Source organism: Giraffa tippelskirchi, chromosome 7 (genome assembly GCF_054371585.1).
Source record: "Giraffa tippelskirchi isolate mGirTip1 chromosome 7, T2T-mGirTip1v1.2.pri, whole genome shotgun sequence".
In the NCBI taxonomy this organism is placed as follows: domain Eukaryota; kingdom Metazoa; phylum Chordata; class Mammalia; order Artiodactyla; family Giraffidae; genus Giraffa; species Giraffa tippelskirchi.
The window spans coordinates 3,499,201-3,611,102 of record NC_137281.1 but is presented as its reverse complement, the minus strand read 5'-3'; the positions used below and the strand labels follow the sequence as shown (position 1 = coordinate 3,611,102).

At 49.3% G+C, this 111,902-nt stretch overlaps 4 protein-coding genes across 14 annotated transcripts; 3 read left to right on the top strand and 1 right to left on the bottom strand.

The window, feature by feature from the left end:
* Positions 1-1,824: 1,824 nt before the first annotated feature.
* CACNG7 (calcium voltage-gated channel auxiliary subunit gamma 7) lies at positions 1,825-18,812 on the top strand. 2 transcript variants are annotated; one of them, XM_081508807.1, is made up of 5 exons: positions 2,854-3,072; positions 3,991-4,077; positions 4,617-4,757; positions 16,572-16,717; positions 17,196-18,812. In XM_081508807.1, exons 1-5 carry the CDS (start codon positions 2,877-2,879, stop codon positions 17,451-17,453), a joined length of 828 nt encoding a protein of 275 aa, XP_081364933.1. In that variant the 5' UTR covers positions 2,854-2,876; the 3' UTR covers positions 17,454-18,812. The 2 variants fall into 2 exon arrangements, with proteins under 2 accessions (XP_081364932.1, XP_081364933.1); XM_081508806.1 differs by lacking the exons at positions 16,572-16,717; positions 17,196-18,812 and having other exon boundaries at positions 1,825-3,072; positions 4,617-9,928.
* A 12,404-nt stretch (positions 18,813-31,216) lies between these two features.
* CACNG8 (calcium voltage-gated channel auxiliary subunit gamma 8) lies at positions 31,217-47,156 on the top strand. Its single transcript, XM_081506356.1, has 6 exons — positions 31,217-31,250; positions 32,508-32,561; positions 32,644-33,000; positions 43,246-43,329; positions 44,461-44,601; positions 46,393-47,156. The coding sequence occupies exons 1-6, from the start codon at positions 31,217-31,219 to the stop codon at positions 47,154-47,156; spliced, it is 1,434 nt and encodes a 477-aa protein (XP_081362482.1).
* A 5,222-nt stretch (positions 47,157-52,378) lies between these two features.
* Positions 52,379-68,832, top strand: CACNG6 (calcium voltage-gated channel auxiliary subunit gamma 6). 9 transcript variants are annotated; one of them, XM_081505647.1, is made up of 5 exons: positions 53,249-53,374; positions 54,651-54,953; positions 59,202-59,276; positions 60,975-61,112; positions 68,121-68,832. In XM_081505647.1, the coding sequence occupies exons 1-5, from the start codon at positions 53,269-53,271 to the stop codon at positions 68,357-68,359; spliced, it is 861 nt and encodes a 286-aa protein (XP_081361773.1). In that variant the 5' UTR covers positions 53,249-53,268; the 3' UTR covers positions 68,360-68,832. The 9 variants fall into 9 exon arrangements, with proteins under 9 accessions (XP_081361771.1, XP_081361773.1, XP_081361772.1 ...); XM_081505638.1 differs by having other exon boundaries at positions 53,283-53,374; positions 54,462-54,953; XM_081505640.1 differs by having other exon boundaries at positions 53,283-53,374; positions 54,372-54,953.
* Positions 68,833-89,121: 20,289 nt separating this feature from the next.
* LOC145512090 (V-set and transmembrane domain-containing protein 1-like) lies at positions 89,122-108,554 on the bottom strand. 2 transcript variants are annotated; one of them, XM_081505637.1, is made up of 9 exons: positions 108,345-108,554; positions 102,198-102,233; positions 99,358-99,396; positions 94,860-94,963; positions 94,199-94,291; positions 94,066-94,093; positions 93,864-93,901; positions 93,727-93,758; positions 89,122-91,238 (listed from the first exon to the last, which is right to left on the bottom strand). In XM_081505637.1, exons 4-9 carry the CDS (start codon positions 94,933-94,935, stop codon positions 91,119-91,121), a joined length of 387 nt encoding a protein of 128 aa, XP_081361763.1. In that variant the 5' UTR covers positions 94,936-94,963; positions 99,358-99,396; positions 102,198-102,233; positions 108,345-108,554; the 3' UTR covers positions 89,122-91,118. The 2 variants fall into 2 exon arrangements, with proteins under 2 accessions (XP_081361763.1, XP_081361762.1); XM_081505636.1 differs by lacking the exon at positions 94,860-94,963.
* Between the last annotated feature and the right edge of the window lie 3,348 nt (positions 108,555-111,902).

The following is a 111,902-nucleotide window of genomic DNA, read 5'->3' as shown; positions in this document are numbered from 1 at the left end:
AGTCTCAGAATTTCACAGCCTCCGGGTCTCGGTGTGACTCTCAGCTCTGGGCAGCCTCTCTGCCTCCCCGTGCGCCCCTGCCCCTCTCGGGCTCCCCTGCCTCTGTTTCTATTCTCTCTCGCTCCCTGCCTCCCCCATTCTCAAGGCCCATCTCCCTCCCTCCCCGCATCCTATCCCCCCTCCTCCTTTCCTGCCCCTCCCCTCCTCCGCAGTAGCCAATGAGCGGCCGCCGGTCCCAGCTCCCGGCGTCGTCCGCCGAGTGAGGCCGCGGGCGCGGGGGGTGGGGGGTGGGAGGCCGGGAGGGGGCCGGGACGCCGGGCTCCGGGGCGGGGGCGGGGGGCGCGGGCACCGGCGACCCCGGTGGCGGCGGCGGCGGCGGCGGCCGGGGAAAGCCGCGGGGCCGGTCATGCGGCTGCGGGGCCCGCGGCCCGGAGCGTCCGCCCAGCCCTGAGCGAGGTGAGCGCGAGGGGAGAGTCCGGGAATCAGGTGGTGGTGGTGGGGGGGGTTCCTCCTGAGGCGGCTGGGGGTCTGGACTAAACGGGGCTGAGTGGCTCCTGGGGGTGAGATGCCCGCGATCGGACGCCCGAGTTCGGGGGGCAATGGGCGATGGAGGGACGTTTAGGCCTGAGGAACCCGGGGGGACGGGGTCCGAGGGTCCCAGAACGGGGCAACCATACTCTCAATGTCCGAACCTCGGAGACCGTGGGCACGGGAGAGGGTGCGGACCGGATCCTCGAGGGAGGCGGTCCTGGATGAGGGGGGAGGGCCCGGGCCCGGTAAGGGCCGGCTGGGAGTCTGAGAAGGGGTCCCCGAAAAGAGGGCGTACGTCTCCCCAGGATTGAGGGCCGATGGAATTTGGACTTGGGGCTTGGAGAAGGGGGCCCCCGGGGATCCAAAAGCTTATATCCAGGAAAGGCGGGGATAAAGAAGGATAAGGAGGCTTTGGGCCTGGGGAAGTGGCCGGTGGGGCGAGGGGGGGGGTCCCAAAGGAGGAAGCGTTGGCGGTTGGAGGAGGATGAGGAGATCTGGGCGGGCTGTTTAGAGTGTGGAGGAATCGAGTGAGGAAGGAGGGGCGCCCCAAAGCGGGAGTGAGAAGGGTGCCGGTGGGCCACGTCCCAGCCGTCTGAGTCGGAGGAGCCAGTGGGGGGAGCTGAGGTCAGCTACCTGGGAGGGAGGCAGGCCGGGAGACAGGGGTTCTGACGCTGGTTTCTGAGATGAGCGGACTGGAAGGAGAGCAGGCAGCTGGCAGTCAAGCCCTGGAGCCAGGGGCTGGAGGATGGGAGCAAGAGGGGGTCGGAGCTCCGCGGTCTCAGACTCCTGAATCCCTCCGGAGGCGGGGTCGGGGCCATGGGGGGAGAGGCTGGGGTTGGGGGGGGCAGACGAGGATGAAGGTCGTCTCAAGCTCCAGGGTTCTTATTGGGGTGGTGTCAAGTTTCAAGAATTTCAATTGCAAGGCTCCAGGAATTCTGGTCAAGGAGAGTGGGGGCTCAAGTCTTGGCGGTATTGTTGGTAGGGGGGAGTGCTGGTTAGGGGTCTTAACCATCACAGTTAAAAAGGTGATGGAGATGGTGATATTCAGGTAGGTTGAGGGCTCCGGTTGAGATAGGATGGGGATCCCAGTTTGAGTCCCCCAAATCATGAGTCTGTGTGGTTTAGGGAGAAATTCTCAGGAAAGGGTGAGTGTGGTGGCTAAAGGATTAGAAGCACCCTGGAAGAAAATCTCCAGATTGAAGATTGGAATTTTGGAGGCCATGGCCATGAATTTGGGAGCTCTCTTGTTTTGAAGGTCCAGGGTTAGCTGCATCTGGGTTCCAGGTTGGAGGCTGAAGAGGGTCTATAATTGGAAGTCTTAGACTGGGAGAGCTGGAGTCCAGACTCTCTGGGAGGGGATTTGGGGGATCTTGTAACGAGAATGGGGACTGCAGACTTCCTGATGTGGGTTTTAGAGTTCAGAGCCCTGATTGCTGTTGAACAATGGTCACTTGCTCTGAAGAGGATACTGAGAGGTGTGGAGTGGGGGTGGGGGATTCCCAGATCATGGTTTGGACATTCTGAAGTCTCTAGCCAAAACCCTGCTCCAGGTCTCTAGGCCCCAATAGCCTGAGAGCCAGCGGCCTGTGATGGAGTTCTAGCACCCCAGGTTCAGAGGCTTGCAGGGATTTGGGATGGGATGGGGGATTAATGTTCTGGAATCTTGAATCTGGGTCGTGGTCCATGATTTCAGATTAGGATGCCAAATTGAGGTCAAGGCACTATACCAGAGTTAGAAAGTCAAGATCTTGGCATTAGAATTGGACGTTAAGGGACAAGCGAAGAGTCCAGGGGCTTCTCTGGTGGTCCAGTGACTAAGACTCTGTGCTCCCAGTGCAGGGGGCCCGGGTTCAATCCCTGGTCAGAGAACTAGATCCCACGTGTCACGACTAAGAGTTTGCCAAGCTGCAACGAAGACCTAGCTCAGCCAAATGAATAAATAAATATATGTATTTTTAAAGAGTCCAACTAGATATGGGAGGCTTTAGGTCAAGGCCAGGGTACAGGATTAGGGTCCTTGGTCAGCGACCCACTTGGGGGATTTCTGGTTCCATTAAGAGTCCAAAAGAAAGGGGTCAGGGTGTCAGGTCTGGGCATGGAGTCGGGATTGGTGGCCTACGTTAGGATTTCTAGACAAGTTACTGGCCCAAATCCAGGCTGGAGTCACGGGTCAGGACCCAGGGGGCAGATAGGAGAGAGTTCCGTTCGGGGCGTTGCTGGTTCTGGCCCAGGGCTGGTGACCCCAGTGGCTGCATGCAGTCTGGGGGACTCTAGGGGCCCCAGCGGGGCTCTCCACTGGAGCTCCCGGTCCCTCAGGCCCCGCAGGGCGCCCCCCGCCGCTGAGGATGAGTCACTGCAGCAGCCGCGCCCTGACCCTGCTGAGCAGCGTGTTCGGTGCATGCGGCCTGCTGCTCGTGGGCATCGCCGTCAGCACGGACTACTGGCTGTACATGGAGGAGGGGACCGTGCTGCCGCAGAACCAGACCACGGAGGTCAAGATGGCGCTGCACGCCGGCCTGTGGCGTGTCTGCTTCTTTGCAGGTACAGGCCTCACCTGCCCCCCAGTCAACCGTCCCCGCCTTTGCGTGGCACCCGAGAGTCCTCATCCATAGTTCCCTCCCATGGGTGCCCGAAACCCAGAAATCAACCCCGTGTCTCTCCTGGACAGTCACATGCCTACCTGGAGATTCCATTTCTAAGGTTTGCCAGGTGGCCTCATTGCGTAAAGAATTCGCCCGCCAGTGCAGGGAGACGCAAGAGACGCGGGTTTGATACCTGGATCGGGAAAATCCCCTAGAGAAGGAAATGACAACCCACTCCAGGATTCTTGCCTGGAGAATCCCATGGACAGAGGAGCCTGGAGGGCTACAGTCCACAGGGTTGCAAAGAGTCGGACACGACTAAGCAGTGGAGCGCGCGCGCGCACACACACACACATATTCAATTTCTAGCGCTTTAGTCCCTGGATCTAAGAACCCCAACGATCACAAAATCTCCAGGTCCCTAATACCCAGTAACCCCCTGGAGCCCCTGACCCCAGAGAAACAGTAATCCTAGTTCAGAACTTGTCTCCTGGACAGTTTCAGTGTTGAATGGGAAGGTTAAACAATATCTATGCCTCCCAGCTACTACGGACATCGCTCCTTCTAGGAATCCTTTCCCACCTCAACCCCCAGACCGTTCCCTCTTTAGGGATCCAGGAGACCTGGCCCATAACCCTTTCTTACTTGAGACTCTGGCTTCCAGCTTGTCTTCCTCCATCCAATGGTCTCCAGGGCAGCTTGCAATAGGAGCTGCCAGACTCCTGCCCACACCCTTCTGTAACCCCCTAAGAGGAGCACAAATGTAGTACAGAGTAATTCAGAGTAGACAGACACTAATCCCCAGGACATTCCCATCCTGGGTCTCTTGACTGTGCGTCCTGCCCCTGACCACCCTGCCTTCTTATCTTCCCCCCAGGCCGGGAAAAGGGTCGCTGCGTGGCCTCAGAATATTTCCTTGAACCAGAGATCAACTTGGTGACGGAAAACACGGAGAATATTCTGAGTGAGGGGAAGCAGGGGGCTGGGAGGGTTAGGCAATCAAGGGGTAGGGTGACAGGGCGGCTCCTGGGGAAAAGGGCAGGCCAGTTGGCGCTAGTGGTAAAGAACCCTCCTGCCAATGCAAGAGACGTAAAGAGATGTGGGTTCATTCCCTGGGTCGGGAAGATGCCCTGGAGGAGGAAATGGCAACCAGCTCCAGTATTCTTGCCTGGAAAATCCTTTGGACGGAGGAGCCTGGCGGGCTACAGTCCATGGGGTCGCACAGAGCACAGAGTCGTGCACACAAGAGAAGGGATGGAGTGGAAGGGAAGGAGTGCAGGCTTGTAAGCAGGCAGTCAGTGCCTGAGGAGGCGGGGCCAGGTTGAAGGGGCGGAGCCTGGGAGTGGGTGGGGTCAAACCAAGGAGGTGTGACCTGGGTGAGGGGGTGGGGCCAGCAGTGGAAGTTTCATAAAGGGGCTTGGGGGTGCAGAGACGAGGAGGATTCAGAAGCGACCCCCGGAGAGTCCCCCCTCACCTCCGTCTTTTTTCCTACCCTTCCCCCAGAGACAGTGCGCACAGCCACCCCCTTCCCCATGGTCAGCCTCTTCCTCGTGTTCACCGCCTTCGTCATCAGCAACATTGGCCACATCCGCCCGCAGAGGACCATTCTGGCCTTCGTTTCCGGAATCTTCTTCATCCTCTCGGGTAAGCCCAAGGAAAGGACTGACAGGCTGCAGGACCATTTTAGGTGCCAGGAACTTGGGGCTCGTCTTCCAATAAGACCACCACTTCCTTGCTGGGTAATCCCGAAGGAATTGCAGAACCTCTCTGAGCCCCACTTTGCTGCTCTGTGGAATGGAGCATTTCTCAGCAAGCGCTTATTGGGTGCTAACTGGGTGCCAGGCTCTGTTCTGATACAACAACCTTGTGAGGTAAATGCTATTAATAACCCCATTTTACAGTTATGGAAACAAACACTCAGCGGAATGAAGTCATTTGCTCAGGGCCATACAACCAGTGAGAGGCAGAGATGGGACTCAACCACACACATTTCGCCTCCAGAGGCTGTATTTTTAACCACTCCTGATATTTTAGCAATTAACAGTTTGCAAGGCTCTTTATGTTCTGTGCAACTTATTACTGGAACATTTTTCAAACAGAAAAGTCGAAAGAACCCTGTACCTACCACTTAGAGTTGATCATTACCACATCATGGGATTTGCTTTATCCTGTATCTGTCCATCTATCTTTCTACCCATCCATCCGTCTATTTTATTATCATTTAAAAATGAATTTCAGAGCAAGTTGCAGGCATCAGTACTCTTGACTCTAGATTCTTTACCATGCCTGTCATTAGCTAGAGTTCAATGTTTGTTTATAGTTATCTTTTCTTTTGAGATCTATGGCTCTTTTGCATGAGCAAACTCATAAACTTCTCATAACATCTCTGTCCAGGAGTTATTATTAGAACTAATTTGATAAAATAGGGATACCAGGTCTCAAAATTGTGCAGAGAGTTGCCTGAGATACCAGTGTAAGCTGGTTCCCCAGGGACTCAAGTGTCCTGAGCTCCAGAGGAGAGCTCTTTCTGAAGTGTTCCCCTCCTCCAAATTTTAGCTCAGTCCAGTCCAATTCAGTCCAACTCAGCTCAGGTCAGGTCACCTCTTCTCTGACACACTTAACTCCATCAATCTGGCCCAACTGACCCCAATCTATTCTGACTCAGTTCTTCAGTTCAATTCGAATTACTTCAACATGATTTAATTAAATTCCGTTGGGGCCCTTTTAATTCAGTTGATATTTTACGAACAAAGCCCGCTGTACATCTCGCTCCCGTTACGTCCCCTGGGGCCTGCACTCGGACACCTCTTTGGAGTCGGCTCGGCAAATAATTGGAGATGGATCTTGAAAAATCCCCTCCCCCTGTCTCCTCCCCGCTCCTCACCCAGCTTTCTCTGGACTAAACCTCCCCCGTGCCTCCAACCTAACCTGACGAGACCTCTTCCCAGGAAAGCAAGGTGCAACCTCCGTGCAAACTTGAATCACAGCATGCGGAGCCAGACATCAAGCTAAAATAAGACACGTATCATATCACCATTTCAGAGTGTCAGATGGAAAAATTGTAGCCTAGAGAGACAGTAAGTGGGGCAAGGGTAGGGAGCATGGGGACTTTGATTCAACCCACCTGACCTGTTCGAAGGAAAATCCTATTGTTTGTGATTTACAGAAGTGGAAACCAAAGGGGCAATAGAGCTGATAAGTGACAGTGCTGGCACTAGAATCAAGGGTGTTCTCATCCCAAAAGCCATGCTTATACCAGTGCATCAGGACCTGACTTCCCAAGGTCAAGTTAAGTATCTGTTGGCACCGTCAGGGCTGGAAATCAGGTCTCTGATGTAACAACAGAGTAATTTAGGGGGATTGAACCCCACTTCCTGAACTTCATTTCATAGACTATGATCTGTGCACCCCACCCAAGGTAACCAAGGTTGCAGCCTGTAGTGGCTGAAGGTTCATGCTGCTGTTAACCTAGAAAGACCTGGGTTAAAATCCTGCCACTTACTGTGTGAGCTACAGCCTTCCTTTCTGGAGCTGTTGACTGGGCAACCTTGGTCAGGGGTGAGAAAACTTTTTGCTCAGGGCCAGACAGTAAATAGTCTAGGCTTTGTTGGAGTGCCAAAGCAACCAGAGGGGAAGCAGTGGGCCTAGCTGTGTTCCAATAATCCTGTTTAAGGAGCCTGAAATTTGAATTCAATCTAGTTTTCATGGATCATGAGATTTTATTCTTCTTTTGTCATTTTTTTCCTGACCATTAAAAAAAAAAAAAGTAAAAACCACACTTAGCTTTCAAACTGTACAAAACAGGCAGTGGGACCAATAGTAGCTTTCTGACCCCTGGTCTGGATCATGGATGTGAAGGCCCAACCCAGGGCCTGGTCTATAGCAGTAAGTGCTCAGCACATGGTAGTTTTAAATAAATAAATGCATGCTCACATACGTACATGAATAGTAGTAGTAGTGACAGCAACCATAATAGAAAACAGTTAATTGAGTGCCACAGTTTGGGGAAGTTCTAAGTGCTTTGTGCAAATTATCTCTTTTTCTTCACCTTGTAAGGCAGATGCTATTTTTATTCCCATTTTCCACTTGAGGAAACGGAAAGCACACAGAAGTTCAGTTGCTCCACAGGGGAAGCAGGATTCCAGCCCTGTCTTTCACCCTGGCGCTCTGTTGCCCCACCACAATTAAAAGTCATAAAGACAAAGGGCATTAAAAGAGAGGAGAGGCTGGGGACTTCCCTGGTGGTCCAGTGGCTAAGACTCCAGGGTCCCAGTACTGGGGGCCCGGGGTTCCATCCCTGGTCAGGGAACTAGATTTCATGTGCCAGCAATGAAGATCAAAGATCCCACATGTGCATCTAAGACCCAGCCAGCCAAAAGAAAGAAAGAAAGGAAAGGATGGAAATAGTACCAGTATCTTAGATCTTGGAATGGAATGTAGTAGTGCAACCACCTCATGTTCCCAATGAGGAATCTGAGGCTTAGAAAGAGAAGAGTTGACCAAGATCTGGTAAATGGTGTGGTTGACATTCAGTTTTGGAGAAAGTGGAGGGAGGGCTGGGGAAGGAAAGGGCTAGGGTGTTGATGATCCCTCAGGGACCTGTGTTGGGAATGGACTAAAAGGAAAGAGATTGGAAATAGAGGAGGCTTATGCAGTGGTCCAGGCAGGAGCGGATAAGGTTCTAGCTGGGGAGGGAGATGGGAGGATAAAGGTGACTGGATGGCTTTGAGAAAGAAGGATGTTGACAGAAGAATCAATAGAACCAGATGACTGACTGGGCATGATTGGTGAGAGAAGGGGGAGGAGGCTGGAGTGACATTGGTTTTCTTTTTCCAGGTCAGATGAGGCAAGCTTCCCGTGCCTGGCTCATATTAACCCCTGCTCCTCAAACATGTTCCACGTGTCTGCTCTTTCATTCATTCACTCATCAAACAGTTACAGAAACATCTTCTGTGCCATGCCCTTACTGAGCGCTGGTGACATTCTGAATCTTAAATGGCAATCTCCATGCAGTCAGCCACAAAACAGCTCCAGCTGCATGCCCATCAATGCTGGTCACATCACACTGAAATTCCCTCAGTGCCTCAATGCATTTCCGTTGCACTTAGAATACATGCCAACTCCTCACACTGACTTACAAGGTCTTACATGATTTGGCTACTGCTCAGACTTCTGGTCTCATTTTTCCTAACTCACTTAACACTCTCTCCATTGCTGCACCGCCCTTGAAAATGTTAATCTCAACCTCACTTTTATAGTCATTAACCCTCCATTCTTGGAAATCTCTTTCTCCTAATTCCCCAACTTTCCCTCTTCAGATTTTCTTTCTCTAACAGTGGTACCCAATGTTGCTCTGCCCCCACTATACTACCTATCACATTCCCTATTTGATATTTGCTTCATAGCACATATTGATAGCGTCATCTTATTCATTTTCTGCCTCCTTCTACCAGAATGTAAATTCCAAAAGGCAGGAAAGGACTTCCCTGGTGATCCAGCGGCTAAGATGTTACACTCCCAGTGCAGAGGGTCTAGGTTTTATCCTTGTCCGGGGAACTAGATCTCACATGCTGCAACTAAGGAAAGAGCCCCAGTCCCGCAACTAAGACCCAGGGCAGCCAAATGGAAGGATAAATAAAAGGCAGAGACATGCTCATGCTTGTATCTTCAGAGCCTAGATGGGTTGCTGGTACAAAGTCCACAATGAAATATTTGTAGAAGAGATCCTTGATAAAGAAAGTTCAAGGCATTCTGAGAAAAGGGAAGATGCTTTAAGCTGACAGAATAGGGTGCTGAAGAGGGTGGGAGGGACCAGAATTTCAAGAGCTGGTGACATCTAAATTGATGCAGAAAGGGCGAGGGGGGGTTTTTCAAGCAAAGAGAGAAAAGTGCCTGGTACAGAGATGCAATTCACCGCGCGCATGTTAAGACCCTAGAAAGCGGTAAGACTGAGGTAGCCGCCCGTGGAGCTCTCCATGGTCCTGAAATTCTTTGTTCTAAATCCAGGTTGTTCCTATTCAGCTTGGAATGTAGGTGATTCTTGCCTTCTGTGCTCTAAGAATTCTGAAGCAGATGTAGTGGAGGGGGAGGGAGAAGGCTGGATTACAGAGAAAGGAAGAGGGAAGGGAGAGAGAAAAAAGAGGGGAGGAGAGAAAAGGGGAAAGAAGGTTATTTTTAGAGAATCAGGGTCACCGTAAAATGCCCAGGAAGGAGAAAGTGTGAGAAGAACAGCTCTGACATTGTTTTCAGATAACTTTCAATCACTAAAAACAAAAACAAGAGTAAAAGCAACAACAAAAAGCTCCTTCTCTTCAGAAACATTTGTTCCCTTCTCATCAACCCTGCTCCTTACTCTCTGTAGGGAGAATGTTTGTCTCTTAGAACTGAAATGTGAAGCATGGGGCTTGAGGTGAGGCGGGGGTGGTTGGCAGGTTTTCAGATCAAAAAGGGCTTGGATAGTCAGACTGCGGAATGAATACTTTCTCCCACGGATACTAGGGGGCCGAGAAAGGATTTTGACAAGAGGAAGACAGAGTCTGATATGGGTTTTATTTAGTTATTTAGACCAGGGATGGACCCCAGGCAACTTGCAGTGGTAGGGCAGAATCCTAACCCCTGGGCTGCTAGGGAACTCCTTGGTATGGGTTTTTAGAAAGAACCAGTATCTGAAACAAAACAAAAACATACAAGACTTCCCCCTCGGTCCAGAGGTTAAGACTCCACCTCCCAATGCAGAGGGTGTGGGATCGATCCCTAGTTAGGGAACTAAGATCCCACATGCCTCGAAGTGTGGCAAACATAAGAAAAGAAAGAAACAACAGTATCTAAAATAGGGAGACGGGTTTGAAGGCAACGGGACAGGCACAGCGAATAAGCCTCGGCTGGATTAGAGGACTGGAGACGCGAAAAGGGATTTTAGATTTATGACAGATTCAGGAAGGAAAATAGACATGACTTGATAACTGACCATCCCTCTTGGATGAGGGGAGTGGGATTAGAAGGACTCCCCTGGGTTTCCCAGGTGGCGCTAGTGGTAAAGAACCCACCTGCCAATGTAGGTAGATGGAAGAGATGCATGTTCAATCCGTGGGTCAGGAAGATCCCCTGGAAAAGGAAATGGCAACCCACTCCAGTATTCTTGCCTGGAGAATCCCACGCACAGAGAAGCCTGGTGGGTTACAGTCCATGGGGTCTCACCGAGTTGGACACGACTGGGCACGCAAGCAGTCTGTTTGTTTTAAGTACCATTTGAAAGTACGTTGCAGGCATCACTAAGCATTTTAATATGCATTTCTTAAGAGTAAGGACATTTTTCTACATAACTACAAGACCATTGTTAAACCTAGAAATTTTACAATAATTCCATAATATAATCCATTCCATTTTCAAACTGTTCTAGTCATTCTAAGAATGCCTTTTATAGCTTTTCCCCCAGAACCAGGATTCAGTCTAAGTTTATGCATTGCATTTAGTTAATTTCTCTTTTAGTCTAGACTAGTTCTCATACTATATTTTTTACAACACTGACTTTTAAAATATATTTCATTATAAAAATATAGAAAGGATGGTATAGTGTGCCATGTACCCTTCACTCAGTTTCAACAATTATCAACATATGGTGAATCTTTTTTTAGTCAAACTTGCCATATCTCCCTTCTGCACTTCACTACAGGATTTTAAAGTCAGTCTCCAGCATTAAATCATCTTATCCACTAATATTTCAGTATATCTCTGAGAAATTAGTACTTTGTTATTTAACATAACCACAGTGCCATTATCTGCCCAAATAATGAAGAATAGCTGCTAAATATAAATTAATATCTAGCTAGTGTTCAACTTCCCCACTTGTCTCATAAATGCCTTTTTAAAAATTTTTACAATCAGTGTGTTGGAAACCAGGATCCAAATTCCACTTGTGCATTTAGTTGATAGATCTCTGAAGCCTCTTTTAATCTCTAATAGTCCCTCTCCTTCTATTTTTTTTCTTGCCATTCATTTGAAGACATCTAGTCATTTGCCTCATATAATCCCCACACTCTTGATCTTTCTGTTGTGCTTTGTGTTGTGATTTTAATATGTCCATCCACTCTGTGTTTTCCTGTAAAATTGTAGATCAGATCTGGGTTTGTCTTTGGGGGTGGCGGGGCAAAAATACCTCATCGATAGGTGGTGTTATTAATTCCTACTGCATTGCAGCAGGAGATATAATACTATCTGTTTGCCTCTCTTTCTGAGATGTCAAGATTAATCACTGGCTTAAGTATTATAATTTGGCTCGTACCATTGTCCTTTTGAAATCTACAAGACAGGATGTCCTGTAGAATACCCCACATCCTGCATCTGTTTGATTGTTTCCTTGTGGCATCATTTGACTTCTTCCTCTTCCTTTGTATTTTCCGTAACCGGCAGTTATGTCCAAGGTAGAGACTTGATTAGATTCTAGTTAAATAGGTTTGGTAAGATTTAGAAGTGGTGCCATATTCTTTATAGTTCATCACTTCATGTAGCAAATAATGTCAAGTTGTTCCCACCAGGAGTGGAAAAATGTTTGAACCCTTGGTAAAGGGGGTGATCATTAGAGCTCTCCATTGGAAAGGCACATTTTTCTCTTTACAATGAGTAAGCCATTTGCAGGGTAACATTTTTGAATCTTCAGGGGGTGGAATTCCTGTTTGAGGATGACTATTTTTATTTAAAATTTGTTGTTTTGGCAAATTTTTAAACGTTCAGAAAAGTTTCAAGAACAGCACAGAGAATCCTCATGTTCTTCACCTGGACCAATTTTTAACATTTTGCCACCTTTGTCTTTTTTTTTTTTTTAATTACTATTGATTTATTTTTGGCTGCTCTGGGTCTTAGTTGTGGCGCACAGACTCCAGAGTACGTGGGCTCAGTTACTCTATGGCATGTGGGATCATCCCCGACCAGGGAATGAACCTGTGTCCTGCATTGGAAGGTGGACTCCCAACCACTGGGCCACCAGGGAAGTCCCCCACCTTTGTCTTTTTCTCTATCTTATATGTATATCAGTCAGTTCAGTTCAGTCACTCAGTTGTATCCGACTCTTTGCGGCCCCAGCAAAGAGCACACCAGGCTTCCCTGTCCATCACCATCTCCCAGAGCTTGCTCAAACTCATGTCCATCGAGTCGGTGATGCCATCCAACCATCTCATCCTCTGTCGTCCCCTTCTCCTCCCGCCTTCAATCTTTCCCAGCATCAGGGTCTTTTCCAGTGAGTCAGTTCTTCGCATCAGGTAGCCCAAGTATTGGAGTATATGTGTGTATATGGGTATATATCTATATATTATTAATACATTATATTACCATAGATAACCACTTGAACATAAATTGCAAACACCATACTCTTTTAATTTTTTTTGTTTGTTTTTTGATTTTTACAATGTTGTGTTGGTTTCTGCCAGACAACAATGACAATCAGCCACAATTATACACATCTCCCCTCCCTTCTGAGCCTCCCTCCTCTCCCCTCAGCCCACCCCTTAGGTCATCCCGGAGCACCAGACGGGGCCCCCTGTGCCACACAGCATCTTCTCACCAATCCATTTTACACACACTAGAAACAGCTCACTCTTAATAAATCAGCATCAGGTATCTCCTAAGGACAAGTATATTTCCTTTCCTAAGCATAGTACCATTATCCAATTCAGGAAGTTGAACATTTATACAGTTTTACAGCTAATACACAATCCATATTCACATTTCATCAATTGTCTGCACGCTGCCCTTTTTGATATTTTAAACATTTTTGGCCGCTCGCAGGCTTTCTCTAGCTGTGGCGAGCAGGGGCTCCTCATAGGTGCGGTGTACAGCCTGCTCATCGCCCTGGCTGCTCCTGCTTCGGAGCATGTGCTCTGGGCTCTCAGGCTTCAGTAGTTGTGATGCACGGGCTTAGTTGCTCCATAGCACCCACACTGACTTTTTTTTTTTCCCACTGGCTGCACCCTGGGGCCTGTGGGATCCCAGTTCCCTGACCAGGGATCGAACCCAAGCTCCCTGCAGTGGAAGCGCAGAGTCTTAACACTGGACCATCAGGGAAGTCCCCACACTGCTTTTTATAGTTCGTTTTTCCCCTGATTCGAGATCCAGGCTAGGAATCCCCTCTGCATTTCCTTGATGTGTCCTTTCGTCTCCTTTCATCTTTTATATAGTTCCTATGCCTTAAAAAAAATCTTTCATGTTGACGTTTATTTTTGAAGAAAGCAGCCAGTGTTTGTAAAACGCCCCACATTTTCTCCTGGAGTGGATCCAGGTTACACATTTCCAGCAGGGACACTACATAAATGAAATAGTGGCGTGATCCCATCAGGAGGTCGGGGTGTCCGTTTGCCCCACTACTGGTGATGTTAGCTTCAGGTGCTTGGTTCAAACAGTATCTTTCAGGCTCCTTTATGATAAAGGGGGTTTTCCAAAGTATCTTTGTAATGAATAGATATTCCACGAGGAGATTTTGTCATTCAGTGATTAAATGACCACTGATGATGCTTGCCTGCATCCTAATATCATTGTGTGCGTGCGTGCTAAGCGGCTTCAGTCATGTCTGACTCTTTGTGACCCTGTGGCCTGTAGCTGTTGCTGGGCACGGGCTTTCTCTAGTTGCAACGAGTGGGTGCTCCTCTCTAGTTGTGGTGCTCAGGCTTCTCACTGTGGTGGTTTCTCTTGTTGCAGAGCACACACTCTGGGGCCGGGCTCAGTAGACATGGCACACAGGCTTAGTTGCCCCATGGCATGTGGAATTTCCCCAGGTCAGGGACCAAACCCGTGTCCCCTGCATGGGCAGGCGGATTCTTCACCACTAAGCCACCAGGGAAGTCCTGCTCTACTTTCTATGTCTATGGATTTGCCTATTTTGGACATTTCCTATAAATGGAAGCGTGCAATATGTGGTCTTCTGCATCTAGCTTCTTTCACTTAGCATATTTTCTAGGTTCCACCATGTGGCAGTATAAATCAGCACTTCATTCCTTTTTTTGGCTGAATACTATTCCTTTATATGGCTATACCACATTTTGTTTATCCATGCAGTTGATAGACATTTGGGTTGTTTCCACGTTTTGGCTATTATGAATAATGCTGCTGCAAACATTCCTGCACAAGTTTTTGTGTGAGCATATGTTTCCAGTTCTCTCGGCTAAATACCTAGGAGTGGAATCGCTGGGTCATATGGTAATTCTATCTTTAACGCTTTGAGGAACTGCCAAATGAAATTCCTATACTTTTTACATGCCCAAAACACTCTTCTTTTGATTTTTTTTTCAACCACTTAATCATATAAAAGTCATTCTTAGCTAGTAGACCATAGAGAAACAGGAGGTGGGCTGGATTTTGCCCTGGGTCGGGGGGGGCGTGGTGTCATTTTTTTGCTAACCCCTTTTGTAGGCAATGGAAGGAATTCAGATTTATTCTGGGTGGGATGGGCACACAGATGTTTGTTGGTGTAATAGGATTCTCGGGGAAGGTGCTAATGAGGATTACAGAGATTAATTTAGGGCCGGGGATTTTATTGCCTCCTTAAGCCACCTTTAACAGATTCCTACGTGGCAAAGCAGTAAAGAATTCCCCTGCCAGTGCAGGAGACACAGGAGACACGAGTTCAATCCCTGGGTCGGGAAGATCCCCTGGAAATGGCAACCCATTCCAGCATTCTTGTCTGGAAAATCCCATGGACAGAGGAGCCTGGTGGGCTACAGGGTCACCAAGAGTCAGACACGACTGAGCACACACCCACTGCAAGCCACCCTTGTATGGCTACTGTTTAAAAGAAAGTTCACCTCGGGGCTTCCCTGGTGGTCAAATGGTTGACTCCAAATTCCAACGTACAGGGCATGGGTTCAATCCCTGGTCAGGGAACTAAGATCTCACATGCCGCTCATATAAAATATGTATGTTTATTTTATATACATATATATGTTAGAAAAAGAAAGTTCAGCTTGAAGAAGTGATACTTGCCTCTTAAAAATTCTCAAATGAGACTTCTCTACATTTTCTCCCTGTACCTCTATATCCTCAACTCTAAACAGAGATAAAAATGGTACCAACTTGAAAGTGTTATTGTGAGGTTTGAATGAGTTAATGCATATAAGACACTCAGAATGGTGCCTGGCACAGAGCAATACCTACACAAGCAGCTGTTATTATTATTGTTGTTGTTGTTATTGATGTCATTATCTATACAGCCTCAGTTCAGCTTCATTCTCCCCTCCTTGGGCCTATCACTGCTTCAGCATTTCTCCCCTCCAGTCCCTTCCCACAACTCATCAGCCCCCAAAGGATCTTCTAACACTCCAGTCTGGCCCTGTCCTCCCTCTGCTCCCAACATTCCATGGCTCCCTAGTGCCCTTGCCATCAATGCCAAGCTCCTCAGACTGGCATTTGAGGCTCATCATGGCAATGTCCCTGCCCACTTCTCTGGCTTCGTTTCTGATGGCTGTGGGCCATGTTTGTTAGTTGCATGGATGGATCAGTTCAGCGTTCCCCCTCCAGTTCTGGTTGGAACAATGCTAGTCCCTCAGCCCTGCCTGGGGTGGTATCAAGGTATTCCTGCATTCTTCCCTGGGCCTCATCCTTTGGGATTTAGGACAAAATCCAGCTTCCAGGAAACTTTCCTTGACTCCCTCCACCCCTGCCCCCAGGTGGCTTTCATGCCTTTTCTGGACCCATGGAACTTTATGCTACTATTTCATCTGCAATTTTTTAAAATTAATTTTTCTGGCACACCACACAGTATATGAGATCTTTGTTCCCTGATCAGGGATCAAACCAGCACCCCCTGCAATGGAAGTTTGGAGTCTTAACCACTGGACTGCTAGGGAAGTCCCTGTGTCACCAAGGATATGACTGCTGACCAGTGTCCATATTTGCCTTCCCCAACTGGACTGTGAGCCCCTGGATGGCAGATTAGGGACGCGGGGGGTGGGGGGAGGGAGGAGGAGGCTGTTGACTTATCTCTAGACTCCCTGCACCCAGCCCAGGACCAGCCCACAAGGGACTTCAATTGATGGGAGTTTTCCTGGCAGCTCAGACTGTAAAGAATCCACCAGCAATGCAGGAGACCCCGGCTCAAGAAATTCCCCTGGAGAAGGGATAGGCTACCCACTCCAGTAGTCTTGGGCTTCCCTGGTGGCTCAGACAGTAAAGAATCCACCTGCAATGCGGGAGACCTGGGTTCCATCCCTGAGTTGGGATGATCCTCTGGAGAGGGGCATGGCAACCCACTCCAGTATTCTTGTCTGGAGAATCCCCATGGACAGAGGAGCCTGGCGGGCTACAGTCCGTGGAGTCACAAAGAGTCGGACACAACTGAGTGACTAAGCACCGCACAGTCCAGGATAGAATGGGGGTGGGGGGTGGAGGGAGAAGATGGCAGTGGGATGCAGGGGGCCTAGGGCTGGGAAAGGGGTCCACTGCTAGTGGACCAAGGGCATCCCTCTGCTCCCCCAGGCCTCTCCTTGGTGGTGGGCTTGGTTCTTTACATTTCCAGCATCAACGATGAGGTCATGAACAGGCCCAGCAGCTCGGAGCAGTATTTCCACTATCGCTACGGGTGGTCTTTTGCCTTCGCAGCATCCTCCTTCCTACTCAAAGAGGTGATGTCTGTGGGACCCAGACTTCAGAGTTTTGAATAGGGACCGGTGGCAGAGGCATGCGTGATTTGATTCCTGGGTCCAGGAGGAAGAGGAGGCTGTGGGTTAGACTGTGGATTAAAAGGAGGTGGTGGCTGAGGTCCTAGCCCCAGGTCCTGGCGGAGGAGGGTCTGGGAACTCCAACTCCTGGGGTCCCAGGGGAGAAGGCGGGGGGCGGGGAGCGGGGCGGGGGGGCTGGACTCCCAGATCTTGGTCAGGATGAAGCGGGGGACTCTGACCCCTGGGATCCGGGCGGGGGCGGTGGGGAGGGAGGAGGAGGCCGTGGCCCTAATCCCTGGCTTCTGGGAAAGGAGGAAGCCGGAGGCCTGGAATCCTGGGTCCTGGCAGAGGCGGGGCTGGGGGTCTTGAGCCTTGGGGTCGGGGTGGGGGGAGCGGGGAGCCCGGGGCCAGTCTCGGGGACTCTGGTCCTGCCTTGCCACAGGGAGCCGGCGTGATGTCCGTGTACTTGTTCACCAAGCGCTACGCGGAGGAGGAGATGTACCGCCCGCACCCGGCCTTCTACCGCCCGCGTCTCAGCGACTGCTCCGACTACTCAGGCCAGTTTCTGCAGCCCGAGGCGTGGCGCCGCGGCCGCAGCCCCTCCGACATCTCTAGCGACGTGTCCATACAGATGACGCAGAACTACCCTCCCGCCATCAAGTACCCCGACCACCTTCACATCTCCACCTCGCCCTGCTGAGGCCCCGCCCCCGGAGCGCCCTGCCTCCTCCTCCGCCTCCTCACGGGTCTCGTCGCGAACACGCGGCTCCAGCGCAAGTCCTGGGGACCGTCCCGCGGGGAGGAAGCTGCGCGCGCGTTAGCCCCGCCCCGCCGCCGTAGCTCCGCCCTCTTTTCTGACCGCTCCTCTTCATTGGTTCCTTCCACTTCCAGATGACTCCTCCTCCTCCTGCAAGACACGCCCCTTTTCTTAGGCCCTGCCCCCCAGTCAAAATACTCCCAGGTTCCCGCGTTCATTGCGCGCAGCGGCCGAGGGCGCCCACCTCCGTGCAAACCGCCCCGGTTACCTTTCGCCTCTGCCGGGGGCTCTGGGCTGGAGAGTAGGTTCTGGCAGCCGCCAGGAATGCCAAACATCCTCTTCTTCTCTCTGCCCCGGCTAGCCTCTTTCTCGGCCCAGTCTCACCCCCAGACCTCCGTGGTCCTTGCGTGCAGTGAGTGCAGCGGGGGAGGCCCTTCTTGCTCCACCCCACACCCACACCCCATCTCTAGGGTGGGGTGGGGGGCTGGAGGCCCCGGGTATGGTTAACCTGGCCTCCCACCCCCTCCCCACACACGGGAGACCCCGTTCTGTCTCACCTGCTGGACACGTCTTGGCCTTCTGAAGGCTACCTGCCTTTTCAAGGGCGCTCTTTAACCGATTTTCTCGCTCTCTCTCAGCTGACCTTGGCTTCTTTTTCCTTCCTCTTCCTCCCCTCTCTCCCGGCCTCCTCTCCACCCGCTCATCCAAAGCCCCCCTAGGTGTATCCAGCCCCCCCACACCACGCGACAAGAATGGAGGCCCTAGGATGGAGGGAAGTCCTCCACGCCAATTCCACGCCTGTGCTCGCCTCTCCCCCCTCGAGGCCCCGTCGTGGGAGGGAGAGGCAGTAGCGGGGGTCTACACCCCCCAAACCTCGAAGTCTTCCATTTTCTGGCACCTCCCCCCTCATTGAAGTCCCCCTCCCCATCTCAGATCCCCCAACTCTGGCCTCTTTCAAGGGTCCTCCCGCCTCCTAGGACAGATTGGGGGGGGTTCACCAGAGACTCACCCACTCCCTTATTAGGGGAGGAGGGGCGAGGTAGCACAGTGTTGTACACGGAACCAGAAAGGCCCCCTGGGTGGGGGGAGGGGGGCAGGGGAGGGACGGGGGGGGGATTTAGTTTGCCTCTTAGGGGGGAGGGGGAGGGGGGACCGCAACAGTTAACCTATCTTTACGCAGCGATTTTTAACGAGGCTGGGGGGAGGGGGGCTTTGGAGATGGGGGAGGGGTGGGGGGCCTGGCTCTGTTATTTACCGTGTATCATATGTAAATACAGACAGAAACTTCAATAAACTTTATTTCAAACACGTCTCTGCCTGTCCGGGGGTGGGGGCATTGGATACAGAGGACGAGTCTAGGTCTCCAGAGGGTATATGTGTGTGTGTGGTGGGGGGAGGGGTGCTACAGAATAAAGTTAGTTGTTTGTTAAACTGCTTAATCATCACAGTTATTAACAGTCGCACTTTATAATTCAGTCCATGTAAAGCGTGTAGGACAGCAAATGACACAGGTGAGGATCAATAGAAGTTAACTCTTGGTATCACTGGCCAGGGCTTCCCAGGTGGCTCAGTGGTAAAGAATTCACCTGCCAGTGCAGAAGCTGCAGGAGACCTGGGTTTGATCCCTGGGTTGGGAAGATCCCCTGGAGGAGGGCACGGCAACCCACTTCAGTATTCTTGCCTGGAGATTCTTATGGACAGAGGAGCCTGATGGGCTCTAGTCCACGGGGTCGCACAGAGCTGGACACAACTGAGCACACAGCACGCATGATAATGACCACTTACAGAACTGTTACTATTACTCACTTTCCTCGCTTCGTTTAAAAAACGTTGTCCTTTTCTTTTGGTTGTGCCCCAGTGCATGGGGCCATCTTAGTTCTCCACCAGGACATGCTCTCTGCGGTGTCCTAACCAGCGGGTGGCCAGGCAGAGCATTCCTGCTTCATTTAATTTCCTCCCCGAGCTTGCACATTGAGTTTATTGGATTCCTTTTGCAGCTGGGTCCATAGAGGCGAAATGATTCACCCAGGGTCACAGGTGGAAACTGGCAGAGCCGTGAGTTGGCACTAGGTTCATCTGGTTCCAAAAATTAAGCTTCCTTCCTTTTGCACCAAGGAGCAGGAGCTTTTCCTAATGCTTGGTGATGCTATTGAGAGATAACTACTATCATTTATTGTATCTACTATCTTTGGAAAGCCACACACTTTGCTGCCATCCCTGATGTCAGGAGACGTTCCCAGCAGCCCTTAAGGTAAGGCACAGACACACACATTTTACAGGTGATGGAGGGAGGCTCAAAGTGGTTCCGAAGTCTGTGATCCCACCTACTACACTGAGGGATTGAAAACAGCCTAAATGGTTGATAAGCTTCTTCTTGAAAGATACTGAAAAGGAAACACAGTTCTAGCACTTGGATTCCTCACCTCTCCTAGATTTAGCCTCTAGGGGACAACCAGAACAGCTTCTGCAGCCTCTACCACATCCTATAATGGCCATGGCCCCATTGATCAAGCTGCCATTAGGTGTCAGATGTTGTGCTGAGCCCTTTTCATTTATCAGCTCATCGGTTTCTCCCAGACATCCTGTAAGCAAGGCATTCCAAAGAGCGCCCTTTTGAGGATGGGGAAACTGAGACTCTGGGAGGTAAGGTCACCCAGCTGGAAGGATGCAAAGGAGCATTCACACCCAGTTCTGCCAAATTCCAGCATCTACTCTCACAGCTGCTATATTTTACTTCAAATTTGATGCAAACTCATTCTGTGACCTTGAGCAAGTCTTTTAATCTCTGGGGCTTCCATTTCTTTTTCTGTTTAAAAAAAAAAAAAAGGAGGGGGGTGGGGTAGCAGAACTCCAAATCCCCCGAAATCCCTCGGGAACAGAGAGAATGGTGGGGATAGGTTAGCAGAAGAGAACCAAGAGTCAGCAGGATCAGACTCCCTGAGGGAAATACTCTGAGTCATTTTCAATGATTTCAGGAATTTCTGGAGGTCATGCTCAAGAATTGGGAATGGCAAATGCGTTTCGGCTTCTTCATCAAGATGAATTGATTCCTAATGGCCACTTGGAAGCACAGTGTTGAGAAGGATTCGCTCAGTGGGAAAGACTGTTCCCCATCGATTGGTGCTGTCTGCCATCCTGTTCTTTTCGTGATGTCTGTCTTGTGTGCAGGATTAGCAGCTGTGATGCAAGTGCTGAGGTGTCTGCTGAGTTTTGTCTGGAACTTAACAACAAGTCCATGTTTGTTAAAATAAAAACTTATGCTAATGTTTTTGGTGGTTCAAATTTTACATTTGAAAAATACAATAGGATTCCATAAAGATTTATTTTTTTGAAAGGAATACTGTGAAAAGTCTGTCCTACTTCTGACTTCTTGACATCCAGAAATACCCTTCACCCTAAGGTATTATCATCTTTTACTGTATAATTTTGAGAATACTATATGCATATTTAAGCATATATGTTGTTGTTGTTTAGTTGCTCAGTCATGTCTGACTCTTTTGTGACACCATGAACTGCAGGCTGCCAGCTTCATCTTATCCATAGGATTTCCCAGGCAAGAATACCAGAGCTGGTTGCCATTTCCTTCTCCAGGAGAATCTTCCTGACCCAGGGATCAAACCAGCATCTCCTGCTTTGCAGGCAGATTCTTTACCACTGAGCCACCAAGGAGTGTTTGAGTGCTCATACAGGTGAATCTGTGGGCTAGTGGTAAAGAACCCCCCTGCCAATGCAGGAGACCCAAGAGACGTGGGTTTGATCCCTGGGTTGGGAAGATTCCCTGGAGTAGAAAATGGCAGTTCACTCCAGTATTCTTGCCTGGAAAATTCCATGGACAGAGGAGCCTGGCGGGCTACAGTCCATGTGGTTGCAAAGGGTCGGATACAGCTGGGCTGAGTGACTGAGAGTAAGTATTCACAATAGTTACTTTTCACTAAAGTAAGTTTGTTTATGCTAGCATGCAATGAATTTATTATTTTGCTTAAACAGTACATACTTTAAAATCTTTTGAACTTGAATTTTGAATATGCTAAATGTTGATAGACACAAACAAAACCTTTTGGTGTCTGCTACAATTTTTAAGGGTAGAGAGGGATTTTGAGGGCAAAAGTTTTCATCCTTGCTGCTGTCTTCCATGGAGGCAATATATCAGATGCAGAGACTGGCCTGTTTTTTTGAATGGCTGTGCAGCAGTCCCTTGAATGGAGGTAATTTACATTAATAATAAACTCATTTTTATTACAAATGTAATACTTAGTCATGATTTCCAAATTTAAAGAGCCAGAGAAGGATAGAAAGAAAAGAATCACTTTCTTCTCATTTTTCTCAATCCCAGTTTTGATCCCCAGGGGGAACAATTTTTTTCAGTCTCTTCTAGATCAGCGGTTCCCTGCTCAGGGTGATTTTGCCTCCAGGGAGCATCAGGCAATGTCTGGGGACATTTTTGGATGTCACACCTGGGCAGGGAGTGTTATTGGCACATAATGGGACCAAGGATGCTGGTAAATGGCCTACAACGCACAGGACAGCCCCACCACCACAAAGAACGATCTGGTCCAAGAAGTGACTAGTGCTGGGGTGAAGAAAAGCCTTCTTTAGACATTATTTTCTCTCCTGTCCTTTTTTTAGCCTTTATTTAACCTTTTTTAACCTTTATTTTTATTAACACAAATGATATTTTGCTAAATCAATTTTAAAAAGTGACTCAACTCATAGGGGATTAGGGATCCCTTTGAACACCAGATAAAACCCCCAGAAAGCAATACCCATATTTACAAAATTTTGTACATAATTTCAGGAGCTTCACAGTCACTAAATGAGCCCTGCCAGAATTCCTTGAGTGTGGGATTTTTGTTTGCTTCTTTGTCTGTTTTTTAAAGATTTATCTGTTCACGTATTTTTGGCTGCACTCAGTCTTCATTGCTGTGTTCCAGCTTTCCCTAGTTGCGGCGAGCAGGGGCTACTCTCTTGGGCTTCTCACTGCAGTGGCTTCTCTTGTTGCAGAGCACAGCCTAGGGCATGTGAGCTTCAGCGGTTGCAGTGTGTAGGCTCAGTCGTTTTGGCTCTTTGGCTCAAGAGCAGAGGCCCAGTAATTGTGGTGCATGGGCTTAGTTGCTCCATAGCGTGTGGGATCTTCCTGGGCCAGGGATCGAACCCATGTCCCCTGCATTAGATTCTTAACTTCTAGACTACCAGAGAAGCCCCAGGTTTTATTTTCTGGCCATGCCATGCGGCATGTGGGATCTGAGTTCCACAACCAGGGATCGAGTCCTGCAGCCCCTGCAGTGGAAAGGCAGAGTCTTAGCCACTGGACCACCGAGGAAGTCCCCAAGGATGCCTGATTTTCGAATCACAGCCCTAGAGTACCCCAACCAGAGAGAGAGATCACTAACTTTGCACCCCTCAATCCCTTCTTAGACAAGAGGATGAAGGGGCAGAGAGAACAATAATTTGGTTCTGGGTCCTTTTGGGAGGCAAGGCAAAGCAAAGATTGGAACTCGGGCCACCTGATTCCCCAGCGCTGGAATATTTCCACTTCACCCTGAATGAGGACGTTTTAGAAACGCTGATCTTCTCTTCCTGGTACAGCGGGAAAACACGCCACCAGCACTCTGTTCCTCTTGAGAAAACACAAAGGGCCCAGCTGTTGTTGATGAGAAACACTCAGGCACCTGGGAAAAAGCACATTCAGGATGTGAGGCGGGGGAGAGGGGTTGGGCAGGGACTGCTAGGGGGGTAAAGGACCCTGAAATATACAGCCACTCGCTCCCTGAGTCACTCATTCATTCCTTCATCCATCCATTCATTCTGCATCTGTGAACCACAGCTTCCTGTCTACCAGGGCTGGGTTCTGGAGGGCACCACAGATAACTAGACCCCTGCTTGTCCTAAACAACTCCTGGCTCTACTAGGGGAGCCTGACCATTGGACCAGTCGCAATGCAGGGTGACTGTGCCCTAATGGGAACACTACCAGGCTGGGAGGAAGTGTAGTTGTAACACCTGATGTAGCCTTGAGAGGTCAGGGAAGGCTTCCTGGAGGAAGAGGCAACTCAGTTGAATCTTTAAGAGCAAGTAGAGGATTTGTCATATGGCTGAGAGATGGAAAGGGAGTCTGGAAAAGGGAGCCACACTCAGAAAACTTGAAAGTGTAAAGGAGCTGGACGTGGTAGGGAGAAACAACTCCAGCTTGCAAGAGGCATTGGGGAGCTTCCTGGTGGTCTAGTGGTTAGGAGTCTGTGCTTTCACTGCTGAGGGCACGGGTTCAATCCCTAGTCAGGGAACTAAGATCCTGCAAGCGTTGCAGCATGGCCAATAAAATAAAAAGGCTACCTTGTAGGAGGCAGCAGTGGGGATGGTATAAGATGAGACTGGTGACCTTGGCAGAAGGACACAGGTGAGGAGCTTAGCTTTTTCCCCTGAGGGTAAGAGGGGGCCATCAGAGAATTCTGAGCAGAGGAAGGACAGGGACAGTTCTGAATATTAGAAAGGGGCCAAGTGGAAACTAGACTTTGAGGGGAGGGAACCAGTGGTAGGAACTGATGGTACAGTCCACACAGGAGCAGGTCAGGGAGGAGGAAAGGGGAGCAAAAGGGATCCTGGAGGGAGATGGGTCTATGTACGGGGACTGGCTGGTTGTCAGGAGCAGGGGAAGGCAGACATTGAGGAGGCATTGAGGCCGTGTCGCCTGCACGGCCCCGCTGTGAGTGTCACAGTGCAGTGTGATTTACAAGGCATACTAGTTACCGGTGCTGCATAACAAGTTACCGCAAGCACAGGGGCTTAAACAACACGTGTTTACTATCTCACAGTTTACTGTGGAATATCCTACAGGGGTCTTACAAGCCTGAAACCAAGAAGTCGGCTGGCTGGGTCCTCATCTGGAGGTTCAATTAGGAAGAGATCCACTTCCTCTCTCTCAGGACGAATAGAATTCATTTCCTGCGGTTGTGCAACTGAAGTTCCTGTAGCAGGGGTTTTTTTTGTTTGTTTGTTTGTTTTCTTTTGCCTTGTGATCTTTTCAGAACCTTAGTTCCCTGACCAGGGGTTGAACCCAGGCAGGGCGATGACAGTGCTGAGTCCTAACGGCTGGACTGCTAGGGAACTCCTTCATGTTTTGATTATTGAATATAGTTGTGCTATGCACACTGGAGTGCATGTATGTTTTGACTTAGCATTTTCTCTGGATATGTGCCCAGGAGTGGGATCACTGGATCATATGGCAATTCTGCTGTTAGTTTTTCAGGGAACCTCTGTGCTGTTCTGTGGAGTGGCTACACCAACTGACAATCCCACCAACACTCTAGGAGGGTTCCGCTTTCCCCACACCCTCTCCAGCATTTCCATTCTAACTAGTGTGGGCTGATTCTTGACTCTTTCTAAAAGAGGTCACCCAACTAGGTCAGGCCCACCCAGGATAATCTTCCTTTTGACTAACTTCAAATCAACTGATTAGGGACCTTAATTACACATGCAAAATCCCTTCCTCTTGTGTATAATGTAATCTAATCATAGGGGCGACACCTCATCCTACTTTATAATCTTGCCCACATTCAAGAGGAGAGAATTCTACAGGGGTGTGTGCTCCAGGTGGTGGGAATATTGAGGGTCATTTTGGAGTTCTGCTTACCATATGAGATCAGGGGATGTGAGGGTGGAGGACCTGTTTAAGGTTAGGGGCTTGGCAGACATATCTCTGAGCCTACAGCTTCTAGGTCTCCAAGTTAATGCTGTGGGAGACTTTGGTTAATGCAAGATGGATTCAGGAGCAAACTTAGAAATGAGAGCTGAAAGGGTCCATCTCCTGCAACTCCCCTTCTGAAGAGTCCTTCCATGAGCTGAAGGCTCTTTCAGTGAGTCTAACACTTCTAGGATGCAGAATGAAATTCAGAGATGCTGGACTTCGTTTCTTTAAAGGATAAACATGTGAGCCAGACATTCCACCCCTAGCTATATATACATCCAAAGTGAAAGTGAAAGTCGCTCAGTCATGTCTGACTCTGCGACCCCATGGACTATACAGTCCATGGAATTCTCCAGGCCAGAATACCAGAGTGGGTAGCATTTCCCTCCTCCAGAGGATCTTCCCAACCCAGGGATCGAACCCAGGTCTCCTGCATTGCAGGCAGATTCTTTACCAGCTGAGCCACCAGAGAAACCTGCTATACATCCAAGAGACATGAAAAAATGTTGCCACAAAAAAGTATACGCAAATGTTCACAGTAGCGTTACTCAAATGGCCAAATCCAGAACTAACCCAAATATCCAATAGACAAATGTGGTGTATCCATACAATGGAATATTATCCTGCAATAAAAGGAAATGAAGTATTGATACAACATGAATGAACCTTGAAAACATGATGCTAAGTGAAAGAAGCCCATTGCAAATGAACATATATGATTCCCTTTATATGAAATGTCTAGAACTGGCAAATCTATCCAGACAGAAAGCCTAGGGCTGGGTAGGGTATGTGGGGAATGGAGGGTGGTGGCTGGCTGAGGGGTGTGTGACATCTCCTTGGGATAATGACAATGTACTTAAGTATATCTAAGGTGGATGTGTGCCCTATTTTATAAGTATAGTTAAAAGCCGTTGAACTGTACACTTGAAGTGGGTGAACTGCATGGCATGCGTGTTCTATCTCAATAAAGTTGCTAAAAGAAGAGAGAGAGAAAAGATATGCCCTCCGAAAGAAGAAATCATAAATCTAGTACTTAACGCCACAAAATTCTTCTAACCAACAGAAGAATTAAAAATACTTCTAGGGAGGAAAGTGAGGTCTACATGAGTTAAAGCCTAATCTATCAGAGTGAAGAATCTATGATGTATGTTGGGACATCTAGAAGATCATTATTTAGGGATATAAAGGCAAATAAGAGAAGAAATAGTTGAAAATGGTAAAAGACTTCCAAAAAGAAGCAAGATTGGAGGTGGAACAGACTGAATTCTTTCTATTTATGACCTTCTGCTATTGACACCTAGTGAGCAGAGTCCCCTGGATGCTGGGTGGCCCCCTCCCCCTCCCCATCACAGAGAATTATCCAACCCAAATGTCAGTAGTTCTGACTTTAGAAACCCTGGCTTATTTTATCATCTTCATGTTGTTTTCACCCTTTCAAAGTATCTATTTTTGCTTATTTGTAGTGCCCCCAGTTAGGATATAAACATCTCCCCCATACCCCAGCCAAAGAACCAAGAAGCAGTGAAAAACATCACAGTTTCTGGAACCTGAAGACTTGACTAGGTGTTTTCATTGTTACCACTTCCTATTTGCAGGCTGTGTTTACCTCTCTCAGCCTCAGTTTTCACATCTTTAAAACGAGGGCTAAGAAGAGAACCCAGAAGACCTAGTCCATGCCTGCAAATCATTTAGAATCTGTAACCTTCAGCAGTCAAATCATATCTATTACTGTCCACGTCTCTCTCCTCCTCCCTGACGAAAGAACCGAGGCTGAACAAATGTTTCTCAGATGGTTGAATTCCAGGCCCCTTCCCTGGAGGCTGGTGTTTCTTTGCTTCTAAATCAAGGATGTCAGAATGCCTTCTATACCCCTTCCCGTGTGGGGCACGGTGAGGATTCAGTAAACTTACCTGTGAAATTCCAGTGGAAATCTGAGATGCTGCTCTGGGGGAGGTAGTCGGATGTGTGGGGAGCACAGGGTTTCTCTGTCTTATGCCAGCACCCCTAGGCGCGGGGGGGGGGTGTGCAGCAGGGAGGAGCTGACACGGGAAGAGACACAGGAATGGTTAAGCGGCTCTGAAGTTCATCACCTTTTGCTGACCAGTCACAGCAGCTCCCTGCAAAGAGGCTGCTTCATCTCCAGACCTGACTTTTGTATTTCCCGAGTGATCATGGGAAAATCACTGCACACCTCCGAGCCTCAGTTTGTTCATCTAAGATCCGGGAACGTTTCAGCGACCACGCCGCAAGGGTTCAGCGAGGATTCCATGAGACAGTATGCAAACTCGCTAGCCCAAGTCTCTGGCTATGGCTAGCTTTTAGTTTTTGAGTTTCTGTTTTGTTTTTTTAATTGGGGTATTGTTGCTTTTCAGTGTTGTGTTAATTTCTGCTGTACAAAGAAGTGAATCAGCTATATGTATACATATATCCCCTTGCTTTCGGACCTTGCTCCCATCTAAATTGACGTTTCTCCAAAGAAGACATTCAAGAGGCACATGAAAAAATGCTCAACTTCACTAATTATTAGAGAAAGGCAGATCAAAACTACAATGAGGTATCACCTCACACCAGTCAGAATGAGCCATCATCAAAATATCTACAAACAAGAGCTTTGAGCTTTTGACTCCATTTCCGCGAACACAGTCTTGAAACACTGCTTGTCTAGAGCTGCTTATAGAGACCTTTTCTCACCAGTGTTCCTGTTTAATTGCAGGCGAGTTTTTGCTCCCATTATAACTGAGACTAGAAGAGAGGAAATGTTTTGCCCAAGGTCACACAGTGGCTACAGGCAGCTCTGAGGTTTGAATCCCCAAACCAAACTTTCTGATTCTCATCTCAGATTTTCTACCTGGAGCTGTCCCACCTTCTACCCACTGGCTAGTTCTGGAACTTGCAAATCCACGCATCTCAAAACTGTTACATAGCCCTCCAACTCAACCCCAGACAGACTTCTTTGAAACTTATTTCCACTCAAGCTTCATACATCCTACTTTTCTCCTCACTCCAATCCCTATCTTGGGGGAAATCTAACTCTTTGAACTAGGGGTGGGTAGGGGGTAAGAAGAAAAAAAAATATTGGTGAAACTCAAAAGGCTTCCTATCCTGGCAAATTGAATATAATTTTATTTTCAGTGGCTCTTTGCCCTTGCCACTTGGTGGGGGGTGAATGGTGGGGAGACTCGGGGAGGTGGAGCTTTTCCTTGGATTTGGGGAAAGAGGAGAGCTCCTGGGGTCCTTTTTAAAAGGCCCTCCCCTCATTTCCGGCCGCTGCTGCCAGCCTTGGCTGGGCGCCTGGATCCTGTTGCTATGACGACAGGAAGAGGCGGTGGCGGCGGCAAGCGATGCTGTGGAGAGATGGAGGCTAGTGGGGGTGGGGTGGTGGCTTTGAAATGGGGATGGGGGTAGGGAGCGGAGGCTGGGGACGCGGGCGGGGGCGGGGGCAGGGGCATCCTTTCTCTCTGACCTCTTCCGTTCGTCGGAGCCTGGCCCCTCTATTTTCCTCCGGCTTCTTTTGCCTCTTCCGTCTCTACCTCTGTCTCTCGTTCCCTGGATCTCTCGCTCCCCCAGCCCCAATCTGTCCCCATCTGTCTCCCTCTCTGGGTCTCTCTCTTCCCTTCTGCACCTGCCTTTCTGTCTCCAGGCACTTTCTGCCACTCAGCTCCCGCCTGCCTAAATTTCTCTCGTGTTCCCTCTCTCTCTAGCGTTCTCCTCTCTACTGGGACCGTTGCCCCCAGCCCCAGTTTCTCTCCCTGCTTCGTTTCTCCCCTCCTCTCCCCCTCTCTGCCCCATGCTCTCAGTCTCTCTCTGTCTGTCTCCCCCCATCTGTCTCTCCTCCCCCTCTCTGGATGACTCTCTCTGTCTCTTCGTTCCTCCTGCTACCCAGATCCTGACCCCCCAGCCTCTCCCTCGCCAAGATCTTCCCCCACCCCCAGCTCTCCCCCGGCTCTGGCTGTCTCTCTTTCCGTCTCTGGCTGTCCTCTTCTCTCTCTGGGTGTTTCTCTCTCTCTCTCTCTCTCTCTGTGTCTCCCTCTCCAACTTCCTTCTGCTACCAGCCGCTGCCTCCCCCAATTTTCTCCCTCCCCCATTTCTGTTTCCCCGACTCCGGGTCTCTCTCTTTCCGCTTCTCCTGGCTCCGTCTCTCTGCCTCCCTCTCTGGGTCTCTCTCTTCTTCCCCAGCTTCCTCCTGCCACGCAGACCCTGCCCCCCATCACTTCCCTGCCCCCCCATCCATCTCCTCTCCGTGGCTGCCCCATCCTCGGCGGCTCCCCTCCCCCCTCCCTCCTCCTTCCCTCTCTCGTCCTCCAGCTCCGCACTTTACCCGGCGACACGAGAACCAAATTGTCTCCTCACCTTTTTTTTTTTTTTTCCCCCATCCCGACCCCCTCTCCCTCGGGGGCCGAGCTCAGAGCCGCCCCCCAGCCTCCCCTCCCACCTCAACACCCCCATTCCCCCCTGTCCACCCCCTCATCACCGCCCCCGACCAGGTCGGACGCCTGGGTCCCTCGCTGCGGGGGGAGGGGGGGCAGTGAGAACTGGGAGCCCCAGGGGCTGTTCTGGGGGGGTTGCCGACAAGGGGGCTCAACGGCCCCTCCCCAGTGCATCGGAGAGTTGACCTATCGTTAACAGAGGTGAGACAGATCTTTTTATTAATCGGAGGTGGGTGGATGTGTAGAAGGAACGCTCTGTGACCCCCCCCCCCCAATTCTGGAGGAAGGAGCTGGTCCCCTTCCGAGGGAGAGGGGAAGATGACCCCTCTCATATACCGGAGCTTTTGAATTTGGGGGTCCCCTGCTCCCTCCTTTGCTGCCGCTGACAGGGAGACTAAAGGAAGAACCTCTAAAACCAAGCAAATTGCCCCCCAAATCGACAAAATGAAAAGATCTTCCTATCTTGATTTGATGGAGAATTTCACTCAGTGGCCTCCTCTTTCCATCCCTTCCTTATCCCGGGGATGGGGGCTTTAGGGGGCCCCACAGGGGCAGGGGTACATCCCGGGATCACAGCCTCACCCCAGGTGGAGGCAGGAATTTGCTAGGACAGTGGAGGTGATGCTGCTGGTGGTGAGGGGTACAGACGAGGAGAGAAGAGGCCGAGAGACGGACAGGAGGGTAAACTCAGCATCTTTCTGGAGAGGAGAAAGGGGAAGGGTCCAGAAGTGAGGAGAAGTGTGTGGGGGGGTGGTCTGGGGATGTCAGCGTCCTGGGCACTGACAAATCGGGCTGGGCCAGGGGCCGCGCGTGGGCAGGCAGGAGGGGAGGGGAGGAGAGCACACACGTGTGGGGCACTAGGCCCAGTTGCCATGGAGACACCCCCCCATAGACAACCTTTCCAACACCCCTCCTTGGAGCAGACCCAGTGAGGGCCAGCTGATGGAGGCGGAAGAGGCCAAGGTCACCCAGATATGGGACCCAGTATGGGGTTGTTTTTTTCCCCTCCCCTAAGGCTTCCAGGCTCTTAACTGGAATAGGGGGTTTGGAGGAACAAGTGTAGGAAAGTGAGTGGTGGAAGCAGGTAAGGGATGCATGCCTGGAATGGGATGGAAGAGGCAGGGATAGGGGGCATGGTGGTGGGGTGCTGCGGGACAGCAACGTGAACGGACACTTGGGGGGCTGCGGAGTGGGAAATTATTCCTGCTTGAAAAAGAGTTGTGATCTTGGGGATCAGATTTTTCTGAGGGACACCATCTATGGAGCGGAGCTTTTTAAATTTGGAAGAAAAATGTATGTACAACGGATGTTGCTGCACAGGTGAAAGAGTAGGGCAGGGTCTGGGGGTGTTCCCAAGAAGGGGAGTTGGGGGGGTCTGGTGGGGAGCCACGAAGGGAATTCTCTTGAGCAGATGAGATGTGAGGAGCCAGAGTCAGTGGAGCAGGATGGCAGGAGTTTATGGGATTGATTCTTCATGATGTGAAAGTCAGGGTAGAGGTGGGGGGAGGAGGTTCTTGTAAGTTCAAGAGAGAGTGGGAGGTCAAAGTGAGCTGGGGAGATCTGGAATTGATGGAGGGGGCTTATCCTCGTGGGTGACAGATGGGGCTTGGGGGCAGTGGGGAGCTGGCGGGGGGTGGGCAGGGGAATAGGGTAGGGGGATGATCAGCCAGGGCTAGGGGTTTCCTTCCACCGCTGAGAGTTCACAGGTCCGAGCTTGGCAGATCTCTGAATTGAGAGGAGTTTGGGGTCTGGAGAAAGGGATTCCTGTGAGTAGAAAATGCCATGCAACTCACGGAGGAAATTTTTCTTAATGGAGGAGAAAGCAATGGCTATGATGAGTTTGTCTAAGTTGAATCCGAAGTTGAATCCGTTTTGGAAGACTCTCATAGGCAAACGAGAAAGTGGGGGAGTTTTCCTTGAGTCCAAGACATGGTAGGGGATGGGAGGGTGTGCCAAGGGAGTCAGGTGAGGGCGGTTAGAGGGGATGTCATGGAGATGCGGGCCATTCTTCTAAACCAGAGAGTCCAACACTGTTGGATTGTTTAAAAGAATCCCCTGGGGAGCTTCTAAAAGCTTAGATGCTCAGGGCTACGCACACCCTAGACCGGTGAAATTAGAATTTCTCAAGCATCAGTGTCTTTCAAGGTCCTCTGGTGGTTTCAAGGTGCCATCAAGGTTGAGAACCCTGGTCCAGAGACTGAGTCCTAGGGTTGGGGGTGGGGTGGGAGGTAGGGGGTATTCCCATACAGAGGAGACTGTGGAGGTGAAGTGGTGGTAGCTGGGTTTTTCTGAGTTGTGCAAACAGTGAAGATTAGTTGGGAAGATTTAGGTTCTGTTGTGTAGTTGGTCTTTTTTTTTTTTTTTTTAATCCTCCAGCTAAGGAGAGATTGAGAGATTTCTTTTTCCTCAGTAGAGGCCATGGTAGGTGAAGAGGTGGGCCTTGCAGGGGAAGATAGGGAAGGGGGAGAACTTTATGAGAACATTTTGTAAGAAATGAGGAGCAGGACAGGGGGTTTCTTGGGAGGAGGAGGCTCTGGGGGGCTGCGAGCGAGGGATGGTTTCCCTGTGTGTGTGTGGGGGGGAGGACGACAGTGAGACCAGGGGGCAGAGTCAGGGGGCCTGGAAGAGTGTCCTACCCACTGGCAGGGATGCAGGGATGGGGGGTGGCTTTTTCTCAGAAGGGGGTTAGTGGGAAGACTTTCTTGGACACAGGGAAGTGTTTTTCAGAGCGAGGGAGGCAGAGGTAAGCATCGTGGAAGGCGTTTCTTCAACCTAGGAAACAGTAGGGGTATTTTTTGTTTTTAGCGTGGGGAGGGGTGCAGGTATGGCGGTATCCAGGCGAGCCCGCCTGTCTAATCCTTATCGCCTTACCCCTGCCCTCCACCCGCAGGCGACCATGACAGCCCTCTGACCCCGTCCCAGGCCTGCAGCCTCCTCCTCGCCGGCCCCCTCCCCAGCCACCCCCCACCCCCGGCCCTCCGCTCCGGGGGGCCCCCCACTTCTGCCTGCGCTGTGCCCCCCCCCAGCCGCCGGCACGGCCCCGCCCCCGCTGCCCCGGTGGTGGCCCGCGGCCCCCCGGCTGCCCGTGGTCAAGCTGGAGTCGCTGAAGCGCTGGAACGAAGAGCGGGGCCTCTGGTGCGAGAAGGGGGTGCAGGTGCTGCTGACGACGGTGGGCGCCTTCGCGGCCTTCGGACTCATGACCATCGCCATCAGCACGGACTACTGGCTCTACACGCGCGCCTTCATCTGCAACACCACCAACCTCACGGCGGGCGGCGGCGGCGACGACGGGCCCCCCCAGCGCGGGGGCGGCGGCGCCCCAGAGAAGAAGGACCCCGGCGGCCTCACGCACTCGGGCCTCTGGAGGATCTGCTGCCTGGAAGGTAGGGCCTCGCGCCCCTGCCCCTCCCCTCCGGATCTCTCGGTTCTCCCGCGGCCTCCCTCGTGGGTGGCCCTTCGCCCCTCGCTGCTCCTGCCCGGCCGCCGCCCCCCGCCCCCCCGCCGCCCCTCACCCACCGCCCCTCCCACCCTTCCCACTCTTGACCCTCCTCATTCATGCCTCTCCATCACACGGCAGGGCCCCTTGATCCTTATCTTCTTGCCTCCCTTAGCGGGGAAAGCGCCCCCTCCTTTCTCCCTCCCACCCCTCCGGGTGTCTGGCCTCCCTCTACCAGGGGACCCCCTCAGCCTGGACCCCAGCACTGGCACCCTCTACCTTCCCGCCCTCTTGCCCTCTCACCCCTGATCTTGAGGCTGTTCCTCCTTGCCCGTGGCATCATCGGTCCCCGCGTCCTGGCTCTGAACGCCCAGACCTCTGATGACCCCGTTTCCACTGCCTTCCTCATCCCCTTTGACCCTCTGGCCCCACGTGGGCTGTTTGTCCCCTAAAACATCACGCCCCATCAGACCGGAACTCTTGGTCCCCTCCTCTCTTCTTTTAGGGGCTGGTCTTCCGGGAGTCTTGTCCTGGCTTCCTCTCCCGCCTCCGCTGCTGGTCCTTGTCCTCCTTGGCCCTTTCCGTGGCCCTGCTTCACCTTCCCTCCACTCAGCCTCCCTTCGGCCTCTTCTTCTTGCCGGCCTCTTCTTCTTGCCGAGGAGGCACTGCCTCTTCCAGTCTCCATCTCGGCTCTTTCCCTGGTCCCGCTCTCTCCCTCTTGCAGCCTCCCTCCCAGCCGGTTCCCCCTGCCTCCCATCTCCTCCGACTTTCCCCCGGGCCAGCCCTCTTCCTCTTAGCAACCGCTGGGTCCCACTCGCAGCTTTGCCCTTTCTTTCCACATGGCATGGAGGTGCTGGGCTGGGGAGCAGGACACCTGAGTCCCAGTCCTCTTGTGCGTGGGTCCCTCCTCCCTGGTGTGGCCACTGTCTGATCATCTCCCCCAGCCTCACCAGCCCTGGTCTGCAACGCCGAAGGAGAAGGAACCAGCCAATCCCCAATTCCCCTCTACAGGGCCCAAAAGATCACAATCCGTCACTTCTCTTTTTTTAATCCTTCTCTTTTCCCCATCGTTTCCTCCTGCATTTTGCTGGACACTCTCAATAAGCCAGGAATGTTATTATCTTATTTAATCCCCTGGCGGGGGCGGGATGCCATCCTCCAGTTGGGGATGAGGAAACTGAGGCTCAGAGAGGTTAAGCCACTTGCCCAAAGTCACGCAGCTGTGGCTGGGAGGCAGAGCCAAGAGAACTCGGGTCTGAAGGATGGGATTTACAGATATGCTTTGTCTAGCGTGTGGAGCGTATAAAACCAAAACCACAATCAGAATCGGTTGCCAACATTTAAAAATAGGGAGACTGCACGTTAAGAATCTGATTTCCAGCTTCTTTTGAACTAGTGGAAGGTCTGGTAACGTGGGGCTGGCATCGTGCAGCAGCCCTGATCGGCCAGATCCGAGTAGCAGCTGCTTCCTCAGATCATGCATGCGGGTCTGCTTTTCCCCAGTCACCTCTGCTCCCTATCGCCTCACACCCACCCGATTTTCCCATGATGTTACTCTCTTCCTTGTGTGGGCATCTGACTTCATCTTCATTCCCTGGTCTGACCAAGCATCAGGCACAGCGCCCTGTGTGGGGAGTTGCCTCTTGGAACCCCCAGGACAATGTACTGTGAATCATAATAATTCCATGTATTCATCCCCTCCTTCAAAAACCACTGTTTATTGAATTTCGACTATGTGCCAGGCACCGTGCTTGATAGTGGAGCTACAGCTACAGTGCAAGGAAAAACAGCAACAACAAAGGTCCCAGTTTTTATGTGTCTTACATTCTAGGAGAGACAGATGATAATTGAGATGAGTAAATACAACAACTAGGGTGTTAGATGGAGCTGAGTGCTAAGGAGGAAAAAGAGCAAAAGAGGGGATGTGAAGTGTTCGGGGCAAGAGTGTGAGGCTGTAGAAACCTGGCTCATCAATGGGAATGTGCCTCGTGTCTGACCTAGGGGAAGCCTGCCCGGCCAGGGCAGAGCTGGTGGAGGAGGAACGTGGTAGGAGGTGCCGGCAAGGTGCACGAACTTTCGGGTCCTGGGATGTGACCTGCTTTTCACATCGCAGGCTCCTGGGCAGAGGAGTGACAGGAGCTGGCTGAAAGGTTAAGGGGATCGTTGTGCTGTGTCTCCAAGAGGAAGGCGGGAGGGAGAAGGGAAAACAGGAGCTGGCTTCTCTGGGGTGGGAGACATAGAATTGGGGTTTGAATTGAGAGCACATTCTGCAGCTGCAGCGGGCAGGGAGGAACTGCTGATGGGGGCAGTTGCAGGATATGAGAGAAGGAGACTGGATGTCTTGAAAGCAGGGTTTTCCAACCTCAGACTTGTTGCCCTTTTGGGGGATGGATAATTCCGCATTGAAGCGGCCGGTGGTGGTGGGTGAGTGGGGGTGGAAGGAAGGTCCTCTGTGTTGTAGGAGGTTTAGCAATATTCCCAGGCTCTGCTCTCCAAAGACCAGCAGCAACTATCAGCGTGGCCACCAAAATCGCCAACTGTCTCTAGACTAGGAATAAAATCGCCCCTAGTGAGAGTCACTGCTCGAAGTCTGTGGCCTGAGCCCCGGAGAATGTGGTAGGAGTGGAGGCGGGGGGTATTTATGAGCTGGAACAGCTGGTATTTTATGATATTTGTCTTACTTTCAGTTGTTTAGTTGCTCAGTTATGCCCAACTCTTTGTAACCCCATAGTCTGCAGCCCGCCAGGCTCCTCTGTCCATGGGATTCTCCGGGCAAGAATACCGGAGTGGGTAGTCATTCCCTTCTCCAGGGGATCTTCAGGACCCAGGGATCGAACCCGTATCTCCCACATTGGTAGGCAGATTCTTTACCATCTGAATTGCCAGGGAAGCCCTAATTCATCGTAAGAAGGGCTATCACAAGCTCAGTTTTGGAAATGTTAAATTGAGGGTGCCTGCTGGTGATACTGTCTAAGATAGGAGTCAGCATAGGAGAGGACCCACAAAGCACCGCACAGTCAATCTTTTAGGCTTTGTGGGGCATGTGATCTCTGTCGCCGCTGCTCCTAAAAGCAACCAGAGACAATGCGTGAGTGGATGAGCGTGGCTGGGTTCCAATTAAACTTCCTTTACGGGCACTGACATTTGAATTTTATATCGTTTTCTCGTACCACGAGAGAGTCTTCCTTGACAGCTTTTCAATCTTTTTTTTTTTTAATAGGTAAAACCTACTCTTCGCTGGGTTTGGCCGTTGGGCTGTAGTTTGCTAACCCCCTGATCTAAGACACTAGTGATAAGATGTATGAGGCCAGAGTTCAGGGGGAAGTCTGGGCTGGGGGTGGGCACTGGGTCATGGCATGTGGATGGATGAGCAGAGACAGAAACAAACGCAAAGATTAGTTGAAGGGCCAATGACTGAGCTAGTCCAGTAGTCAAAGACAATCAGACAGATGAGAAGAGCCAGCAAAGGGAGCTGAGAAAGGAGAGGCCACAGAGGCTGGGGGGAAATAACGGGCTAGGTGGGGTCCCCAGAAACAAAGGAAATGACTTAAGGACGGGTTAAAGGCAGGTGGGCTTTATTGTTACTTAATCATCATTCGTATGTCACTGGATTCGCACAGTAATCCTGTGCACTGTGTACGACCGTTGCCCCCATCTCCAAAAACGAAAGCTTAAGGCTCAGAGAAGGGAAGCAACTTTCCCAGGGTCACACAGTTAACAGGCAATCCAGTCCGCACTGGAGTCTGATCTGTTTTGTTTCCTAAGTCAACACATCCACCAGCCTCCATCCTATCCGGAGATCCAGGAGTGTAGAAACTGTTCCCCTGGGGCCGCGGTCCCCTGAAGGTGCTGTGTCCCCTGGGGAATTCTTGGGTCTCATCCTGTCTCCTTCCAAGTGTCTCTGAGAAACGCAGTAGGAAGTGGTAATGGGGACCCAGACTCTGGAACAGAACTCATTGGGTTACCTCCTGCCTGCCAGGCATGGAAACGTTACCTTGAGCCACATGTTCAATGTCTCTGTGCTTTTTTTCACCATGGGTGAAATGGGCGTTATAATAACTCCTAACCTGCAGGGCTATGGAGGGAACTCAACGAGTTATTACATGCAAAGCATTCAAACGGCCAGTAGACACAGCATAAAGGCTAGACTGTGTAGCTTCTATTCTGTTCTTATTCTGTTCTTATTAGGAATTTGGGTGACCCATCCCTGAATCTCCCCTCCTTGATAACCCGAAAATCCTGTGCCTCCAACCAGCACTGCCCAACAGAAACATCACACAAGCTGCCTCTATAACTTAAATGTTTCTGTGCTGTGTGCTTTGCTGACTCACTCAGTCCTGTCCGACTCTTTGCCACCCCATGGACTGTAGCTTTCTACTAGGGACATTAAAGGGCTTCCCTAGTGGTTCAGTGGTAAAGAATCTGCCTGCCAATGTAGGAGATGTGGGTTCAGTCCCTGGATTGGGAAAATCCTCTAGAGAAGGAAATGGCAACACACTCTAGTATTCTTGCCTGGAGAAGCCCACAGACAGGATCCTGGCGGTCTACAGTCCATGGGGTCGCAAAGAGTTGGACACAACTGAGTGATTAAACAACAACAATAAGTGACATTAAAACAAGAACAAAGGGAAGGTTCGATGAACCTAATTTAATAAATGGAATTATACAATATATTAATATAAAAGTTAGTAATCGATTTTATTTAACCAAGCATAGCCAAAATATTATTTTAGTATGTTAGCAATATAACAAATATTAATGAAATATGATGCCTTTTTCTTCATAATGGCTGAAATCTGATGCATATTTTAGGCTCACACTTCATCTCAACTGCCACCTTTCAGAACCAACCTCCTGGGGCTGGGGGCATCCGGATGGGTCTAGCCCCCTTGTCGGGAATCTCAGCGCCCAGAATGTGGACCTACAGCCCAATTTACTCTAGCAGCCTATTTAAAGCCCCCGTGCTGAGCACTTTGCAGGCCTTATTATCTCATTGAATCCTCCCAATTGCTCCAGGAGGGAAGATATTATCACGAGAGTTTGTCAGAGCAAGAAGCTGATGGCCAGAAAGGGGAAGTGAGTCAGCTACAGGGCTACCCAACATGCAAGGGGCAGTGCGCGCGTCCTCACCGGTCCTCGCGGCAGTGCGCACGCCTTCACGCCCACGCCTGCCGGCGGCTGTGCCCTGCGGGCCCTCGGGGCGCGCCGGTGTGCATCACCACCATTCCTGCGCACACAGCGCTCCCAGCCCAGGCGGCTGGTTACGAGGCAAGCCGCATAACCCCCAGGTGGTCTGCTCTTGAACTCTTGTGTTTCACGGCGTGTGCGTGCTAAGTGGCTTCAGTGTGTCCGACTCTTTGCGACCTGCTCAAGTGTAGCCTGCCAGGCTCCTCGTTTCATGGGATTCTCCAGGCAAGGATACTGCAGTGAGTTGCCTTGCCCCCTTCCAGGGGATCTTCCCGACTCAGGGATCGAACCTGCATCTCTTACGTCTCCTGCATTGGCAGGCGGTTCTTTAACCATGGTGCCACGTGGGAAGCCCCACACATACACGGAGTGAACACTTATCAAACCTTATCTGGTCGTATCACCATCCTCATTTTCCAAGCCAGGAAGCTGAAGCTCAGAGGTATTCAAAACCCCAAAGCTGCACAGCTGGGAAGTGACTGTCCTGGTATGCGGAGCCAGAGAATACACTTTCAAAGCCCGAGCTTGTGGCTACCATAACCACTGTGATCTACTTCCCTGAAGATGCTCGCTTCTGGGAATTCCCTGGCGGTGCAGTGGTTAGGACTCCATGCTTCCACTGCAGGGAACACAGGTTCGATCCCTGGTCGGGAACTAAGATCCCACAAGCTGCACAGCGCAGCCCAAACAAGCAAACAAGCAAACAAGCAAAAAGCTCACCTCTGAGGTCCAAACTCTCCTCCTTATGATTTAACATCTACATAGGACTGAGCAACTTGTTCAGCTTTACGCCTCAGTTTCCTCACCTCTAATGCAGGGGTGCTATTATTTCCTAGTGTGTCTCTTCCTCTTCCCTCCTAGCTCTCAATCCTGCCCCAGGTGACTCCGTTCACTGGGCTCCATAGTAGAAGAGGTAGCCCAGCAGAATACCAGCCACGATGGAGCGGAGTCCACTCCTCCAGGAAGTGCAGACTACACAGGGCGGAGCCCTCCTGAGGAGGCGATAGAACACGGTCCGTCCGGTTTTCTGGGTGTGCTTGGCACTGAAGATGGGCTCCCAGTGTGCCGTTGAGTCTTCTTAAACAGAAACAATTGTTGCAGTAGTTTAAGCAGAGAAGGCACAAAATAACAACCCAGGTGACAGGCCAAGAAACAGTGAGCTCCCTGGAAGAGTCTGGAATAAGGAAGAGCCAACCCAATAGCTGCTGCCTGCCCCAGAACTAGGGGGAGCTGTTTGAACTGGAGGCACCAGAGAAAGTTTGTATCAGGTTTTTATTTCATTAGTTAACCTGGCGGAGAAGGCAATGGCACCCCACTCCAGTACTCTTGCCTGGAATATCCCATGGATGGAGGAGCCTGGTGGGCTGCAGTCCATGGGGTCTCTAAGAGTCAGCCACAACTGAGTAACTTCACTTTCACTTTTCACTTTCATGCATTGGAGAAGGAAATGGCAACCCACTCCAGTGTTCTTGCCTGGAGAATCCCAGGGACGGCGGAGCCTGGTGGGCTGCCGTCTGTGGGGTCGCACAGAGTCGGACACGACTGAGATGACTTAGCAGTAGCAGTATCCTTAGGGTTGGTCATCCATGCTGAGGGTATTGTTCAGTCGCCAAGTTGTGTATGACCCTTTGTGACCCCACGGACTGCAGCACGCCAGGCCTCCTCATCCCTCATCATCTCTCCGAGTTTGCCCAAGTTCAAGTCCATTGAATCAGTGACGCCATCCAATCCTCTTCGGAGAATGTTAACACCTGTCAAATGCTTGGAATGGTGTCCGGTGTATGGTTAGTCCTCAGTAAGTTTTATACTAGTTAAGTGGACTTCCCAGGTGATTCAGTGGTTAAGAATCTACCTGTAATGCAGGAGACACGGGTTCCATCCCTGGGTCGGGAAGATCCCCTGGAGAAGGGAACGGCAACCCACTCCAGTATTCTTGCCTGGGAAATCCCTTGGACAGAGGAGCCTGGTGGGTACAGTCCATGGGGTCGCGGAGAGTCAGACACGACTTAGTGATTAAATAACAACAACAAAGTACTGGTTATTATTACTCCAGCATGACTAGTCTGCGGAGAGAGTCTGCATGTCATCTACTTTCCATGCTCAATCTCACTGAATTATCATTCATGTTTTGAGAAAAGTACTATGATCTCATTCAAGAAAGAGAGAACTTGAACCCACTTACCACACCATAGTGGATGTGCTGCTGGGTAAGCATTTGCTCCCACAAGATGTATCTTCATTCATTCATTCAATTGCTTTTTTTTTTTAAGTGTAGTAAGATGCACATAACATAAAATATATCATCTTAACCCATTTTAAAAGTTCAGCAGTGTTAAGTATATTTACATTGTGTACCAAGTACCAAAACACTTTTATTGTGCAGAATTGAAACTCTACCCATTCTTCCCCGCTCCCAGCCCCTGGCAACCATCATTCTTTCTGTCGCTATGAATTTGACTGCTTTAGACACCTCATATGAGTGGAATCATACAGTGTTTGTATTTGTGTGACTGACTTATTACACTTTGCATGTCTTCAAGGTTCATGCAGGTTGTGGCATGTGTCAGAATTCCATTGTTTTTAAAAGGCTGGATAATATTCTGTTCTATCCATATGCCACACTTTGTTTGTTTATTGGTTCATGCGTTGATGGACACTTAGGTTGCTTTTGGCTGTTGTGAATAATGCTGCTACAAAAATGGATATATTTGTATATTTCTTAGAGACCTTGCTCTCAATTCTTTTCGGTATATACCCAGAGGTGGAATTGCAGCTAAGATCCCACATGCCTTCTGGCCAAATAAACCAAAACCTAAAACAGAAGAATTTTGGGATTCCCTAGTGGCTCAGAGGGTAGAGTCTGGCCGCAATGTGGGAGACCCGAGTTCGATCCGTGGGTTGGGAAGATCCCCTGGAGAAGAAAATGGCAACCCACTCCAGTACTCTTGTCTGGAAAATCCTATGGACAGAGGGGCCTGGAGGGCTACAGTCCATAGGGTCGCAAAGACTGAGCGACTTCACTTTCATAGTAATTTTGTTTTTAATTTTTTGAGGAACCTCCATCCTATTGTCCATAGAGACCAAACCAGTTTACTTTCCCACCAACAGTGCAGACAGGTTCCAATTTCTCCGCATCCTCACCAACACTGGTTATTTTCTGTTTTGCTTTGTTTGTTTATAGTAGCCGTCTGAATGGGATGGTATCTCATATCTATGAGATAGTATTTCACTGTTTTTTCATTTGCATTTCCCTAATGATTAGTGATACGGACCATCTTTTCATGCGCTTCTTGCCCATTCGGCCATTCTTAAATACAAATATTAAGCATTTCCAGTGCTCTAGGCATTGTTCTAGATGTTGGGACACCTACAAGCTTAGATTCCAGTGGGAGCAAACTGCTGTGTGTTTGAATTCTGCTTCTACCACCCATCAGCTGTGAATCAATGAACCCTTTGTATGCCTCTATTTCCTCATCTGGACAATGGGTGTATGATGTGGTATCAACGGAACACTCAATTGTGTTCCCAGCAAAGTGCTAAATCTCTGTACCTGGATTCAACCCTCGTAACAACTGGGGAGGTGCATCCTAGTATCCCCCATGTTATAGGAAAAGGGACCGAAGCAAACTGGTCCAAATAAGGCCAACAAGGATGTGGTGTAAGGACATGATGGATTCAGGCTTCATTATCAAACAGTGCAACTTCAGTTCTTAATGTTCGGCCACTGCACGACACCAATACCATTATCTATTTCCTGGGTCTCCTGGGAGCTCCGGTTGAGTTAATCTACCTCAGAAGCACTTAACAAATGTTAGCGCTTAGTGGAATTATTAACTGCCTTATAGTCCTTCTTTCCAATCCTTTCCTTTTCCCGCATTTCTTTCTCTGTCATCTTCTGCCTCAACCCCCCTCTTCTATCCTTGTGGTTCATAATCTAATTCTTTCAACACTCATTTCTTGACGCCTCCTTTGGTGCCAGGCAATGCTAGAGACACATGAAAGAATCAGACCCCATTCCCTCCCCATTCAGGAACTCCCAGCGTGCTGAAGAAGATTATAACGCAACCCAATGCATGCTAAAAAAAAAAAAAAGAGGGTGATGCAGGGAGTGGCTACCCCCCCCCCCCAGAATGGGTGGGAGGGGTCTATGTGAGGGAAAACTTCCTCAAGCAGGTGCCCCGGACGCTGCTCTCTTGCAAGGGTTAAGTTCTTCTCCAGGAAGAATGTGAGCAGAGTGTTCCAAAGCACTGGGCAGAGGCCTGGAGATAGGAAGGAGCCTGGAGAATTTAGGAAACAAAGTGTTTTTATACTGATTTATATGCCAGTTTCCAGCTATGTAAGGATGCGTGTTCTGGGAGGGAGGAGGGGTTGTGACTGCAGGACCCCTGGAGGCATACCGCACCCCCAGCTTGCCTCGGCTTGCTCCAACCGCTCCATCTCCTCCCAGAGGACTGCAGGTGCTGGGCGCCGAAAGAGGGGAAACCCTACTCCCCAAACAGAGGATTGAAGAGACGACCACCCCAGTGATCCACCGGGGCTGCTCTCCCCTCCACGGGGACTCAAGTCTTCACAGGGCCTCGTGGGAAATGGAGTCCTCTTGGCCCTCTGTCGCCTCTCCATTTTCCCACGCGTTTTCAACGGGTTTCGAGGTGAAGGGTGCTTTGACATCGCAGAAACCAACACCTTTCTTCCAGAGGAAGAAACAGGCCGGAGAAACTGTCCCCGTCCAGGTTACAGGGCAAAGGTCCTTGTGGCCTTTTAGTGAGTGTTGGATGTTTTCCTTTCTCCTTTTTTTTTTTTTAACCTGGTTGGGAAACTGAGGCCAGGGAGTTTGAAAGTTTGTTCCAGGTGTGCAGACACGCTCAGCGGCCAGTACTTGCTGTCTCCCAATCCGGCCAGAAAGAGAAGGGGTTTGAGGAAGGGGCAGTGGAGGGTGTCTTTTCTCACCCAGAGTTCCCCAACTGTTAAGTGCCCACCACCGTCACCCCCCCCCATTCCCCTCCAGGGTTGAAAAGAGGCGTCTGCGTGAAGATCAACCATTTCCCGGAGGACACCGACTACGACCATGACAGCGCAGAGTATCTGCTCCGTACGTGGGGGTCTGGGGTGGAGCTGAGGGGACTGCTGGGCTCGGGCACGTGGGAGGGGGGAGGGGGCTGTGCTCCCGCGCTTAGATCGACACACCGAGATGAGCTTGTCAGCCAATCCAAGCCAAGATGCCGAGATCCTCTGGCCTCCTATTGGCTCAGTGGGCTCTCTCCCGCCCCCTCCTCTCACCTCGGGGCGGGCAGAGGGGGAATCCCCGGAGCTGATTGGCTGCCGTGCCGGCCTGGGTACTCCGGGCAGTGACTGGTTGTCCCTCTCCTGGCCAGGATTGGCCAACCTCACCCTGGGCCCGAGAGGCAATCTGCGGCGCGGCCTGGCCACTCCCGGGAGCTGGCTGGGGAAGCCCGCGGTGCGATTGGCAGCTACCCCGAGAACGCGGCAAACCCCGAGTTGTGATTGGCTGCGGCCTCAGCCGGGCTCAGAAATCGCAGAATCTGGTTGCCTGGGGTTTGGGGGAGAGTGGAAAGGACTGCAGAGAGAGAGAGGGGGGAAAGGGAGAAGGAGGAGAGAAACCCAGAGCTACGGATGAAGCCAGGCAGAAAAGGGAGGCGAGAAGAGAAGAGAAAAAGAAGAGCGCGGGAGAGGGAGCGATGGGGCGGGAAGGGGAAGAGAGAAGAGAGACCCGAAGCGACAGGTGAAGCCGGGCGGACGGGGGTGGGAGGGAGAGCGAGGTTTAGAGATGCGATAGAAGGATCTGGAGCAAGGGGGAAAGGCGCAGAAGAGGAAGGGAAAGTGCGTGCGAGAAGGAAAAAGAGAGGGAGATGGTTCACAAGGGAAATAGAGGAGTTCAGAGGCAGGGTGGGTGCGGTGGACGAGAGGGAGCGTGGTTGGAAAAATTAAGGGCAGAAAAAATATGCCAGGAGAAACGCAGAGGAAGAAAGAAAAGGACGAAGAAAAAGAGAGAGGGGGGACATCAGACCGCGAAAGAGAGAAATTTTAAAGAGGAGAGAAAGTAAGAAAAAAGAAAAGGACCAGAACACAGGCAGAGGGGAGGAATGGGAGAACCAGAGAGAGAGAAGCAGGGACAAGGCACACAGGAGGCGCGGGGCGCCAGGGGCGCAGGCGGCCGTGACTGACGCCCCGGTTCCCCCGCCCCTCTCCTGTCTCTCTCCAGGGGTCGTCCGGGCCTCCAGCATCTTCCCCATCCTCAGCGCCATCCTGCTGCTGCTCGGGGGCGTGTGCGTGGCGGCCTCCCGCGTCTACAAGTCCAAGAGGAACATCATCCTGGGAGCAGGGATCCTGTTCGTGGCAGCAGGTGAGAGGCAGAGGGAGGGGGCGGCCCATCTGCGCGCGCGGGTGTGTGTGTGTGTGAGCGCGCGCGGGCGCGCCTACAAAGCCACCCGGCCGGGGCGCTCTCTGGGGCCGGAGCCTTCCTAGGCTGTATCCCAAGCTCCATCGCCACCCGCTGGGTGAGGTAGGTGTAGCCTTCCCGCCGTCTCTCGGGGAATGAGCCCAGCTCAGACAGGTGTCTACCGCGTAATCCGGAATTCCAGGAGTTCAGATTGCAAAACCCGCGGTCCAGGAGATGCAAGGGGAGGAGCCTGGGAGGGGGGGGGGCTTGAGGCTGAGCTGAGGTCTTGAGGATCAAGAGGACCCGGGGGAGAGGCAGAGAAAGTGATTTGAACGCAGAGGGGGAGGAGCCTGCTCTAGGGGGCCGGGCCTTGTGGTCTCCGGGGTATCCAAGAAGGGGCCGGTCCTGAGAAAGTTTCCAGGCCAACTCGGTAGTGAGGCAGGGCTTCTTAAAGGGGCAAGACCCCCCTCCTACTCGACGTGAGTAGTACTAGGCAATTCCAGAAGTTAGAGTCTTCTCAAAGCAGTGGAATCCTGAAGAGGAGGAGGGTTGAGCATAAATAGCAGGGGGTGCTTTAAAAGAAGGGCATGGTCTGCACGGCGTGGGGCTTGGAGGATTTGAAAGGCGGGGCTAACTATGAACTGGGACTAGGGACGACTCTGGCCTCGATCCTCAGGGGCGGGGCTTAGCAAGCTGGAGGTGGGGCTTAGACTAAAAGATTGTCTACTTCCTAAATTGTATCCCCCTCTTTCCTGCTCTAATAAGGCTACCACGAGGAAGGCCTAGAATAGATGATAATCATGAGAGAGTTCAGATCAACCAGAGTCGGGGTCTAGAGAGTCAACGGTATTACCTTACTAACAGACTTAAAATGAGCCGAGGGTGAGGCCAAGATTTATAAAGTTAGGGGGCAGTTAGACCAGTCAGCACAGGGCCTGGGTCATCTTATCAAGGGCAGAGTTTAGGCCAGCCAGGGAAGGGCCTGGACCATCTGGGGAGAAGTTAGACTGTCTAGGGCAGGGCTTGGTTCTTCCCGGAGGGATCTGGACCATTAAGGATGAGCCTGAACCATCTAGGGTGGGCCCTGGACCAACCAGGGCAGCGTTTAGAGTGAGCTTTAGAACAACAGACTAGGACCTGAATTAGCCAGGGATGGTGGACCGTCCGAAACAGGACTTGGGGCCGTTTAAGGTGGGGCCTGAGCCAGCTGGGGGGGAATTTAGATCATCTGGGAAGGGCTTGGACCATGTCAGGGCGAGCATAGATCAACACGAGATGGAGCCTAGGCTGCCCAGTGTGGTATAGGGACTGTCTGGGGTGGGATCTAGATCACAGTGGGTGGAGCTTAGACCAGAGTGGGGTGACGACTAGATCGTCAGGGGTGGAGCTTAGGCCAGGGGGCGGGGCCTGGACAAGTCAGGGCTGGGTAGGGCCCATCTGAGGTGGGGCCTAGACCATCGTGGGTGGAGCTTAGGCCAGAGTGGGTGGAGATTAGACCATAGGGGCGGGGTCTAGGCCACCGTGGGTGGAGCTTAGGCCAGAGTAGGGCGGGGCCTAGGCTATCAGGAGTCAAAGTTATCAGGGCTTGGACAAGTCAGGGCAGGGTAGGGACCATTTGGGGCGGGGTCTAGACCGTAATAGGTGGAGCTTTCGAGCAGACCGGGCGGGGCCTAAACTGAGGGGGCGGGGCCTGGGCCCGGGCGGGGGCGGGGCCAGGGACGGCCTCGAGGCTCCCGTCTGACCGTCCCCGCCCAGGCCTGAGCAACATCATCGGGGTGATCGTGTACATCTCGGCCAACGCGGGCGAGCCGGGCCCGAAGCGGGACGAGGAGAAGAAGAACCACTACTCGTACGGCTGGTCCTTCTACTTCGGCGGGCTGTCGTTCATCCTGGCCGAGGTGATCGGCGTGCTGGCCGTCAACATCTACATCGAGCGCAGCCGCGAGGCGCACTGCCAGTCTCGCTCGGACCTGCTCAAGGCCGGCGGGGGCGCGGGCGGCAGTGGCGGGAGCGGCCCCTCGGCCATCCTCCGTCTGCCCAGTTACCGCTTCCGCTACCGCCGCCGCTCCCGCTCTAGCTCCCGCTCCAGCGAGCCGTCGCCGTCGCGGGACGCGTCTCCCGGCGGCGCCGGGGGCCCGGGCTTCGCCTCCACGGACATCTCTATGTACACGCTCAGCCGCGACCCGTCCAAGGGCAGCGTGGCCGCGGGGCTGGCGAGCGCTGGAGCCGGCGGCGGGGCGTACGGGGCGGCCGGGAGCGCGGGGGGCGCGGGGGGCGGCGGCGGCGGCGGCGGCGGGGCGGGCGCGGAGCGGGACCGCGCGGGGGCGCCCGGCTTCCTCACGCTGCACAACGCCTTCCCCAAGGAGGCGGGCGGCGGCGTCACGGTCACGGTCACCGGGCCGCCCGCCGCGCCCGCGCCCGCCCCGCCCGCGCCCGCCGCTCCCGCCCCCGGGACCCTAGCCAAGGAGGCCGGCGCCTCCAACACCAACACGCTCAACAGGAAAACCACGCCAGTGTAGGGGCGCGCCTGGGGGCGCAGAGGGGGGCGTGTCCGGGGCGCGTGCGCGGGCGCGCGTGCAACGAGGCTGCCGGGGGTCGGGGGCGCCCCCCTCCTTCCCCGTGAGCGCGCTGGAGACTGCTCGGCCTTCCCCCGCGCCCCCTCCTCGCCCTACCCCCGCCCACCCGGGTGTGGGGGAACATCCCCCCACCCTCTGAATCAGGGACCCTGAGGGAGGGGGAAGGGAAGGGAAGGGAGGGGGCCGTTGGGAGGGAGCGTTGTGTTTTATTTTTGTGGGGGGTTGGGGGGGAGGGGGGAGGGCTGTGGTGTTTTTTGCAGTTTTGAGACGTTTTCTTTTTAATGTTTTGCTGTGTGCATGTGGGGGCGGGGCGGAGGGAGGGACTCCCAGCCCAGCCCAACTCCTGGAGAGGGGCCCATAACACACGAATATAGAGTTATACCTACAAACTATATATATATATATGATCTATATAAAGAGACAAAGATCAAAGGGATGCAGAAAGGCACAATGAGGTGGGATGGGCGTGGGCCTTCATTCACTTCGTTCATCATTCCACAAGGGTTTCAAAAGCACCTGCTATGTACCAGGATGGTGGCTGGGGAGGAAACATCAACAGGCCCAGAGACAGACTCGATCATTCATTACCAGCAATTTATTTGTGTGCTTCAGTGCCCAACATTGTGCTGAATGCTGAGTCTACAGAAGGGAGGAAGTCAGACTTCCCCAACCTCTTCATAGAGTTTACATCTTGTGCATGAGACAGACACTAATCAAAGAATTGCATACACAACAGTAAGTTAGAGTTGAGGCAAAAAAGAAACCCAAAGTGCTACAAAATCCTCCAGCAGGGAGGCTAACCCAGTTTAAAAGGAAAGGCTATCCCAGGTAACACGGAAAGGATGACAAGAAGATGGAGGGAAGTGTCCTAGCCAGAGAACAACATGCAAAGGCCCTGGGGCAGGAGGAGCTTCCAGAAAAGGCTAACATGTATGTACTGAGCCAGATGGAGGTGGAACAAGATGAGGCTGGAGGTGTAGACAGGGCCAGACTGCTCAGGGACTTGTAGGTTAGGTCAAGTTTAGATTTTTTTTTAATATTTAAAAATTTATTTTAGAATATTTATGGAAAAGGAATCTTAGAAAATGAATTTTTTTCTCATGTGGCCAAACTGGCGAAGATTGGTGGTGGTTTAGTCACTAGGTCATGTCCAACTCTTGCGACTCCGTGGACTGCATAGCCTGCCAGGCCCCTCTGTCCATGGGATTCTCCAGGCAAGAATACTGGAGTGGGTTGCCATTTCTTCTCCAGGCAAGAGTTTAAATTTTAACCCAAGGGCAGCAGGGAACCATGGAGTGGCTTTAAACAGGATCATAACATGATCGATGGGAGGTGGGAGCTCAGAGATGAGAGTGAGAGGCAGAGACATGCCGAAATAAGCATCAAACACAGGCACTGACCCTTCAAACTCACACTGGTGGGAGGGAGCAGATAATTCTACAAGACTGAAGCACAGGCCCGGTGCTTGGTGGGCAGGAGAAACACTAGGACTTAGAGATTCATGTTTCACTGATTCATTAATTCAGCCATTCATTCATTCCTGACATTTCTGGGCCAGGCAGTGTGCTAGAATCAGGATCCCCAGAGCCGCCCTCGAGGAGGAGTCAAAAACCAGACTCCAAGCAGGGTGATTTTCGGTGCAGTAATAGGGACCAGGATGGGCACCCTAACCAGAGAAGAAAAGAAAGAATGCCCAACTGCCAGGAGTGGGCAGTCCTCAGGGAAACTTCCTGGAGAACCTCAGGCCCAGCCTGGCCTTCCAAAGGATGAGTAAGGAAGGCTTTCATGGCAGAAGAACAACTCAAGGGGGGCGGGGGAGGGGGCAGGGGATTGAAAGAGCATGATGTACTGGGGTCAGGACTCCTCCTTTTGGGGTGCAAAAGGTTGGGGTAGGGGTGGGCTATGAGACCAGAGAAGCAGCTAGAAGCCAGAGTCTAAATGCACTAGGGTTCCCGGCTGATGGGTTTGGACTTGATTCTGAGGGTGATGGGAATCACAGGAGAGTTTGGAGCAGGTAAAGAGCAGGATGAGATGTGAGTGTCAGAAGGAACAACCTGGGCCATGGGAAAGGCGTGGATAGGATGTCGATGCTGTGAAATAGATGAGACAGGATGGCAGCTGAGCTGGGAAAGGGCTGGGGGGGTGGGTAGAGAAGGTGGGAGGATGGATTTGAAGGTCACTGAGGACACAGAAGGGACAGCACTCACTGCATTTCCCTTCATTTGCTCAGCAAGTATTTCCCAAGATCTGCCGTGTGGCAGGTTCTGTGCTCAGCCATAGTGGGGGGAGCAGAGAGGATTCAGAGCCTGCCCTGCCCTCCAGGGGCTCCCAGCCTGGTGGGAAGACAGACCTGGACACAGACGAGGGGGAAGTTGTTGGCAACGTGCCAGGCTCCACCAGCTTCTCTCTTGATAGCATGCAGCAGCAGGAAGCAGTAGGACAGAGGAGGGACGGGACCACAACTGGGTGTTGGGAATTGCCCTCTGGGGTCCCTGTGGGGGACAAGAAAGACAGGTGGGCAGGGGACCAGGGAGGAATTCCTCGAGGGCAGTGTTGGAAAGAGATTCTGGGAAACGTGGGGAAAGGAATACCACTCGCAGGACAGAGGGGCACTTACTTTAGGGATGATAAACGGAGAAGACTGGAAGAGGTGGCATTAAAAGAGACAAATTTGGTAGGAGAAGGGGAGCAGAGCTGGCTGGAGGGTATTGGATTCTAGTGTTCAAAAGCCAAACATACAGCGAGACGGAGGTGGAGCATGGGCAGAAGGGAGAGCAGTGGTGTGGGTGGGGAAGATCAGGGCAACAGAGGCCAAAACTGAGTGAGTTACAGGGACAGAGGGAACAAAGACACCAGACAGTGACCCAGAAAGGAGAGGAGAAGGGACAGGGGAGGGGCTAACACAATGATGCACGAGTCAGGACAGAGAAGTCTCAGAGAGGCAAATATATATACATATACACACACACAGAGATGGAGGGAGAAAGATGCAGGGATGTGCCCAGAAAGAAAGATGGGGATTTAGAAGCACACTTAGGGTACAGGGACAATCCATTTCTTTGGTTTGTTTCAGGATTCAAGAAATAGCTATTGAGTGCCCACCTCTTCTAGGCTAGTCTAGGTGCAGGGAATGCACAAGTGGACAGATGGCCAAGGTTTCTGCTGTCCTGGAACTGACAGGAGAGACACACAAGAAACAATAAGGAATTTCAGGTATGGAGAAGTGTTTCTAAAATGAAGCTGGAAAGAGACTTCCCCGGTGGTCCAGTGGTTAGGATTCCAGGCTATTAACACCGTGGCTGGGGCTCAATCCCTGGTCAGAGAACTGAGATCCCACAAGCCACAAGGTGTGTCTAAAGAAAAAAAAGTGAAGCAGGACGTGGGGACTTCAGATGAGGAACCTCAGGAAGAACCCACTGCAGAGGTAACAAGAGTCGTGAGAAGGAAAGGCACTCGCCAAATATTCTGGCCGAGCAGTGACGCAGAGCCCTGAGAAAGCCACCCATTTTCAAGGAGACCCCATTGAGGGCAGAGGAAGAAGGGTGAGCAAATTAGGCTGAGGTCGGAAGCGTGGGCTGCGGCCCATCGTGTGGGGGCTTGTAGCTCTGGGAGGAAATCTGAATTTTACTCTAGATTCAGTGGGATGAGCATAAGAATGACAGCCCCTCTTTTTATTTAAAAATGAAGTAACAGACCCCACATTGCTGTGCTGAGAAGAGATTTAGGAGTGAAGGTGGAAGGAAGGAGTTAAGAGGGTGTTGTCCTTTTCCAGCTGAGGCTGCTGGTGGCCTGGACCAATTCGGAAGAACAGGGCGTGGGATTGTGGAGGCAGGTTCTATGGTAGTGGCTGGGGACTGGATGAAACAGAGGAGGGAAAGAAAAACCAAAGAGAAAGAGGGGAACTCTTTTAACTGGATCTGTGAAGCCTGGGTGGTGCTGTTCTGTGCCGCCTGGAGGCGGGTCACCAGGAGAGAAGGGATGATGCAGGAGGAGCCAAGCAACCTCCTTGGGACGAGACAATCTGAGATGCCTATGAGACATCCAAGCCGAGGTAGCAGGCAGCCAGTTGGATATTTGAGACTGAAGCTTGGGGGAGAAGTCGTGGTTGGAAATCTAGGTTTTGGAAATGTCAGCAGAGAGGAGACCACATGTTTAAAGCCCCAGGCCTGGATGAGGTGACCTAGATGAGTGTGGAGAACACAGAAAAGACCCTGGCCAGGGCCTCAGGGTGGGGGGATATCTCCATGGGGGTGGGAGGGAGGAGGATGTAGTTAAAGGGGCAGAGTGACCGTAAAGTAGGCAGAGACCAGGAGGAAACAACCAGTGGTGCCAAACGCTGCTGAGAACCGGGAGAAGATTCGTGGAACAAAGTGGCCATGGGTTAGATAACATGACCTTGATCTTGACACGCAGTCATCACCATGCAGCGGGGGGAGGTGGGGGTGGGGTGGGACTGGAGTCCTGCTTGAGCGAAGGGAAGGAAGAGACTCATGGAGGGGAGGTGGAGGGAAACAGAGGCGAGGTCATCCTTTTGGTATGAAACTCAACAACTTTCCTGCCCAAGAAAGCTCATACCCTTTCTGTGAAAGGAGAAGTAGGAAGGGCGGCAGACGGGGAGGTTGGAAAAAGATAAATGTGCACTGAAAGGACGGAGCCATGGCCTCAGGCAGGACTGAGAATGAGGGGGAGACCGGGGCCGGGAGGAAGGACAGAGGCAGGGCAGAGGTGCTGCAGGAGGGAGTCCGATTTCTCAGAATGGAGACACCAGCAGGGTCACCCAGCCCAGCTCCCATCTCAGGTTGCTGCCAGCACGGGGCACCTTCTCGGGTTCCGCTCTGGGTCCTGCCAAGGCCTGGGAATACCTGCGAGGTGAAGGAAAGAACAAGTTTCACTCATTCATTTAAGAAATAGTCCCTGAGGCCCTCCAGGCACCAGGCCGCACAATCTCGATGCTGGGAGCTCAGATCCACACACGGGCAGTGCGATCCATCAGATGCAGGAGGAGGTGTGCTCTGAAGTTGGGCGGGGGGGCTCCCCTAGCTTGGGATTGGATGTTTGTGTGCCACCATCTCCCTTCAGCCATCCATCTGCTCATTCATTCATTCAGATCACCCAAGCACACTTCCTAAGGCTTCCCGTGGGCGGAGTTTGGGCTGGGCGGTGCTGAGGACGGTGAGATGGTTCCTCTGGCACTCGAGCCCTGCCCAAGGCTCGGACACGGACACACATGCCCACGATGGGAATCACATCCCAGGGCGATGCGTGCCCCAACGGAAGCGGCACAGGGTGGACAGAGACGGTGAGGGTGCACGGGGTCGGCTGGAGCGGCCAGCCAGGGGCGAAGGAGCTGGGGAGAGGTGGGGCCCACTGGGCGGTCCCAGAGGGGCTGAGGCGGGGAGTGGGGGTGATGATCCGGCCCCGCTGCCACTCCACACGGCTGTCCCGTCCCGGGGAGCCGGGACTGCATGGAAGGTCCCCCGGGGGTGCCCCGTCTAATAAACTCGGTGAAGAGGACTGCGGCTCTGGATCCGGTGCCCCGGGCACCAGCTTCTGCCTGAGGCCTGCCCTTTCTCCGTCCTGGGGAGCTGAGGCCCCCAGCGTGGGGCGCTGCGCTTCCTTCCTTCAAGATGCAAGGGATTTGGGGCCCGGGCCCCTCCTCCCTCAGACCCGGGGGTCCAGGCCCCCGGCCCCTCCTCCCTCAGACCCGGGGGTCCAGACCCCTGGCGCCTCCTCCCTCAGACCCAACAGTCGGGTTTCCAGGCGGGGGCGCTCGGTCCCGGTTCCCCGCCCGTCCCCTCTCCCGCCCCCAGGAGACTGGACCCTCCGCTCCCGCCTTCGCCCCTCACAGAAGCAGAAGGCCTTCGGGGGTCCTCTGGGGTCGGGACCCCGCCCGGGACCCCGCCCCTAGCCCTTCTCCGCGGGCAGCCTTCCTCCTCCCCGCCCCTCGTCCCCTTAAAATACCCGGGATCCCTATGGCAACGGGCGCGGGCAACAGGTGCGGGTGTTATTTACGGGTCGAGCCCGAAATAGCCGGCGAGGGTGAAGGGGGCGGCGGATGGGGGTGAGGCCGGGAGTGCGCGGAGCGGCCGGGCCGGCGAGCGGCGGCGCGCGGAGCCGGCGGTTCGGAGGCCTCGCGGAGCTGGGGGCGGCGCGGCGCGGAGGCAGGAGAGCCCGCGGGGTCCCTGCCCGGGAGCCGGGGGTGGGAGGCCCGAGGAAGGCGCCCGGCCTGGAGCGGGCCCGGCCCGGCCGGCCCTGGGAGCCCGGGGGAGGGGGAGGCGAGCGATCCCAAAGGGACACCCAGTCCATTCCTGGCCCCAGCCGTCCTTCGAACCGCTGCGGGACGTGGTCCCCGCTTCCTGAGCCGCGGTGCGGACCAGCGCCCCTTCATCTGGGCCCCACTGCGGACCCCGGGTCCCCCTCCCGGGTCTCGGGGTGGGGGGTATCCCTCAGTTCCCTTCTCTGGGCCCCACGGTCCCCTCAGCCCCCGGTCCCCTCGCAGCCCCCGGGCAGACCTTCTCTGGTCTCCTCTCTGAATGGCCAGGGAGAACCACCCCCCCCGCCACTTTCTGGAAATTCCAGCAGGTCCCCAGCTTCCTTGCTCTGAACCCCAGTCAGGACTTTGCTGATCCCTCTCTGTGAAAGTTGGGTGGTCCTACTGCCTCTCTGAGACCCAGAAGTAATTCTGACCTCCGCCTCGGAACTCCTGCACCCCAGTTTTTCCTCTTCTGAACCCCAGAGGGGACCCCACTCCTTCTCAGACTTTGAGCCCAAAAGAAGCCAGGAAGCATGTCCGCCCCCCATCCCCCCCCACACGAGGACCTCAGCTCCCCTTCCTGAGTACCCCTATCTCTGAGCCTTAGGGGGAAGCTCGGATCCTTCCCCCCCGCCCCAGGAAACACAGTTTCCCTGTGGAAACACAGATTCCTCCCAGTGGGGACCCTAGAGCAGCCCCTCAGAGCTTCCGCTGACCCTGAGTTCCTCCTTTTGTAGCCCTCCCACCCTCGCTCCAGGGTACCCAGGTTCTAGCCCTGAGGCTGGGGGATCTTTGCTTTTCTCTGGTTCCATCTTCTTTGCTGAGCTTCTCTGGGTACCCGACCCCGCTCCCCCCCCCCGCCCCGCCCCTGCCCTCACCTCCCCACCCCCCGGCGAATCTCAAAGGCTTCTCAGTTCAGGATCTATTATTTTCTCGGTATAGTATATTATCTAGTATATTAAGCCCCAGAGGTGACCTCGACTTCCCCATCTCAGGTTCCTGGGGGGACTCAGGCCTTCCCTTTTCCGAGCCCCTCACCCCTGCAGCCAGACCCCAGGCGTGCCGCCCCCCCCCCCCACCTGCCTCCGCCTCGCTCAGGACCCGGCCTCAGCTCTGCCCTCTCAGCCCTGAGCCCCACCGCCCGCCAGGCGCGATGATGATGTGGTCCAACTTCTTCCTACAAGAGGAGAACCGCCGGCGGGGGGCCGCGGCCCGGCGGCGGGCTTGCGGGCAGCCCAAGGCCCAGATGACCCCGGAGCGCGAGGGCAAGATCAAGCTGGCGCTGCTGCTGACCTCCGTGGGAGCCACGCTGGCCGTGCTGGCCGTCGGCACCGAGTTCTGGGTGGAGCTCAACACCTACCGGGACAACGGCAGCGCCGTCTGCGACGCGGCACACCTGGGCCTCTGGAAGATGTGCACGAAGCGACTGTGGCAGGCGGAAGTGCCCGAGGGCAGAGACACCTGCGGCCCCGCCGAGCTGCCCGGAGGTGAGGCCGCCGCCCGCCCCCGCGCGGGGGCTGGGAACCCCGCCGGCCGCCGAGAGGCCGCGGTCTGAGAAAGCCCAGCCCCAAGAGAGCCTGCCCCCGCCCAGGAGAGCGAGCTTGCACCCTCAGAATGAGCCCCCCACCCTGCCCACCTCAGCCTGTGCTCCCGGGAATAACTCTGCCCCAGGCGGACACGGTGCGGAGAGGGAGTCTGTACCCCCAAACTAGCCTGAGTCCCCAGACCAGCCCCAGACTATCCCAGGACCTCCAAAGCCCCGGACCCCCAGCACAACCCGCGATCCCAGACATTTCTGTGCCCCTGGACCAGTTTGTACCCCCAGAGAACCCATAAGATAGATGGAAAGGTAGATAATAGTCGTGTCGGACTCTTTGCGACCCCATGGACTGTAGCCGGCCAGGCTCCTCTGTCCATGGGATTCTCCAGGCAAGAAAACTGGACTGGGTTGCCATGCCTTTCTCCAGGCGATCTTCCCCACCCAGGGATCCACCCCGGGTCTCCTGGATTGCAGGCAGATTCTTTATTGTCCAAGCCACCAGGAAAGCCCCAGAGAGCCCGTGTCCCTAGAGCAACCTTGTGTCTCTGCTCACAGCCTGAGGCCCGAGACCCAGATGGTGACTCTGGACACAGTTTGTGACTCAGACAGCCTGTGTCCCCCGCCCCGGCCCCCAGAAACGCCCCCGCCCCCCTGAGACAGCCTGCTCCCTGAGAGAAAGACTCCGGGTTCCTGGTGTCAGCTTGCTCTTCCCACTCTGGAGACAGCCTGCGCCCAACCCCGCAGGCCCTGGGGAGACAGCCCGCCCTGACGCCTACCCCAGAGTACAATCTATGCTGTTCCCTCCTACCGAGTCCACCAAACCAGAGCTCTCAGGAGACACCTCCCACCTCCCAGTGCAGCCCTCCTGCTTCCTGGGAAATCTTCATTCCCTCCCCGTTTCACCTCACGTCCTCTGACTGGACACTCCAGCCCCCCTCACTGTCTCTTCCAGACACCCCCCACAGCCCTCACTTTCCCACAGAGTGGCTCGTTCACCGCCAGCCCTGCCAGAGAGCTATCCCATACCTCTCACTCTCCCAGACGGGACATGCCAGGCCCTAAACTTACACCAGTGGGACACCCTATACCCCCTGGGAACCGGAATGAGACCTCACTCCACCCCTACTGACCCGAGGAAACTATCTGACACCCCTCAGAGCCCATTTAGGATGTCGCATGCTTGACTGCCCACATGGCACCTCCAGCCCTCCTCCTTCCTCTCCAAAGGATGTCTTATCATCTCGGGCGTGAGCTCGGTTGCTTCAGTCGTGTTCAACTCTTTGCAACCCCGTGGACTGTAGCCCGCCAGGCCCCTCTGTCCATGGAATTCTCCAGGCCAGAATACTGGAGTGGGTTGCCATTCCCTTCTCCAGAGGATCTTCCCAACTCAGGGATCGAACCCAGGTCTCCCGCATTGCAGGCGGATTCTTTACACACATCCTTGATAGCAAAGTGGGATGCCACGTGCCCTTGTTCTGAGATACCCACCCACTCAGTGTGCAGATGGGCTCATTCTCACCCCTCAGAGCCTCAAGCAGATGTTCCCAAATTTTTGAGAAATGGGATGCTCTGGTGAAAAAGAAGAGTGTTAGATGTTGTAAATTAAGTATGCTCTAATAAAAAATTTTAATAGAGATAAAGTCAGAAATATGTATTAGATGCTTATGTAGTGCCTGGCCCTGTCCTAAGTATTTCATCTGCATTAACTTATCAATTTTCATAGCAACCCTGTAAGTAGTTATTATCATCCCCAAAACGAAGAGCAAGAAGTGTATATAAGTGGATCCGGACTTCCCTGGTAGTCCAGTGGTTAAGACTCCACACTGCCAATGCAGGGGGCATGGGTTCAATCCCTGTTTGAGGAACTAAGATCCCACACACCACTGTAATGCAGCCAAAAAAATATTAAAGTTAAGTATATGCAATTTGAAAAGAACTGAAGTTTTTTTAAAAGAGAGAGAGAAAGAAATATGAATGGGTCCGTCTAAGCATCCAGGCTAGTCACATGAGGTTTGAACCCTGGTCATCTTGTTCTTAACAGCTACAATATACTGCATCTCATTAGTCTGTAAATATGCCCCAGAGGTCCTCACTGCACTGAACGGGATGTCCCATCCCACCTAACTGCATACTCTGGGGTCCTTCACATCCCTTGATGGCTCCCTAATGATCAGAAAAGGCTTCAACTTTCTTAAAGGACCATCCATCAGCCCACAGTCCTGACCCTTCAGAGGACATCTCCCAGCTTTCAAGGTTTCAGAAATATCCCACCCATCTCATGGCCCATCAAAGGACATCCCCAAGCGGGGGTGACCCATATCCCACTCTTTTTCCAAATGAGATGTACCATATCCTCTGAGATAAGAGACAAGATAACCTAAATCATTAGCAGCCAAAACAGGGTGCTGGATACCCCACACTCTCTCAGAAAGATGTACCACGCCCTCTCACTCTCTAGATGAGACTTTCCGTTTCCTTCGCAGAGGAAGACAGTGTTTCTCCCCTGACCACTACAGACAGCATCCTCGCCCTTTGCTCCGCTGCACGAAGCATCTTCTGCTCTTGCTGCTGCAGAATCAGGACTGTTGGGATACGTCATGCCCTTCTCATTCCCTCGGGTACCAGGTGGAGTGTCCACATCACCTCACCTGACTCGGGAGCTTACCTCTTGTCCTTCAGCATCCCTCTTCAATTTGGAAATTTCCTTACCACTTCCCAGGACCACCTGGCCTCTCTCCTGTCTCTCTTCCCCCTCTTATTCGAAACTTCTCTCCTCCCTTTTAACCTTCCTCTTCTCAGTTTCCCCATCTGTGGAATGAGAAAGCTGAACTAGGTGTGTTCTTTGGGAAATTCTGACTTTAAAATGCAATTTAGAAAGCATCTTATTTTTCCCCCCAAAGTGTGGGGTTCCTTAAACTTCAAGTACACAGAGTTAGATGAATCATACTTTTCAGCTTATGTCACAAAATCATCACCAGCCTTAGCTGGTTCTTTCTTGTGCATTATTTTACATTCTTTTTCTTTTTTTCCTAATTCATCTCTTTAATGCATTGGATATATATTTTAACTTGGAAAATATACAGTGTTATTTTTATATATGTATTTTAATTTACATAAATGATATCATGCTCTAGATTTTTTTCCTATTTGTGATTTTTTTTTTTTTGCTCACTGCTGTGTTTCTCAAATCTCTCCAATCTACTTTCTGTTATCCTAGTTCGTGGCTACCGTGTGCTACAGAGGCTTGCCTGAGGAGCATCCATCACATTTACTTGTCTATTCCCATAGAGATGGACACCAGGTTGATTATTCTGACTCCATGTTTTTATAAACAGTGTTGCAATGAACATCAGGCAATAGATATATTTTCCTGCATGTGGTTTTTTTCTGGATGTATACCCAGTAGTAAAATTGCTGGGTTATAGGGTATAAACATACTTCATTTCATAAAGTACTCCAGAGTGCTTTCCAAAAGAGACTAGTACCTGTTACACCCCCAGATGTTTCCTCTTATCTTTCTTATCCTTCAAGTACTTAATGTTATCCTTTTAATATTTGCCAATCTAACTGATCTAAAGTGGCATCTCCCTGCTGATTTAAGTTGCATTTCTTTGATCCCCGGTGAGATGGAGCATCTCTTTATGTTCTTGTGAGTAATTTGGGCTTCTTCTTTTATGAACTGACTATTCATCTCCTTTGCCCATTTTTCAACTGGGTTATCTCTCTTTTCTTGCTGATCGGCGGGAGTTCTTTGTGTAGTCTAGACAGGAACCCTTTCTGAGATAAAGAATCTCTTCTGACTGTGTTAACCTTCTGCCTGGATCTTGGTCTGCTCTGTTGAATAAAGCGATTATCCGTTTCTAATCTCATTTGACCCTAAACAAGCCCATATGACAGAGTCAGGGAAGAGACTATTAACTCACTTTATAGAGGAAGAGTCAGAAGCTCAGAAAGGTCAATAGCCCACTCACAGCCATAGGTCTGGACTTTTAAACTATGGATTGGAGTCCCAGCTCCTGGATAGCTATGTGATAGCAGATGGTTTTCCTTTTCTGAACATCATTTCTCTCTGTCTATCAGGGATGTTAATGTCATATTTCTGGGTTATTGTGAGCTATGCTAAATGTCCAGCCCTGAGCTTATACTAGGGACCTCCATGTCATTGCCTCTCTTTTTCTCTCCCCCGCTCCTACAGAAGCAAATTGCACTTATTTTAAATTCTTCACCACGGGAGAGAATGCACACATCTTCCAGAGAACCACAAAGAAAGGTAAGAACATTTCACCCAGCAGAGGGGATGTGCTGACCACGCCGAAGGAATTCTTTTCTTTCTTTTTAAATTGACATAGAGTCTGTTTACAATATTGTGTTGCTTTCAGGGGTATAGCGAAATGATTCTGTTATTTTTTTCAGATGATATTCCCTTATTTATTAGAAGGTATTGATTATACTTCTCCGTGCTAGACAATAAGTCCTTGTTGGTTATCTACTTTATGTATAGTAGTTTGTATTTGGTAGTCCCAGAGGCGTTCTTGATAGCATTGTGCTCTTCTCTGCTTTGCTGCAATATGGGCAGAAGCTCCTAAGCCTTGAGAGGTGTCACCTTTGGGGAGAGGTGGTTCTTCAGAGCCCTCTGTCCAATGTTCCTGCCTCAGCTCTGCCTTTGCCACAAGCTGTGTTACTTTGGGCAAGTCCCAGCCCCTCTCTGTGGGTAGTACAATAACATCTCACAAGTATGCATTTCCCACATGCTAAGCACAGCCCTGAGGGTTTCGTTTCCAGTCCTTTCCATGACTCTGCAGGGCAGGGGCTTTATCTTAATCTTCTAGATGAGAAAACGGAAGCCCATAAATGGTTTATTTTCCCAGGAAGTGGCAGAGAGGCATGATTTAAACCCAAATAATTCCGACTCTAACTCAGTGCTCTTCTATAAAGTATGCCATGAAGATAGAAGTGTTTCTGAATCTGCACTAACCAGTATGGCAGCCACTGACCAAATGTGGCTGGTGCAACTAAGACACTGAGTTTTCACTTTTGTTCCATTTAAATCCATTTCAAATGAAAACACCATCTGTGGTTAGTGGCTACATACGAAACAATGAAACTCTTAAGACTTTACCCTTTCTACCCTAACCACAGATTCCCCATCACCCCAGTATCTCGATATCCTCACCAGTAGAGGAACTGTGATCATGTCATCAACCTTATCTGGTCTTTATAAGGATTTAATGAGATGATGCACTAAAACGTACAGTATGGTGCCTGGCACATAATAGGTCCTCATTAAACAGTGGTGTCTTACCCTCTCCACTCCTTCCACTCCTTTCTTTCTTATCTTGGTGCTAAGGGAGCTTGAGCAAGTCACTCTGCCCGCCCATCCCCCGCCCCGGGAGAGTAAAATACTCTCAGGGCACATCTATGGACCAAGTGCTGTGTGCCAAGTTGTGCACTGGGCACATTACATGGGGGATTTCTAATCCTCACAGCAGACCGAATAGGGACTTTTGTCTTGATTTTTCTAGAAGAGGAAAGTGAGGGTCAGAGAAGTTCAGTGGCTTTAGCAGAATCTTCCAGCTAGGAAGTAGCTAGGGAGAATTCCAGCCTGGATCATCCCACTGTAATGTACTGCCTTCGCTGTTGTCTCCCACACACACACAAAACCCACTGCCTCAGTTTCCTCACTGGTAAACAAACGGTGACCAGATCATGCATAATAATCGGTAGTTTCCGTCTCCTTCTAAACCTGGCTCTGCTCATTCTTGTCTCTGTGACCTTAGGCAAATAACTGACCCTCTCTGAGTCTTAGTTCCTTTAACAGTGTAAGTAAAACATTGGACTGGATGATCTGTTACTTGAAAATTCTTCTCTGGTCCTGAGTCTTTCATATTCCCGGTTCTGAGTCCCTATAGGGGAGTTCTCCCCACTTCCTACATCCAGTGTTCTCTATCTCCCCTCCCCCTCCTCGCAGAGGTGAATCAGGCAGCTGCAGTGATAGCAGTGCTAGGCTTGGCAGTTATGGCCCTGGGGTGCCTCTGTATCATCATGGTGCTCAGCAAAGGTGCAGAGTTCCTGCTCCGGGTTGGAGCCGTCTGCTTTGGCCTCTCAGGTGAGGGGTGAGAGCCTGCAGACCAAGGACACCGCATGTTAGGAGATCTGGACTTCAACCCCTGTTGCATGCTGGGAGGTCGGGTCTTCAAACTCTGTTGCATGCTGGGAAGTCAGGTCTCCAAGCCCTGTTGCATGCTGGGAGGTCGGGTCGTAAAGCCCTGTTGCATGCTGGGAAGTTGTGTTTCCAAGCACTGTTGCATGCTGGGAGGTCGAGGGAGGTCTCTGAGTACTGTTGCACATTGAGAGATCAGGTTTCCAAGCACTGTTGTGTGCTGGGAGTTGGCAGGAGCTCAAGTGCTATAGAACTCTCAGAGATGGGAGAGTTCTAAGTTCTGCTGCTGACTCAAACACTTTTTTTTTTAGACTGGAATCTAGGGTCTCCAAGCACCGTTGCCTGCTCGCAGGGTGAGGGAGGTCCCCATGGGCTGTTGCATGCTGGGAGGTTGAAGACGTTCTCTAAGCACCAGTCGCATGCTGGGAAGCACAAGGGCTATAGTAGTCTTAAATACGAGAAAATTCCAAGCGCTCTTGTTGGCCAAGAATTGAAGGTTCTCTAGACACTCTTTTAGATTTGGACTTGGAGTCTGCAAGAATTGTTGCATTTTTGGAGTTGAAAGTCCAAAAAGTCTGCATCTTGTGAAATGTAGCCCTCATTGGATCAAATGCTTTCTAAGGTAGATAGATGTGTCATTCATTATAAAAGTTTCATTTATCTTTCATGGATCTACTGAGCACCTACTATGTTCCAGGCACTAAGCTAAGGGCTGAAGATACAAGATTCATAAGACAGACACTGTGTCTGCCCTCATAAAGCCTAGAGTCTGACAGACATAGACAGTAACCAGCAATTACACATATAATTCAACTATAGTTGTGATGAGAGTTATGATAAAGCATATAAGGGGTACACACTGGGGTGGGAGGCATGTCAGGGAAAATTCCTGAGAAAGTGGTATTAAAGCTGATAATCAAATGAGGAACAGAAATTACCCAGAGTATGGTGTTGACAGTAGTGGCGGCCACATTGGTCGTGATTGTGTGGTGGTGGTGATGCTGGTAATATGGTAACAGTGATGATAAACATATATGTGAAGTCTGTGAAATATTTGGAAAGTTTGAGGAACAGAATGAAGATCAGAGCATAAAGCAGGGCAAAGTTTGCACAAATGTACAAGGTAACCTTAATCCACAGGTGAAGTAGAGGCTTGGTGCAAGATGAGGCAAGGCAGATACAGGTGGTCAAGAGCACACTCAGATAGAAATGATTAATAATCACATTCTTTTTTAAAAAATATTTATCCACTCACTAGACTGTGTCAGGTCTTAGTTGTGGCCCCTGGGATCTTTCATTGCAGCTCATGGACGCTCTAGCTGTGGTGTTCAGGCTTCGTTGCTCTGCAGCATATGGGGTCTTAGTTCCCCAACGAAGAATCAAACCCACATCCCCTGCATTACAAGGCAGACAACCAGGGAAGTCCCAGTAATCACATTCTTATTATTGTTTTGTGCCTTAGAGAGCTTCCTAAATAAAGGTGTGTGTGGGGGGGGGTCAGTCACTCCCTTTCCTTTGTTCATTTATCCATTAGTTCACTTAAGTCACTGCTATGCACACAGACCCATTACACTATGTATATGTGTGAACATGCGTGTCATATTAAGACTAGACAAGGCATAAAGGTAAAGGAGATTATCATCTGGCTAAGGACATAGAAATGATACGAATTATCACACAGTTTTAAATGGCAGTAAGCACCCAAGAAAAAGTAGAGTCCTGTGAGAGTGCCTAACGAGGCCACTTGATTTAAAGCAGAATTAGAGGAGGCCTCTCGGAGGAGGTGACACTTACAATGTCAAAGTATATGTAACCAAGCTAGAAGAAAGTTTGGTGAATTCCAGGTCCTGAAAGACAGCCAGTGAGGTTGGAGCATGGAGAGTGAGGATACTGGTGTAAAAGACAAACCAGGAGGGATTTTCCTGGTGGCCCAGTGGTTAAGATTCCATACTCCCAATGCAGGGGACTGGGGTTCGATCTCTGGCCAGGGAACTAGATCCCACATGCCACAACTAAGGTTTCATGTGCCACAACTAAAGAGTCCATATGCCACAACTGAAGACCCAGCACAGCCAAGTAACTGTTAAGAGATGAGTGATCTTGGGGAAATCGTTTTCCATCTCTGAGTTTAAATTTCATATTTATGAACTTACGCATTCAAGTATCTATTTATCAAGTACATATCCTATCCATCCATCCATCTTTACACTGATCAGTCATCTCCCTCCCCACTGCCTTTTTTTCCTTGCTTTTCCCCCCATTTTTCTCTTTCTCCTTCCATTCATATATTGATCTATCTGTCCATCCATCCATTCATTCAATGATACAGTATGTCTTTAATGTCTAGTAAGTGCTGGATGCTGTGTTAGGTACTACTGGGGACAGAATGAAGACCAGATTAAGATGATTCTTGTTGTCATGGAATTTTTAGCTTGGTAGGAATTTGGTGTTGGTGTTATTATTGAACTCATGCCTGTGTTATTCCTGAGGGTGCCATGATAGTGTGGATGTTAAAGTGTTTTATGAAAGTTTCAGGCACAAAAATGTTCTGCAAATTGTACAACCAAATAAAAGGGAAGGGTAGATTTGACTCTGTAATTATTTTTCTCATACTGGATATCGGGGCAGGTGGGGGTTTCGACGTCTCCCTAGATCTGAAACATGTTCAGGTTATATTGTTTTTCTCCATAAAGTATATGTGTCAGGTGTTGTATGTTTTAGGGATGTGAAACAAGTAAGTTCCTGACCCTCACAGGTTTATACTCTATTGGGAGAAATAGAATCAGGCAAATAAATAACACTTAGATAAATTAACGTATGTTAATAATTACCAGTTGTGATTAATGCTATAAATGAACAGTAAAAAGTATAATGGAAACCTGTAACTGGGTAGACCCAACAGAGGCTTAAGTGGTGGTGCTCAGGGAAGGCTTCTTGGAAGAAACGTAACTTAAGTAGGAATGTAGAGAATGAGGATGTGTAATGTAGGCTTAGGGAGGGGTAAGCAGTTATTCCAAGCACCATAAAAGTCTCCAGGCTTGAACAAATTGGGTGCATCCAAGTCCTGAAAGAAATCTTACACCACCGCTGTAGGATGGGACGGGCAGCTTGAGAGGATGCTGAAGAAGTAGGCCGGGTCCGGGTCCCATGGACCCTTCTAGGTCATACACGAGAAGCCTTGCTTCTGCCCGGAGCCACCATCCCTGAGTTCTGTGCATGGCTGGCTTCTTTTCGCCCATTTCGGTCTCAGCTCAAGTGGCTGTTCTGCTGACACCATCTCGAGTCCCAGCCCCCGCCCCTGGATGACACGCCCCTTCGCATCTCTCTGTTTTTCTCTCCTCCCTAGCGTGCATCATGGTCTGAAATTACCCTGTCTTCTCATGTGTTCACTTTGGAAGTTACAGCCTGGCTGCCCACAGGCCAGCAACAGCCCATAAATGTACCTTGTCTGGCAGACAGTGTACAGAGGTTTCTCTGAGCCAATATTTAAACTCACCCAATATTTTGGGTGAATGCCCCCCAAGAAATAAGAATCGGTTTTCAAAATTCTAGCTGTTCTTGGAAAACCAGAAAATCTAGTCCATTAAGTCACTGTTTCTGATGAGCTGCCATTGGCTGAAGCTGGGTCTGGGCCACCATTTGTCATTGTCCCCACCACACCTGCCTGATCATCTGTTTGTACTTTCTCATTGTCCCCTGGAGGCCTTTGAGTTTTGCAAGCCTGGGTTTATTTGTTTACCATCTGTCTTCTCCAAGTAGAACATAGGTTCTATGAGGGTCTTTGTTGGTCTTGTCCCTTTCTGTTTTCTTTTTTTAATCAAATTGCATTACAACTTGACTGATTGTCTTTTCACTTTGTAATCTGCCATCACTCTTTTTTTCTTTTCAGCTTAATTGGCATATGAGTGACAAGTATAAACTGTGTACATATATATATATATATATATATATATATATATACACACACATATATATGGGCTTTTGTGATGGCTCAGACTGTAAAGAATCTGCCTGCAATGCCAGAGACCTGGGTTTGATCCCTTGGTCAGGAAGATCCCCTGGAGGAGGGCATGACAACCCACTCCAGTATTCTTGCCTGGAGAATCCCACAGACAGAGGAGCCTGGTGGGTTACAGTCCATGGGGTCGCAAGGAGTCAGACACAACTGAGCGTACACACGGCACATACATATATATACACACTATTGTATATAAGGTGTGCACTTGATGTTGTTGGGTTTTCGTTTGTTCGTTTTGTTTTTTGGCCACACTGTGTGACTTGCAGGATCTCAGTTCCCTGACCAGGGACTGAGCCTGGGCCATGGCAGTGAAAGCACCAAGTCCTAACCACCACGCCACCAAGGAACTCCCCTACCACTTGATGTTTTGATATACATCGTAAAATGGTCATGACAGTCAAACTAGCTGACACATTTATGATCTCACATACTAATTGTTTTGGGTTTTTTTTTTTGTAGCAAGAACATTTAAGATCTGTCTTAGCAAGTTTCATGTATATGGTATACTAACTATAATCACCATATACTGTGCTTCGTTGCTCAGTCGTGTCCGACTCTTTGCGACCCCATGGACTATAGCCTGCCAGGCGCGTCTGTCTGGGGAATTCTCCAGGACAGAATACTAGAGTGGGTAGCCTTTCCCTTCTCTGGGAGATCTTCCCAACCCAGGGACTGAACCCAGGTCTCCCGCATCACAGGTGGATTCTTTACCATCTGAGCCACCAGGGAAGCCCACGGTCACTATACTGTACAGTACATCTCCAGAACTGATTCCTCTTGCAGCCAGAAGTTTGTGCCCTCTGATTAGCATCTCCTCGTTTCCCCTCCCCTCAGTCCCTGGCAACCACCATTCTACTCTCTGCTTCTGTGGCTTCAAGTAATTTAGATTCCATCATCACTCTTTACTAAAGTCTTGATGGAGTCTCTCTTTTTTAAAATTATTTTTACTTGTTTATTTAATTTGCAAAAGGAAAAGGGGGCAGTAGAGGATGAGATGGTTGCATGGCATCACCGACTCAATGGGCATGAATTTGAGCAAGCTCCAGGAGATAGTGAAGGACAGGGGAGCCTGGCGTGCTGCAGTCCATGGGGTCGCAAAGAATCGGACACGACTTGGCAGCTGAACAACAATGACAACATTTATTTGGCTGTGCCAGGTGTTAGTTGCGGCATGTGGGATCCAGTTTCCTGACCAGGAATCCAACTCCAGGCAGCCTGCACTGGGAGGGTGGAGTCTTAACCACTGGGCCACCAGGGAAGTCCCTTGATGAAGCCTTAATTTGCCTTTTGTGATTCTTGATTCCTTGGTTTGTTTATTCTTTTTTTTTTTCAAGCAGTGAAAGACACATAAAAGTTACCACTTGAACCTTTTTTTTTAAACCTTTATTTTATTCTTTGACCATGCAGTGCAGCATGTGGATCTTATTTCTCTGACCAGGGATTGAACCCCTGCCCCCTGCATTGAAAGCGTGAGTCTTAACCATTGAACTACCAGGGAATCCTGAACCGTTTTAAGTGTCCACTTCTGTGGCATTAAGTTCATTCACACAGTCGTGCAACCATCCCCACCACCCGTCTCCAGCACTTCAGCATCTTCTCCAGTTAAAACTCTCTCCCCATTAAACACCAACTCTCCGCTCCCCCTTTCTCTCCCCTGGCACCCACCTTCTACTCTCTGTCTCTGTGAATTTGCGTCTTGTTCTTTCTCTCCATCTTCCAAAATTGTGCCTGCTATAGAGCAGGTTCTTAGTAAGTAGTCATTGAAGGGGTGCTAGTGAAACCACAGAAATGTGTCTCCGGTGGGGGGACCCCTGGGAGGCTCCAGTCCTTGATATCTCAGCACAGAAGGAATTCAGCAAGAGGCAAAGTGTTGGATAAGAAGTGATCTATTAGAATAGCGTGCTTGTAGGGCTCGTAAGTGGGCAGTTGAGAGGGTGCCGTGCTGAGAACTTAGTGGGCTACAGTTTTATAAACAAGAGAAAAGTGGAGAGGGGAAGAGGATCCCCTGCCCCCTCATTCTTAAATCCACATCCAGCTTCCATCATCAGCTCCTCCTCCATGTCAGGCGGGGAGTTTTCTTGTCCCTACATGGTCAAACCCTGGGTCGGGACAATCCCCTGGAGGAGAGCATGGCAACCCACTCCCGTATTCCTGGCTGGAGAATCCTATGGACAGAGGAGCCTGGTGGGCTACAGTCCATGGAGTTGCAAAGAGTCAGACATGACTGAGCAACTAACACACACACACACACACACACACACACACAGAGTCAGATTAGGACTGTCACAGTGCAGTGGAAATGAGCAAAAAGGTGGTAACATCCACTAAAATAAGGTGAAACATCTCAGGTTTCAGCATAATGCCCCCTTTTCCTTATATTTTTGTTTTTAGGGCACGTGCCCCGAGAAGCATGTCCTGAGGGTCATTAACTTACTGAGCCCACTGGGCAGGATGTGGGTCTCATGCCGCCACTGTTTTATTGTTCAAGGACATGTCTCATGCTGCATGGTTCGACTGCTAAGCAAGCCTGCTTGGTTTTGGTTCTGTGGTTAAGCAAACCTGCTTTTTTTTTTTTTGGCCGTGCCATACAGCTCACAAGGATCTTAGTTCCCTGACCAGGAATCGAACCCCTGCTCCCTGCAGTGGCAGCATGGAGTCTTAACTGCTGGCTCGCCAAGGGATTCCCTGGCATGTCTTCTTGAATGATCATTAACTCATAGGGGTCTCCCGAACATTTTCCTTTACTCCTGATCCCCTGGTGGGGTTACCTATTCAATCACCTCCTTTGTCCCTTCGCTCTGCCCCATCACTAGGAGGGGTCTCTCAGGTTTCTGGCTTGAGGAAGCATGTTTGGGGAGCTATACTGGGGTAGGTGCTCAGACCTCAGTGGGGGACCCCAGGGCCTGAGGACCACGTCTGTTCTCTTCTCCCCGCAGGCCTGCTGGTCCTCGTCAGCCTGGAGGTCTTCCGGCATTCCGTGCGAGCCTTGATGCAGAGGGTCAGCCCTGAGCCCCCCGCGGCCCCGGCCCTGACCTATGAGTACTCCTGGTCCCTGGGCTGTGGCGTGGGGGCCGGCCTGGTCCTGATGCTGGGAGGTGGCTGCTTTCTGCTGCTCACCCTGCCTCCTGGACCCTGGAGTCCCCTCTGTCCCAAGTGGGGCCAGCGGGCCCCCTAGGGCCACCATCCTGCGTTCTCTCAGCAACTTCACAACCCTGCTCTGTCCTCCCCATCACCCCCTTTGGCATCTTTCTCCCTGTGCCCCAGGGAGACTGTGTTCTCCAGGCTCTGGGGCCCAGGCTGTTTGCACAAACCTGCCCCTCCCCCTCGTAAATACCTTTTTCCTCTGTAAATATGTTTTTTTTCCTCCATGGCTGGATTTGGGTTGCTTGGGGGTGGGGTGGGAAGAGGATTTTTTTTTGCAAACGAAGGTCCCCAGGGAAGGCTGCTGGGGACCTGATGGGGTAACTAGCGGGTGGGGGTGGGTGGGCGAGGTCAAGGGGTCTTGGGAGGCAGTTGGGCCTTCTCATTACCCAGACTGGGATGTATTCAGTTGTGGGAGAGACGTCTTCTGGGGAGAGCGGGGAAGAGAGGATCTCTGGGTCTGACCTGGCTGTGGTCTGATTTGGGATTAAAGGTTTGGAAATTGAACAACTCTGGAGTCCGCTGTGATGTGGGTTGTGTATTCCAGGGGAGGGAAAAGGGGTCACTTGTGCTCTTCAGAAAACCTCTGCGTGCTGCTCATCAGCCCCAAAGTCACGTGTCAATGAACCCATAGCGAGTGACCGAAAACGCAGTGTGAAACACAGACACGGTTCCTGGTTGGATGGGGTCCCTGCAGAAAGTATGTGTTGGGGTCCGAACCAGCAGGACCTCAGAATGTGACCTTGTTTGGAGATGGAGCCTTTGCGGAGGTGATCCAGTGAAATGGGGTCATTAGTCCGAGCCCTCGTCCAACAGGGGCTTGTGCTCAGTCACTGGTCGTGTCTGCCTCTCGGTGACCCCATGGCCCGCAGCCCGCCAGGCTCCTTCGTCCATTGGCTTCTCCAGGCAAGAATACTGGAGCGGGCTGCCATGCCCTCCTCCAGGGGATCCTCCAGACCCGGGGATCAAACCCAGGTCTCCCGCATTGCAGGCGGATTCTCTACCATCTGAGCCACCTGGAAAGTCGCCTGGTGTCCTTGTGTGGGGAGGAGACTACTGACGACAGGCAGAGGGCAGGCGAGGTGAAGAGACACAGGGAGTGGACGACCATCTCCAAGTCTAGGAGGGGTGCCTGTAACAGCCTCCCGTCTCAGCGTCGGGGAGGGACCAGCCCTGCAGACGCCCTGACCTCAGACCTCCGGTCTCCAGCACCCTGAGACAGAGCATTTCAGGGTCTAAGCCCCGCAGTCTGGGGTGCTTTGTTAGGGCCTCCCAGGTGAGCTGGTACACCCGGCAGTGCCTGGCTTCAGCTGTAACAAACACCTACAAATGTAGAAGTGGCTTTGGAAGTGGGGGATGGGTAGCTGGAGGTGCTTTGAGGTGCGTTCTAGAATCAGCCTAGATTGCCTTGATGAGACTTGGTAGGAATGCAACGTGAAGGGAATTCTGAGGAGGACTCGGGAAGGAGGGAGGAGAGCTGCGGAGAAAGCGTCCACCATCTCAGAGAACACTCGGATCATCACGAGCAGAATGTTGGTGGAAGACGGTCCCCCACAGCCATCAGGGACCAGGCCAGGAAGACTCGGTGTCAAGTTCAAGCCCTTCAGCCTGAGGGCCCAGCCTCTTCCCCTGAGGACCAGTGTGCGCCTTTCAACTCAGAAATCTCAACTCAAATGAAGAATGAATTCTTCAATTAGGTAGGAATCACTGAAGCTGAGCTCAGAGGTCAAAGTCTCTTAAATTTAAGTTTAAAAAATTTAAATATGGAATATGTGCTGGCTTATGAGTACAAATGTTTAAATATTGTGAGTGTGAGTCTCTTAAGTGCTTCTATATTTAAGAATAAATTATAATGTGATTTATATAATATTATATGTATTACATAAAACATTATATATAATTTAAAGTATTTACTGTAAGTTCAGTTAAATATATTAACAGTATATATATTTTATATGTATAAAAAGTATATAATTACAGCAATATTGTAAATTAACATATTTAATATAAACAGAAAAATAATGTAATATAAAATTCTAACATAATATAAAATTATATACAATATATACCAGTATTATATATGATTATATCATAATAAGCAGATTGTTATATTAATATTATGGATATCATGACAAATTTATATTCATATAAATGTTTCTATAATTATAGATTATGAATACAATTATGTTATATAATCATACATAATTATAACATCTATTATAATTTTATATAAATATATTAATATTCTGTCATATTATATAAATAGAGCATTCAGAAGATACATATATGTAACAGTATTTCTACAACATAATGTATTATATAAATAATGTAATATATATATAACATGTAACTTATATAAATACATTACTTATATTTGTAATGTTATTTATACAATATAACCTATATACATATAATACCTATATATATGACATGGTTGCAAGAGGGCATCAGAGGGCAGACACACTGAAACCATAATCACAGAAAACTAGCCAATCTGATCACACGGACCACAGCCTTGTCTAACTCAGTGAAACTAAGCCATGCCGTGCGGGGCCACCCAAGACGGATGGGTCAGGGTGGAGAGGTCTGACAGAATGTGGTCCACTGGAGAAGGGCATGGCCAACCACTTCAGTATTCTTGCCTTGAAAACCCTATGAACAGTATGAAAAGTATGAAAATGATAGGATATTTATACAATGTAATCTATACGCATATAACACATATACGTGCCATGATAATTATACTACATAAGTCTTACAATGTTCACAATGTGGTTATGACTTGCCCCAGGGTTGAAAGCCGCTTCTTCGACAAGGAGATCGCTTGTCATCCGGGAGGGGCGGGGTAACCCCTTCTGGACTAACTGAGGCTGCGCCCCACCTCAGATCCGTTCTCCGCATTCCTTATGCACTGAACTCAGCGTCAGGCTAAGGGTGCTGGGCGCAGAGTCAGGCAGGTGCGGCCCCTTCTTGTTGGAGGAGCTGCAGACATGCTGGGCCGTGGCTGAGAGGGAGGCGCTGGGCCCCGACTGTCTGGTGTGGTTCCCGGGCCCCCCTTTACGGCTGAAACGACTTGCTCACTCTCTCGTCTCAGCCCCCGCACGCTCGTGTCCGTGCTTGTCTGCTAGAGTCCCCGTGAGGAGGGAAGGCCGCGGTCATCCCTGCACAGCCCCGGGAAGACCACCGGGCGCAGGTCTTGCCGTTACTACCATCTATGAGTGGCGCTTCAGGCCGGCGTACAGTAGAGAGTGAAAAGGGACCCCCGTTGGGCTGACAGTCCAGCAACGGAAACAGACATTAATCATGTAATCACACTAATGAATGTGTAATTATAAACTGGGGTAAGTGCTGGGAAAAGAGATCATGAACAGTTGTGTTTTTTTCCCCTTGATGATGTGCCCAGAGAGCTCAGGGAAGCCCAGAGAAGTCTGCCCTGAGGGCGGGGTCTTCAGTCTTGGGGGAAAGACTCTGTCCAGTGGGCTCCGCACCCTGCACCCTCTTCCCACCTGGGGTCTTTGTGGCTTTTCCAAAAGTGAGAGAAGGAAATAGACAAATACCTGGAATCACATTGCACTACGGGATAATTTATCAAACCATTCACTTGCATTTCATCACCTCATATGTCCTGAAGTGAAGGAAAATAGAAATTCCTTGAAGTCTACCACCTTTTCTGTTCTTTTTGTTTACATGTTGTTTATATCGACTTTTTCGAACACAATTTCAAGCTTCCGGAGACGTTGCAAGAATCAAAATAGTGCATGAGTGTGTGCTCAGTCATGTCTGACTCTTTGCGACCCCATGGACCATAGCCCGCCAGGTTCTTCTGTCCATGGGATTCTCCAGGCAAGAATACTGAGTAGATTACCATTTTCTCCTCCAGGGGATCTCCTCGACCCAGGGCTCGAACCTGTGTCTCTTGCATCTCCTGCTTTAGCAGATGGATTCTTTACCACTGTACCACCTGGGAAGACCTGTAGAGACATATACTCTTTACTCAGATTCACCTATTGCTAACATTTTACCCTACGTCCAAATGTGTGGGGTTTGCGTGTGTGTGTGTGTGGGGGGGTTATTCAGCAAGCATTTATTTTTAAATGTGAACTGCACCATATATGTGCTGACTTATGAATACAAATGAATGAAAAGTCTGAGTTTGATTCTCTTAAATGCAGACTTAATAGTCCATATAAAGAATTAAAATTAAAAAAATGCCTACTAGGGGACTTCCCTGGCAGTCCAGTGGTTAGATCTCTGTGCTCCCACACCAGAGGGCACAGGTTTGATCCCTGGTCAAGGAACTGCTAATCTCAGAACCCAGGCTGAGAAAAAGAGCTAGTCTCTTGGAAACTGCTGGTATTTCCTCACTAACACCCCCTCTTCAAGGCACAAGTCTCATAGGCAAACAAGCACAGGTTGAATTTTGACTAAATCATTTTTTGACTTTTCTTTTTAGTTTTGCAAGCCAAAATTCTATAATTTTTTTAAAAGGGTTGTTTCATTTTAGTTAGGTTTGAACTTTATGTAAATGGAATCGTTTTATATGTATTTCTCTGTGTAATTGTCTTTTTTTGTTTGTTTAGGCCCAAAGAAAAGGATTCAAACTCATGGCCAGAAGGCTTGATAAGCCCCACAGAAGCGTTTTATTTAGCCTTCAGAACGTTTACTAAGTCTTTTATTTACAACCAGCTGCAGATCCAAAACACTTGTGCGGGGTGGGGGGGAGAAATTCCAGAGTTCCAAAAAGCAAAACTTGCATTTGCCAAGGCAGGCAACTATTTACATACCATTTACATTGTGTTTACAACTCTTTCCATAGTATTTACACGGTGTCCGGTGATAATAAGTACTCTAAGGATTACTTAAAGGCTAAGGGAGGATTTGCGTAGGTTACGCGTGAGCACCATGCCATCTGAATGAGAGACTTGAGTGTCCCTGCGCTTTGGCGTCCGTGGTGGGTCCAGGTCCTCCCAGACAGTGGCGGGGAGAGAGGACCCGGCCCCCGTCTCGTGAAGCAGCCTGGCTTCCCGGCGTGTGCTCTCAGGCAAGTCGCTTCGCTCACTGTGCCCACTTTTCTCATCTGATAAGTAGGGGTAATTGTGTTACCTACTTTATGGGGCTGTTGGCAATATTAGTGAGTTAATCCGTGTAAAGTTTTTAGTGGAAGACCTCTCGTATAGTTAAGTGCTCAATAAACGTTAACTTTTTTCTTTATTTTTCAGTATTTTGGCCATGATGCACCACAGACAGGATCTTAGTTCCCTGACTGGGTATCGAACCTGCATCCCGTACAGTGGAAGCACAGAGCCTTAACCGCTGGACCACTAGGGAAGTCCCAATAAGTGTTAACCACTGATGGTGGTAATGCATAGTGCTGTTTATAATAAGTGTGTAAGCAGTAGCTTTTTTCATGTTATAGTCCATCATTTAATCTCTCTTTCTGCATCTCATCCTCTGAGGGTTCTGGCAGGCACCAGACTCTAACTTTAGCCACGATTAGACAGAGGCCCACTGATCCATGAGAGCTGAGTGCTGGAGATGTAGTAGAAGGTTTCCTAGCAACAGAGGAGTTAGGGTGGACAGCAGCAAATCCCTGAGTGGTTCCCTAAGAGGAGGAATGTAGGCAGGATTGAATCTATTTGAGGCAAAACAGGAGGGGATTGACAGGGGCCACCCGGAGTGTTTGCTTCTGAGGAATGTCTCTGTGCTGCTCCCCAGAGCTCCTGGACACGGTCCATCACGTTCTCTTCTCTTCTGCTTCTCATCCTCTCTGCCTTCTCCTTTTCTTTCCTCCTCTCTCCTCCCTCCCTCTTCCTCCTCCTTCTTCCTCTTCTCTTACTATTATCACTGAAAATAATATCAGCTAAACGTGTGCTAAGCGCCTCACCTGTGCCAGGCACTGTCCTCAGTGTTCTGCATGAATGCATCTAAGCCTCACAACCCTGGGAGATGCTCCTGCTATTATCCCACTGAGCAGATGAGGAAAACTGAGGCACAGCCAGTTCAAGTGAGCCCAGCTGAGAATGGCCAGAACCACACCTCAGGGTTGTCCAGAGATTTTTGTTGTCTCAAGCAGGCATTGCTGGAGACCTGGCATGAATGCTAACCCTAACTGGAGATTCTGACCTTCAGGAAACTCCTACAGGGCCCCACCCTGCCTTGCCCAACGCTTCTGGCATCACAGGACCCTGAGTTGCTGCCACTTCTGCACAAAGTAATTCCTGGTCTGAAGGGGAAAAGAACCTCAGGAGACCTTGCAAGAGTGAGGTTGTACAAGAACCAGAACCAGTACAACTTCCTGGTGATTCTGGACAGTTATGAGAGCCGGTATTCCCTACCCATAGAATCCCCTACTCTATAGCCTTTCCCTCTGCTTGCTGATAAGCCCCAATGGCCCAGGCATGAATGGTTCATCTGAACCAGTCATCACAACTTCCATTTCCTTTTCAATGTCTAGGAGTGGCTCAAACAAACACATGTACACACATGTTCATAGCAGCACTGTTCACATAGCCAAAGGTGGAAACACCCCCAACACCCATCGACTAATGAATGGGTAAATGGAATGTGGTCTGGTTATAGAGTGGAGTGCTATACAGTCGTAAAAAGACTGAGGTACTCATACATGCTACCATATGATCTACAAACACATGATGCTCAGAGAAAGAAGCAGACACAAAGGGACCCACATCGTATGGTTCCATTTATTTATTTGTTTATATTTTTGGCTATACTGAGTCTTTGTTGCATCATGCTGGCTTCCCTAGTTGCAGAGAGTGGGCTCGGTTGCCCTGTGTCATGTGGGGTGTTAGTTCCCTGACCAGGGATCAAACCCAAGTCCCCTGCATTGGAAGGCTGATTCTTAACCACTGGACCAGCAGGGAAGCCCCCCATATGGTTCCAGTGAGATGAAATACCCAGAATAAGTAGATCCACAGAGACAAAAACCCAGGAGTAGTTGCCAGAGCTGGGGGAAGAGGAGAATAGGGCATGCTTGCTTAATGGCTACGCGGTTTCCTTTTCCTTTTGAAAAACATCTGGGGCTCGATAGTGGTGATGACTGCACAGTGTTGCGAATGTTCATCTAGTGTCACTGGCTTGTAGGTTTTTAAATGACTGAAGTGATGGATTTTATGAGTGTTTCTACCACAATAAGAATAAAGTCTAAGGATAGGCAAAGGGCAGTACAGCCAGTGTGAAAGAGAAAGAAGCCAGCTGAGGTTCTGGGGTGGACATCGCTCCCTGATGAGAACACAGAAGGCGAGGAGGCATGCCGTTTTATTCTTGAGTGTGTTTGTGCCAGGACAGGATGCTTGGAGCTGCCCCAGACATAATGCGATCTGGAGGCAGCAAGCCAAACTTTGAGGATGTCAGGGCGGTAAAACAGAAGGGACTTGGTCCTTATTGGCACGCTCGAGCGTTGGTACAAAACCTTCCTGTTGGGCAAGATGATTAAAGATCTTCGTTGCTTAAGCAAGCGTTAGTTAATTGGTTCCTTGCCACTGAGCTCATCTTAGCTGATGGGATGATCCTGCCAAGGGACAGGACTTGATGAGGAACCAAAGCCCATGGCTACAGGTGAAGAGGATGCCTCTGAGAAGACTCTTTAATTTGCCACATTCCTCTTTGGATAGCTTAGAGTCTTGTTAGAGAGGAGAGAGGCTCAGAGAGGGGTAAAAGTGTGAGATGTCTCCTGTCAGTACAGGGCAATTGAAAGGGCAGAAGCCGACTGGGGGACTGGGGTCTTCTCTAGGGCTCTGTAGCCGGAGAGACCATGTATGTCAATGATCACCTTTTGCAGGTGGAAGAAGGTAGATGCTTTCATATCCTCCTCATCTCCCCAGCTGCCTGTTCCCCTCCAGCATTCCTCACCACACTCTCCTTGTCTCCTCAGATGAGCCCCAAGATGGGGACACAGGAGCAAGTGAATATCCTGTTTCTTTACTTCCTGTCTGACTGTAGACCCTCAGCGGGTGCCACTCCCTGACTCAGCACCTGGAGAGAAGATCGGTGATGCCAAGTGTCCCCAACGTCATCCTTAGCAGAACCTATAGGTTGGCTCACTGGACCCCCATCCACAGCTCTTATCTCCTTGATATTTCTCTATTGTAGAAGCTGGAAAGTGCGAGGTAAGAAAAGGATTAGGAACGTTGCAGGCCCTTCCCTGGCAGTCTAGTGGCTAGGACTTTGCACTTCCACGGCAGACGGCACAAGTTCAATCCCTGGTAGGGGAAGTTCCTCAAGCTCAGCAGTGTGGCAGAAAAAGAAAAAAATGCAAAGAAGGGAAGATCAGAATTACTGGAGTGTGCTGCAAATTTCAATAAGATAGTGTGTAAACTTCTGATTGCTAACTGATAAGGACAGAATGAAGAAACAAAATAGGTGATTAAATAGTTTATCCCATTAGGGGATTGTCGGTAGAAAAAATATGGAAGACCCCTGCAAGTTACTGATGACTCCAGAAAGCAGGTTTCCTTCACCATAAAACCAAGCAGGTCAAAGCCATTCAGCAGAAGTAGGAGACCTGCCCCTACCAATAAAACAGTGGTGGCATGAGCCCCACATCCTGCCCAGTGAGCTCGGGAACTTAATGATCCGTGGGACATGCTCTCTGCACTCATAAAGAACAAAAATAAAAACCCAACAATTTGTGGGCCTAGCTTCCCCATGTAGGAACCAGAACACTCCCCCGCTCAACCTGGAGGAGGAGCTGATGATGGAAACATTACATCTACTCAAGAAAGACAAGAAAGGTCTCCCCCCCCCCACTTTTCCTTTGATTATAAAACTGTAGCCCAGAAAGTTCTTGGGGGCGGCACCCCCTTGTCTGCCCGCTTGGAAGCCCCACAAGCGTCCTAGTCTAATAAATCTCTTCTCGTCTCCCTCTTTGCTCTCGCTGAGCTCCTCTCTGCACTGAGACATGCAGGACTGTGGTACTGGGGGTCTTTGGAGCCCCCCCCGAAATGACAGCAGTCAGCCTCCCTGCTATAACAAACAGCGACATACTCAGGGACTCAAAGCAGCACAGAGTTACCATCTTCCGGTTCTAGAGGGCATCAGTCCAAAGTGGGTCCTGCTGGCTAAGATCACAGTGTTGGCAGGCTGTGATCCTTCTGGAGTCTCAAGTGGAGAATCCACTCCTTGCCCTTTCTCAGCTTTTCTGGAGGCTGCTGGCATACCTTGCCTCCTAAAAACCAAGTCGCTCTGAAACCTCTCGGTGTCACATCTCCTTCTCTGACCCTGACACTCCTGCTTCTGTCTTACAAAGACCCCTGCAACTGCCATGGGCACTCCAGATTCATCCAGAACAATGGCCTCATCTCAGGATTCTTCACTAATCACGGCTGCAGAGTCCCATTTACCATGCAAAGGTCATGTATTCCCAGGTTCTGGTGACAAGGAAGTGGACAGCTTTGAGGGACTCTTCTGCCTACCACCAGTAGGAAGGGTGAGTCCCATCAAGAGGGAATATGTTAGTGTAAATTCCTGTGCACCGTGCACAGTGAGGCCAAATAAACACGAACGTTGGAGTTTAGAGCAGAGAAAGGTTAACCACAGGGTCAGGCAAGGAGACTGGGTGGCTCATGCCCTAAAAAGCCCTGAGCTCTGAAAGGGTTTTGGCAAAGCTTTTTATTTATTTAAGTTAGAATACTTTGAGAAAGATCTTTAGTTGCTTTGGTGGTGGTTTAGTCGCTAGGTCATGTCCAACTCTTGCAACCCCACGGACTGCAGTCTGCAGTCCCACAGAACTGTAATTGCTTTACACAGCAGTAAAAATTATATATTATATGTTGCATGCTCAATTGTGTCTGACTCTTTGCGACCCCAGGGACTATAGCCCGCCAGGCACATGGGATTTTCCAGACAAGAATCCTGGAGTGGGTTCGGCAAAGCTTTTTAAAAAGCCAGGTGAGAGGGGTGGGTCACAGGGTGTGTGACCAGCTCCTGCACGATTCTCTGACTGGCTAATGGAGAGGTCACAGGGCGCCGCCGGGGTTCAGTTTATCAGTCCTCGGGCTCCAGGAGGCCTGGAGTTATGCGCTCATGGTCATCGAGCAATGAACATCTTCCACTTGGTGAAGGGTATTCACATCTGCAAAACAGCTTGGGAAGTGTGTGTCAAATACTATTATCTGGATACTTCAGAGTGGAACTGAAGCAGAGGTTATGGGGGAAGGCCTGTTCTCGCCTCCCCCCACACAAGGTCCCACAGTTCACTCATTGGTTACAATATCTGAGCAGACTTGAAGGAAGTGAGAAAGTTATTAATAGTTATGCCTTTATCTGGAGGCCGGGCATTTTAGAAACAGGAAACAGCCACTTCAAAGACCTAAGGCAGAAAAGCACCTTGTGTGTTTGAGGAGTAACCTGGGAGGCCAGTGGGGTTGGAGAAGAAGTAGGAGATGAGGTTATAACAACAACAGCAAAAAAGTGAGGAATGAGGCTTTTTAAGATATTTTTTATTCATTCTGAGGACTTAGGGCTGCTCTTTTTCTTTGAGTAAAATAGGAAGCTGTTTCAAAATTTGGGGTGTGATCTGACTTAGGTTTTAAAATAAAGTTGCCCTGGGACTTCCACGGTGGTCCACTGGTTGAGAATCTACCTTCCAATGTAGGTGAAAGTAAGAAAGAAAAGAAAGTGAAGTCACGTCCGACTCTTTGCAACCCCATGGACTGTAGCCTACTAGGCTCCTCCGTCCATGGGATTTTCCAGGCAAGAGTATTGGAGTGGGTTGCCATTTCCTTCTGCAGGGGATCTTCCCGACACAGGGATCAAACCCGGCTCTCCCGCACTGTAGGCAGATGCTTTACCGTCTGAGCCACCAGCGAAGTCCCCAATGTAGGTGATGAGGGTTCAATCCCTGGTCAGAGAACTAAGATCCCACGTGCTTTGGGGGCAGTTAAGCCCCTTGTTGCAACTAAGACCCGTTGCAGCCAAAAATAAATTTAAAAAATAAGGTTGACCAATTAAATACAGGCTTCCCGGTTAATTTTGAATTTCAGATAAACGAATATTTTTTTTTTTTTAGTATTAAGTATCTCCCTGAAACTGCAAGAGACATACTTATGCTAAAAAATGTTTGTTGTTGTTGATCTGAAATTTAAATTTAACTGGGTATTCTGGGTTTTAATTTGCTAAATCTGGCAATCCTATTTTTAAAGACTCTCTCTGCTGTGTTGAGACCATGTGGTTGAGGTGAGTGAGACAGAAACAGGGTAATCATTTCGGAGGCCATCACGATAACCTGGGTGAGGAATTACGGTGACTCAGGCTGGGGGCTACCTGTAGTGGCTGCAGACCACCCTACCCGCCCCGCCCAGCCCTGCCCCTCCCCTTGCTTTAATGGCTGTTGCACAATCTTAGTGAACAGGAGGAGATACGCTTGCAGGATCCAACGACAGCAGCTGTAAGAGAAATATTCCCCGCCCACTCGTTTTCACGTGCAAGGAAAAACACTGAAATGCGAGATATGAAAAGTCACAAGATAAGACGGGCTTCGGAATTTGCATGGCTCCCATATCCCTGTTATGAATGCATTTCTCACACTGTACTTCTTTTTCCCCTTAGATAAAAATTCAAATTTCTGATCGTGGCTTGCCCTGGCCCTCTTCTCCTGCTAAGTTCCTTTTTTTAAAAAATATTTTTGTTGTAGTTGATTTACCCTGTTGTGTCAGTTTCTGCTGTACAGCAAAGTGAATCAGCCGCACACATACATGGGCTTCTCAGGTGGCGCTAGTGGTAAAGAACCTTCTTGCCAATGCAGGAGATGTGACAGATGCAGGTTTGATCCCTGGGTCAAGAAGATCCCCTGGAGGAGAAAATGGCAATCCACTCCAGTATTCTTGCCTGGAGAACCCCATGGACAGAAGACCCTGGTGGGCTACGGTTCATAAGGTTGCAAAGAGTCAGACATGACTGAGGGCAGCTTAGCACATACACATACACATATCGCTTCTTCTCTTGTGCTAAGTTCTGACCAGCCTTCTCTGCTCTAGCCACATTGGCTGGAACTAGAATGTGCCAAGAACTGGAAGTTTAGAACTAGAATGTGACAAGCCCGCTTCTGCCTCATGGCCTTTGCACTGACTGTATCTTCTGCCGGAGATGTCATCTCGCTTACATTTCTCATGGCTAGATAGTTCACAGCCTTTTATTTTGTGCTGTGTTGGGTCTCCGTTGTGATGTGTCGGCTCCAGAGCACACAGGCTAAATAGTTGCAGTGTGCAGATTTAGTTGCCCCATGCCACATGAGATCTTAATTCCCAGACTAGGGACAAAACTCGCATCCCCTACATTGGCAGGCGGATTCTTAACCCCTGGACCACCAGAGAAGTCCTAGTTCACAGCCTTTAATTCTCAGTCAAAACATTTCCATCAAAGCTCTCCTTGGACTTCCCTGGTAGCCCCCGCTCGCAACTAGAAAAACCCCACAAGCAGCAATGAAAACCCAGTACAGCCAGAAATAAAATCAATTAATTAATTATTTTTAAAAAGACATAGCACACCCACACCATTGAAAGAAGAAATTACTCAAGTTCCCCACCCTTGTTAACATTTTGATGGAGGTCACCTCACATTTTCATGTGCATTTATTCATGAATTCATTTTTTTAAAGAAACTTTTTTTTTCATTTTTAAAGTCTTTATTAAACTTCTTTTGTTGTTGGTACCACATTGTTTCAGTTTTATACTTCGGGTTTTTGACTGTGAGGCATGTTGGATCTTAGCTCCCGAACCAGGGATTGAACCTGCAACCCCTTCCATTGAAAGGAAGGAGTCTTAGCCACTGGGCCACCAGGGAAACCCCAACTATGAGTTCGTGTGTGTGTGTGTGTGTGTGTGAGGATTGGTTGTTTGTGTTTGCTTTTTGGTGAAAACGGACTTCTACCATCCATTTGTCTTAAAAACTTGTAGCCCTTGGTGCAACATTTGCAAGGTTGCACGCAACAACAGCAGAACAGAACATTCAAGGAGAATCATTATAAACTCAGTTTCTGCTCAGATTCAAAGACTACAGGTGTCAATGAGGCCAGGATCCAAAGTAGGACCATCCATTTATGACTTAAGCTAGAAGCCCAATTTCCCCATCCTTGGTTCCTTGTCCACCTGGTACTAAAATTATGAGACTTTTTTTTTTCTTTTTCTGACGGAAGAGACTGAGCAGGCCATGCACCAGGGTCATATGAGCTCTTAGCCCCTGACCGGGCATGGAAGCCATGCTCCCCACATTGGGAGCCCAGAGTCTTAACCCCTGGACCACCAGGGAAGTCCCTAGAAGAGTTGTCTTGTCTTGTTTTCACGTGTTTGTTTACAAGAGCTCTTGGCAGTGCTGTGGGTCCCATTCTCTCTTCAGCATAGGAGTGTGGTGAGGTTGATGGTTACTCATTTCAAGCTTCAAGCGGGGACAAGCTTCACCAGGACCATTCAGAGCACTGACTACGGGAAGAGGCTCAGAACCCAGAGAAGAATGGGATCTCGCTCATGTCTGAACTATATCAGGCGCTCCAGAGTGTGCTAACGGCCTGGAAGGCGGTCAGCGGGGACAGCCTGGAGGAGAGGGAAGGGCAGAAGGGAAGAGGAGGCGAGGGGAAGGAGAGAGAACATAAACGAGGGGTCTTATGGCCTTCACAGGAGCGCCACCTGGAGGTGGGAGGTGAACGCTGCAGAGGCAGGCTGGAAACGCAACGACGGCCGCCCCCCACTTCCCCGCCAAGACCGAGGGTTTCCTCCCGGGAGGAGACGCACCTACAGACATCAGACGAGAAAACTGCTTCGAGAGCGAGGAGGAAGAGGAGCAGAAGCTCCAGGTAGGGACGGAAATAGAAAGCTGACCATGCCCACGGGAGCTGCAGGCAACTTGCCAAAAGCATTGCAATGACTGAACTGACACAAATTTTTTCCTTGCATGTGACTTAAAAAAAAAAGACTGAAAGTCTTTATCATCTAAGATGACTGTAAAAGTCATGAGATTTGTCCCTCAAGGACACAGAGAAGGAAATGGCAACCCGCTCCAGTACTCTTGCCTGGAGAATCCCATGAATGGAAGAGCCTGGTAGGCTACAATCCATGGGGTCTTAAAGACGCGACTGAGCGACTTCACTTTCACTTTCAAGGGCACAGATAAAAAAATTAGACCTGTGAGGTGGGTGCTGTAGGGGAACAAGAGGAAGAGGGAAAAAGTTGTTCTCTGAGTCAGTGTGATTATCACACCTACATCTTCACAAGGCCATATACTTACAACTGCTCCCTGATAGCTCAGCTGGTAAAGAAATCCGCCTGCAATGCAGGAGACCTGGGTTGATGCAGGAAGATCCACTGGGAAGGGATAGGCTACCCACTCCAGGATTCTTGGGCTTCCCTGATAGCTCAGCTGGTAAAGAATCCGCCCGCAATGTGGGAGACCTGGGTTCGATTCCTGGATTGGGAAGATCCCCTGGAGAAGGGACAGGCTACCTACTCCAGTATTCTGGCCTAGAGAATTCCATGGACTGCATAGTCCTTGGGGTCCCAAAGACTTGGACACAGCTGAGCAACTTTCACTTTCATATTTAAAACTAGGGTGACCAACTCCGGTTGGCCCGGGAATTTCTCAGTTTTAACTCTGCAATTTTCATGTCCTAGAAAACTCCTCATCCCCACCCCCCACTCCTCCACCCCACCCCCAACCGCAACCAGTTCCAGGAAAACTGGGTTGGCTAGTCCTGCTGTTTACAACTCTTTGTCTCTATGATGAGGTCACAGAGCCCTGGAGACTTCTTTTTTTTTTAATTCTGAGTCAGAATTTTTTTTTAATTGAAATATAGTTAATTTGGGCTTCCCACGTGGCACTAGTGGGAAAGAACCCACCTGCCAACGCAGGAGACGTAAGACACACAGGTTCCATCCCTGAATCGGGAAGATCCCCTGGAGGAGGGCATGGCAACCCACTCCAGTATTCTTTTCTGGAGAATCCCATGGACAGAGGAGCCTGGAGGGCTACAGTCCATGGGGTTGCAAGGAGTTGGACACAACTGAAGTGACTTAGCATGCATGCATAGTTGATTTACAATACTGTGTTAGGTTCAGGTATACAGCAAAGTGATTCAGTTATATTTTTTCCAGATTACATTTCATTGTTCCTGCATTCCTGCGTGCGTGCTCAGTCATGTCTCACTCTCCGCAACCCCACGAACTGTACCCTGCCAGGCTCCTCTGTCCATGGGATTTTCCAGGCAAGAATACTGGAGTGGGTTGCCACTCCCTCTCCAGAGGATCTTCCCAACCCAGGGATCGAACAACGAGAATCCATGAACAGGGGAGCCTAGTGGGCTACCATCCATGGGGTTACAAAGAGTCGGACATGACTGAGTGACTAAGCACATATGGAAATTTAAAGAGGATAAATACCAGAGCAGATGCCCATAAGGACATCTATTATGGTCACTGATTTTGTGTTTTTAATTGGAGGGTAATTGCTTTACAATGTTGTGTCGGTTTCGGCTGCACAGCAAAGTGAATGAGCCACGAGGATGCCTATACCCCTCCCTCTGCAACCTGCCTCCCACCCCCTGCTCCAGGGTCACTGATTTTAATAATATTTGTCAAGATTCTTTGATCAGAACAAAATCCCTTCTCAGACTAGCTTAGATACAAAGGACTCTTCTGGGTTGTTCGGATTTTTTTTTGGTTTTGGTGTTGGCTCGGAAGGCTCCCAGAATGATTGAACAAGAAAGCAGTAAGGAGGGAAGAAATGCTGAGTTTCAAAGTTTCCATCCGAAGCCAGATACAAAAGCTTGAAGGCACAATCACTCTGCTTCCTTTTTCGCAAGTTCTCTGAGTCATCTTTTTATTTCTCGTTAGAGACAGGCTTCTTCCACATGGTGAGACAGATGGTCCCCCAGAGCTCCCAGGTTTCAAAGAGGATGACTTTTGGGGCAAGAGGAACGGAGAGGTGCTCTGCACCTCCATCCTGATCGTCCCCGCTGTGACTTCAGCACCTTGTCACCCTGGGGCTGGGTGACTCGGTGGGGAGGGGCGCCCAGTGAGTTCTTCAGATGAACCATCGATGGGGGTTGAAGCTGAGATGCTCACAGGGCCAGTTTCCAGGGCAAAGGGGACCTCGCATTCAGAAGGGGACCCAAGCTTGGGTCCTGATGCTCTGCAGTCACCATCGTGGGTTTTTTTTTTTTTAATATTTTAAATATTTATTTATTTGGCTGTTCCAGGTCTTGGTTGCAGCATGTGGGATCTGGTTCCCTGAAAGTGTTAGTCGCTCGGTCGTGTCCGATTCTTTGTGACCCCAAGGACTGTAGCCCATCTGGCTCCTCTGTCCATGGGATTTCCCAGGCAAGAATACTGCAGTGGGTTGCCATGACCTCCTCCAGGGGATCTTCCCAACCCAAGGATCAAACCTGGGTCCTTGTTCCCTGACCAGAGATCAAACCCTTGCCTCCTGCATTCGGAACATGGAGTCTTAGCCCTGGACCACTAGCAAAGTCCTGGCCATCCTGAAGTTCTTCTTATGCTGCTTTTTTTTTTTTTAATATATTAGTCAATCCTAAAGGAAATCAACCCAGAATATTCACTGGAAGGACTGATGCTGAAGCTGGAGCTCCAATACTTTGCCCACCTGATGCAAAGAGATGAGTAATTGGAAAAGACCCTGATGCTGGGAAAGACTGAAGGCAGGAGGAGAAGGGGATGACAGAGGATGAGATGGTTGGATGGTATCACCAACTCGAAGGATATGAGTTTGAGCAAGTTCCAGGAGATGGTAAAGGACAGGGAAGCCTGGCATGCTGCAGTTCATAGGGTTACAAAGAGTCGGACACGACTGAGTGGCTGAACTGAACTGCATGTGTATTTATCTATTTGGCTGTGTCAGGTCTTAGCTGCGGCCTGTGGGATCCTCACCGACTCAAGCAGGATCTTCCGCTGTGGCACATGGACTCTGTGCGGGCTCAGGAGTTGCAGCTCGAGGGCTTAGCTGCTTCCCTGGCATGTGGGATCTTAGTTCCCACACCTGGGATCGAACCGGCGTCGCCTGAATTACAAAGCAAATTCTTAACCACTGGGCCACCAGGGGCGTCCCTATGGTGAAGTTCTTAATCATGTGTCTCTGTGCTTTCTTGGTGGGTTCCGACGGGACCGTGGAGCATAATGCTGAGAGCGTCTGCATCCCCTAGCCTCCGCTGCCTCCCCACTTCCCTGTTCGGGCTGCTTTAGCAAAACGCCACAGACTGGGGAGGCTGGAACAACAGACGTCTGTTCTCTCACAGTTCTGAGGACAGAAGTCCGAAGTCAAGGTGTGGGCAGGGTTGGTTCCCCGTGTTCTGCTCCTCTCTCTGCCATCTGGTGGGACCCGGGGAGAGTGTTGGCGTTTCTTGGCTCCTAGACACATCACCCCGACCTCTGCCTTCATCGTCACATGGCGCTGTCTCTCTGCGTGTGCATATGTGTCCTGGATTCCCCTTTTGACAAGGACACGGTCATACCGGTTGAAGGCGCACCTTAGTCCAGAATGACCTCATCCTTTTATTGATCTGCAATGACCCCTCTGCAAGTAAGGCCACATCTGAGCTACTGGGGGTTGGGACTTAAAGATGTGGGTTCGGGAAGTAGACAAAATTCAGCCCATAACAGTGTGTGCTGGTGTGCGACTGTGTATGTGTAGAGGCTCTGTGTAGCTCGCCCGGTGGATGTCTGTGTAGAAGAGTGTGTTTGGCAAGCTCTATTTTTTATGTTTTCTTCCTTCTGTCTTACAGAGAACGTAAACCAACGCGGTAACAGGCTTTTTGTTTATTTCCTTCCTTTTCAAAAGCAAAGTCATAGTTTGGATATCGTTAACAGGGCAAGTCCATACAGAAAAAGTCTTTTATTTTAATTTATGAAAGCCCCGTGTTTGAATTTTTCTTAATGAAACCCTTTGGCAAGCCTTATTGTTGTGCCCGCTGTTGTTATTTTTATATGGCGACAATTATAACATCAAATGTTGTAATTTGACTGATGCTGAAGCTCCAATACTTGGTCCACCTGCTGCAAAGAGCCAACTCATTGGAAAAGACCCTGATGCTGGGAAAAATTGAGGGCAAGAGGAGAAGGGGACGACAGGGGGTGAAATGGTCGGATGGCATCACTGACTCAATGGATGTGAGTTTGAGCAAACTCTGGGAGACAATAAAGGGCAGGGAAGCCTGGCGTGCTGCAGTCCATGGGGTCGCAGAGAGTCGGACATAACTTAGCCACTAAACAACAATAACATCAAAATACTGTAGGGTGATTATAGTTCAGTACTTTCTAATCCATCTGTATTTCAGTTAATTATTAGAGATAGGTGCGCGCGTGCTTGCTAAGTTGCTTCAGTCGTGTCCAACTCTTTGTCACCCTATAGACCATAGCCCACCAGGCTCCTCTGTCCATGGGATTCTCCAGGCAAGAATCCTGGAGTGGACTGCTGTGCCCTCTTCCAGGGGATGTTCCCCCCAGGGATCGAACCCATGTTTCTTACATCTCCAACAGTGGCACCTTTAAATCAGAGCCACCACTGCTATCAGTGCTTCTTTGAAAAAGACAAATCCTTTTGATTCTGGCCATCTGATGTCCCTTCTGCTCCATTTCTGGATATTCTGTCTATCACATAGATACCATTTCTGGACAGAAAGATACTAACCACATCCTCCGTTACTATTCCTGATAACTGGCCATGCACTAACCAAAGATAAGGCTTGGGGGTTTCCTCCTTTACGTATTAGCTGTAGTAATTGCATGAGCAGAATCTTGGCTTCTTCATCTGTTTGGTTTTCCTGAGGTACAGGTTATAAACGAAAGGCAAGAGAAATGCTTGCTTTCTTTCTTGGGCATTTAAAAATGTTCTAGGTTGTGTTTCTAGCATCTTCCAAAGATAGCCAGTAAGATCTTTTTCTAAATTGATCCAGTAAGTAGGAGCCCTTTCCCCTCCCCCACCACCAGCTCTTACCTCTTTGGCTGAAAGTCTGCAAGACTGTGAGCCTAGACTCGTCACTATCAATTCCAGACTCACAGGGACAGCTGGTATGAATAATAATGATAACACAGAAATAGAATGGATGAGAGACGTAAGGGAAAAAATAGCATTTGGGTGTGTGGATGTAGTCGTTTGAGGCTACCCCGCGCTCCTTTTCGTTAGTTGGGCTACGTGACTCAGTTCCTTCCCTCCCTCTTTCCTTCCTGCCTTCCTTTTCTCCTTCTTTCCTCCTCTTTTTATTGTTTTAAAGTCTTTTCAAGTTAGGTTTTCCAGTGTGTCATTTCCACCCAAGTATCTGAGCTATGCTGGCAATGGAAGGCGGTGCAAATGAAATAGAAATGGTCTTATTTCATCAAATTGAAAGCACAGCTAGAACGAAAAGGAACAAGCCTTTCAATAAGGGGTCCTGGGGGCATGTCCCTACTTTTAGTAAACGATCCGGGGGGATTTCCCTAGTGGTCCAGGGGTTAAGATTCTGCGCTCTCACTGCTGGTTGAGCTTGTTCGATTCCTGCTGGGGGAGCAAAGATCCTACGTGCTGTGTGGTGCATCTAAAAATTTAAAATAAATGAATAAATAACAAGAAGTCCTGGGACAGTTGATTATCCAGATGGAAAAATTAGATCTTTACCTCAGTCCTCGGCAAAAATTAATTTCAGATGCATTAAATAAAAGAAACAAGCTTTTTAAATTTTAAATTTAGAAGAACATATAAGAGAGTATTGGAAAAGGAAATGGCAACCCACTCCAGTATCCTTGCCTGGGAAATCCCACAGACAGAGGAGCCAGGTGGGCTACGGTCATGCAGTCGTGAGAGTCGGACACAACTCAGTGACCAAACCACCACCACCATAGCAGCGTATGTTCTCGAATGAAGCTTCCAGGCACAAAGAAGTCTCTCAAAATATAAATAAAAAGATGAATTACTTAGAGTAACCAATATTAAAAAATACAAGAAGAATGAAAATATGAGTCAGATTTAAAGGAGAGTATTTGCAATGTATAGCTTACCAAGGACAGGTGTGCCTACTATGTAATTATGCCCTTTAAGTCAGTGAGGAAAATACTAATACCAGCTATTCAATAGAAAAGTGAGCAATGGCTAGATACCATCAATTCACAGCAAAGCAACCCCAAATGGTCAATATTCCTCATCCATAATCAGGACAATGCAAATTAAAGCAACAGTGAGGTATCTTGATACAAGCAGCTTAAAATAGATTTGTTGTTGTTCAGTTGCTCAGTCGTGTCTGACTCTTTGCGACCCCATGGACTGCAGCACGCCAGGCGTTCCTGTCCTTCACCATCTCCCAGAGTTTACTCACACTCAAGTTCATTGAGTTGCTGACGCCATCCAACCATCTCATCCTCTGCCACCCCCGTCTCCTCCTCCTTCAATCTTTCCCAGCATCAGGGTTTTTTTCTAATGACTTGGCTCTTCGCATCAGGTGGCCAAAGTATAGGTTTCCAGTTCACATATTTTAATCAGCAAAAATTACAAAGTTTAGTGTGTGTGTGTGTGTGAATTGGTAACGACTCAAGGAATTGGAAGCTTATACATCCTTGGTGGAAGAATAAATAGGTGACACCACCTTAGATATCAATTTGCCTTTTCCAGTGGGATGAAAGTTGTGGACATCACAGAAGACAGATTTTACTCCTAAATATAAACCTCAAGAGATCACACATGTGAGCAAGAAGGGAGTTCCAAAGATGTTTAACTGCAGCATTTTGCTGACAACAAAGCAGGAAAACAACCCAAATATCTAACAGTCCAGGAAAGACCAAAGAGAAACCATGCTTCGTGCATACAACAAAGTGCTTTTTAAAATTTTCTTTTATTGAGATGTAATCACATACCATAAAATCTACGCTTGTAAGGTGTACAGTTCAGTGGTCTTTCTTCACAAGGCTGAGCAACCATCACCACTGACTAATTCCACAACATTGTCATCAACCCAAGAAGATACCCATACCCATTTCTAGTCACTCCCCATCTCTCCTTCTCCCCAGTTAATGGCAACCATTAACAGCAGTCTCTCTAAGGATTAAGCCTCTCTCTAAGGATTTGTCCATTCTGGATATTCCATACAAATAAAATGCTATGATGCACAGCTTTCTGTGTCTTAGCATGATATTTCCAAGTTTCATCCAGGTCATGCATGCGACAGTGCTTCATTCTTTTCTGTGGCTGAGTAATATTCCATGGTATGGTTAACAACGGAATTTTGTGCAGCAAACAATGAAATAAATCTTTAAAAATCACCTGGATGAATTTCAAAAGCATAATGTTGATGGCAATAAAAAAAGGTGACAGAATTACAATGATGATTCCCTGTTTGCGTAATGCAATAACAATAAAATAGAATATATTGACTGTTGATAGATGCTTGGGGAGTAAAAGTATGAAAGAATCCATGAGTATAATATATGCCAGCCTGAGTAATGCTGACTTTTTAGAAAAAGAGGGAGGGAAATAGACTGGGAAGCGTAGAATAAAAACACAGCAAAGTGTTCATGTTTTGAAAATAAAGTCGGTGTGCTCCTTTCCACTTATATTTTGGTGTGTTTTTCTTTATGACAAAAATATTTCATAATCAAAAACTTGAAAAAAAAGTTATCTAGGGAATTCCCTGGCAGTCCAGTGGTTAGGACTCCAGGCTTTCACTGCTGAGGGCCTGGGTTCAACCTCTTAGGGGGGCTAAGATCCCACAAGCTGCAGGCACATCCAAAAAAAAAAGAAAAGTTATCCAGCGTATGCTACTGAGTGAAGAATATTTATATATACATTCCAAACATTTATACTTTCATCCACTCATATATTTTAAAATGACTTGCAAACCTGATTGAGTGACGCAACTTTGGAAGCAAAGCTCATATACCCGCGCTTATACATAAGTGGTCATTCAGTCCCACTGTCACCTACACAAAAAAGTCCACATTCAGAAAAAAATCCTTAAAATGCTGTGTCCACATGCGTTAATTAAGTCATGGGTGCCAAGTGACGAAATCCACATAGATTCTGTAAGCCTAACTTCATTGCAGCCTTTGATTTTAATAATAAGAATAAAAACAGAACTATGATGGCGGTAAGAAAACGCTTTCATTCTTAGCAGAGAGGAAACTGGTCTTGAGACCAGACGGCTTAAAGAATCAGGAACCAAATACTTTCAGCTGCTTTCCTAGGTGTGTGCTACTTAGGGACGCTTTTTGTTAATTCACGAGCGTCTCCCTTCATGGCCTGTATTTTTTGTGCTCCTTTTGTGAAATCCCTGTGTCTGTGGGGTCATGTACCCTTCTCTGAGGAACATTTTCCATTTGCGTGATGTCATCCTGAACTCCCTAAGTGAATATTCCCAGTCCCACCAGCCTATAGATACAGTACGTATTCTTAGCCTATGATTTCATTCAAACCCTCCCTGTGGCTCAGAGGGTAAAGAATCCACCTGCAATGCAGGAGACCTGGATTCGATCCCCTGGGTCAGGAAGATCCCTCGGAGAAGGAAATGGCAGCCCACTCAGTATTCTTGCCTGGGAAATCCATGGACAGATGAGCCTGTTGGGCTACAGTCCATGGGGTCACAAAGAGTCGGACATGACTGAGTGACTAACACTTTCATACTAAGGGTGCGCTCCAAGTCTTGTGAAAACTCATCCCGTAATTTTTGAGAGGAGGGGAAGAAGAAGGGAAACGTCATTCTATTATTATGAATAGATGAGCCAAGGACACAGAGTCATCTGGATTTTCCCAAGTCCGGTAATCCCGGCCATGTTAATCCATACTCTCCCTCCCAGAGAAAGGTTCTTCTCTCGGTCCTACACCTTCACCGTTTCATAGTCACAAGATCTTGAGGTCTCCTCGGCGGGGACTGAAGCTGCCCCAGACAGCGCGATGGTGTTTAGCTGGGCGTAGGTCACCCCCTCGGGCTCTTCAGGCTTTGGGGAGAAGAGAGACAGGCTTGTAGAGCTGAGCTGGGCAGTAGGGTGGCCACGAGCCACACACGGCCATTCGACTTCACACAAACGTCAACTAAATTCAAATTGAGTTCCTCGGTCTCACCAGCTGCGTTTCAAATGCGGCCGGAGGCTGTGATGTGTGTGGGACCACACGGCAATAGACTGTGTCCCTCATCGCGGGAAGTTCTGTCGGACAGCATGTTCGAGGATGGCCGTGCTTTTGACTCTCATAACATGATACCATCAATCAGTGGTAACTTGTGCTTATTAAAAATCAGTGCAAATGTATGGTTTTGAGAATGAGAACTGCCCTCCTATATGCACACCTACTGATGACATAGTATTGTATTTTAAAGAATAATTTTGCTGAGACATAATGTATATACCATAAAACTCCCCTGTGATAGTGTACAGTTCTATGACTTTTAGTGAATTTGTAGAACGATGCAACCATCACCACCACACAGTGGGAGACTATCCATTGCCCCCCAAAAGTTCCCTTATGCTTGTTTGCAGTTAAGCCTTGCTCTCCCTGCCCTCCACCCCCACCCCATCCATAAGCAACTACTAATTTGTCTTTCCTGGAAATTTTATGTAAATAGAACAATTTTATATATGGTTTTTTGTATTTGACTTTTTTCACCTAGCAAACTGTTTTTGAGGTGCAGTCACTTCTCACCTATGTCTGTTAACTTCTTTCTTTTACTGCTGAATAGTATTCCATTGTATGGAGGTATCCCATCACAACTGACATTATCATAATATTATAATTATCAACAATGTGCTAATCAAGGTCATTAAGCCAACACTTAAAATAGCCTAGATTTAATCACTGGCACTTACTTTGTGATAAACTATGCCTTTCCATAACTTAATATTTATATATATCTAAATGAATGCAATGTACATAAATATTGCTTTAAACACAACAATGTTTAAATCTTCTACTAACGCTTTTTTTTTTGGCCAGTAGCTTGCAGAATCTTACCCGCCTGACCAGGTGTTGAACCTGGGCCCTTCACAGTGAAAGCACCGAGTCCTAACCCTGGACCACCAAGGAATTCCCTGCTAACGCTCTCATTTCACCTGCTTTGGCTTCAAGAATGAGCCAGTGAACCTCTGTGCTCTGTGGAAAAAGGTGTGAATTTTACTTGCTATTGCTCTTATATGTTATAATGCTCATTAATACTAAAGACCCTGATGTTGGGAAAGATTGAGGGCAGGAGGAGAAGGGGATGACAGAGGATGAGATGGTTAGATGGCATCACTGACTCAATGGACATGGGTTTAGGTGGACTCCAGGAGTTGGTGATGGACAGACGCCTGGCCTGCTGCGGTTCATGGGGTCGCAAAGAGTCGGACATGACTGAGTGACTGAACTGAACTGAACTGAAATTGATTAATATTTGTTAAATGATGCTTTCATGCCATCCATTTGACACTTAAAATTTGTCAGAAATGCCAATAAACCCTTTACGTTTATGACATCATTAGACTCTCACAGCCTTTTAACTGGGGATTTGGATTCCCCTTAGATAATGGAGGAAAGAAGTGAAGAAGTGTTAGTCGCTCAGTCATGTCCGACTCTCTGTGACCCCATGGGCTGTAGCCCTCCAGGCTCCTCTATGGAGAGGAGTAGATTGCCTTTCCCTTCTCCAGGGCATCTTCCTGACCCAGGGGTTGAACCCAGGTCCCCTGCATTTCAGGCAGATTCTTTACCATCCGAGCCACCAGGAAAGGAAGGGTCCAAATCGTGTGGGCTTGTGTCTTGTTTGTTGAATTTTTACTGGAGTTTAGATGACTTACAATGTTAACACAACATTGTTAGTTTCAGGTCCACAGCAGAGTGAATCAGTTGTACATATACATGTGTCCCCTCTCATGGGGGTTTGTGATTTGTCTCAGACCACACCGGTGGTAAATAGTAGCTATTGGGAGCTGGAATCCAGCTACTGTGAAATTCAAAGCACCTGTTTTTTTGGTTGTTTGTTTGAGGTGTAATTGATACGTAAACCTGTGCAACTTTAACGTGTCCTCATGTTGCTGTGATACACTGTTATAGCGTACCACCTTGCTAACTCCCCCTTCCTGTCACATAATTATCATTTCTTTTTTGTGATGAGAACAGTTATGATCTAGCCTCCTAGCATCTTTGACGTATACGATACAGTATTGCTGACTATAATCCCCAAGCTGTGCGTTCGATTCCCAGGACTTATTCATCTACAAGTTGCAAGTTTGTTCCCTTAAATGTCATCTTCCCAGGTCCCCTACCCGCGACCCCCCCGCCCACCGCCAGCCTCTGGTAACCTCCTATCTACTCTTTTTATGGGTTCCTCAGATGTTTTTAAACTCAGTATCAAATGGCGGCATGAATATAACCAGCGTTTGAACTAAGCCAAGAGGCAGACAGACCAGCCTCTGGTGGTGCGTGAGCTCTTGGGTTATTCCATAGGGGAGAACTCACCGATTCAGATATCCTTTCCAGCGTGGGTACATCTGCATGTGAGTACAAGGAAACAAAACTCAGTTCTCAGATGGCAAGAGTCAGACTGTAGTCTTTCCATCCCAAGCTTCCTCCTGGTTTCTTTCCTGATCACTTACCTGCATCCCTCTGCTTCTGCAGTTTGGAATGGCAGGTTCTGAGAAAGAGAAACGTGTTAAAGTCTGGGATCTGAAGATCTGGGGGAGGGGATAGGGCTGACAGAGGTGAGGCTGGGTGTAAGAGTCACTGATGTGCAGGCGGGGTCTCTGAGGAGTGGAGTGGGAGTTAACGCAGGGCGTGAGATGTGTCAAGTGTATCTACCTCTTGGTGGATTCTTCCTGTGATGAATCTATTAAAAACAAAAAACAAAACAAGGAGGAATGTATCTCCCTGGAGAATCCCTCACTTCAGTCCCCTTCCTCGGAGTCTGAAACCCACGCTGCTCTGAACTCACCTTGCTGAGTGCATCTGTAGATGAAGAAGATGGCGAGGAAGAGGAGAAAGAGGGAGAGGCAGCTGAAGGTGGCCACGAAGACGACCCTGGTGTCTGGCGGGAGAACAACGGGGCCGAGAGTCAGGCTGGCTCCGGGAACGCGCTTCTCAGAAGAGTTACAAGGAGCCAGACAGCCTGCCTTCAAGACCTGCAGCTGCCACCCCCCAGCTGCAACGTCTACGCTCTTGAGGGACTTTGCATCATCTCCCTGAGCTTTTGTTTTCCCGTTCAACGTGAGGATAGCAATTGTGGCTGCTTTACTGGTTGGTAGAAAGATGGAGTGGGTCAGTGCCTACAAGAGAGGGCTAGCACAGTGCCCAGCAGATGGCAGACCTCCAGTACATGTTTCATCCCCAGGAATAATACTTATTAACTGTGAGCCATTAGCACTCAAGTGTTTTCTCATTAAAAAAAAAAATTTGTATTAAACTTTTTTTTTTTGCTATGGAGTCCTAACACTGGGCCACCAGGGAATCCCCTGTTCTTTCTCATCTTGACAATAAGTACACAAGGTAAGTTTGTCATCGCCACTTCATTCATACATAAACCAAGTACCTGGAATTAAACCGAGTTCCCCAGAGTCACATGGCCGGGATGGGCTTTGGACGCTGGTATGTCTAACCTTTCTGGCCAGTCTGCCCCAAGGTCGGGGTGGCTCTGTGCTGACCCCAGGTGTGGACTTTCAAGAGAAGTGACATGCTGAACCTTTTCCAGGGAAGTCATAACCTGGTGAGAGACACATTTACCCAGACTAACTGTGATGTTACAGAAGTGAAGACAAGTCCAGCAACAGATGAATCAAAGTCCAAGAATCATTTTCTCAAGGTAAGGAAGCAACCTCAGTGTCCATCGATAGGTGAACAGATAAAGAAGGTGTGGTATATATATACACATACACTCCCGATGCTGGGGGTCTGAGTTCAATCCCTGGTCAGGGAACTAGATCCCACAAGCTGCAGCTAAGATCTGGTGCAGCCAAATAAATAAATATTTTTAAAAACAAAAATAAACTCATATAAACAGAGAGTAAAAGAGTGATTGCTAGAGGCTTGGGGGGTGGGGTATATGGGGAGAAGTTGGTCAAAGAGCACAAACAAGTTTCAGATGACTGAGGTCTGAGGATCTAATGGACAGCGTGAACCATAGTTGATGGCACTGTAGTGCATAATGAAGAGAGCAGATCTTAAGTGTTCTCACCAAAAAACAAAAAAAAGCAAATACAGGACATGAGGTGAAAATTTCACTTTCAATGCAAGTCGCTCAGTCGTGTCTGACTCTGTGTGACCCCATGGACCATACATACAGTCCATGGAATTCTCCAGGCCAGAATAACTGGAGTGGGTAGCCTTTCCCTTCTCCACGGGATCTTCCCAACCCAGGGCTCGAACCCAGGTCTCCTGCATTGCAGGCGGATTCTTCACCACTGAGCTACCAGGGAAGCCCCTATCCTGTATCAAATCATCACATTGTACACTTTAAGGATCTTACCGCTTTATTTGTCAATGATACCTCCATGAAACTGGCAGGGAGGGGAAGGAGGTGGGAAAGGGAGGTGAGGAGAGCTCCCGTGAAGAGAGCAGTGATGATGAAAAACCCTGACGCGGAAGCACTCAGTGTAGAATCTGACTCACAGTGTCGGATAAGGAGGTTGCCGTGATCAGGATCACTCTCTCACACAGCGTCCCACCCACACTCACCTCCCTCCGTAACAGACGCTACCAGTGCTCCTCCGCCCATGGTCCCCCAGATTCCTCTGCATTCTTGTGCATGCTTGACCTTGGTTTCTCCCCTTCCCAATGTGAGCACTTTCGTGTCTTTGTTGGCGGCGGTGGTGGTGGGGTACTGCCTGGAAAATGCCTTGGGAATCTAAGTGGCTCAGGGACACCCCTTTACCAACAGCTGACACTTGTGGGAGCCACACATCCCCGTGGACTGGGAAAAGTGGGGCAGAAGCACCTGTCCCTGGATGGCAGCAAAGGAGCATCAGCCCGGCCTCCTGCTCCCAACCCTCCCCTTGATGACCCTATGGGTTACCTCATGGTGCGATTCGCTAGAAATGAGAAGTAAATGATTGCGAGACTGTCCACCGCCCGCTGAACTGGGTTTGCCCTCAGATGGCCACATATCCAGGCCAAATTTCACATCAACTGTTTACACATTGCCAAAATTAACTTGCAAAAGGTCTGTGATACTGGTCTAAGGCATCTGACTGAGCAGTGGGATACGGCTTGAGACAGGGCATGAAGTGCCAGAAAGGAAGCCTGGCCTTGTGGCAAAGTTAGGGGATGAACTTCATCATCGTCTCTGCCCAGAATTAGAGTAGGGGGTTCCTTTCTAGTAGCCTGGAGGTGCATGTGGGTAGGCTGGAGACAGCCTGTTGTTGTTGTCGTTTCGTCGCTAAGTCGTGCCTGCCTCTTTTGCGACCCCCATGGACTGTAGCCCACCAGGCTCCTCTGTCCACAGGATTTCCCAGGCAAGAATGCTGGAGTGGGTTGCCATTTCCTTCTCCGGAGATAGCGTGTCTGTGCTTAAAGATGTCTTACTCTGTTTAGCATTGTGGTGGTGTAAATGTGAACTCCGAAAGTGCGTTTCAAGAAACAACATAGAGGGACTTCGCAGGTGGCCCAGTGGTTGAGACTCAGGTCCCAATGCAGAGGGCACCAGGTCGATCCCTGGTTGGGGAGCTCAGGTCCACATGCCGCTTGTTGTGGTCAAAAAACAGGAAAGAAATGATATACGAGCCCTCCAGGTGGGCTATAATAAAATAAAAGGAAAACAACAAGTGTGGGCCAGGATGTGGAGACATTGGAGCATAAATTACAGACGGGCATACAAAACGGGTACAGTCATGTTGGAAAACAATTTGGCAGTTGCTCAAAAAGTTAAACACAAACTTGCCATGTGTCCCAGCAGTTTTACTCCTAGGTAGATACCTGATTAGGGGCTTCCCTGGTGGCTCAGACGGTGAAGAATCTGCCTGCAATGCAGGAGACCCAGGGTCAACCCCTGGGTTGGGAAGATCCCCTGGAGAAGGAAATGGCAACCCACTCCAGTATTCTTGCCTGGGGAATCCCATGGACAGAATCCCATGCGGGCTACAGTCCATAAGGTTGCAAAGAGTCGGACATGACTGAGTGGCTAATACTTCCTCCTTTCAAATACCTCATTGAAAGCAGTGGCTCAGATACGTGTACACTTATGTTCATGGCAGCATTACTCGCAATAGCCAAAAGGTACAAACCACCCAAATGTCCATCAACTGACGAATGGATAAACAAAATGAGGTCTGTCCATATGATGGAATATTATTCAGCCGTGAAAAGGATGGAAGTACTGATACGTGTTACAACGTAGATGAACCTTGCAGACATCATGCTAAGTGAAAGAAGCCAGTCTCCAGACCTCATACTGTGGGACTGTGTTTTATATGAAATGTCCACGATAGGCAAAACCATAGAGTCAGAAAACAGATTGGCAGGGCCTGTCGGGAGAGCAGGGAGCGAAAACCGACTGCTTAATGGAACTTCATTTGTGGAATTAGAGTAGTGGTGATGGTACAGCCCTGTGAATGTGCCAAATGCCTCTGTCTTGTATACTTTAAAAGGGTGAATTTATGGAATGTGAATAATATACCAATTAAAAAAGAAAAGAAATGATAGAAGAGCTAAAAATATGAAAGCTTCAACTTTCCATCTCCCATTGCTGATACTTCCAAGCTCTCTGACTCCATCAGATTTCAGATCTCTCCAAGAAACTGTGGCATGCATTGCGTTCACAGAGCCAGAGTAGCGGTCATTAGCTTGCTAACACTGAATAAAAATGTTTTTGAAGACAAATATGTATTTTGCAAGGACAGGATGCGGGAAATCTTTTTCTTTGGCCACACCATGCCACGTGGGATGGAACCTGTGCCCCCTGCAATGAAAGTGCTGGGTCCCGATCACTGGCCACCAGAGAATTTCCAAGGATATCTTTTTAAAAAATATTTCTATTATACTTGCATAGACTCTAATTACAACCTTGAACAATTTTGACCCTTTGGAGCAGATTACAGGAAGGTTATGAGTTGCTGAAAGAAAAAACAATCAAGAATCTAGGTAAATTCCCTGTTTGTCCTGTGGTTAGGACTTCAAGCTTCCTCTGCCAGGGGCCTGGGTTCGATCCCTGGTCGGGGAATTTTGTGTATGCTCAGTCACCAAGTTGCGTCTGACTCTTTCCAACCCTGTGGACTGTAGCCTTCTAGGCTTCTCTGTCTACAGAATTTCCCAGGCAAAGAATACTGGAGTGGGTTGCCATTTCCTTCTCCAGTGGATCTTCCCAACCCAGAGACTGAATCTGAGTCTCCTACACTGGCAGATGTATTCTTTACCACTGAGCCACCCGGGACACCCAGGTTGGGGAATGACGATCCCCCAAGCTGCATGGCACAGCGAAAATGATTCCTTGATGGACAAGCCCGTTTCAGTCTAAACCTTCAGAAAGCCCCCGTTTTTATGAGAATTTCTCCTAAAGGAAATCAGTCCTGAATATTCATTGGAAGGACTGATGCTGAAACTGAAACTCCAATACGTTGGCCACCTGATGCGAAGAACCAATTCATTGGAAAAGACCCTGATGCTGGGAAAGATTGAAAGTGGGGGGAGAAGGTGATGACAGAGGATGAGATGGTTGGATGGCATCACCGACCCGATGGACATGAGTTTGGGCAAGCTCTGGGAGTTGGTGATGGACAGGGAGGCCTGGCCTGCTGCAGTCCTTGGGGTCACAAAGAGTCAGACATGACTGAGTGACTGAACTGAACTTAACTGAGGGTATAATTTTAGTCAATTCTTCACAGAAAACCAGTATCAGAAAAAAGAAAAAATTAACATTCACTGTTTTTTGAGAACTTGAAAGTCTCAGCAAGTCTTTGATCATACAGCGTCCCAGAGGATAGGCTCCGCAGGTCCTGGTCCCATTCCCCAAACCAGTCATACCGACTCACCCCTGTTCTTCCCGAAACTCCACCATAGCTTTTCATCATGTAAAACAGCAGACGATGTACCTTGTGCTGTTTTATTCACCAGCGTTTTCAGAGATGGATGTAATTGGGGGAAACAAGTCCCTTCTAATCATATTACCTGTCTGTGAAAGGGCAGGTTTGCTTTCCTCTTGGTTCCCTAGAAAACAGGAAAGGAGAAAAAGAATCACGATGTTTAATTTATATGGGAATCTTGGGGACATAAATCCTCATGTTCTATTTATGGACTTTGTGCCCTCTTTGGGAAGCGGAGAGGAGAATGATTTTTTTTTTCTTCTTCCATTCTCCAGGTGCCCACTGGGTCCCCAAACCTGGGCCAGAGCACTAGGTTAGTCTTCTTAATACTGCTGGAGCTTGGTATTATTTTAATAACAAAAATATTTATGAATGACACTACTAATTCCCCCCCTTCCAATCCTATCCCAGGAAAGAGCACTAACATTTTGCAAGTATTCTCTCCCATTTGGTAGGTTGCCGTTTCTTGTTGACAATTGTTTATTTTGCTCTGCAGAAACTTTTTTGTTTGACATATTGTTGCTGTTCAGTCACTAAGCTGTGTCCGACTCTTGGTGACCCCATGGACTGCAACCAGGTTTCCCTATCTCAGTCTGCTCAAATTCATGTCCATTGAATTGGTGAGGCCATCTAAACATCTCATCCTCTGTCGTCCCCTTCTCCTTTTGCCTTCAATCTGTCCCAGCATCAGGGTCTTTTACAATGAATTGGCTCTTTGCATCAGGTAGCTACAGTATTTATTTTTGCTAATTTTCTGTAGAGAAGATCATATTGTCTGCAAATGAATGCAGTTTTTCTTCCTTTTCAATTTGAATGCCTTTTTTTTTTTTCCGTCTTTTTTTTTCCAGCTGCAGAGAGGACTTCCAGCATTACGTTGAATTGAAGTGGTGGGCATCTTTGTCTTATTCCTGATATCAGAGGAAAAGCTTTCAATCTTTCACCATTAAGTATGACCTTAGCTGTGGGCTTGTTATATTGGCCTTTATTGTTTTGAAGTATGTTCCTTCTACACCCAATTTATTGAGAGTTTTTATATTGAAATGATCTATTTTATCAAAATATTTTACATATATTAAGATGAACATATGATTTTTATCCTTCATTCTATTAATGTGTGTATCACACTTACTGATGTATATATTGAACCGTCCTTGGATACAAAGAAGAAATCTCACTTGATCATGGTCTGTGAGTCTTTTAATGTACTGTTAAAATTGATTTGCCAACATTTTGTTGAGAACTTTCACATCTGTATTCATCAGGGATATCGGTCTATAGTTTTCTTTCAGTGTCCTTATCTGGTTCTGACATCGAGGTGATGCTGGCCTTGTAAAATGAGCACAGGAGTGTTCTTTCCTCTGCAGTGTTTGGGAAGAGTCTGGGAATGACTGGTGTTGTTTCTTCCTTAAATGTTTGGTGGAATTCACCAGTGAAACCATCTGGTCCTGGGCTTTTCTTTGTCGGGAGGTTTTGATTGCTGATTCAATCTCTTTATCCGTTATTGATCTGTTCCAGTTTTCCATTTCTTCGTACTTCAGTCTTGGTTTGTAAATGTCCACAAACATTCTCCTGCCTGTAGGTATGACCCATGTCCGTGTCCTCCCAGACGATGGCCAAGAGGGGCTGGAATCAGGTCTCAGTCCCCTGCTGGTTTGACGGCTGGTACTGAGGCCTGTCTGCCTGTTATCCAACGCATAGGTGGGTGAGGCTCCTCCTGGGGCCTTTGGTGTATGGTGGTGGATCTCACAGCTCCCACGAGGCACTTTTGCTCACGAATGGGTGCCAAATTTTAGTTGTTGGAGTGAGGGTACAAAAATAAGGGATGGCAAACGTCCCTGGTGGTGCAGTGGGTAAGAATCTGCCTGCCAATGCAAGGGACATAGGTTCAATCCCCGGTCCAGGAAGATTCCACGTGCTGTGGAGCAGCTAACCCCGAGAGTCACAACTGCTGAGCCCACGAGCTGCAGCCACTGAAGCCCTCGCACCTAGAGCCTGTGCTCTGCAACAAGACAAGCCCCTGCGATGAGAAGCCCGCGCACCGCAGCAAAGGGTAGTCCACATTCACCCCAACTAGAGAAAGCCCGTGTGCAGCAGCAAAGACCCAGCATAGCCAAAAATTAATTGATTATTTTTTTAAAAGAAAAAATCACAGGCTCAAAATGGAATCATTTGTGTAGACCATGCTAGGGCTTAGTACCTAATCTAATTGAAGCTTTGAACCCCATGCCCAGAAATGTTGTCTTAAATAGTCAGTCGGAAATTTTTAGGGCAGCACCAGTGAGGTCATCTGTCACAGGGGCCCCTCCTTCCCCCAGAGGCCCGTCGGTCAATCTGCCACGCAGACCCCTTTCTGTGCTCCACAGGTGGTGGCGGTTGTTCAGTCACTATGTGCGAAGCCACTTCAGTCGTGTCAGGCTCCTTGCAACCCCGGGGACGGTAGCCTGCCAGGCTCCTCTGTCCATGGGATTCTCCAGGCAAGAATACTGGAACGGGTTGCCATGCCCTCCTCCAGGGGATCTTCCCAACCCAGGTATCGTACCCACATCTTCTGCATTGGCAGGCGGATTCTTTTCTATCTGAGCCACCAGGGAAGCTCAGCCTCCAGGTGAGTGAGGAGGAATTCAGCTGCCTTCCTGTTGAGTTCTGCGCTTTATTGTACCCAGAGTCCAGTGACTCCCCCAGCATGAATGTCGCATTCCGGACATCAGACTGGCACGTGAGAGTCACGTTGCTGCCGCATGCAACCTCTGAGCTGGGCAAGGCATGGAGGAGGGGTTTGGAAAGTTTCTCTGGAAAGAATTTGGAGTTCGTTTGACTCTTCATCTTGGTGACCACCACCAAAACCCTCCTAGAACTCAGAGGATGAAAGGAAAAAGGTCGTGAAACTTGGCGTGCGGGAACAGAGTCCAGGTGGGGACGACTCACCGTTCTTTCTCTCATCTTCATTGCCCAGACAAAGCCCTGGAAGAGAAACGCTCGTGAGAGAGGAATTATATGCTTGTCTTTTTTTTTTAATTGAAGTCTAGTTGATTTGTTGTGTTAGTTTTCGGTGTACAGCAAAGCGATCCAGTTATATGTTTAGAGCTACAGATATACGTCTAGACATGAGGGGACTCAGGAGATCCGGCCCTTGTTTCCACTCAGGTGTGGACTCAAAACACGAGCCCCCAGACCTCACCAGGAAGCAGGGACATGGGAGCCTGGCAGTGGACAGAGCCCGCATTAGCACTGGCTACAGTGGCTACACTGACAGGTAGGAAATTGGTTTCCGGGTGGTCGGGGGGGTAGGGGCTGTCCCCAGGTCTCATGGCCTCTTTTTAGTCCCTCTCTCCTCTGCTTTTAGTCTACAGTCATCTCAGCTCTGTTATCAGCCAGGCTTCTGCTCAAATGGTGATTCCCATTTTCTTTTCTTTTTTTTTAAATAAGCACACAATTGCCTTAGATTCACTTTTCATCATGAAATCTTACTGAGGACTAGGTGAAAATTGAGAGAGGGGTTCTCTGTTTTTGACAAATAAGATTGTATTAATGTGTACATGTGATGACTGGATGCACATATGTATTGTGAAATGACCACCACCATGAAGCTAATTAACAAATACATCACCTCACATAGTTACCTTGTGTGTGTGTGGGGGGGGGGGTGTGAGAATGTTTAACATCCATTCTCTGAGCCAATTTCAATATTATTAACTATAGTCACCATGCTGGTCATTAGATTCTCAGAACTTATCTTTCTTTTTTAAAAAATATCTATTTATTTTGTATTTATTTATTTGGCTGTGCTAGGTCTTAGTTGCAGCATATGGGATCTAATTCCCTGACCAGGGATCAAACCCGAGCCCCCTGGACTGGGACCACGGAGGCTTAGCCACTGGGCTACCAAGGAAGTCCTATTAAAGGACCACAGCTGACACAGGCAGAGAAATGGCTGCAATGGAGACACTTACCACTAAGGAGAAGAGACACACTAGCATGTGAGGTAGCTTGAAAAAGCAAAGAATAAAAGAACAGCTCGTTGAAGTCTTAGTAGAATTCTGAGGTAGGGAGCTGTAGGCAACACAAGTAAGCATATTTATCTGGAAATAATTGGAGTAAATAACTACCGATCAGTGAGAATCTATCATTTGATGGACTCTTCACATACATCAGCCATGTACCCACTTATATTATCTAGCAGGTCCTCTCTGACAACTGACATTTACCGTACAGCTACCCTCTCTGCCTGACTCAGCCAGGCATCATCCATTTAACATTTAGTATGGGCTCTGGAGAATGAAACAGCAACCCACTCCTGTAGTCTTGCCTGGAGAATCTCGTGGACAGAGGAGTCTGGAGGGCTGCAGTCCATGGGGTCGCAAAGAGTCAGACATGACTGAGTAACTAAACAGCAACAATGGCCTTTAAATATACCACGTGGAGAGCTGTTCAATTTCCAAGCTAGAGAAGGAGGAGGAGGGCGACACTAGAATCTATAGTTTCCCAGAGAAGAGGAAAATTACTATGATGTTGTGACATAATAAGAAACACATTGGGTCTTTGTCCCCGGTCTAGGGTCTAGGCACAGAGCTCCTCAAACTCTTGAAGTTCCCCAGTGTTGTGAGATTCCCTGAGTGTTGTCTTTTATTATGTTAATATAACTTTTGGAAAAGTCTCTAGGTGACCTAAGGATGGTGGCTGGTTGCCAGGGAAACAACCGAGTGGTTAAAGGGTTGGAATTGTCAGTCTTAACCACTCCCCACCCCCAACCCCGATGTCCAGGAAGGGAAGAAGGGCTGCAGATTACCAATTGCCAATGATTCAGTCAATCATGCCTGTGTCAACTAAAAAAATATGCACAACCTGGAAGTTGAGAGTTATGTTTTATTCATCAGATATTCTTAGGACTTCAAGCCCAGGAGACAGCATCTCAGGTAACCCTGAGAGAACTGCTGGCGGTGTGGTGCGGAAAGGATATATGTGAGTTTTGCAACAAAGGGCAGGAGGTCAGAACAAAACATTACTGTTAGTAAAAGAAAATCAGATGTCTCACGTTAACGAATTTAGCGCTTTTCTCAGTATGGGAAGACGCAAGCGTCTGGGCTCGCAGACGTCATCCCTTCGATACGGACCTCAGCTGTCTGCGGCCAGTGTCCCTGAGCTCCCTCGGGGCTCCCCGTGGGGAGTGGCTGCAGTCTGATGGCTGCTAGATGGCAGGCGTTCTTTCCTTCCTGAGTTCCCTCAGGGCTCACCCTCAAGTGTCTTCAGTCACTGATGACTGAGACATCCTTTGTTTACTGATATGGCAGGAAATATTCCATTTCTCATCTGTGTAGTGAAGCCTCCACAGAAACTCAAAAGGATGGGTTCAGAGAGCTTCCATGTTGGACACGTGGAGATGTTTCGAGCGTGATGTGCTCAGAAGCCCTCTTCCTCGTACTCGGCTCTGTGCCCCTCTTCCATTCGGCTGTTCCTGACTTAAACCCTTCTGTGTACTGTGCTTAGTCGCTCAGTCGTGTCCAGCTCTTTGTGACCCCATGGGGTGTAGCCCACCAGGCTCCTCTGTCCTTGAGATTCTCTAGGCGAGAATACCGGAGTAGGTTGCCACGCCCTCCTTCAGGGCATCTTCCCAATCCAGGGATCAAACCCAGGCCTCCCACACTGCATGTGGATTCTTTACCATCTGAGCCACCAGGGAAGCCCAAGAACACTGGAGTGAGTGGCCTATCCCTTCTCCAGGGGAACTTCCTGACGCAGGAATCGAACTGGGGTCTCCTGCATTGCAGGTGGATTCTTTATCTGATGAGCTACCCAGGAAGCCCAAATTCTTCTATAATAAATCGGTAATCTAGTGAGTAAAATGTTTCTCCGAGTTCCATGTTCTCACAAATTTGAGTTCTAGCAAACTGATGGACCCAAGGAGGGGTTCGTTAGAACCTTCAATCTGTAGCCAGTTGGACAGAAACACAGGTGGCCGCCAGGGCTTGTGATTGGCACCTGAAGTGGGAGGGAGGTCATCTTTTAGGACGCGGCCCTTAATCTGTGGGATCTGACGGTATCTCCAGGTAGTTCGTGTCACACTGGAGTTGAATTGCAGGACAACCAGCTGAGTCAGCTGCTTGGTGGTGTGAAAAACCACCCCCTCCATACTCACACACATCGGAACTGGGCGCAGAGTCCTAATTGACATCTGAGAAGTAAAACACTGCCTGCCACATCAGTAAACAAACGGTGTCACCATCATCAGGGATTGCACACACCTCTGACAGCGAGCTGGTGAGCTCTGAGGCAACGCAGGAAGCAAAGAACACCAGCCACCCAGCAGCCAGCAGCCTGCAGCCACTCCCCACGGCGAGCCTCGAGGGAGCTCAGGACGCGAAAACACAGGCTGCTGGCTCCGGACAACTGAGGTGTACATCTAGGACTGATTTCAGTCACCGCAGACTCTTGCGTCTTCCCGTACATAGAAAAGCACTAAATTCCTTGGTTTGAGATATCTGGCATTCTTTTATTAGTAGTAGTGTTTTGATGTTCAGACCACCTGCCCTTAGTTGCAAAATTCCTATCCATCCCGGCTCCCTCCGTGCCTCCTTGAAGCAGTTCTTTCAGAATTATTTGTGATTCTGTCTCTGGGGCCAGAAGTCCTAAGAATATCCACTGAATAAAACATAACTCTCAACTTTTACATTGTGTAATTTTTTTTTCAGTTGACAGTTTACACAAGGTCCTACAGGAGTCGGCTGGAACCCTAACCCAATATGACCTATGTCCTCATAGGAAGTTGGGAGAGCAGGCACTGTCGTGCACCAGGTAACCAAGATGCTGTTCCCCAAGTACAAGCTGTGAGCCTGGCCGCCCTACCTACTACCCTCGACCCAGCTGAATAGGATATATCTCTGGAAGCCCAGAAGGCACAAGCCAACCTGTTGGCCATAAGATCCCAGTTTAAATGGGAGTACCAACTTCAATGCAATGACCCTCGCCGCCGAGGGGTTATTGAAGATCCTGCCTTGGTTTGTTGGACCTAAGCAAGGTCAGCAACTATCTATCTCAGTTTCAGACCCACCCCCAAGAGCTTGCTCTTTAGAGCTCTGCTTGGAATTGGGCCCCTCCTCTTCTGGTTTTATGTTTTCAAAACTGACAGAGATAGGAAAGAAAAACATATGCAGGAAGGAAAGTTGGATCGAGCGTTTAACATCTCATATTAATTCTGGCAATGATGACTATATGTACTATTGTTTAAATGAATCTGTTAATCATTTAAAAAAAGATAAGAGGTTGGGAAGAGACCTGGAGACAGAACATGCCATGTGACTATGTGAGGATCTGCAAGCCGAGGGGTGCTAAGGATTCCGAGTCATCTCCCAGAGTTGAGGAGGGACATGTGGAACAGACCCCCCCTCGGAGACCCAAGGAAGAATCAACCCTCCTGACACCCTGGTTTTGGACCTCTGGCCTCCAGAAAGGTGGGAGAATAGGCATATGTTGTTTTAAGCCACCCGATTTGTGGTCATCTGTTATGGCAGCCCAAGGAAATAAGTGTGGGGAGAATGAGGTCCGTCTCTTGACTGTCCCATTTATTCTGTCCTGAGACTGGAGGTTTGGGGTATGGTGACCGGCAGCTGCCTCTCACGCTCACGTGTGTGGGGGGGGGGATGAGTGTGACCTCAAAGGGAAGGGCTTAGCCCAGAAGAAGGAGGGAGGAACCAGGGGGTGGGAGGGGGCAGATGGCGAGCCCTGAGGTCCCCACGCCACCCCCCTCCTGAATCCGGCTCCTCTCACAAAGGAGGAACTGGGCACTCAGTTGGGTGGGGCTGCCTTTCCAAAGTCTGGAGAGACCGGGCCGAGATCATAATCTAGGTCTTCCTTCCTGCAGGCTGAGGTCTGTTTGATCACCGTATGTTCAAGTTGAACATCAGCTTAAAATCAAGCTCAGGATACGGCTGGTCAGAAAATGTTCTTATCCACTGCTCCCTGCCTTTGTATCATGAAGTGAAGGGTTAGTTGCTCAGTCGTGTCTGACTCTTTGCGACCCCATGGACTGTACCCCGCCAGGCTCCTCTGTCTGTGGGATTCTCCAGGCAAAAATACTGGAGTGGGTGGCCATTCCCTTCTCCAGGGGATCTTCCTGACCCGGGGTCAAATCTGAGTCTCCTGCATTGCAGGCGGATTCTTTACCGTCTGAGCCACCAGGGCAGCCCCACCTTAGTGTCACAGAGAAAAACAAATCTGAGTCCACATTGGATCTGTTTCTTTCACTTTAACCTTTCTATTCTGCTGTTTTTGCTACAAGTTAATCACTAAAGGGATGCTGCCTGCAAGTTTAAAGTATACATGGTGGCTCTTCTCCATGAACTGTCCTTCTCACACCTGAGTCTTCAGCTCGAATACCTTTGCTTAAGCTCACAGCAACTATCCTGACCAGGCCCGCTTGTGAATGGCTGCAGCAAAGAAGAAATTCACACATCCCTTCTGGATTCTGGCCAGAAGTATGAAATATTTGCAACAATTTATTCCCTTTTTTATTTCACCTCCTCACTTCCCCCTCTTTGTTCTATGAAAGTAACGAGCATCCAGACCCTCGGCAAGATGGCCCCTTGGGACATTAGTCCGCCATCTCCTTGGTCCACTGGTGCTATTTCTTGCCCCAACAACTCATCTCTCAAGTTGGCCCATCATGCAGTGAGCAGTATGAGCTTGGACTCAGTATAACGTCTTTTCTGTATTCCTTGTTCATAACCAAACTCACAGACTTTCACACCCTGTAGACCCTGCCTCCCATATGCCAATGGGACATTCAGGGCAAGATGGTGGTACGTAGACGATACAGACTTGGAGGTCCCATCCGCGCTGTGCATTATTGAGCTGAGTACACTGAGGATGTTACCACATGTCCCTGCTTCCTCATCCCTTATGTCCAGGCACCAAAACCAGGGCATGCAGATACCGCAGCCCGCAAAACTCTGACAGGTCGCTTGTACCCAGTACACAGAAGCCATCATTGCTGTACTTGCCACGTTCACCACGGTAACCTCCACTACCCAGTGAAGAGTCTCACCCTCAAACCCATCTCTCCCAGCCCTGGAGACTCACCGAGGCAAAGCAGGGACAGGAATTCCGTGATCATAGCGTCCTTTCTGTCTGGACCAAGACCCGTCTTCAGTTCTACAGTTCAAAGGAAGACATGGCACTGGGCGACCACAGCCCCCTCCTGCCCTCTCGGTCCCGGGGATGTGTGGCCAGAGGTTTTGCCCTGACCCTTGGCTCCTCCACCATCTGGTGTACAGTTTCCTTCTCACAACTGACTCAGGAAGCCAGAAGCCACCAATGACAGCATCTTCCTCGTAAATCTACTGTGTGTGTGGCTCCACCCACCCTGAGATCTCTCTGATCTCGTTTGAAGTCTGGCCCAAGATGTATTCTTTTAAAATAGTTTGTCTTTTCAGAGAAGGAGGAATACCCTGTGAGCTCCTTTATATGTGGACTCTAAAAAGAAATGATACAAATGAACTTACAAAAGAGAAAGAGACTCACAGACTTAGAGAATGAACTTATGGTGGAGGGGCCTGGGGAAGGATGAGGGGAAGGGATAGTTAGGGAGTTTGGGATGGACATGTACACACAGCTATATTTTAAATGGATAACCAATGAGGTCCTCCTGTGGCGCACAGGGAACTCTGCTCAGGGTTATATGGGAACTTGGGAGAGAATGGATACACGTGTATGTACAGCTGAGTCCCTTCACTGCTCACCTGAAACTATCACAACTTTGTTAATCGGCTATACCCCAATACAAACTAAAGAGCTTTTTTAAAAAAAATAATTTGTCTTTTAAATAGCTTTACTTTAACTTTTTAATTGAAGTATAAATGGCTTATATTAGTTTCAAGTGTACCACATAGTGATTCAGTATTCTTATGAATTATACTCCATTAAAACTTACTACTGGGACTTCCAGTGGTAAAAAATCTGCCTTCCAATCCAGGGTACATAGGTCCCATCCCTGGTAAGGGAACTAAGATCCCACACAGGTCAGCTAAGCCTGCACGCCTTGACTGGAGAACCCACGCGCCACAGTTAGAGGTGCCCACGTGCCACAATAAAGACCCAACAGTCTAAATAAATAGATTTTCTTAAAGTTATCACAAAATAGGGCTTCCTTGGTGGCTCAGTGATAAAGAATCCGCCTGCCAATGCAAGGACATGGGTTCAATCCCCGGTCCGGGAAGATCCCACATGCCATGGGACGACTAACCCTGTGCACCACAGCTACTGAGCCCACGGACCACAACTACCGAAGCCTGTGCGCCCTAGGGCCTGTGGTCCACAACCAGAGAAGCCACCACAGTGAGAAGCCCTCACACCATGACTAGAGAGGAGCCCCCACTCTCCGCAGCTAGAGAAACCCCGGGCAGCAACGGAGACCCAGCACAGCCAAAAACAAACAAATAAATAAATCTTTAAAAAAAATGTTATTACAAGATAATGGCTATACCCCCTACGGTCTACAGTATGTCCTATTGCTTGTCTATTATAGTCGTGTCCGACTCTTTGCAACCCCACGAACTGTCGCCCCCCAGGCTCCTCTGTCCATGGGATTCTCCAGGCAAGAATACTGGAGGGGATTGCCATGCCCTCCTTCAGGGGATCTTCCCGACTCAGGGATCGAACACATACCTCTGGCGTCTCCTGCATTGTCGTTAGGTTCTTTACCCACTGAGCCTCCTGGGAAGCACATTTATATATATATAACTGCTATCTTATTTGGTCACCGGCCTATAAAATTTAAAGTGTTTTATGCCCATGAATACTTCCCCACAACATAGTTATAAGTTGTTTCCCCAACATGATTTATTTTTGGGTCTTTTATTAGTTTATACATTATCATACCATCTTGGAACACTGAGATTTCATTTTTACGTTCCACAACATGATTTATACTGCTGTATCATCCTCTATAGGACTTCCCTGGTGGCTCAGATGGTAAAGCGTCTGCCTACAATGCAGGAGACCTGGGTTTGATCCCTGGGTTGCGAAGATCCCCTGGAGAAGGAAATGGCGACCCACTCCAGTACTCTTGCCTGGAAAATCCCATGGAATCCTCTATGGAAGTAAAAACTTTTATCTAACCAGTCTCCTATTCCTGTAGGTTTATATTACTGCCAACTCACTTGCTACTGTAATCATAATGAAAATGAATAACTTGCAAATCTTTTGGCTGGACTTTAATTATTGTTTTGAGTAAACTACTGGGGATACAAATTCTCAGGTGGAAGGCTGTAAATGTTGGAGGGGGAGATGAGCTTCATAGCTCGGTTGCCCTTAGTAACTAATATTGATTCATCATTCTAAAACCTGATCATGTGTCTATTTCCAAATTCTGTTTAACATTAGATTTTAGCATTAAAAAACTGTCAAGTCAGTAATGCAAAATGACATTTTATTTACTTTTTCTGCATTTGATTTCTTGGAGTAGCTAATGTCTTTCTTTTTCTTTTCTGAACTTTTCACGTGGAATGCAGTTAATGAGAGAAGCATGTCAAAATACAAAATAAAATTATAGGTTTAACTCCTTTAATACTATCAACAATTCTTTTATAGATTTTGTGTCTATATTATTGGGCTTCCCTGGTGGCTCAGCTGGTAAAGAATCTGCTTGCATTGCAGGAGACCTGGGTTCGATCCCTGGGTTGGGAAGATCCCCTGGAGAAGGGAAAGGCTACCCACACAGTATTCTGGCCTGGAGAATTCCATGGACTGTATTGTCCATGGGGTTGCAAAGAGTCAGATACGACTGAGCAACTTTCACTTTCATCTATATTCTTGGATTTTGTATCTGTATTTTTAGCTGCTTACAGAGTTGGGGTTATTATATATTTCTCTTGAACTGACTATTTTATCATTAGGAAATATGCACCTTCATATCTGAATACTATTTCTTGCCTTAAAATCTACTTTATATGATGTTTATATAGCCATGCCACCTTTGTTTTGCTGCTGTTTGCATGGTATATCTTTTTGTATCTTTTTGCTTTCAACACATCTGTGCATATACTTAAAGTGTTTCTCTTGAAAAAAACAGCATTTATTTAGGTCTTTTTAAAACATCAATTAGATCTTTTCACTGAATTTCAGGGTCCATTGATGTTCTATGTAATTACTTATTTATATAAATTATTTATAATTACATCTTTATCCTAATTTATAATTAGGATGTAAGTTTATAATCTTGCTCATCTTTCTATTTGCCCATCTCTCTTCTGTCTCCTTATTTCCAACTTCTTTGTTTTAAAAAATTTTTTACTGTCATTTTAGTTTTTTTCTGCTTCACCAATTCTTTTTCAGCTTCACCAATAATATGCCACTTTAAATACTCAATTTTCTACATTATTTTTTGTACTATTCTTTTAGAGTTGACTCTATTGATAATTTATACGTGACTTACTAACAGCTGTGTCATATTTTCTGATGTAAAACAAGAGCTTGAAACAACCTAAGAGAAACACCTCACATCAGCCTTTCAACAAAACCGCTGACATTGTCCCCCTTCCCTCGATTCTAAGGTCCAGTATTTTTCCTACCGGCCAACTTGCCGGAGTCCAGCTCCAGCAGGTCCAGGGGTTCCCTCAGGAAGGATGGCGTCGGCGATAC

Excerpts from the sequence above, each read along its gene's own strand:
- CACNG8 (XM_081506356.1), top strand. The coding sequence starts at position 31,217 with ATGGGGCTTGGGGGCAGTGGGGAGCTGGCGGGGG. Across the intron at positions 31,251-32,507 it reads CAGTGGGGAGCTGGCGGGGG|GCGACCATGACAGCCCTCTG; the intron begins GTGGGCAGGGGA and ends CTCCACCCGCAG. Across the intron at positions 43,330-44,460 it reads CAGCGCAGAGTATCTGCTCC|GGGTCGTCCGGGCCTCCAGC; the intron begins GTACGTGGGGGT and ends GTCTCTCTCCAG.
- CACNG7 (XM_081508806.1), top strand. The coding sequence starts at position 2,877 with ATGAGTCACTGCAGCAGCCGCGCCCTGACCCTGCTGAGCAGCGTGTTC. Across the intron at positions 3,073-3,990 it reads GCGTGTCTGCTTCTTTGCAG|GCCGGGAAAAGGGTCGCTGC; the intron begins GTACAGGCCTCA and ends TCTTCCCCCCAG. Across the intron at positions 4,078-4,616 it reads AAACACGGAGAATATTCTGA|AGACAGTGCGCACAGCCACC; the intron begins GTGAGGGGAAGC and ends CCCTTCCCCCAG.
- LOC145512090 (XM_081505636.1), bottom strand. The coding sequence starts at position 108,378 with ATGATCACGGAATTCCTGTCCCTGCTTTGCCTCG. Across the intron at positions 94,292-99,357 it reads ACCTGCCCTTTCACAGACAG|ACACCAGGGTCGTCTTCGTG; the intron begins GTAATATGATTA and ends TTCTCCCGCCAG. Across the intron at positions 93,759-93,863 it reads GCAGAAGCAGAGGGATGCAG|ATGTACCCACGCTGGAAAGG; the intron begins GTAAGTGATCAG and ends ACTCACATGCAG.
- CACNG6 (XM_081505647.1), top strand. The coding sequence starts at position 53,269 with ATGGGGGTGAGGCCGGGAGTGCGCGGAGCGGCCGGGCCGGCGAGCGGC. Across the intron at positions 53,375-54,650 it reads GGGGGCGGCGCGGCGCGGAG|AGGAGAACCGCCGGCGGGGG; the intron begins GCAGGAGAGCCC and ends TCTTCCTACAAG. Across the intron at positions 54,954-59,201 it reads CCCCGCCGAGCTGCCCGGAG|AAGCAAATTGCACTTATTTT; the intron begins GTGAGGCCGCCG and ends CCGCTCCTACAG.